The 139,612-nt window shown below is 46.9% G+C and overlaps 4 protein-coding genes and 1 pseudogene across 5 annotated transcripts; 2 read left to right on the top strand and 3 right to left on the bottom strand.

The window, feature by feature from the left end:
- Nucleotides 1-18,021: 18,021 nt before the first annotated feature.
- LOC311616509 (olfactory receptor 2A12-like) lies at nt 18,022-44,804 on the top strand (the record flags this gene model as incomplete). Its single annotated transcript, XM_084871926.1, is given in 3 exon segments — nt 18,022-18,209; nt 18,211-18,295; nt 44,139-44,804. Coding segments are annotated over 3 exon segments (939 nt in total).
- Nucleotides 28,154-29,098, bottom strand: LOC311616508 (olfactory receptor 2A12-like; the record flags this gene model as incomplete). The annotated part of the gene is made up of 1 exon (XM_084871925.1): nt 28,154-29,098. The coding sequence occupies one exon, from the start codon at nt 29,096-29,098 to the stop codon at nt 28,154-28,156; it is 945 nt and encodes a 314-aa protein (XP_084728051.1).
- A 9,294-nt stretch (nt 44,805-54,098) lies between the features above and the next one.
- LOC311618298 (small integral membrane protein 10-like protein 3) lies at nt 54,099-54,304 on the bottom strand (annotated as a pseudogene). The gene has a single exon. The product of its transcript is annotated as a small integral membrane protein 10-like protein 3 (transcript).
- Nucleotides 54,305-57,934: 3,630 nt separating this feature from the next.
- LOC311615913 (small ribosomal subunit protein uS15m-like) lies at nt 57,935-73,150 on the bottom strand (the record flags this gene model as incomplete). Its single annotated transcript, XM_084871310.1, is given in 3 exon segments — nt 57,935-58,540; nt 58,543-58,734; nt 73,099-73,150. Coding segments are annotated over 3 exon segments (813 nt in total). The 3' UTR covers nt 57,935-57,971.
- Nucleotides 73,151-74,811: 1,661 nt separating this feature from the next.
- On the top strand, nt 74,812-86,180 carry LOC311615906 (L-amino acid oxidase-like; the record flags this gene model as incomplete). The annotated part of the gene is given in 9 exon segments (XM_084871308.1): nt 74,812-74,829; nt 74,831-74,909; nt 80,190-80,404; nt 81,131-81,243; nt 83,075-83,342; nt 84,014-84,076; nt 84,281-84,417; nt 84,943-85,730; nt 86,170-86,180. Coding segments are annotated over 9 exon segments (1,692 nt in total).
- Between the last annotated feature and the right edge of the window lie 53,432 nt (nt 86,181-139,612).

Here is a 139,612-nt window from a genome sequence, read left to right as displayed (position 1 = left end):
ACCAGAAACCCAGGTACCCGCCCTTGACCAAAATTGAATTTGGGACCCTTCAGTGTGCCAATATTCTAACCATTGGGAAACATGGACCAGGGCTATAACCATGTCATTTTAAGTTTTTTTCATTTATAAACAGTCATTGTTTTACTTTGTTTTTAAAATATATATATATTATTGATTTTTTTTTACAGAGAGGAAGAGAGAGGGATAGAGAGCTAGAAACATCGATAAGAGAGAAACATTGATCAGCTGCCTTCTGCACACCCCCTACTGGGAATGTGCCTGCAACCAAGGTACATGCCGTTGACCAGAATCGAACCTGGGACCTTTTAGTCCCCAGGCCGATGATCTGTCCACTGAGCCAAACTGGTTTCGGCTCATTGTTTTACTTTGATGCTTTTGCAAATATGTCTCATCGTAATGATCCATGGGAAGGATCCTGACTTATTCTAAAATAGAGTTTTCTGAGAATAAATTTTCAGGTTATATCTTTAAGCTGGATGAAGATTTATATAACTCTAAGGAATTAATTGGATTCATAAAGTGTTGGCAGAAGATTATGATAAATAAGAATTAATTATATGGTACTAAACTGAGGATAATTATTATTTTATGCCTTTTTTGTTGAAAATATTGCTAATTTTTAATTTTTTCGTTTTCCAGATATAGGAAACGTTAGTTTGTTTTTTTTCCTTAGAGCAATTTGGTAAATTACACCTTTGTAAGCAATATTGAAGCATATAATATTTTTCTTTCTACTTGATCCTTTCAGAATTTAGAAAACTCTGAATGAGTATGATTATGTTCATGGCAATGTTTGTTTGCATAAATTCAATAATAAAAGGTTCTTTTTAAAACAGGACACAATTGCCAAAACCGGTTTGGCTCAGTGGATAGAGCATCGGCCTGTGGACTGAAAGGTCCCGGGTTCGATTCCGGTCAAGGGCATGTACCTTGGTTGCAGGCACATCCCCAGTAGGGGGTGTGCAAGAGGCAGCTGATTGATGTTTCTCTCTCATCAATGTTTCTAACTCTCTATCCCTCTCTTCCTCTCTGAAAAAATCAATAAAGCATATATATTTAAAACAGGACACAATTGAGACTGGTTTTATTAACCAGGGCTTTGACTGGAATATCATGTTTGAGAGAGAGATGCATAGGCTTGGATGTCACCAGAAAGTTTTAAGGAATTAAGATTGACGTTGGAAGCCAATAAAAGCCCCTTGGGAAAAGAGCCTGGTACCATTCTTATATGCATCAGATATAGAATGAAGGTTGTTTTCCTATGAGATGGCAAAGGAAGAATCTCAAGACATTTTGGGAACTCGAATTTGATTCCTGGTCAAAGGCACATACCTGGGTTGTGGATTCACTCCCTGCACCCAGTCAAGGCATGAGCAGAAGACAACCAGTGGATGTGTCTTTCGCATCTCTCTCTCTCTCTCTCTCTCTCTCTCTCTCTCTCTCTCTCTCTCTCTCTCTCTCTCTCTCTCTTTTCCTCATATCCTCTTCCTCTCCCCCTCCCTCTACTCTCTCTGAAAAGCAATGGAAAAAAATATCCTCAGATGAGGATTAAAAAAAATTCAATATGGAGATTCCTTATGAGATTCCAGCAAAGCTAATTTAAGAAAGCCTAATCAAATATTAAACTTATTTTATTTATGAAAGTAATCAAGCCAAAATTATTGAAACTGTGCTTATGCAAAAAATAAATTAGCCGGGACCGGTTTGGCTCAATGGATAGAGCGTCGGCTTGGGGACTGAAGGGTCCCGGGTTCGATTCCGGTCAAGGGCATGTACCTTGGTTGCGGGCATATCCCCAGTAGGGGGTGTGCAAGAGGCAGCTGATCGATGACTCTCTCTCATCGATGTTTCTAACTCTCTACCTCTCCCTTCCTCTCTGTATAAAATCAATAAAATATATATTTTTTAAAGAAATAAATAAATTAGTCTTCATTTGGCCATCATTGATCAAAATTAGGGGGAAATTGTGTTTCAATAGAAACTAAATATACACTAGTAGCTGTGGATATTAGATTGTAGTTCGGTCAGTTGTCTTTAAAGTTTTATTATTATTATTATTATTTTTACCTATAATCTGGACTGGATCCTGAATCTTTCTAGTTTTCTTAAATATTTGGTTATACCTCTTTGAACTACTATTTCATTGTTTTCTCATCCTTTGACCTGGAATTATTGAGAACTATAGCTTTTTTCTCTGAGTCTTGCAGCTAAGATTTGAGAAATTGCCACAACTGCTCATGCTTCAACAATCTCAGTGTCTAATGTGGTGCAGAATTTCCCTGAGAACCTGATGACATCACAGAGACATTCAAATTGCAGACCAGGTGAGTCAGATAGTCACTGCCTACCTTCAGCCCAGCAAAAGAAATGGAAACATCCAGATCTCTACTCCACTGACAGCCTTAGAGACTCAGAAATCTATAATAAAAGTGTAATATGCTAATTAGACCAGATGTCCTTCTGGGATGAAGCCAGGGCTTCAGCCGCGGGATCAAGGCAGCTGTGGGATCGAGGCAGACATGGGATTGGGATCAAGCAACTGCTGCAGCTGTGAGGGAGGGATCCAGGCAGCTGCCCCGGGCTGTGAAGCCCCACTCTTGCACAAATTTCGTGCTTCGGGCCTCTAGTTGGTTTATAATTTGCTCTGATGATTAACCTTTTTTCTTGTTTTCATAGACATACCCCTGGTTAACTACCTGATTGCTTGCTTACACAATGTCAGTCTTGATTTGGGAGGTTAGATGCATCACTGACTCCTGAAATGAGATTTAACAATTTAATTGAACTGACTTATTCATAGGACTGAATGATCCAATCAATGAAACATGGGACAATATACCAACTTAGCTTCTAGAATGTGAAATTTTATTATTTAAAGCTTCAGAGCCCAGACTGAAGAGACCTAAATTCTGTCACCCTGAAGCTACTTTTCAGGATATTGTTTTTAAGCTTGTTTATTAAGAAACAAAAGATTAAGAAAGAACTTTTAACTCTCTCCTTTTCCTTGCGGAAAATTTCAGACTGAGAAAACTGCTTCAGGCAAAAGGTGTTAGAATGTTTGCCTTAACCTAACTTTTCCCCCCTCTAGTTTACAAGAGGGGAAAAAACAAACAAACAAACAAACAAAAACAAAGCAAAACAAAACTAAAAACCACAAGTGGGCTCAGGCAGTGCCTGTTACCCTGTTTCCCCGAAAATAAGACAGTGTCTTATATTAAATTTTGCTCCCAAAGATGCTCTAGGTCTTATTTTCAGGGGATGTCTTATTTTTCCATGAAGAAGAATACAGTACACATTTATTGTTAAATGAAAATAAAGGAAATTTATTACCTGTATACGATATGGTAGTACGGTAGTTGTCAACACAAACCAGACAAACTGTGAATCCTACAGTATCAAGAATTTACTCATTTATTCAATGACAATCATGTCATCATCTTCTGGAACATCATCATAACAATCCAATTCCTGAATTTCCTGGTGAATTTCTTGTGACTCCATTTCTTTCAGAATCAGTGGACCAAATCTCTCATGTTTAGCAATAGCACTGTCTTTAAATGAGTACTTCTTGTCAAGGTAGCCTGCTCGAAGTGCATTTGCAATGCAACTGTCAGTGATTTTCTCCCATGAATTCTTCACCCAAGTCACAACTTCATGCAGTTTAGGTTTCACAAAGTTTCCACGCTGATTTCTCTCCATTCTATTTTCCATGTAGTCATTAATTTCCATGCGCAAATTGTCTTTGAATGGCTTGTTTATTGGAATCTCAAGAGTCTGGAGATAGACCGAATTCCTGCGGGAATCATTATCTGATCTATTTTTCTTTCGTGAAGAAATATCTTCATGTCTTTAGCTCGGTGAGTGATGGCTGCATCCCAGACTAGCAGACCTCTTTGGCTCCCTTCAATAACAAGCGGCAGCATTAAATCAACCCACTTCCTTATAACTGCTTGTGTGGCCCAAGCTTTTTCAGTTTCAAGAATAAAAACACCCAAAACACGTTCAATTTTTTCCTTCTTGCCCTTAGAAATGATTAAAGGTGGGATTTTAGTGCCATCCAGACGAATTGCCAAAATACAGGAAACACATGCACTTTCGTAAGCAGTGGAGGGAATGTACACTAAGGTGGCACCCCACTGTTCAATTGTTGTTTGAGATGATTGGCCCATAAACACTGCAGTTTCATCCATAGCAATCATGTTGGAAAGATTGTATTGTATTTAGAGAAGTCAGCATCATCAGTAAAGGACTTGAATGCAAGTGCTCGCTTAATAACTTGAGTATCTTCCAACCTAAACAATGTTGTACTGGTAGATCTTCTTAAAGACAGTTCACTTCACTGAAGGAAATTATCCAGCCAGTGTTGTGATGCTTTGAAGTCTTCGGGGGCTATGTCAAACTGTGGTGCCATTGCAAGGGCAAATTCTTGAATCTGAGCCCTATTCACAACCAAAGCATTTGCTCTCCTGTCAACAACCCATTCACAGATCAGGTCTTCCAGCTCGGAAAATAATGGTTGCCGACCTGATCCACACTTGCGCTTTTTAGCATTTCCCTTGTCCACTTGTTCAATGAGGTTACCATACTCTGCTCGCCATTTTCAGACCAATCGGATACTCAACATCTTCTCTTTGCAGAAAGCAGTAAGATTTTGGCCCCAAGAGTCTTCCACGATTCCTTTCTTGTACTCCACGGAGTAGCTTTTTCTTTTTGTGCTCATTTCTAGGGGTAAAAAAAAGGAATTGGGGTATCAAGGTGGGGGGAAGGGGATCACTTAAAATGACACAGGGGGAATCAGAGGGGGGAATCAAAATGGCACAGGAGAATCAGAGGGGGGATTACCATTTTAGTAACCCCTTTTGATCCTCCTGTGTCATTTTGATTGCCCCCTCTGATCCTCCTGAGTCATTTTAAGTGATCCCCCTCCCCCAAACCCTGTGCCACTGAACACCTTCACCAGACATCCCCCCTACCCTTTTATCAGACATTTACCCCCTGGGGCCTGCCTGGGGACTGTCACTGGGCTTGCTGGGGCCTGGATCTGGGCTGGAGCAGGGTCTGCCACTGACTGAGAACCTTCAGTCATCATGAAGGCGGCCGTGAGCATCAGGTAGTGTCACCAGAGACAGACTAGCACTCACCACCTTTGCTCCGTCCCTTCTGCTCTAATCCTCCTGTTCTTCTACATGCATCTGGGAAAGTCTCCTCCTCTCTCCTGCCCCGCACTCACTGCTCACTCCGCCCTCCGCTCCGCCTCCACAGCAGTGAAGTCAGGACTCCGTGTAAGGTCACTAGTTGCTAGATGTCAGGCGGGGCGGCCCTAGGGACCAGTTTAAGGTAAATTAATTTCCATTCTGAGACAGAGCCTAGGAGGGGCCTTATTTTTGGGGGGATGCCTTATATTTCACTCAGAAGGAAACCTGTAAGTAGGTCTTATTTTCGGAGGATGTTTTATTTTTGGGGAAACACAGTAGCTAGATACCCACAATGTCCCATTGTTTCTGAGTTTCTTAGCAAGGATTTTACTGCCATGTGTGTTCTGCTCTCCCTATAAATTGCCCATTTTCACTTCTGAAATCTAATACTGTTCCCCCTTCCTTCTTTTCCCCCTTTGTCTAAAAATGTCTTATGTACCTAATGCTTCACTACTGTTTTAGGAATTTTCATGGAATTAATGTGTCTATGTGAATTCCTCATGCACATGTATTAAACTTTGATTTTTCTCCTGTTAATCTGTCTCTGTTAATTTGGTTATTAGCCCAGCCAGAAGAACTTAGAAGGTGGGAGGAAAAGTATTAATATTTTTAGCTCCCACAGGATAAATGTGAGAGAATTATCAAGAGATAACACAAAGAGATTTAAAAAAGAAAAAAATGTGTGATGTTGTAATTTAAAAGAAACATATATTTGACCATTCAGATGACCCAAATATATTTCTCATATGTAGTTAGTTTTTGTCTACAATTCCTAAAAACTCTTGGAATTTCCTGAGCAATAAGAACAATGGGAACACCTTTTCTAATATTTAGTGTCTTGACCTTAGTTCCTGAAATCCCTTCAGAACCATAAAAGTAAAATAAGTGTCTTATTACTTAAGATAAATAACCCTTTCCACTACAACTGGGTGGTCAGGGATGAAGTGACTTTGGGAAAGCACCTAAGGATGGGGGCTGGTTTTCAGGGGAATCAACCATGTGATTATACTAGTAGGGTTGAAACTTTCAGTCTCACCCACCCTGTCCTCCAAGGAAGGGGGAGGAGTTAGAGATTAAATCAGTCACCAATGGCCAATGATTTAATAAGTTATGTCTGTGCCGTGAAGCCTCCACAAAAGCACCAAAGGACCGGGTTTGGAGAGCTTCTGAGCTGGTGAACACATGGAGGTGCTGGGAGGGTGGTACGCCTGGAGAGGGCCTGGAGCTCTGTGGCCTTTCTTATATAGCTGTTCTCAAGTTACATATCTTTTATAATAAACTGGTGATCTTATAAGTAAAATGTTCCTCTGAGTTCTGTGAGCCTCGTTAGCAAGTTAACTGAACTCAAGAAGGGGGTTGTGGGAACTGCTGATGTATAGCCAGTGGGTCAGAAGCACAGGTGACAACCTGGACAGGCAATTGGCATCAGATGTGAAGGCAGTCTTATGAGACTGAATACTTTACCTGTGGAATCTGATGCCATCTCTGGGCAGATAGTGTCAGAATTGAGTTGAATGGTAGTGAGACATGAGTCTGGAGAAATTGAAAATGAATTCCCAGACAAAAGGGAGGGGTAAGCAAAGGGAAGTGAAGTTTATTACAGTGAAAGTAACAAAGATCTGGGTGCCTGAGAAGCTCACTGGTCTAGGGGTTTATATTTTTCTGCTCTTGTCCTCTATTGGCTCTTTCAGAAAAACACCAGCCAACCTCTTCTTGCCCTCATCTCCCCACTTTTAGTTCCTACTCTTGGATTCAAGGAGAAGGGTTGACTGGTACATTCTGCTTACCTTGCTCACATTCTAACCATTGGCTCATTCTATCCTTATCTACTTCTTCCCTCCTCCCGGCCCTTGCCTGATCCCATCTAACTCCACAGTAGGACATCTAGCTGGTGAACAGCCCTTGGCCCTCCTGGCCTGCATATTAAAATGTGATTATAAGAACCATTTAATATGACAATAATATTGAGAAGTATGTAGAACAAAATTTAAAAGTCTAACATGTCTAATAAGTACAAAAAGGAGCAACTTGAGAGAATGAGGAAGAAAAATATTTGAAGTGATAATAACTAAGTCTGTTTCAGAAATGATAAAACTCAATCCTCAGATTCAGGACACACACTGAATTCTTCATTTTTTTTCCAGTTAATATAATTCTTCATTTATTATTATTTTTCTAACATATAGTGTATAGCATAGTGGTCAGACAATCATACTATTGAGGGATGGAAGGACAGCACCAAGTGTTAGACTGGTGGGGTCAGACGGGACCTGGGTTCAGCAACCTCGGCATTTGAGTTCTCGATAGGAAAGAATTCAGAGCCCACACAACCTATGAGAACATTTATTTGGAAAAATCACAGAGGTAGAAGAAGTAATTCACAGAAGAAATGGATTTAGGAAACAAATTATAAAGGTAAAGGAAGGGCCGTTGGAACTTAGAAGTGAGGAAGGTAATGGTAATGTGCCTGGGGAGCAGGGGGGAGGAGGGAAGGGGCAGAGGAACAAGGGAAAGGCTCAGTGTGCTCTCTGAAGGGAGAGCTCTCTGCCCTGCGTCCTCCGTCCTCAGGGTTTTCAGGGTGGAGCTCTTAGGGGAGGTCCCAGGGGAAGATCTCAATAGAATATTCAGCAGCTTTCCAGGCGTGTCCTTTCAGGGTAAGGGTCTCCACAGATGGATTGGTGAGTGCCAGCGTAGGAGGTCATTCATTACTCAATGTAGCTCATCCTGAGGTCAGCCTTAGCTTTGCTTGTCTGGTTTTGCTGCTTTTCCGGGCCTGGAGCTGAAATACATCGGAGGCTAGATGTTATCTCTAGGGAGGAAAGGTCAGGGGTCCAAACTGCACGACTATGATATACTAGGGGAGGAAAAATCACCTGAGGGTGCGGTCACACCCTCCAGTTGTCCTTTGCTAAGCACCCAGGGCTTTCTGTCCTGGTGACCTTTTGTACCTGGCCTAGCGTCCTTACTCTGCTCATGTCTGTCTAACTGCCAACCACAAAAGTACAATATAGCATGACCAAGTGGGACTTACTGTAGAGATTCTCAGTTGATTTGACATTAGAAAATAAATCACTGTAATTTATCATAATAACAAACTAAAAACCATATGACCATCTCAATAGAGGTAGAAAAAGCATTGACAAAATTCAACATCCATTTCTCATAAAAACTCTCAGCCTATGTAGGAATAGAAGGGACTTCTTTAACCTGAGAAAGAACATCCATGAAAACTCTATAGTGGAAATTATACTTAATGGTGAAAGGCATGAATGATTTTGTAGTGATAAGGGGGATAATCACAATACTGATGATGGTGGTGGTGAGATGACGAGTTAGGTGGTAATATTGAGAATGATAATGCAATAGAGAAAGGGTGAGACTTAGGCGCTGATGATGAATGAAAGTGAGACTACACTAATGGGGCGATGAGGTTATGATGATGTAATGTATGATGAAAATAACAGGGTGTTGCTGGTGGTGAAAGTAAAGGTGCTTTGGGTATGTGCTTAGTAGCTAGTGCACACACCTGGGATAAAATTAGATAAAAGTTAAAACAAGTTTTTTCAGATGCCTCTGAGGGACACTGAGTCACTTCTGATCTTCCTGCTTTGCCACTTAGTTATTAGCCACTTCCTGATACTGTCCCAGCTGAGTAATAAGCTGAAGTTCTTAATGATGCTCCTTTCATATTAAGCACCGAATTTAACAAGTCTCCCAGGACTTCTCAACTGTGGCATAATTGGGCCATAGCCAGTAAGGAGGACTTCTGGGGCAGAGACACCCAAGAGTGGCTCTCAGTAACTGGGGGATAAACTTGGAAACTCACAGCAGGGGGTGGAGGGGAGAAAAAGCGATTAAGATAGTGTATCTAGCTTAATTGGGATAAGGAGAGTGTAGTTTTCTGTATAATTGATAGTTCTTATATCCTCCTGGGAAGTGGCAAACTAACAGAGCTCATTGGGAATTCTCCTATTGCTCTTGGAAAGCCACATTCACAATCTTAAGGCAAGCCTCGAATCCAGGTGGCTGCACTGCCTGAGAAGTTTTCCTCCACCTTGAACGGACCTTGGCATGCAAGTCAGTTACTGAAGATCAGAGCTAGTAGGTCCCTAAAGGTGAGGGTGATAGCCTGGTTACATCAGAATCCCCTAAAGTGTTTCCATTGCTATTACTTGTAATTTCTTTACAATCTTTTTCTAATTATCAGATAAACATTAATACACTCATTATAAACATTCAAATAATATAGGTAAGTAAAAGTCCCCATTGATCTTCCCTTCAATACTAGTCCCCACACCAGAAGTTAAGTCTACTTGCAGATTTAAAAAAAAAAATGCTTAAGCTTTGTATAATGTGGACATACAGAAATGTAATTTTGTTCTCTTTTTCCTAAGGTGGAGGAATGTAATGATATCATAACATAATAATGATATAAATGACATTTTTTACTATTAGGTCAAAAAGTATATATACTTTAATTTTTTCAGCTTTATTGAGGTATAATTGACATAAAATTATAAGATATTTAAATGTACATCGTAGTGATTTGATATACATATGCATTGTGGAAGAATTTCCCCTAGCTAATTAACACATCTATTAACTCATATATTTATCTTTTGTGTGTGTGTGAGAACATTTAAGTACTAATGTCTTAGCAAATTTCAATGCTATAATAGTCTTTTAAAAAAACATGTTTTTATTGATTTTTAGAGAAAGAAAGGGAAAGTAATAGAAACATTGAACATCACTTGGCTGCCTCTTGCATGCTCCCTACTGGGAATCGAGCCTGCAACCCAGGCGTGAGCCCTGACTGAAAATTGAACTGGTGACTTCTTGTTCCTGAGTCAATGCTTAACCACTAAGCCATACCAGCTGGGCCGAGTTATAATACTGACTATAGTTGCCAAGACAGGTTTGGCTCAATGGATAGAGCGTCGGCTTGGGGACTGAAAGGTCCCGGGTTCGATTCCGGTCAAGGGCATGTACCTTGGTTGCGGGCATATCCCTAGTAGGGGGTGTGCAAGAGGCAGCTGGTCGATGACTCTCTCTCATCGATGTTTCTAGCTCTCTATCTCTCTCCTTTCCTCTCTGTACAAAATCAATAAAATATACTTTAAAAAAAAATACTGACTATAGTTATCACATTTTACATGAGCTCCTCAGACCTAATGCAACTAATAGCTAAAATGTTGTACCCTTTTACCAACCTCTCCCTATTTCCCTTACCCACTCTGGCAACCACTTCACTATCCTCTCTTTCTATGATTTTGAAAAAATTTATTTTTGTTTTTTAGATTTCACATAGGAGTGGGATCTAATTTTTCTTCTTGGCTTATTTGTCTTATTTCACTTAATGCCAGTAAGATCCATCCATGTTGTTGTAAATGGCAGGATTCCCTTCTTTCTCATGGCTGAGTAATATTCCATTACATATATATCACATCTCTTTTATCCACTCAAGTGTTGATGGACATTTGGTTTGTTTCCATATCTTGGCTATTGTGAATATTGCTGCATCAAACATGGGAGTACAGTTATCTTTTCAACATCCTGTGTTCATTTCCTTTGAATATACACTCAAAAGTGGAATTGTTGAGTCAAATGGTTGTTCTATTTTTATAATTTTTGAGAAACCTCCATACTGTTTTCCTTAGTGGAGACATCAATTTATATTCCCACCAACAGTGCACCAGGATCATCTTTTCTTCACATCCTTGGCAATACTTTCATCTCTTGTCGTTTTCATTATAGCCATTCTAAAAGGTGTGAGGTGATATCTCATGAAGGTTTTGATTTTCATTTCCCTGGTTATTAATGATGTTGAAGCAACTTTTCATATACCTGTCGGCCATTTGTATATATCTTCTTAGAAAAAATATCTATTCAACTCTAGACCTATTTTTTTTTTTAATCTAAGAGCTCCACACTATCACTAAGAGTGATAGATTCTTATCATGGTTTAAGAGCATTTTTAAATCTAGCCCTGCTTTCCTCTTCAACTTCTCTCCTAATACCAACTCAGATGTCCACTCTCAGGTCAACCCACCAAAGAGTTTTCTGTTTCCCAAACATGCTATGTGTACTTTGATATTACCCAGACTTTGTTTGCCTGCAGTGTCTGAGATTCTCACTTCTTTCCTTATAGAATATTTTCTTGCATGCTGAAGGCCTAATGTAAATGTCACTCCCTTGGAAAAATGTAGCTGCGACATCTTCAGAACCCCTGCATTGAGTGCAAACCTCACTGAACACCCTGAAAACACTAGTTTGTAAGTGCTTATTCACAGGTAAAATTTTCTTCTTGGCTCTAACTTATCTTTCTTCAGATCTGGCCCAGGGGAGAGATGTGAAATGTGTTGGAAGATAGAAAGTGGCGATGCCCAAGGGAGCTGGTATATATGTTGAGACAGAAGTCATTCAGTTGTATTAGGCTGGAGGGTGCAGCTGGACTCCTAAGGAGAGGGAAGCGCTCCTCATAGGTCACTCAGGAATCCCAAGAACAGTGATAGAGAGTGATGCATAGCAGGAGACAGAGAGGGTCAATGTATTCCTAGCTGCTTTTTTGAGGAAGGTGAATCTGGAATTTATGGGAGACTTGAAGAAATGAGGGAAGAAGATCTTTAGGTGGGGAGCATAGCAGGTGCATAATTGGGAGATTAATAACTTTATAGATCACTTACGATAAGCCAGGCAGTCCTAAAAGCTTTATACTTATTGACTCATTTTATTTTCACCTAAGACCCTATTAAGCAGGTTTTATTTCACTGTCCACAGGCCTCGAGACCAAGACAGGTTTTTGAAACGTGCCCCAAAATCACACAGCTGGTAACTGTGTGAAATCAGGAACCCATGCAGTCTGACACGAATCCAGAGAAATGGGAGCATGGGAGGGCATGGACAAGCAGAAGACTGGCCTGACCAGAGCAACAAGGGCCTTGGGGAGCAGCTGAGGCTTGGCTGGGAGGCTCGGGAGACTGGCTGTATACAGTCTTTAGTACTAGGTGATGACGTTCACGCTTGATATTCAGACCTCAGAAAATTCAGAGGTGCTGGGAGCTCATTGGGAAGTCACCGGATGTGTTGCCCAGGGAATCAGGACCCCTGGGCGTGGAGTTTCAAAGGAGAGCTCCTCACACTCCTGGCCCACACTCACATAGAGCCCAGCCAACAGCAGGTAAAGAGCGGCAGGGGCTCCCTCTACTGTCTGTAAACCCTCACATCTGTGTGTCCCTCCTGCCTGTGCTTCCTGCTCTGTCCTTTGATCCTCTGCTCACTTCTCTATCTCTCTGACTTGTTTTTTTATTTACTTACCTCTATCTGAGTGCCCTCATCCCGCTCTCTGTTTTTATCTGACGTAATGTGTACATCTCCCTCAGGGCATCTGGCCTTCAGGTGCCGGTGAAGACACAAAAAGGAGGAGGCACTGTTGTTGGAGAGCCTGAGGGAGCTGGGCTCTCCGGTGTCCCCTTCCCAATCAGTGGGACCCTTGGAGGTGGGCAAGACAAGGGGGTGGCAGAAGGAAGCGGGGAAGGTTGACAGGACAGCATTAGGATATGTGAGAGGAAAGAGGGAGTTGCCAAGAGATTTGGGGGACCACTTTGAAATTGGGAGTTCCCGTGAGGCTCTGTTATTGAGGAGGGGTCAGCAAGGCAGATGCATGGGACCAAGATACCTGCAGTCCCAGGATGCTCCCTGCTAGCCACCAGGGAGGGTGGGGCTGAGTGTGGTTTTGGAGCCTGCTCACCTATCCCTCGTTCCCACTCCCTCTGCCTCCTCCCCTGTAAGCACTCCTGCTCTTTCCCACTTACATCCTGCACTGTGTTATGGATCCTTGATTAGACAGAGATTACAGCAAAAATGCTATCTCGTTAAGATTGCTCCCAGCAAATGCTATAGGACTGAGGGATTGGGGACTGGAGGATGGAAGTCGCAAGTGGCAGGTTGCTGCAATGCTGTGGGCATGAAGCATTAGGAACAAGTAAAGTTAGATAATAAAGAGGACAGAGAAGATTAAAAAGTTCTTCCACATGGGATGGGCCTCAGGAGTAGTTCTTTTTAAAAATATATATATTTTATTGATTTTGTACAGAGAGGAAGGGAGAGAGGTAGTCAGAAACATCGATGAGAGAGAGTCATCGATAAGCTGCCTCTTGCACACTCCCTACCGGGGATATGCCCGCAACCAAGATACATGCCCTTGACTGGAATCGAACCCGGGACCCCTCAGTCCTCAAGCCCACGCTCTATCCCATTGAGCCAAACCGGTTTCGGCAGGAGTAGTTCTTTATTTCTAAGTCCAGGTTTATCCCAGTGCATCCCTGACATATATGGTCAGCTAGATTCAGCCTGCAGCTCATTGCATCTCTCTATGAACAGCCCTGAGTGCCAGAATGTTTTCTCAGGTCAATCTGAAGCTTGTCACTCTGGTGAAATTTACACTTAATTCTAAATTTGGGGCTTTGTGGAGCAATTCTTATCCATCTTCTTTAACACAGCTTTTTGGATATTTCTGTAGACAGATCACAGCATCTCCCCTAGCTGAAATTTCTGCAGAGAAAAGGTCACCAGTAGCTTAGATTTATTTCTTTACCATGTTGTAATGCATCTTCCTACAGGCTGCAACTTGTCCACACACCCTCTAAGATATATATCAGAGGTGTGAGTTCTACATTACAAATGTGTTTGCCCCACTGGAGAGGACAGGTGTCAATCACCTCTCATCATTCTACCACCATCCATATATATAAAAGCCTAACTGACCAAACCACTGAATGACTGAACGACTGAATGACAGATGCACACTGACCACCAGGGGGCAGATGCTCAATGTAGAAGCTGCCCCGTGGTGGTCTGTGCGCTCTCACAGCCAACCTCCCATGGTCCTTCCCCTGCACCGGCAGCCCTTGACCACCAGCCAAGCTGAGGGACCCCACCCATGCATGAATTCATGCCCTGGGCCTCTAGTAGTGTTATAATTAGGTTGTCTATCATCTTACTACTTGTTTTCCATTTGTCCCAAGTGTTCTTTGTTTCTTTATTTCACCTTTCCTGCCTTTTTAAAAGTAAACTGAGAACTTTTGATTATCCCTTCACATTCTGTATTACATTTTGAGTTTTATTATTTTTTATTATTCCTTTGGCATTGCAGAACAGGGATTGACATTTATTTATTTATTTATTTATTTAGGAAATGGTGAAAGGGAGGAAGGGGGAAAAAGGAGAGAGAGAAAAAAAGAAGGGGAAGGGGAGGAAAATAAGAAAAAGTGAGACTGAGGCGTTGCTGCATCTGCTCGCAGGGAAGGCTCGGGAGGGAGGAGAGGGAGGAAGAAGGATTGGCATTTTTTAAAGGTTGAAAAAGCAAATAAAAGTTTGTTACAGTAATTTCATATTGCTTTCAAAGCTTAATAGATTTATTGTCTGACCCCTTACAGAAAAGTGGGTTAACACCTGATCTAGAGACTAAACTATTCATCTTTGACTTATTGCAATCTCATTTATGTTATCCTTTCCCAAATAATGCAAAAATCTTCCAACAGCTTAAGTCCATTTCCTCCTACTACTCTTTGGGCTATTTTTGTCACTATTCTACTTCTGGGTATAAATTTAATGCTCTACAAAATAATGCTATTTTTATTGCTTTAAAAAACAGTATTTTGGGAGAATCCAAGATGGCTGCTCGGGTAGGCACCTAGCCGCAGCCGCACGCAACAATTTCAATAAAATACAACTAAAATATAAAATGGACATTACCCAGAACTACAGGAAAGTCAACTGACTGGAAATTCTACAACGAGAAGCAAGGAGAAAACCAGAAGGAAGCGCGGAGGAGCTGTAAAAGCCCAAGGTACGGAGACACGCGGCGCGCGCGGAGAGTACGGAGCCGGAGAGGAGGGAGGCCGAGTGCCTGGCTGGCGTTCCCTAGCGGAAAGGAGATAAACACTCGGACTGTGCTGGGCCCCCAACTGCTCTGAACCCCCGTTCTAGGCCAGACCCCGGGGACCCAGGCTCATCCAGAGGGAGCTGGGCTGTAAGGCGGCGAAAGGAGGTCCCAGAGGCGCGCACACAGCTCGCAGAGAAGGGCCGGCCGGCTGTGCCGTAGGGCTGCCCTGGCGGGAAGGAGACAGGCTCCAGACTGCTCTGAACGCCACCTCCAACTCCACTTCCAACTGAACTGAACCCCAGTTTCGGACCCATTGCGGGAGAGCTTACACTGTTTGGTAGCAGGCGAAAATCGAGGGCACCTTTCTCTCAGAGGCGCTTGCAACAAGTACTGAAGGACCCTGAGTCTCAGGAGTCGCATAGGGCGGGGCTGACGGAAGCCAAGGCTGTAGGCTCCACCCTGAAACTCCGCCCCCATCAGGAAAGCTGCCTGCGAAAATGCCTAAACCAAATAGATCACAAACGAAAGAAATGGAGGACAAAAAGCGACTGGATATAGAGTTCAAAACCACACTTATAGGGTTTTTCAAGAGACTCCTAGAAAAGGCCGATAAAATAAATGAGACCTATGAGGATATGAAAAGGGATCAACAAGAAATGCTAAGGGATCAACAAGAAATAAAGAATACATTGTCTGAAATAAAAAATATTCTACAGAGTCCTAAAAACAGAATAGAAGATCGCAAGAATCAAGTCAAAGATTTGGAACATAAAGAGCCAGAAGACACTCCTCTGCAGAAGCTAGAAGGCAAGAGAATCCAGAAAATTGAAGATAATGTAAGAAACCTCTGGGACAACTTCAAACGATCCAACATCAGAATCATGGGGGTCCCAGAAGATGAGAGAGAGCAAGATATCGAAAACATACTGAAAGAAATAGTGACAGAAAACTTCCTCCACCTGGGGAAAGAATTGGACTTACAAGTCCAGGAAGCACACAGAACTCCAAATAAGAGGAATCCAAAGAGGACCACACCAAGACAAATCATAATTAAGATTCCAAGAGCAAAGGACAAAGAGAGAATATTAAAAGCAGCAAGAGCTAAGCAGGTGGTTACCTATAAAGGAGCACCTATACGATTGTCAGCTGATTTCTCAACAGAAACCATGCAGGCCAGATGGGAATGGCAAGAAATATTCAAGGTGATGAATAGCAAGAACCTACAGCCAAAAATAATCTACCCAGCAAAGCTATCACTCAGAATCGAAGGTCAGATAAAGAGCTTCACTAATAAAAAAAAGCTAAAGGAGTTCATCACCACCAAACCAGAATTATATGAATTGCTGAAGGGGGTTCTTTCAGAAGAGAAAGTAAATAAAGATAAAAATTATGAACAACAAATATGTAACTATCAACAAGTGAATCTAAAAACCAAGGAAATTAAAAAAAAAAATCTGATGAACAATATTAACTGTTGAATATAATAGAATCAGAGGTATGGAAGGGGAGTGAACTGATGATTCTTGGGGAAAAGGGGAGAGGGGAATGTGGGAAGAGACTGAACATAAACTGTGCACCTATGGATGAGGACAATGGGGAGTGGGGAAAGGGCAGAGGGTGGGGTGGGAAGGGGGGGGAAAGGAACACTTGTAATAATATGAACAATAAAAATTTATTAAAAAAAAAAACAAAAAAAAAAACAAAACAAAAAAAAACAGTATTTTATCGTTTTTCCCTCACATTTACTATTTTTAGTATTCATTCATTCTTTCAATTGCACACTTCCATCAAGGATCATTTTCCTTCAGCCTAAAGGGGTTCTTTAATATTTCTTTTATTGTGAATCTTTTGATTATTAATTATCTGGGTTTTGTTTGTTTGTTTGTTTTGCTTTGAGACTGAACAGCTTTCATTTCTTAAGAATATATGCATCTATGTATAGCATCCTAGAATAATAGTTTCCTGCCATCCTTCTTTCCCTCATTCCTTCCTGTCATCTTCCCTCCCTCCCTTCCTCCCTCCTTCCTTCCCTCCCTCCCTCCTTCCCTCCTTACCTCCTTCCTTCTTCTCTTCTTTTATTCTTTGCATTTTACATCTCCCTCTCTCTGTCTCCCTTTACCTCTCCTCCCCCCTCTCTCTCTGATGTATCACCCAACTCTAATCCATAGAAACACATGATGTTGACTCTTCATGGAATACAACTTATTTACAAATAATAGTTGCTTTTTGGCTTAAGTCAGCTATCTGTATACTCCAGAGTATCCATAAAGCTATTCAACTGGTCCCACTGAAACCCCTTTTGGGAGGATCTTCAAAGGGGGCAGACATCCCCATTCGTTATGAAACTCACAGTAAATATTCTCAAATACTCAGTTCTTTCCTTGACCTCTTTGAAATCTTTTATAAGCTTCATGAACTATCCATGAAACACAAGGCACAGTTTTAGACCCTCCTCTTGCAAGTTCTACATTTTGGCCGGGACCGGTTTGGCTCAATGGATAGAGCGTCGGCTTGGGGACTGAAAGGTCCCGGGTTCGATTCCGGTCAAGGGCATGTACCTTGGCTGCGGGCATATCCCCAGTAGGGGGTGTGCAAGAGGCAGCTGATCGATGACTCTCTCTCATCGATGTTTCTGACTCTCTATCTCTCTCCCTTCCTCTCTGTACAAAATCAATAAAATATATTTAAAAAAAAAAAAAAAGTTCTACATTTTGAAGTGTGGAATTTATATCTGTGGTCTCAGAATAAATTGGGGTTAAATAGTATTAATATGAACATGCTGTTTCATATGAAATAAAAATTCTTTTTAAAAATTTGGTCCCCAGCTTTGCAGGGGTCCTAAGATGCAGTTACTTTGCTACTAGATTTGGAGATTTCACCTGATTAATGATGGTTCTGTTATTTCTCTGCAGTAGGAGAGGGATGCAAGATTTCCTCTGGGGAAGCCACAGCTCTCTTACTGAGCTTATTCTGCTAGGATTCTCCACTAACACAGAGATAAGTGTTATTCAATTGTCTTCCTCTCCATTACCTCATCTCCCTCCGGGAAATGGGCTTATTATCATCTTGATGTGCATGCATTCTTGCCTCCACACACCCATGTACTTTTTCCTCAGTCACATCCATTCTGAATACTGGCTATGTCACCACTACAGTGTCCCACATGCTGGTCCATCTGGTTTGCAAGAAGAAGACCGTTAGCTGCACTGGATGAATAGCCCAGACGTACAGCTCCCTGACGCTGGAAATCACTGAGTGTTGACTTTTTGCAATGGTGGTTTATGACAGGTATGTGGCTGTTTGCCATCCCTGATATATAAAGTCTTCCTGAGCTTTTTGTTGTGTGGGTGAGTGGTGGCCATCTGTGGATTCTGGGATATCATCTGCTAATAATTCTTCCCTCTTGTGGTCCCAATGAGATCAATCACTTCTGTGAAGTACCTGCAGTCTCCAAATTAGTCTGTGTGGACACATCTCTCAGTGACCAGGTGAACTTCAACCTGGGCTTCATCCTTCTGTTGGTCTCACTTTTCCTTATCATCATTGTCTACATCAGAAAGTTTGCTGCTTCCCACATCACCATGGTTACTATGTTCTCTATACCATTTTTGGTTATGTAAATAAGACCTGGCTCTGAGGCCTCTTCATAAAAGGACAAAAAGCTGGCTCTGTTCTACAATGTCATTTCCGCCTTCCTCAACTGCATCATCTACAGTCTTAGGAACTAAGATGTGAAGAGGGCTTTCCTAGGAGTGACAGATGGGGGGCAAAGCACTAGAATGAAGTCACAGGAACATGGGTACCAGCAACAAACCTGGGACACAGCCTACATGACTTTTCCATCCAAATTCTTCCCAACATCAGTGAGCACATGTGATACCTGAATGGGCTAGATTCAGTGAGATGATGAAGGAGAACACTCAGAAGGCTGTGGCAGTAGGTGTTCCTCAAGCTTGAAGACACCAGACAGTGGACTGACTTACTGAAGGCAAGTCATACATTTAATTCATTGTTTAATTACCAGTTTGTAAGATCTGGCCAAGAATTGGCATCGTCATCTTTCTATTACTAAATGAATAGGCGATTGAGTGATTGAGCTCTGGACTCATAAAACAAATTCAAAGTAGTGGGCATATGCTAACTCCTAGATCAGTGACCCCACTATAGCTCAACTTAAGAAAAATGTAAGAACAATTTGAGATAAATAAAAGGGAAGTATATAAAATAGAGTTCAGGGAGGTGAAATATGGGTCATTTTTCAACCAGTACTAGAGTATGAATTTAATGCACATAAGTCCTCATGTCATTAAAGAAAGGAGCTTTGTTTTTCTGGAATGATGTCTGTATAAAGGAGTGAAAATTGGGTGAAAATATCCTACCCAGATACTTTCAAAATGCATTTTCAACTTTATTGAAATATGCTGACATACAGTGAACAAAAGACATTGAAAGAATACAATTTGATGAGTCCTGAAATATTAATATATCCTATATAATAAAAGGGTAATATGCAAATCAACTGAACAGCAGTTGGTAGCTATGACGTACACTGACCACCAGTGGGCAGACGCTCAACATAGGAGCTGCCCCTAGCCAGCAGGACTTAATCTCCAGATTAGAGCCTGCTAGCCAACCTCTTGGTCCCTTCCCCCAGCCAGCAGGCTCTGATTTGGGTGATTGGAGAACCAGGGGAGGGTGGTGGAAGGGGGTGGGGCCAGCTGCCAGCAGCCAGGGAAGATGGCCCTAATTGCAGGCCAGGACAAGGGACTGTACCCATGCATGAATTTCATGCGCCGGGCCTCTAGTGTGTGTGTGTGTGTGTATCTGCAAAACCATCACCATAATCAAGATCATTATCATCATCATTCCCCAAAGTATCCTTATGACTCTTTGCAGTTCTTCTGCATTAGTTATTTATTACTGTGTAACAAATTACCCCCACAATTTCATGGTTTATGACAACATTTATTATATATATATATATATATATATATATATATATATATATATATATATATTTATTTATTTATTTTTTTTCAGTTTCTGTGGATCAAGAATATGAGTGGTTGGCTGGGTCCTATGAGTGGTTGGCTGGGTCCTCTGGATTATGGGCCCTCACAAGACTGCAATGAAGGTGCCATCTGGAGCTGCAGATATCCTAAGGCTCGCCTGGGAAAGGACTGCTGCCAAGCACACTTGATTGTTGCTAAGATTCTGCTCCTGACAGGCTGTTAGACTGAGGGTCTCGTTTCCTTCTTGACTATTGTCCAGCAGTTCCTTCCACGTGAACCTCTCCCTAGAGCAGCACACCACGTGGCAGTTGGCTTCATGAGAGTAAGCAAGAGAGATTGAGAGCAATGCTGAACCTGGGTCTTTTGCAACCTAATATTGAAAGTACTGCCCCCTCACTTTTGGGGTATTGCGATTAAGAGAAATGAAATACTAGGTCCTGCCCAAACTCTAGGGGAGGGGATTACAAGGGCATGAATATCAGGATGGGGTGCCTTTGGTTCATGCCAAATGTTTCTCCCTTGTGATTTAGACTTTTGCTAATCAGGTAGTCATCTATGAATTAGCATCATCAGCATCACTTCTGAGTGGTTAAGAAATACCGTCTTGGCACCCTCTACCTATGGAATCAGAATTTGCATTTGAAGACATTCTATAGGTGATTTCTAAGTACTCTTCAGTTTGAGAACAAAGATTTAGCCAACTGCAAGGACAATATCATACCACCTGACTCAGTAGACCTGTAGTATAAACTTTAGACTTTTTAATTTAAATATGCTAAATATTCAATGTACAATGTGTGTGGGGGGGAAAATAGGCTTACAGTTGTGAGTTTGAAAAACACAGTTTATTCTTGCATTATGTATTAATTATTATATTATAACTGTAAAACTACTTTCCCCACCCTGTGTTATGTATTTAAGTAATATATTTAAGTCATTCACTATTACAAAAGTATTTTTACTTGGTTACAATGTTCCCATATCTTAGGTAACACAATGGAAATTGTTGTGTTATTTTTCCTGCACTTCTGATATTTAGTCCCTAAAATGTCCTAACACTGAAGCCTTAGGCCAAAGTATTTAAGGTTCTTGATACCTAAAGCCAGATCCTCTGGCAAAAAAGATCAATTTATACTCCCACCGGCAATGTGTGAAGGTCCATGATTCATTGTCTTCTGGTCACCCCTGATTGCTTAAAAACTCTTAGCCAGTTTCAAAGGTGAAAAGCTGGTATCGCATTGGTATTTTAGTGTGCATGTCTTTGGTGGCATTTCCCCATATTATTGATTATTTGGATTTCTTTTATGAACTGTTCATATCTGTTGGCAGTTTTCCTGGGTGTTTGACTTTTTCTTACCAATTCACAAAAGCCCTGTCTATATTAATGATATTCTTCGGATGTCTGCAAGCATATTGCAGTTATATACCTTGTTTTGTTATCTGCCTTTTGCTTTTGCTTCATTATTTACACAACACGATGGCTGGAGGCCTCAGCGCTGGCGGCCTGTGCCTGTCCTGTTGGGAACCTCCTACCTCTGGAGGACTGTTCCTTTTCCAGCATTTCCGGTGGCCTAGGATATAATACCTTTGAGGACGATGTAAACCTGTAGCCTTGATCTCTTGCAGAAGGCACAGGCACTCGTGTTAAATAATTCTGGCCAGGAAAATTCGGGTTTTTTTGCAAGGAGTTTCATAGGAATGTGCATCAGCAAGGGGCTGGGGAAGAAGGACCCAAGTGCAGCATGTTTCCTTCTGGGAGTTGTCCCGAGAACGTCCTGGGGAGTGCGCTGTTGGATGCTGGAGTTCCTGCGCCAGCAAGCCAAGGCAAAAGCCGGTAACTACGGGTGATACCCAGTAACAGGAGCCTGCAGATTGGTGAAGCCTGGGAAAAAACAATGTGCCTTTGTGAAGATTCCATTAGGAATAAACAGAGTTTGGGGGAAGGTCCCTCCAAGCAAGAGGGGACAGAGCACAAAACTCCCACTGAGCTTTATCCTCTCTCTGGACTACCTAAACTTTGCATCTGGGGGTAACCGTAGGCTCACTCTCCCCTCTCCAATTTTCCTCAACCTGAAGCGGACAGGGTAGAGTCCTTCTTCCTGGAGATCACCCAAGACAGGCGGTGGTTTTCCAAAATGGATTTTATTAGGAACAAGAGGAAAGGGGAAATGAAAAGGTATAAAAAACACAAATGAACAGAAACAAGTGGTCATAAAATAATATTTTCCCCTTTTCTAAGATAAGTTCAGTCAACTTCAAAGTCAATGGAAACTCATGTATATAAGATATAGAATGGTAAGATTATATATAAGATAAAGAATTCTATAACTTGCTATATAGTTACATAGTGCTAGGTTCATTATATTGAATGTGGGATATGGGTACATTTTAATATGTCTTATAAAGCACAGTGCCCATGGTGGTCTTTCACTGCCCAGTGGCCTCTCAGGTCTCACCTCTTGGATGGTGTGTTCTTTCTTTCTTTCTTTCTTTCTTTCTTTCTTTCTTTCTTTCTTTCTTTCTTTCTTTCTTTCTTTCTTTCTTTCTTTTTCTTTTTCTTTTTCTTTAATATATTTTATTGATTTTTTTACAGAGAGGAAGGAAAAGAGAGAGATAGAGAGTTAGAAACATCGATGAGAGAGAAACATCGACCAGCTGCCTCTTGCACGCCCCCTACTGGGGATGTGCCCGCAACCAAGGTACATGCCCTTGACGGGAATCGAATCTGGGATTTTTCAGTCCGCACCTGGGTTTTTCCTGTCCGCAGACTGACACTCTATCCACTGAGTCAAACCGGTTTCGGCTGGAGGGTGTATTCTGTCCGGCATTTCAGATCCCTTGGTGAGAAGCTTTCCTCAAGCAGGAGAGAAGGGGCCAGTCTCTGGCTGAGGCACCTCGCTCCCTAAGGATTGTAGCACCAAGGACTTGACAGGTGACAGAAAGAACCTGCATCCTGCGGTCCTGAGACGGTGCAGCAGCGACCGCTGGCCGAGGTGGATTCAGTCCTGCCTGGAGGGCGGGATGAACTTCAGGCTCCATCCTTTCTAAGTGTGAGAAGGCCCTACCACCAGCCCCGGGGGAAGTGGAGTTACATTGGAACTTGGCCCAATATGTCCCTGCAGGACCCAGACTGGGCTTGGGCAGGAAGCTGAGAGCCACAGTGGGGAGAGGCCTGTGAGAGCTGGCCCCTGAGACAGGAGGGCTCCTTAGGCGGGGCCATCCCGGCTCATACTGGCCGGCCTCCTGGGCGCCATAGGTAGCGGGAAGTCAGAGCTGGAGTCCTGGAGCCTCGCTGTACCCTGCACTCCCTGGATGAAGTCCCCTCCCTCTCCTTCTGACTGGCCACTCTTGTGGCCACACTGAGGGCGTGGCATGTTCTCCTTGATGGCAGGGTCTCTCTCTTCCCTGCCTGCCCTACTGATCCTGACCCCAGCATGGAGTCCGCTGCAGCACTTGGCGGGCCATGGAGGCCCCTGTCTCCGCCCACGGGGCGCTCAGGACTTGGTGGGTCATGTCCAGCTGAATCTCAGGTTCTCTCTCAGACCCTCACCAGAGCGAACCTCCTACCTCTGGGGGGCTGTTCCTTTCCCAGCATTCCCTGGCCCTGACTGGGACACCCTCTCCCTGTCTGCCCAGTCTGAAAGCTCAGGGACTTTTCCATGTGGCAGGTCCTGAATTCAACAACCTCCCTCCCGCCATTTCATTCTCTCTTTTAAAAAAAAAAGAAAGAAAGAAAAATCCTGAGGTGAGAATTAACAATTTTTTTTTTTTTTTTAATGACCAGAAAGAAAATGAAAACCACTTTTCAAAATAATGTATGGCATTGCCGAAACTGGTTTGGCTCAGTGGATAGAGCGTCGGCCTGTGGACTGAAGGGTCCTGAGTTGGATTCTGGTCAAGGGCATGAACCTTGGTTGCAGGCACATCCCCAGTAGGGGGCATGCAAGAGGCAGCTGGTCGGCGTTTCTCTCTCGATGTTTCTAACTCTATCTCCCTTCCTCTCTGTAAAAAATCAATAATATATATATATTTTATTTTTTAAAATATTGTATGGCATTGCCGTCAACATAAAACTGGAAATTTACAGAGCCGCCTTCCAAGATCGGGCCCAGAAGAGGAGCCTTGTACTCCATGAGCTTTACCAGGAGGACCAATGATGAGTATTTAAGATGCAGAGAGAGAACAACTTGGTACAGGACTGTATTCCTGAATGCCACTTCCATGTGCATATTTCTGGGCAGCAAGATGATAAGCAAATAGCCTGGCCGGGTAGCTCAGTTGGTTAGAGCAGTGTTTTTCAACCTTTTTTGGGCAAAGGCACACTTGTTTCATGAAAAAAATCACGAGGCACACCACCATTAGAAAATGTTAAAAAATTTAACTCTGTGCCTATATTGACTATATATAAAGTAATTCTCTTGAATAGGAATCAAATAAACACAAAGAAAGTATTTTATAATTACTTTATTATGAAATATTAAGTAAACAAAATAGTGAAAAATTATAAAATTCTTGTCTTGTCTGCACCTACGGCACACCAGGCAACATCTCGCGGCACACTAGTGTGCCGCAGAACAGCGGTTGAAAAACGCTGGGTTAGAGAATGTCCCTATACACCAAGGTTATGGGTTCGATCCTAGTCAGGGCACATACAAGAATCAACCAATGACTCCATTAATAAGTGGAACAGCAAATCTCTGTCTCTCTCTTCTCTCTCTTTCTAAAATAAATAAATTAGAAAAAAGTTGATAAGCAAACACTAAAGAATCTCTCCATTTCTCTGGCTGAACCTCCACTTCATATTAGATCTACCTTAATATTTTTGAACATATTAGATCTACCTTAATATTTTTTTAAATACTGATCTCCAACAAACATACTATTTCTGGAAATTAAGCTCTGCTCTTAAAAAAAAAAAAAAGGAATAACAACAATAATAATAAGATGGCTTATGAGAAAAGATCTTTTCTTCAGGAAGGTAATAATAGGAATTACCAAATAAATCAACTTTTTGGCATGACAGAGACCAGTGACAGTGGTTGGACAAAATATGAATTTGGAATCTATATCTGTGGAGTCTTAATGTCTTTCAAATGACTTTCAAAATAATTTAAGTTAGAAAAAAAAAAGAGAGAGAAATAAATGAAAAGCATGTGTGGTAGTTGTTTTCTTTTAGCACATTTCCACTGTTGTTATTCAGAAGAATGATGGCTGTCATTTAGCTCTTTTAAAAAAATCTGGAAAAAAATAATAAATAAAATAAAAAATCTGGGACCCCCCTCCTTTGGCTACACTTAGGGTAGTCTCTTTAATTTAATGGTCTGAAGATTCTCTTTGTGGTATCTGTCTGTAGATTTCTCTTTTTATTCATCCTATTTAAAATGTGTTTGCAAAGACCAGCTTTGTTTTGTGATTAGGGATAATATTTGAAGATTATTTAAATCGTAAGGGTGAATATTGTCAGAAAAACATAATCTAAGACTTGCAAAAAGGCCCTCTTGGTGTTGCCTAGCAGATCCTCTGAGGATTATCTGACCTATAAGGGTGCACTCCTTTAATTGACCTTATATGGACTAGGTCATTTAACAGCTCTGCAGGTGTAGTTGTGAAGTTATAGGAAACTATAGCAATGCAAATTATTCCTATCTAGAGTAATGAAATGATTCATATTCACAACAATGCAAATCTTCAGTAGAAAACATAAATTTCTATAAGTCAAATTATTCCTTGAACTAATCTTAACGTCTTATGAGTTTCTTCATGAATTAATGGGCTCAGGGAAATTTTTGATGTAGAAGAAAAAAACATAAAGAAAAAAATTCATAAGTTCATTAAGAATTCTATTTATTAAGTTATTATTCTATTCTATATATCAAAAGAAAATAAAAAATATTCTTCAGCAGTAAAAATAAACCAACATGAATATATACCCAAACCTATTGTTGAGTGATTAAATCAAGTTATAGAAGAATACATACTTTATAATTCAATTTTTTTAAAGTATATATTTTATTGATTTTTTACAGAGAGGAAGAGAGAGGGATAGAGAGTTAGAAATATTGATGAGAGAGAATCATCCATCAGCTGCCTCCTGCACACCCCCCACTAGGGATGCCCCTGCAACCAAGGTACATGCCCCTGACCGGAATTGAACCTGGGACCCTTCAGTCCGCAGGCTGACGCTCTATCCACTGAGCCAAACTGGTTCAGCTATAATTCAATTTTTAAAATCATGAAAAAAAATAATAAATTGTTTAACAATTGTATTATAATATATAACTTCAAAAATATTAATACAAACATTTAATAAATTTTAAACCCTGAAACATAAACACTAAAATGTTAATAGTAGTTATCTCCAGGTCTAAGGTAATGGTCATTTTTCATTTTCTTCCTTTTGTTTGCCTCTGACTTTTGCAATTAAAAAGAAAAAACAAATAATTATCTAGAAGAAGACATATTCAATGCATGTAATAGACAAATAATTAATATCCAAAATGTATATAACAAACTACAAGTCAAGAAAAGGCAAACAATATCTTATATTATTGAACACTTAACATTTTTTACTCACTGTGATGAGTGCTTTACATGTATTATCTTATTAATACTTCCAGTAACTCTCTGAAGTGTATACTACCTGGTATTTTCTTTCCATACCAGAAGGGGAAACAGAAACTCAGAGAAATGAGGTAACCTTCCCATCATCACTGAGCTATTAAAGGGTAGGTAGAGTTGGGATTAGAACACATAAGTCTGACTTCAGAACTCACTATATTCACTTGACAATATTACAAACAATCTTACCAAAAGAAGTTAGATTCTCTAGCAACTAGGGAAATACAAATGAAACAAAAAATAATGTTGCCACTTTCCATTTATGTGATAGACAAGAAAATTAGGATGTTTGAGATACATGCACAATATCAAATATTGATGGGAATGAAATGTGTAGATTGGTGCAATTACTTGGAAAAATAATTTAGGAATATCTAGTAAATTTAAATTTTCTTTTTTTTCTACAATCTTCAAAGTCCAATATACATAAATCCTAGGAAAAAAATTATATATGAAAAAATGTCCAAGGACATTAGTTGCAGAATTATTTAAACAATGAAAAATTGGAAATAAATAGTGTTCAATAGTAGATAATAAAGTGTGATATATTCAAATGCTTGTCAAAGGGAATAAGCAAGGCCTATTATTATCAAATGAGTGGATGTCAGAATCATGATGTTGAATTAAAATTTTGTCAGTGATACTGACCTCACACTACCATTAAAAAAATTAAACTTATACAAGAATAATTCTATATATTGTTCATTGATACAATTGTATGTAGCAAAAACTTAAAAATACATTGAATACACTTCAGTTTAATCATAGTGATTAATTCAAGGGGGTTGGTAATATTTGAAGAACACTTCAATTTTCTCTGTAATTATTTCATCCTTTAAAAAAAAGATTTAAAAATTAAATCAGGTCAGACTCAGTTTCACAAGTTGAGATAAATTATTTGCCATACAGTTACACAACTATGTCTAAAATAACTGTAGCTTAGATTTTATAACGTCTAGTTCAAAGAGCAATGCTAAATATTATCTGTAAATGCATGGCAGACAGTAAGGCAAGACTGTCTTCCTGCATAATCTGTCTACTCTTTATGCCATTTTCATCCCCAAATCCTTTACCCTGTGGAAAAGCATGTACACATGCTAAACATTTGGCTGTGATCATATTGCACTGACATAAATTTTCAAAGACAAGAAAAATAACCAGGAAAATCAATAAAGTAATAAAGCAATGGCCTTGAGCCATAAAGATATAATCTTTGTAGAAGAAATCCTTTGCTTTCACTACTTAACTGAGTCAGTGGGTGGTGGCAGCTGAAAGTTTTCCAACCAATGGGAAGATCTTCAGTTTAGGGATGTCACACCCTCTCCCAGCTGCTTACAAACCTAGGAAGACTCAGGGTGATCAGAGCTGATGTATTTTTATGAAACCACATGTGCTCCATCATGAGTCTGGACAACTCTGAAAGGTCACTGGGCCATCTGTCTTCCAAGTACTTTCAGAAGGGCCCCCTTCACATCCTTGTTCCGGAGGCTGTAGATGATGGGGTTCAGGAAGGCAGAGACAACATTGTAGAACAGGGCTAGCTTCTTGTCCCGCTCTGGGTTGTACCAGGAGCCAGGCCTCATGTACATGATCATGGCTGGCCCATAGAACATGGTGACGACAGTGACATGGGAAGCACATGTAGAGAAGGACTTGAGCCTCCCCTGGGATGAACGGATTCTCAAGATGGAGATAAAGATGCGAACATAAGAGGCCAGGATGAGGGAGAGTGGGACCAAAAGCAGGATGAAACCCAAGATGAAATCCAGCTGGTCATTGAGGGATGTGTCTGCACAGGCCAACTTCAGAACAGCAGGGACCTCACAGAAGAAGTGATTAATCTTGTGGGGACCACAAAAAGGCAGACGCATGGTGAAGACAGTGTAGATAAGGGCCCCGGCTATGCTGATGGACCCACAGACTGTGACCATCTTGATACAAACGGGACGGCTCATGAGTAGGGTGTAGTGAAGGGGGAAGCAAATGGCTACATACCTGTCATAGGCCATAATGGCATAGAGGACACACTCGGCAATGCCCAGGACCAGGAAGATGAACATCTGGGCCACACAAGCTCCCCAAGAGATAGTCATCCTTGGGCACACCAGATTAACCAACATCTGGGGCATGGTGGTGGTTACATAGCTCATGTCCACCAAGGAGAGGATACTGAGAAAGAAATACATGGGCGTGTGGAGGTGGGAATCCAGGTAGATCAGGGTGATGATGAGTCCATTGCCCAGAAGGGTGGTGAGGTAGAGAAGGAGGAAGAAAGCGAACAGGGCCATCCTGACCTCTGAGTCACTGGAGAAGCCAAGGAGAATGAACTCGGATACAGAGCTGTGGTTCTTTTTGCCAAGGCTCTGCATGGTGATCTACTTGTTAAAGACAAACAGAACGTCCCTGTTCTGTCCTTGGCCTTGCGGGAGGGAGGACAGAGTTGATAGAAGTTGAATCACACACAGAGCATCTTGCACAGAAAGTTGCACACAAAAAAAGATTTGGTTAAACCTTTGTTGAATTGGATGAAAAGGGAAAGAAAATTAGGGTAGTCCTGGCACTGGGAAATAAGTCAGAAGCTCTGGATTTGGACTTAATAGAAGATAGGCTGTCTGACTGCCCATAGGCCCTTCCCTGGAAACCACCCTCGTCCACAGAAGGCATCAGATGGCCATGTTTGTAGCAGGGGACCCAGCCAACCCCCGGCCACTCTGAATTCTGCTCAGGATGTACACTTGTCCCAAGCTGGAAGACAATTCTTTGCTGAGAATTTAAAATGATGACACTGAAAATCTGTCAGTGAGCTTTAGGTGGCTGAGATAGTGACAATGCAATGCTGGTGTGATGGTAACTCAAAATCACAGGGGAGCTGAAGCTATAGAGAAGAAAAAGGGAGGTCTTGCATTGATGATAAAATAGCAGGCCTGCTGGGAAGCAGAGAAGAGAGACCTCACATACCTGAGCAGCAGAGAGCGTGACTCTGCTTCCAGCCTCTAAGGCCTGTCTGAACTTTGTTTCTTAAGCTTAGATATCTGTGGTATTCTCTTCTGAGTCCTTACAATTACCACCCAGGACCACATTTTAAATTCAGCTCTTCCTGAATGTCCCATGGTTGTCACTTACCCAGCTGTGTGACCTCAGGCAAGTCTCTTCACCTCCATTGGCTTGTCTCACCATGTTATTTAGAGGTAACACATCTATGGCACAGAGGAATGGCAAGGAGCATATGAAATACTGTAGGTCAGGACATTTTGCAACACACACACACACATACACACACACACACCATACACACACACACACACACACAGAGCAAAGAAAAGGGTTAGTATGGGGGCTGGTCTTGACTCTGCCCTGATTTTGCCGTGTGATCTTGAGTAACTCCATAACTCTCTGTGAACTTCTAAGCCCCATGTTTAAGTGAGGTTGTTGGACTTGACCACTCCAAAGGACCCTTCTGGCTCTGCTATTCTTTGATAGCAGTAATGCCAGGCTGTAACCTATGACTGCATCAATGCCATGAATACAAAGGGGAGCTGAGCAGTCAGCTGAATAGGATTGTGTTGGCAGGAGATGCCTTCTGGGAGCTGGAGATGTGCAACCAGAGCACAGGAGAGTGCATCGAGTATAGATTCAGGGGTCAATGCACCCGAGTCTTGAAGCCTTTTTACCTACTCCCAAGTCACTTAGCCTCTCAGAGTCTCATGTTTGCCATCTATAATTCCTCCTCCATAATAGAGAGTACATGAAATATACCTGGTTTATTGAAAGTGCCCAGTGAATGGTAGCAATTTAGGTCATAAGAAACTGAGTGGAAGGAAGAGTAGAGAGAGTGGGGAGGAGCTGTCATAGCATTTTCAAGTTTCTGAGGTTCCAGGAGACAGGGTTGAAAACATGATCGGGAGGACTGATTGCTGCAGGGTGTTGTGACAGTCTGAGGCTGTATGGGCAAAAGAAGATGGTCTGAGCTTTAGGAAACATCAATAATTGGATGAAAAAAATGTCCCAGAGAAGCCATGTTTATCAAGGGAGGAGAACTAGGGAAGCTCAGAGTCTTAGACATTGAGAAGACATTAAAGAAATAAGGATTGGTCAGCAGTGCAAATGGCAAACCCTGAATCCAAGATGATAGGGCTGCTCACACCCTCCTATCCACCAGTTCACAATCCAGACCTGGATTTTTTCAGTGGCCTCTTACTGGCTCCCCTTCCTGGTGCACCCATCAGCAGGTACTGTTTAATCTCTCATGCCTCTTTAGGCTGGAATTTCAGGCCTTTCCCATCTGGTTCTAACCAATTTTCAAATCTGTGATGCACCAGAACCCCTGAAACTTCTGAGCCATGTTGTTAAGAGCACAACCACCAAAAGGATCCCAGTCTGGGCAGCTGGGGCGGCCTCCTCTCTGAGCCAAAGCCCTCCCAAGCCACCTTTCTCAGTTCCGGCATGTATGCCAGGCAGATCTCCACCACTCTTCCCTAAAATATTTATCTGCTTGAATGTCTCCATAATCCTTTCTTCTGCTTCACATCCCACCAACCTTCAAGGCTCAGCTCGGGGTTTCCTCCTTACCCACCAGCCTGGTCTTGTAGATTTCGTGTACTCTTTTCTCTGCCAGGTTGTAGGCAGGGCTGCCTCACTTAGTTCTCTCCACAGATCTAACAGGGATGAACAGACCACTTTTGAAGTTCCGTTTCAGTGCTAATTTTCTCTGCTTCAACATCAAACTCTGCTCTGCCTTCTGACAAGCTAGTGCATGGCAGGACCAGGCCCAAATCCTGGGTCTCTGGCTGTGGGCTCTTAACCTCTGCGCTCTGCCATCCTCTTAAAGGCACCCATGAAGAAACAATTACATCAAAACTTCACACCAGGAAAATGCCATATTCATGTCCACTCTCCTTTCTCCACCAGCCATTGCGTCCCTGCTCCTTCCCTGCCTCTGCAGTTCTGGTAGAGAAGAAGGGAGCAGACGCCTCATCAGGGTGCACCAGGGGTGAGGGTCCTCCTGAGAAGGGTGTGTGTAAATTTGGGGAAGTGTGCTGGCAATCCCACTCCTGCTCAGTGAGGGTGGACGCACCCTCCTCTCCTCCCCCAGAGAGTGGGCAGAGACTAGGGTGGGATCTTTTGTTCATTCTTAGGGATGCCCAGGAAAGGAAACTCTCCCATCCCCTCCTTCAGTCTCACCTACAAATGACCAGCACCCTGTTCTTCTGCCTGGGTCACCTCCTTCACTCCTGTGGCAGCGTCAGCCTGGTTTCTCTTGATCTGTGCTCGGTGGCAGAGAGCAGTTCACCCCGCTCCTTGGCACGGTGCCCTACCTGGGAGATGGGCACCTCTCCTGTGTGTGGTGGGCGCAGCAGCCCTGGAAGGAGGGGCTCCCAGTGGGCAGACCCGGGGCCCTCTTTTATCAGAATGGGGTTAGAGAGTGGATCTCCAATCCTGAGAAGCCCTGAGGATTCCCTGTCCATGCTGGTAAATGCAGCACAGAGCCTCTGGGAAGATGAAAAACACAGCCAGGAAGTTAATGTCCCCAAGGCATTTCAGGAGTGGCCCCAAGAGCGAATGAGCTGGACATCCTTGTGAAGTTTCCGTTGGGGACTGAACTTTCTTCCCACAGAGACTTGGGGGAGGGAGGAGTCCTATGGCTGCGCTGCACGTTCCTGTGTGACAAAGTGACAATACTAAGGCGTGCTTTGTGTCCTCTCCTAGCACCTTCGTGTGTCTTTTATGCCCTCAAGCATTTTATTCAAGGCCACACACCTACTAGAGGTACACTTATGGTTTGACCATGGATTATATAAATACTGCCAATAGCTATCAATATCCTCATAACTACCACTATTGAAATCTATTATCCAAGGCCACACATCTCATGGTGATATAAATGCTCCCAAACCTATTACTGCAGCATAACTACTTACTATTGAACATTTACTCTTACCAGAGGCTATGCCAGGCAATTAATCCTCACAACAAGGTCGGCAAGCCATTTGATAGATCAGGAGGCACAGAGAGTTTCAGAGAATTAAGTGGCTTGTGTTGTCTGAACTTGAACCTAGGTCAGTCAGATTCCAAATGGTTCTACTGCAGCGTCTCCATGGCCAAGGTGCAGTACTGGCTTACAGGGTGTGTATAGTCAGGCTGGAGGGCATCTATAAGGCTGGTGTAGGAGCCAGGTGGTCAAAGTCCAGGACAGATGCACAGCCTTCCTCAGACCCACTTGGAGGACACTGTCTCCAACTAAGTACGCTCTTGGCTCTTGGAATCCCCGAGGCAGGAGACTGGCTCAGCCTCATTAACTGCTGCTGGACAGAGCTCACTGGGTAGGGCCTGCCTCATGGGTGGAAGGCACTGACCAGCTATAAGAGATGGTCCAGTCCAACAAGGTAGAATCTAACTTCTTTAGGGTGTGGTGACAAAGGTCAAGTTCAAGGCAAGGTGAAGTTCAGTTTAGGAACTGGGGGACTTCAGGCCAATGGGGAATACTTTTACCTTGGTAGAGGCCAGTGATGAGGAATCCAGATCAAGTGATAATCAAGGGCCAAAGAGTGTCTGTGTGCAGGATTACTAGATGGGACGTGAGATGAACTGGTTAAGTCCTGGGAAGTGGAGGGGTCCTGGACACAGCAAGTCATCTTTTTTAAAAAAAAAATATATATATTTTTTATTGATTTTTTACAGAGAGGAAGGGAGAGGGACAGAAAGCTAGAAACATTGATGAGAGAGAAACATCGACCAACTGCCTCCTGCACACCCACCACTGGGGATGTGCCTGCAACCAGTGTACATGCCCATGACCAGAATCGAACCCGGGACCCCTCAGTCTGCAGGCCGACGCTCTATCCACTGAGGCAAACCAGTTTCGGCCACAGCAAGTCATCTTAGAGGACAGGTTCTGACTGCAAAGTCCAAAGAATTCCTATTATTATAGCTGGAGCAAAAAGATGAGCAAGTCCACAGCTGAGCAGGACTGGATGCTTCCCCAGAATGTGGGACTGTGCCTGCTTAGGTCCCCAGAAACATAGCACATTCACTCAGGCAACTCAGATTTTTAGGTCTAACAAGTATCAGCTGTAGTGGTCAGCCCCAACTGTGGGGAGACAGCAGGGCAGCCAAGGACCCATCCTTGGGTAGGATTATCTCATATCTTAATTTTCATAAAACAGTTCTGGTTTATTCCTGTTGTAGATCAATTAGCTCCTGTAATTATTTTAAATACTCCCCTTCACTCTCAAAATGTGTCAGAGTTTTGACATTCTATGGTCTCTAGATATAGGGCACAGGCAGAAGAGATTTCACAGGATGGTCATAGATCTTGCTGTATTTCCTCTCTTGACTATTTGTCTATTCTCTATATCACCCCCCTACCCAGACTTAGGTTCTGAAACTCCCACGACACAGAGCCAGGGTTTGTTGAGAAAGAAAGGAAGAAAGAAAGAAAGAAAGAAAGAAAGAAAGAAAGAAAGAAAGAAAGAAAGAAAAAAAGAAAGAAAGAAAGAAAGAAAGAAAGGAGGGAGGGAGGGAGGGAGGGAGGGAGGGAGGGAGGGAGGGAGGGAGGGAGGGAGGAAGGAAAGGAAGGAAGGAAGGAAGGAAGGAAGGAAGGAAGGAAGGAAGGAAGGAAGAAAGAAAGAAAGAAAGAAAGAAAGAAAGAAAGAAAGAAAGAAAGAAAGAAAGAAAGAAAGAAAAGAAAGAAAGAAGGAAGGAAAGAAGGAAGGAAAGAAAGAATGAAAGCCAGTTTGGTGGGTGAATGCTGACTTTACCACTCTCTCCCTATATGACCTTGGGCAAGTCACTTTCCCTCTCTGAGTCTAACTTTCATCCTATCACAACAGAGAACAACACTGTGAGGGTTAGGAAGGTTTATGTAAGGTGCTTAGCACATGTCCTGGTATCCAGAAGGGGCTCAGTCAACGGCAGGTCCTATTCTGACAGCAAAAATTGAGCAGTCCTAAGGGTCAGCCTAGTTCTTCTCTGGGTAGGAGAAGGGGAGAAAACCCTCAGCAGCAGGGGCAGGAACCCAGATGCCTGGATTGCAGTGGAGGGCTCCTGCCCAGGCCACACATGCCTCAAGCAAGTGAGAGGAAACAGTGGTGGTAATTTTCTTCCCCCTCCCCCCAAAAAAGGAGGAACCTCTTGAACATGAAGCAGAGATTTCATGTTCAAGAGGGGATTGCACATCTATAATAATAAAAGTATAATATGCTAATTAGACTGGATGGCCGAACAGCAGAACACACATCCAGATGACCTTCCAGACAAAGCTGGGGCTTTGAGGGCCAAGCCCCATGCATGAATTTGGTGCACTGGGCCTCTAGTCTATAGATAAATACGCAGGTAAGGGAGTTTGTCTAAGAGTGCTGTGCCAACCATTTAGCAGTTGTCTCATTCAATCCCAATCTGAGGTCAAATCCCAGTCTGGTCTCTAAAAATTCAAGCAAGTTATTTGACCTTCCTAAGCTTTACTTTCTGAAACTGTAAAATTTGGATAATAATATGAACTTCACATTGTTCTGAGGATTAAGTGAGGTGAAGTGTTTAAGCACATGACACCAAACATAGCATGTGCTCAAGAAATGGGAGAAACCATCGCCTTCGTCATCATCACCACCATCCTCTGAGGTCACTCAGCTGGGAAGTGGTCCAGATGGGGCTGGAACCCAGACCTGTGCCCTTTGAAGCTGTTTTCCTTCCAGCATGCTTTTCTGCCTCTCAACCTTGTTCCTCTTGGCCATGGTGTGTGTATATATATATATATATATATATATATATATATATATATATCCAAATTGTGGTTGGATTTAATTTGTTAACATTTTGTTGAGAATTTTTGCATTTGTGTTCATGAGGGAGATGGGTCTGCAATTTCCTTTTCATACCAGAGTGGTGCTGGCCTCCCAGAAAGAGTTGGGAACTATTCCCTCCTCCTAAATTTTCTAGGGGAGATAATGCAGATTTGCAAGCTTTTCTTCCTTAAGATTGCTACAATTCACGACTTAATCCATCTAGGTGTGGACTTTTCTTTGTGGAAAGGTTCAACTCCAGAATCAGCTTGAAAAAATAACTATATGACTAGTCAGGTTATCTATTTCTCTTCAAATGAGCTTTGATAATGTCTTTTAATGAATTTGATCGTTTTACCTAAGATATCTAATTTATTGAAATAAAGTTATTTATAATATTCCCTTATTATCCTTCTAATTACCCTTTCCCCTCTCCCCAATCCTCTAGTGGTTTCCTCACACACATGCACCGAATGATCAGTACTCACCTACTCACCTGCAGACCTCCAGCGTGCTCTCATTCTCTCTCTCTCTCTGCAGTGATTTTTTTCTAAGGCTTTGCTCTGTGCACTCTTACCATCTTGGCCTCTGTCAACATGAGCAACTATACAGAATACCACAGACTGGATGGTTTAAACAACATACATTTATTTCTCACAGTTCTAAAGACTGAAACCTGAGATCAAGGTGAAATGCTCATCATGTAATATCATTGTTGTTGTTGTTTAAGGCAGAATGCTTAATTCATTAGGATTTTCCTGCTGAAAACAGAAAATCCAACTAACAGTGGTTAAGTATGCAGAAATTAATTTTCTCCACATCACAGGCAGTTGAGGTGAGCAATTACTTGTGCTAGTTCACAGCTGGATAACATTAGTGAGGGAACCCCCATGATTCTCTGAGCCTGTCTCCTCATGGTCTACTTGAGATGGCTTGTCCAATTCCAGATACAACACCTGTATTCCTGGTAAGAGAAAGAGGACTCAGGGGAAGAGGCTGTATCACAGTCACTCTATCCCTTTGTTAGGAAATTCAGTATTTTCAAAAAAGCTCTTCAGCTGAGTTCCCATTTTGTCTCCCAGAACAGGACCAGGTTCCAGGACTACCCCAGCTGAAAGGGATTCTGGGTAAGGGAGAAATGGAAGTGCCATTTGGGCTTGGACCATTCAACACTTGATTACCCCAAATAAGTGTTGTCAGGAAGAAAATGATTTTATCAGCAAGGAAGGGGGAAATGAATAGTCAACCAACTAGTATCTGTCACACTAAAATTCTATGTGAAGTGTAGTATCAGTGGGGTGAGGAAAGCAGCCACTTTCATTTACGTATAGAAAAAAATAAGAGAGAATTATAACAAAAATTTTCTTTGTTATATTTGAGGAACTACAGGGTAATTAAATTCCTCTCTCTTTGTGTGTGTTAATCCTCACCCAAGGATACTTTTTCCATTGATTTTCAGAGAGTGGAAGCGATGGAGTAGGGAGGGTGAAAAACATCAATGTGCCTCCCATTGGTTGGTTGTCTCCCGACCTGGGCCAGTGATCAAACCTGCAACCCAGGTGCATGCCTTTGACCAGGAATCAAACCTGAGACCCTTCAGTGAGTGGGCCGACCCTCTACCACTGAGCCACCATGGCCAGAGAGGTTAATTATGTTCTTCTTTCTACCTTTCTGCCATTGTGAATTTTATCTGATGAACATGGATTACTTTGCTCAGAAAACAGGGAAGACTCCAGCAGGAATTATCCTGGGTTTCAAAAAATCCACAGGGGAATGGACTCCAGACTGGGAAGCATGATTCTCTGTTTCTCTCTCAGACTCTGCAGGTAGAGGCCTTGTGAACAACTCCGAACTCCCAGAAAGACTGGAGTCCAACTTGAGGGGCTCAGAAAAACTGAAGGAGGGGCCCCATCCCCAGGCTAGGGACTGGAGTGGGCTTGGCTGTCACCCACACACCACCCTGTCCCCGCCCCCACTACTCCCTGCAAAGCAAAGTGTGTGGGAGGCACTTTGCAACCAGGCAGACCTAGATCGGGGTCTCAGCTGCCTCTCACAGCTGTTTGACCTTGGACAAGTCTTTTCACCTCTGAAGGTCAGTGTCCTCAACCACTCAGTGGAAATAACATGCTTCTTTCCCAGAGCAGATGGAGAATTAAGTGAAATAGTGCCTGAGTCGGGCACATGAAGGTGTGTAATAAACGCCGGTCCCTTTCCCCTTTTCCTTCCCTAATCCCAGAAGAATGTGTATCTAGCACAGGGGTCCTCAAACTTTTTAAAGTGGGGGCCAGATCACGGTCCCTCAGAGAGCTGGAGGGCCGGACTATATGAACTACTAATTCCTACTGTAACACCTCAGCTGCGCTCACTGCCCAAAAAACCTAGCGGGCCGGATCAGACTCCTCTGCGGGCCGCATGTGGCCCGCGGGCCGTAGTTTGAAGACCCCTGATTCTAGCAGAAGCCCCCAACGAGTCTGCTGCCCTCAAAAGTTGCTGCTCTTGCCCGGCTGGTGTAGCTCAGTGGTTGAGCATCTACCTATGAACCAGGACATCACAGTTCAATTCCCAGTCAGAGCACATGCCCCGGTTGCAGGCTCAATCCCTAGTGTGGGATGTGTAGGAAGCAGCCAATCAATGATCTCTCTCATCATTGATGTTTCTCTCACTCTTTCCCCCTCCCCCATCCTCTCTGAAGTCAATTAAAAAAAATATTTTTTTCAAAAAAGTTGCTGCTCTTATGTCTGGACCTCCCCCTCCATATGTATCTCTCTTCTTTCCACCAAAGCGGCCTCCTGGCCTCTGGTCTGACTTGTGCCAGATCATGACACCGGGTTCAGCCCTGGGTAGAAGCACAGCCTGTGTGGCCAGACAAAACCGCGTTCAGCATCCCAGCTCTGCACAGCCTCCTTAAGGCTCCAAGCTTCCATTTCTGTTTCTGTAAAATAGGGATAGTACTGCTATGAGGATGTAATGTATATCAAATATCTGGACCATAATAACTACTCAAAATAAAAACAAACCCAATGGCTGGCATTATTATGCTCTCGGGAGCACAGTTCCATGTTAAGGTGAGGCCGCTGAGGCTCTGGGAACCTAAGGGACTGGACCAGGTCGCAGTGACCAGGTCTGTCTGATGACAATCGCTGGGTCTCTGGTGCACAGTTGCTTCCCCAGAGGTGGCTCTTGCTGAGCAGAAGGGCGGGGCCCTCCCTGTGCTGCCAGTGGGAAGTGTCTGCTGGTGCTGCAGCCTGGAATTAAAGATATTATTTAATGAGGATGAGGGTGAGGATCCAGCTTGGGGAAGATGGGCAGGATCAGGGCAGAGGGGCTTATCGAGAGGAGAGAAGGCGGCTCAGACCACCCCCGCACACCCTCAGGAGGAAAAGCAGCGCAGGTAAGGGATTTTTGTAATGCAGATGGGATTCTGGAGAAGAGAGAAATGGGAGGGTGGAGGGGCAGATAGTGGGCAGGGGGGAGCTTTAGAGAGCATGCCATTGATGTCAGCAGAGACCAGTACTTGCGAATAGCTCCGTACAAGACCGGCTGGGAGGTGACGACCAGGATTGGGGGTGCCATGGACTGGGTCAGGGTCTTATTCTGAAGGCAGCATCTGCACAGGGTGCTAGGGAGGCTGTACATTTCAGAAATCCATGTAACGTGTGCTCTGGCAGGAGTGGGTGAGTGAAGGTGGCAGAGGTGCTCCTGCTCCCTGGACCCAGGTCCAGGCCCCTCTCTGACCCTCGGATTCTATCTTCAGTTTCCATCTCTTTCCAGTCTGGTGTTACTCTGTCCTGCCGCTCTGATCCTCTGTGTCCTTCTGTGTACATTGGTCCCTCCTGGTGTTCCTTTGTCTCTATTCTGCCCAGTCTGGGTCTCTGGTCTATGCTCCAGTCCATTTGCTCTGTCTTCAGTCTCCCAGGATCTCTGGATCCTGCCAGGCTTTCATGGCTCACCCCGTCTGTCCCCTGGCCCAGCAGACAGACCCCTGGCCCTCAGAGGAGGATACATCCGGTTATCCCAGAATCAATACTCTCTCCTCTTCCCAGGCAGCACTGAGAATTCCAGAAGCTGCTGGACATGGCAGGCCACGGGGAAGAGCCAGCTCTGGCACCACCTGCCTGACCTCTGACCTTCCCCTCATGCAGCTCGCCATGAAGAAGGAGACCATTGTATGGAGGGCAGCAGGCGGCAAGCAGCCTCAGGGAGGGCCAGCATATGGCTGTGTCGCTGTGCACGGAGTGGACACCAGCAGCCTGGCGTTATTGTCTCTTTGCACCTGCTGGGCCTGGTCAGCTGCCTGGTCAGCTGTCACTTTGCTTTTTGGTCACAATTTCCGGTCTTCTTGCCCCCTTTTATTTCAGCTTCTACCCTGGAGGAGGCAGGAAACAAGAAAGCACATGAGGAAGTAGGTGGCAGAGGAAGAGGGAGGACCTGTGTTCAGGCTGTCAGTCCAGCCACGTTCGCATAGAGGCTCAGAGACAGTGTCAGCTGGTGGTTATGAGCACAGGTACTGCAATTGGCTACCACTGTGTCCCCGGGCTAGTTGTGTCCCCGCTTTCCTTACGTGTAAAATGGGGACAGCAATAATGCCTGCGTCGCAGGGTAGCTCTGTGCAGGCTCATGGTCAGCTTGTAGGCATTCTAGTACAACTTCTGTTTCCTATGACAGGTGTTTGTTCTGATTGGAGGGCGCGCACAGTTATTGCTAAATATTTCAACCAGCACTCCAGTTATGGGGATAAAATAAAGTAAAGCAGGTCATAGTGCTTGGCACATAGGAAGCTGTTACAGCAACAATAATACTATAATGTGTTGAGTTATTAAAGTAATTACATGATTATATATAATTGCACATTATTGTTATTAAATTGCTGAATTCATTATTCAAAATAATATTTTATATTATTATTTATGGGCTTGGATAGAAGTTGAGGGAAATGCTAGAGAGATTCATGACAATTGGTGCCAATTCTCTCAACCTTCCCCCCTCAACCAACCTGTGCCCTGATTTCTCCTGGGACTTGTGACCTCCAGACACATCATTTTCTCCAGCTCTCTGAGGCACAGGAAAGAAAAGCATAGGAAAAGAGAATGTCTATACTCTTTTCTTTCCTCTCTCTCTCTCTTTTTCCCCCCACAGCGTCTCCTGGTCAGTAAGTATTTATTGGGTCTTAATAAGTGCCAGGCTCTGTGTGAAGTGATGAGGTTACAGTGGGAAACAATCAAATCATGCACGTTCAAGCTGAGCTACTCCGGGGGGATGTGCTCAACTTGTGGAATTTCCGAGTTAACGTGGGCTTGCTGCCTGGAGCTCAGACCGAGTCCAAGGAGCTGGCCTGGGATCCATCTTCTTCCGAGGCCTCCTCTCTGCACGTGGCATCTTGGGCCGCTGTGATGCTTTCTGCTTCAGCTCCTGAAGTAGCTGGAGATTTTCCTAAGTGCCTGGCCTGCCTTGCAGTCTGGTGACCAAAACTGGGTCTGGTTTTAAGGAGCAAAGCCAGGATAGTGATCTAACTTTCTCAGATTTGGTGCTGTAGGCAAGGGAGCCATTGAAAGATTAAAGTAGTCATTCCATCAAATTTTTGTTTTAGAAAAAGTGCTCTGCAAACCAGTGCCCAGGATGAGCTGGACAAAGGCCCAGCTGGAGGACTGAGGTGAAATTTGAGTGAGAGAGAGATGCCAGTGTCTGAAGCAGAGAGTAGGGGGATGGGTGGGTATGAGAGGCACTTTGGAGGTGGTGGCCATGGAACCTGGGGACAGAGAGGATGTAGGGGGAGGAGAAAGAAGATGAGGGGATTTCCCCAGGTTTCTGGCTGCTGTGACTGCGTCGATCTTAGAGATGCCACCAACTTCTTCCAATAAAAATTTCTTTGCCCTCGTGATTCTCCCCCCCCCCCCCCCCCCTTTGAGAATCAAAGCCAGAAAACATTCAGTACATTGAGGACTCCGAGGAGTTGAGCTCTGGTTTGGATAGCTATGGTTTAGCTGCTCGTGAGAAACCCTCCTGCAGCTAAAGAATGAGCGATACTCAATTTCTCCCACAGGTTCCCTCTCTGAGTCTCCTTTCTCCATGTGTGAGATAAAGACAATGATCTCTGCCCTATTCTTCTCACAGAGTCATCATGAGGTTCTCTCATGAGGCTCAAAGAGAGAATGAGTGTCAAGGTATATTGTAAAGTACAGGCCCAAAGCTGAATTCTGTATTTTTAGCCCAAATGGAGGTACAGAAGCCAGGCCCATCAGGGTGGATAATGACGTCACCCTTTGTTTTCCCTCACATGGGATTTCTGGCCCCTAGACCTGAGAGTCAGGTAATTTCTTCCCAGTGAAGAGTGTTTTACTTTCAGGAGAGTTGGGGGAAGGATGATGGGAACCCGGGACTTCAGGGAGCCCCAGTTTCTCCCCAGGGGTCCTGGTTGCAGGGCAGCACCCTCGGACACATGCTGCCGGTTTAGAGACAGTGTGCTCCACCTGCCCTCAGTCTTCGTGTGTGGTTCAATCAGGTCAAACAACCTTTATCATCAGACTCTTAAAGAGCAAGCCATTCATTGGCTGTGTGTAAAAAAGAAAAAAGAAAAGTTAGAAATGGCAGCACATTTTTTTGATTCTTGGTCCTCAGGTAGAAGATTCTCATATGGTTGGGATTCTTCTTCCCAGGAAGAATGTGGCTTTCAAAGTAGGTGTTTTTATTTCTGTTTCACAGGTGAGGAAACGGAGGCCTACAGAGTGAGCTAACAGCACAAAGTCACTTAGCAGACAAAGCCAGAGCTGGGATTCCAGCAGCACCTGCTGTCTCTAACCCCAAGCCCTTTCCATGCTGCTGGGTGGTTTCTCTCCCATCGAGACTATCAAGCCCAACCCACTGTACTTTTCACAGAAACTAAGGCCAACCCGGGGAGACAATGCAACCTCTGATTAAAGGTAGGAATTTAATAAAAATAGTTTCTGCCAGCTAACTGAAAGCTGTTGAGTAATCTCTGAGAAGGTCCTAGAAAAATATCTAGGATATATAGGAAGTTCAAAGTGTATTCAGTCTTTTGGCCAAAGTCAAGAAACCATCTGATACATTAAATGTAGACACAGGTTATTTTTTAAAAAAATTTTCTTTATTGATTAAGGTACCACATATTTGTCCTCAACCCTCCACTCCAATCCCCAACCCCCCCCACACTCATGCCCTCACCCCCCTATTGTCCTTTACCACTGGTTAGGCTCATATGTATGCACATAAGTCCTTTGGTTGATCTCTCCCTTTTATGAAGACTCGTTCATGATGTTCCAGAGGAGAACAAGCAGACTGCAGAACAAGTAGGCTGAGTCGGGTAAATTGGAAAAGGAATAACACTGACAGCATTGAGGTTGCTCCCATTCCCGAAGTACTGATGATGCACATGACATCTCTTCAGTAAGGCTGTCCTCCCCGTATTACTCAGGAAGGAAGAAGGCTCGGGGCACTTAAGTTGATAAAGACCTAAGAGTCAGTAAGAGGCCAATCCTAGCAGCAAATGCTCAGAGAAGCAACAGAACGTGGGTACCTGGGAGAATGAAAACTGTGGTCATCGTATATGATGAAGTATCTCTGGATGTTTCCTGGCCTAATTTGGACCTGAATCTCAGTCCTGTGTGTGGAGAACCATCCAGAAATGCAGCTAACATTATATTACACATCGACCACATGTTAGGCCTTCTGTGTGATGCTTTTCATGCCAAAGTATCACCCAGTCCTTGCAGCAAAATTGTAGCAAAGTAACCATTACTCTCATTTTGTACTCAAGGAAGTAGTCTTCCATGGATAGAATGCTGGGTAAAGGGCTTGCTCAAGGTCATTTATTCAGTAAATTATAGAGCCAAGGATTTAGAACTCAGCATTCTTTCTGACACACTACGGCCTGTGATGGGTAAAATTTGAGTGGAAAAATAAATTGATGTCTTCAACAGGACCAAGTAGGTTCTCTCACTAAAATTTGCCAAATTTCATAGAATATGCTCACTAATATTTATTTCTGAACACCTGGTTGCTTAACTACAGAGAAGAGGATACTAAGGGGAAGTAGAGATCAGCTAGTCCAATGCCTTTATTTCAAGCTGAGGAAACTGAGGCTTAGGTGGGTAATTGCTGATGGGTCAGAGGCAGAGTCTAAACTAGATGTGAAAGCCCTTTTCTCTTCACACATTTCTTGGGAATGGTGGCAATAGACAAGAGTGTGTAAAACAGGCTGCCATGCTGAGGGAGATCATGGTGTTTCATCATAACCAAATACTGACCACTACCCTGACCCTATCAGTAGCCCTCACCCTGGTGCATAGTTTAGCTAAACCTCTGTCTGAATTGTGCCTTTCTTTTTCCTTTAGAAGTGGAACACAACGCAAAATCTAACCAGATCTATGTGACTGAATTTATCCTTCTGGGCTTCTCCTTCAACCCCAGGCTCATGCCTCTGCTCTTCTCAGCCTTCCTGATGACCTATCTGCTGATTATTCTGGGCAACAGCTTAATCACCATCCTCATCTGCCTGGACTCGCACCTCCACACGCCCATGTACTTCTTTATTGGTGTCCTTTCTATGTTGGATCTTAGCTACACCACTACAACTGTGCCCCAGATGTTGGCACATATGGCCAGCCAGAAAAAGGCCATCTCTTTTGCCAGCTGTGTAGCCCAAATGTACATTTTCTTGGTGCTAGGCGTCACCGAGTCCTGGCTTTTTGCCATCATGTCTATAGACAGGTATGTGGCCATCTGCCACCCACTCAGGTACAAAGTCATCATGAGCCCATGGCTGTGTGGGGTCATGGTCATTTTCTGTGGACTCTGGGGTGTCATCTCTGCTCTTGTCTACACTGTGTTTGCCATGCGTCTTCCCTACTGTGGCCCCAATAAGATCAACCATTTCTTCTGTGAAGTCCCAGCCGTCTTAAAGCTGGCTTGTGCAGACACCTCAGTCAATGATCGGATAGACTTCATTCTTGGCTTCAGTGTCATCCTGATTCCACTTTCCCTTATCCTTGTCATTTATGCCAATATCTTCATTGCCATCTTGAGGATCCGTTCAGGCCAAGGGCGGCTGAAGGCCTTCTCCACCTGTGCCTCCCACATCACTGTGGTCACCATGTTCTGTGTGCCAGCCATGGTCATGTACATGAAGCCTGGCTCTGAGGCCTCCCCAGAAGAGGACAAAAAGTTGGCCCTGTTCTACAATGTCATCTCTGCTTTCTTCAACCCCATCATCTACAGCCTCCGAAACAAGGATGTGAAGAGGGCTTTCCTCAAGGTGACAGGCTGGGGTAGGGACCCAGAATGAGGCCCTGGGAGGATAGCTTGGAGTCAGAGAAACAAGACTCATGATGCACAGCCAATGCCCAAACACTCATTCACATGACTCAGTAGCACCAGTACACACTCCCCTCAGCCTTGATCTCAACTCTATACTGGTCCTTGGGGAACAGCGCATGACTGAACTGCTAGATGGACACCATGAAATGTTTTTCAGGTGCACCAGTCTTTCAGTTCCCCTTTGTTCTAGAGTCTTAGTAGTTAACAAAAAAATGGGTATCCAGATATTAAAATTTTTTATTGAGACAAAGAGAATGAGATTGGGGGTATGGCCTGTGTCTGAATCTTGAGAAAGGCTCATTACCTTCTGGAAACTGCACACATAGTATTAGGTTAGGTGGAGAGGAGGGCAAGGGCACTGACCTCAGAGGATTCCTGGCCCAGTGAGGAGAGCAAGGAAATGTCATTGCAGTGGCTTTGTGTGCTTCTTCAGATACACATATGGAAACAAGTTGGGAAGGCTTGAGGCCAGGTGCAATCTGCCCCCACCTGACCTTCCCAGACTCCTCTCAGGTCATTCTGTCCTCCCCTCATTCCAAGTAAACTGAACTCCATCTTTGCCTTGAAGGTGCCATACTCTTTCCCATTTCAGGGCTTCGACATATGCTATTCCTTCTCTTGTCACCATTAACTCCATCCCACTTCTTTTTTTTTTTTTTTATATATTATTTTATTGATTTTTTACAGAGAGGAGGAGAGAGGGATAGAGAGCTAGAAATGTCGATGAGAGAGAAACATCGACCAGCTGCCTCTTGCACACCCCCTACCGGGGATGTACCCGCAACCAAGGTACATACCCTTGACCGGAATCGAACCCGGGACCTTTCAGTCTACAGGCCGACGTTCTATCCACTGAGCCAAAAACAGTTTAGGCCATACATTCATTTTTAAAAGCCTGAAAGGATATGCAGTTGACTCTTGAACAATGCAGGAGTTAGTGGCCCTAATCTCTGCAGGGTCGAAAATTCACATACAACTCTGACTTCCAAAAAACTTAACTACTAATAGCTTACTGTTGACCAGAAGCCTTCCTGATAACATAAACAGTCAATTAACAACATATTTTGTATGTTATATGTATTGTATATTGTATGCCTATAATAAAGTAAGCTATAGAAAAGAAAATGTTATTTTAAAAATCATAAGGAAGAAAAATCCATGTACTATACTTATTGGGAAAATCCATGTATTAGTGAACCCAAGCTGTTCACATATGTGTTATACAGTTGACTAGGATCAACTGTATATTAACATGTTAACACTGTATACCTCTAGGTAGTAAGATAATAAGTAATTTTTTATTTTTTATTTTAGTTTGTAAAATTTTTACAATCAGCATATCTTGTCTTTTTTTTTTTTTTTTTGAAGAAATAAAGATTACTTTAAAATATTTGTTGTCCTGTCAGAAAAAAAGAAAGTTAGCCATGATGTTAGCATCATTCATTATTCATCAAATGTCCATTGATGCTTACTGTATGGCAGGCCTAATGCTAGGTCCTGTAGATGCAAGAATGGATAACATAAGTCCCAGTGTAGTGTATGAGAGACTATAAGCACTAAGACAAGGATGCTATCTATCTATAGTAATAAAAGGGTAATATGCTAATTATACCAGACATCTTCTGGATGACCTCATGGACATCCTTCCTGACAAAGAGTAATATGCAGATTCACCATCACTCCAACACACAAGATTGCTGCACCCATGTGGTCAAAGATCCTGTCCCCATGTGAACACAAGATGGCCACCACAAGATGGCCAGCAGGGGAGGGCAATTGGGAGGCACCAGACCTGCAAGGGAGGGCAGTTGGGGGTGATCAACCCTGCAGGGGAGGGTAGTTAGGGTTGACCAGGCTGGCAGAGGAGGGAAGTTGGGGCAAACAGGCTGGCAGGGGAGCAGTTAGACATCAATCAGGCTGGCATGGGAGTGGTTAGAGGCCTTCCACATGTGGGAAGGATCTTTGACCACATGAGGGCAGCCATCTTGTGTATTGGAGTGATAGTCAATCTGCATATTACTCTTTTATTAGATAAGATAAAGGCCTGGTGCATAGGTGGGGGTCAGCTGGTTTGCCCTGAAGGGTGTCCCAGATCAGGTTAGGGGTTCCCTTGGGGTGCAGGGCAGCCTGGGTGAGGGTCCTGTGGTGGTTTGCAGGCCAGCCACACCCCCAGCAACCTAAGTGGAGGCCTTAGTATCTGGAATTTATTTACCTTCTACAATTGAAACTTTATAGCCTGGAGCAGAGCCAAGCCTTCTGCTTGCTCCATGGCGGGCAGTCATTTCTGTTTGGATTTGTTTACCTTCTATAATTGAAACTTTGTAGCCTTGAGTGGAGGCTTAGGCCAGCAAGGGCAGGCAGAAAGTTTGGCTTTTTCCATTGCCTGGGAAACCCAAGCCTCCCTCCTGCTCTCTGTGGCTGCAGCCATCTTGGTTGGGGTTAATTTGCATACTTGCTCTGATTGGATGATGAGTATGGCTTATGGGTGTGGCTTGTGGGTGTAGCGGAGATATGATCAATTGTATATTACTATTTTATTAGATAAGATAATTTGAATAGGGCTCAGAGCCAAAAGGAAAGCCTATGGAAAATGTGATTTGGAAGACTTGAAATTTGATTTTTGAGATTTCTCTCAGCCCATTACAAGACTAATATCAAGATGTAAGAATGATTGAATCCATGTGAGGTACAAGCAGATATAACATCAAATGCCTCCAGCTGATAGGAAACCTTTTTGATGCAGCATGATCTGCTTCAAAGATAATTCAAGAGTTTCAGTTATCTTCTCTGTGGTATTCACCTCTATTTTATTTATTTATTTATTTATTTATTTATTTATTTATTATTTTTTTAATTTATTTTTTACAGAGAGGAAGAGAGAGGGACAGGGAGTCAGAAACATCGATGAGAGAGAGTCATCAATCAGCTGCCTCTTGCACACCCCCCACTTGGGGATGAGCTCTCAACCAAGGTACATGCCCTTGACCGGAATCGAACCTGGGACCCTTCAGTTCGCAGCTGACGCTCTATCCACTGAGCCAAACCGGTTTTGGCTCAGCTCTATTTTATGCTTCTTGCTTAAAATTTGTTCTTCTCCTTGGCTTCCCGGTAAACAGTATGGAACTGGATGAGTAGTTCCTTAGCAGAGGCCAACTTAAACCTACCCAGGTAAGCTGAGGTCCTTGTTGGAGAGACGGAGGTGACTCTGAAAAGTGAAACTGTCTGGAAGGACAAAGCTGGCCACCCCTAAATTTAGTAAAAATAAACATTACTCACTACAGAGCACTGAACCCCTGGAGCTAGAAGGGTTTTTTTTAGATCTTATATGATGGGGCGAAGAGATGTCGATGGAAGGAAATTCTATAGTCCTATACCATTAAGCAAAGTAAATTCCAATTTTATTGAATTTTGAGATTTGTTATAGAGATAATAGTTCTCTCTCATGTTTAAATCAATAAACATGCATCTGTGTTCTACTTGACTAATATTTCAACTTTCTATCTCAGAGGCAGCTCAAACTTATCATGCCCAAAAAGAAATGTATTACCATTCACTTCAAACCTGTTTCCTTCATGGGTTTCCCATTTCAATAAATGATACCACCATCCGCCCAATTAACCAAGGCAACTAATGCTGCACATCCAATCGTTACCACTAAACCCCATTAATTTTCTCCAACATCCCCTTTGTCCCATCCCCACTATACCTGGCCAATACCTAAAAAACTTACTTGGATTCTTTTTTGTTGTTGTTGTTATTTGTTTGTCAATCCTCACCCGAGGATATTTTTTCCCATTTATTTTTAGGAAGTGGAAGGAAGAGGGAGAGACAGAGAGGAACATCCATGTGAAAGAGACACATTAATTGGTTGCCCCCTGATGCACCTCAACCAGGGCCGGGGAACCTGCAGCCAAGGTACATGCTCTTGGCCAGAATCGAGCCCGAGACCCTTCAGTCCGAAGGCCAATGCTCTGTCCACTGAGCCAAACTGCTAGGGCTTACTTGGATTCTTTTTAATACCCCTACTGGCCTTCTTCCTTCTAGTCTTATGAGCCAAACTGGCTACCAATCTTTCAAAAACATTCATCTGACCACCCAGTGATATACCGTTAAATATTCAATGATCAGCTTTTGGGGAAATAAAATGCTCTGAATTCATTGTATTTTGTCAATTTCTTTGGTGTAAATATTCCTACCATGATCAATTCCAACTTACCAATGTAATATCACTGAATACAGAGATGGAAAGAAATGAGCACAATTTGCTCTCATAAGTCAGCTCCAAAATACCACTAAACCACAAATAATACATTTCAATAGATCTTTTTTAAAAAAATAAATATATTTTATTGATTTTATACAGAGAGCGAGAAACATTGATGAGAGAGAAACATCGATCAGCTGCCTCTTGTACACCCCCCACCGGGGATGTGCCCGCAACCAAGGTAAATGCCCTTGACCGGAATCGAACCTGGGACCTTTCAGTCCGCAGACTGACACTCTATCCACTGAGCCAAACTGGTTTCGGCTCAATAGATCTTTGATGCCCTCGAGATATACTATAAACTCTTCAGGCTGGCCTATAAGACCCACCATGATCTGGCCCTAATCATTTCTCCAGCCTAATCTCCCATCCTTTGCTGACCCCATTTCTAACCAATACACACCTTGCTCAAATACTTTACTTTGTGCTTTAGTCAGTAAGGGCAAAGATGGGAAGAGATTTTCCCGGGCCCCAGAAAGGAGAGCTCAAAGTGGGTGGGGCAGGTATAAAAATGGGAAGAGGCCAAAGGCAGGTTTGCCATCAGCTCAGAATTCAGTGGAATACACCGATAACTGTAGAAGCGAGACAATGTTACATAATGGGACCAGAATACCTGACTCCTATCTTAGTCCTGTCTGTCTGACTTTTAACAATTATTTCAGGATACTTAGGCCTCATTTTGTCCACATCTACAATGTGAGTTTGGGGATCAATAGCTAAGAGCTTTCCAATTCTGACAGTTTTTCCCTATGAAGAACCTAAATGAATAAGGCCAGCAGAGCAGCTAAAACTTGAGTCCTGCTTTTGGCCTCCTAGCTGCACTCACCTAAGGTCTCCTAAAGGGAGATGTGAGTTAAAGGACCAATTTACACCGTCCTCATGGAGTTCTCATTCCCCAAAGTCCTACATTTCCTTGCGGGGCACATGCAGCCAGCCCTTCTCTCTATCCTGATTGCTCCCTAATTGCTGAATCTTCTCCTGAGCAATGGGATCCCTTAGGACTGGGAGGCTCCTACGGTGACACGGAGCTATTTGGCTGCATCCTTAGGGACTCCTTGAACAATTCTGAAAATGGAGAGCTGCTATTTCATTGCCCCCTAAAATAAGGTGACCAGACGTCCCGCTTTTGGCGGGACAGTCCCGATTTCTAACAATTTGTCCCGAGTCCCACGGCGTTTTAAAAAAGTCCCGATTTTTGGAAAGAATGCACGACAAGCTAGGGAACGGCGAGAGAATGGGAAGGGAATATACGGTTTTCTGCGGCCATGTGGCTATTTAGCCAGCATATGAGTTTTATATTATTTTTGTTAATTCTATAATGTTAAACTTTAATAATAACAAATGATTGTTGAGAACTGATTATCGCGAACTGCTTATTAAAGTTCGCATTGTTGATCAGTTGTTAGAATTGTGGAATACGCACTGTCCTTACCAGGAACTAATGCTGCGACTGAACGCGTTTTTCTATGGTAAATAAAGTGTGGACATCAGAAAAATCACATTGATAAATTACATAAGTTACAAGTACACAATTATGTTTAATACATCATCTGTATATAGCATTGCTCACCACCCAAAGTCAAGTATCCTGTATTTCAAGCAGCATTTCTTTGCTGCTTTGTGATCTTTCTTCCAAATGTTTTAGTCTACCATTGATAGAAAATTCTGCAAAGCAGCCTGCATCAAGAGAGAATCTGTCTTGATCCATTCTTGTAGGTCGTGCAATATACACACAACCGCTATCAGAATACCTTCTCCTGGTCCTGAGCCCCGTGGGGCGGGATTGCAGCAGTTCCTTCCTAGAACAGCCGTTTCCGGGCCTTGGGAGAAGGCCCCAGAGGGCGCCAGGGGCGCACCCGAGGACCTGGACTGGGCGACGGAGGCAGAGGGTGGAGCGGTGAGCTGGGGAAGGGCTCCCACAGGTGGAAATCCAGGTTGTAGTAAGGACCAGGTGGGCGTCTCTCTGGACTAGGCGTGGGGGCTCGAGGCGGGTGGGTGCCTAATCCCATTCCAGCTACTAAGCAGAGTGCAGCAAACATCCAACGAGTCAGGAACCTGCTGGCCATGTCCTCGTCATAGGCCTGTTCTGGGTCATAGGGCACCTCTGGGTCATAGGGCATTTCTTGGTCGTAGGCTTCCTCTAGGTTGTAGGCCTCCTCTGGGTTGTAGGGCACTTCTGGGTCGTAGGCCTCCTCTGGGTCATAGGGTACCTCTGGGTCGTAGGGCATTTCTTGGTCGTAGGCCTCCTCTGGGTCATAGTCCTCCTCTGGGTCATAGGGCACCTCTGGGTCATAGGCCTCATCTGGGTCATAGTCCTCCTCTGGGTCATAGGGCACCTCTGGGTCATAGGCCTCATCTGGGTCATAGGGCACCTCTGGGTCGGCGGCTTCCTCTGGGTCGAGGGCCTCCTCTGGGTCATAGGGCACCTCTGGGTGGTAGGCCTCCTCTGGGTCATAGGGCATTTCTTGGTCGTAGGCCTCCTCTGGGTCATAGGCCTCATCTGGGTCATAGGGCACCTCTGGGTCGTAGGCTTCCTCTGGGTCGTAGGGCACCTCTGGGTCGTAGGGCACCTCTGGGTCATAGGGCACCTCTGGGTCATAGGGCACCTCTGGGTTGTAGGGCACCTCTGGGTCATAGGGCACCTCTGGGTCGTAGGCTTCCTCTGGGTCATAGGGCACCTCTGGGTCATAGGCCTCCTCTGGGTCGTAGGTCTCCTCTGGGTCGGCGGCTTCCTCTGGGTCGGCGGCTTCCTCTGGGTCATAGGGCACCTCTGGGTCATAGGGCACCTCTGGGTCATAGGGCACCTCTGGGTCGTAGGTCTCCTCTGGGTTGTAGGTCTCCTCTGGGTGGGCGGCGATCTCTGGGAAGGCGATCTCTGAGACAAATGCGCAGAAGAATCCCTGCTGGATGGCAAAGCCTCCCCGGGGAGCGCCCAGGAGAGCGCAGGGTTCCAGGCCCACAGGCGAGTGCGCCCCCCCTCCTGAGCCCCAGGGCGCCTCGGGCACCAGCAGGAGGGTGTGTCCTCCCGCACACACTTGCAGGACCGACATGGGCTCGGGCGCGATTCGGTCTTCAGGGCCCGCGGGCTCCTCAATTCGGCGGCGCTTGGCAGGGCCGGGCTCCCCGGACTGCGGTTCCCACCAGGGCGCGGCATAGGAGCTGGGGCTGAGCGGGCGTCTGCCCAGCATCCTGGCCGGGGGAGGGTCACTCCGCGGCGGCTGCAGAGACAGGCGGGGCGGGGACAGGCGAGACAGGTGAAGCGGGCGGGGTGGGCGGGTGAAGAGCTGCGCGTCGCAGGGCAAGTCCTCGGAGCTCCTGGGCGTCCGCCCCACAGGCCGGCAGTCTGGCTTGTGGGAACCAGCGCCCCGGCTTCCAATCTTTATCCGCCCGTGCTGACCCCACCCACACCCACCCCCCAATTGTGTGCCCAGAAACAGCGGCTCCGGGCTAAGCCCCGCCCTTTCCGAGGCCCCGCCCCGCCGAGAGGGGGGCAGCTTCCGAGGCTGTAGTTTGTAATCCCGTTAGGAGGCCACCATGCTGCTCTGGGCCGGATTTCCAGTGTGGCTCCTGTTGTTTTTTGAATTGATCTTGGATGAGGAGGACAGGATAACACAAACGCGATTACCGACACGTAAGACTGTCTTCCCCTTCGAGCCTCATGCCCTCGTGACCTGCGCTTTTCTCTTTGGGAGTGGGGCGAGTTTTTGGGTCACATCATTATTTCCTGCTTGCCTAAGTTATAATTACTGTCAGATCCTTTCGGTCTTGCTAGAATGGAGTGTGTGACTAGCAGCCTCCGTACGATCAATTTACCAAAGCGTTGGATCCAGACTGCAGCAGCGAAGTGTTCCTGTTTTGAGCCCAATTTGCAGATAAAAACACCACGCGGAAGGATTTTGTCCCAGAGCCGGTCTGAGAGGGGAAACTGCACTTTATTTTATTTTACTTTATTTTTCTGAGCTAAAGAGCAGATTTTATTTCTCATTTCCCCAGAACACTAAGAGAGCACATGGCATGGTGACCTCGCACACAATTACAGACTGGTCTATGCAGTCCGTCTCCTGGAAACGGCTGTCATCATCCTTACAAATGTACGCTCCTCAGTGACCTCTGTCCAAGTCATCAACACACAACAAGGCAGGCGTGGCCGTAGGAAAACCTCCGCCAAGAGGCACCGGAGTCCTGGAGCTGCCAGCCCGCCTCAGAGACCCACCAGCTGCCTCTCTGCGTGGTCTCACGCTCGCTTCCAGTTCAGGCCACGCTGCCAGGGTCCCAGTTTGAGAAAGGTTTATTCTAAAGGTGAGCTTGATATTGCAGCTTTCACCATAGGGCCTCCCCTAAAATTTCATTTCAGGAGGAAAGGCAGGCGAGAAAAGAAATCAAGTGTTTCTCCAACCACAATGATTCTACAAAAGCGCAGCAATGCTAACAGCACATCATCAACGCAGCATCCTGGAGATGGTCAGCCGGCCGGGGAGACAGCGTCCCGACAGGAGCCAGGACGGGTGATGGTTTGTAAGGAACTTTAAGTCACACCTTTATGGTCTAATCCGACATCTATGCAGGTTATGATCCTGTTCTCACCGAAATGGTCTCCCTATCCTGAACGGCTTTCGAGGAAATTTAAAACACGATCAGTAATGTCCTTTCACGTCACCGGCTTCCCATGAGTTCCAGTCCCGCTCGCTGAGTCTGTCAGGACAGAAACCAGGCAGGGACCTCGCGCTGCACTGCGTGCACCAGGCAGAATGGGAGGAAATCGTTCTAGGACAGCCTGTAAATGAACCTATTTTAGTGTGCAGCCTGGACCTCCACCGCGGCATCACGGCGTGGCTGCTTCACAAGCCTGCGGGGCCCAGGGGCCGGGGCCGGCGGCAGGGCAGGTCCGCGGAGGTCCGGGGGGCGCTGGGCAGCACCTCCCCGCGCTCTGCTGTGTGCCCGGGCAGCGCCTCTGCGGCGGTGCCCGCGGACACGGCGGTGCCCGCCGGCGGGAGGTCCTCAGTGCATCTCCATATGAACCTGCAGGCGGACGTTGAGCATCATGGAGGCCACGATGTAGAGGTAGGAGAAGTGGATGCGCAGCCGCCAGGCCAGATCGAAGAAGATGAGCAGCGTGCGGGTCAGCCCCTTGCAGAAGACCCCACAGGAGCGGGCGGCGGCCGAGCGCGAGAGGCGGACAGCCAGGCCGACAGCGCCGCCGCCATATAGACCCGCGCCCGGCGCCCTGAAGCCCGCCGCCCGCCCTCCGACAGACCCCGCGTCCCCCTCCCCCCCAACACCGCCCCCCCCCCCCCCCGGGCCTCCGCCCCGGCCGCCGGCCCGCGCTGGGCGCGCCGAGGGAGCGAGGGAGGCGGCGGCGAGGAGGCGCGGCGGCCGCGGGCGGGCCGCGGGGAGGGCAGTGCGCCGTCTCCCTGTGGGAAGCGCCTGGGGAGACACCGGACACTGCACTTTAAGATGGTGCAGGGTCTGATGGGGCTTTCACCGGAAGTCCGTTAGAGGCGTGTCTTGTGCGTGCTGTGCGAGGTATAATGGCGGCTGCAAAAGCGAAGGTGTGGCTCAGCGTGTCAATAGGAGTAAACGCCCAACGCTGATTCTGTAACATGTAACGCTTCCATATGGGGACAGAGGGCAAGGCAATATTGCCTTCTGCCCCTGCCTCCTAACCTCGTGGTTGCTCATTTTGTCCCTTTTTACAAAATAGCATGCTAAAGACTCCCATTTTTTTTTTTAGGGCTGCATGGTATTCCTTTATTCGGAATTATATTTAAATCGGGGCTCTCTTGATTAAGGTGACCAGGCGTCCCGATTTTGAACAATTTGTCCCGCGTCCCTCGGCGGGACTTTTTTAAAACGCCGAGGGACGCGGGACAAATTGTTCTAAAGCGGGACGTCTGGTCACTTTACTCTTGATGGACATTTGAGCCGCTAGTGGTCTGTGACTTGGGAGCAATGGCATTCCTTGGGGAATCTGTGGGAAAGGCAGATTCCTTGCCCCAGGAACACACCCCAGGACCACTGCATCAGAAATCCCGGAGCGTGCAGCCCAGGAAGTCTGTTGTTTTGCACTAAAGTTAAACTGAACTTGTTTTCAAAAGCTAGCAGTTGAGGGCTTCGGGTTCCAGGGGTGGTTTATGCTTGTTAATGACCAAGTCATAAGGGAATTCAAACTTCCTGGGCTGCATTCGGGGATTTTGCCAGCATTCCTGACCTGCATTTGCCCTTACGTCTGTGTGGGCGGGAATTCCCCGGAAGTGGCACAACCCAGTGACGGTCCCCGCTGGGCACATGTGCATGCGGTTGGAACCTACACCCAGGCTCCCAGGGGATGGAAGCAGCTGCTGTGTTTCCGGGCTCGGTGGTGGGAGGAGCTTGGAGGAAAGCATTGCTTTGGCCCTAGAGAATTCTGTCTTCGATCCATGAACATTCCACATTCGATGAATAATGCGGGCAACATTCAAGAGAGAGAGGGTGAAGGTGCCATATGAAGGGGACAGATGGACGAATTTAAAGCTGGCCAGGACTCCAGGAGGAGCCCACGCTCCTGGCCTGGACTGTAGTGGGGTCAGAACTGGGGTTCAGTGCAGTCCTGGGCTTCCTTTCCCCTCCCGCCAGAGAAAGCCAGCCAACCACTCAGCCACCCTTCCTCTCTGGGTGCATGTCTCCATATCTCAGCTTTGCAGCTCCTCTGATTCCCTGTGAGCTTTCCTCTTTCCTTCTAGTTGTAGAATTTCCATTCATTCAACTTTCCTGTGGTTCTGGATGATGTCCATTCTGTTTTTTAGTTGTAGTTTTGAAATTGTAGTGCAAGGCAGCAGTTTAGGTGCTTACCTATGCCACCATATTGGTTTCTCTCCTCGCTTAACTTTGATAAATATCAGTTTTCCCAGTTGTAAGTGCAGTTAACAGTAGGTATTAAATTGTGGGCAGCAGCCGAAACCAGTTTAGCTCAGTGGATAGAGCATCGGTTTGCGGACTGAAGGGTCCCAGGTTCGATTCCAGTCGGGGGCATGTACATTGGTTGCGGGCACATCTCTGGTGGGGGTTGTGCAGGAGGCAGCTGGTCGATGTTTCTCTCTAATCGATGTTTCTAGCTCTCTATCCCTCTTCCTTCCTCTCTGTAAAAAATCAATAAAATAAAAAGAAAAAAAGAAAAAGAAATTGTGGGCAGCATTTCAGGATGATTACGTTTAATGTATTGTAAATGTTCTGGATTTTTCTCTGATAAGAAATCTGTTCAGAGCTATGTGTATCTCAGGGAAAGCTTCAGAATGAGTTTTCAGAACGGTTAACTCCATAGGAAGCAAAGTTCAGCACCAAGGATAGTTCCACCACAAGTAACACCAGTTGCTTGCCCCTCAGAGGCCCATTTCGATTCAGTTCACTCACTTACCCAATATTTATAATGACTACTATATGCCAGCCACAGTTCTAGAATCTAGTGACACACAATAAACAAAAAAATATGAAAATACTTGCATTCTTGTGAAGGATAATTGGAAAAATTACATAGGATATTAGGAGATGTTAGCTACCATGAAGAAAGATAAAACAGAAGATAGGGATATGGAGTATGAGATAGTTCAATTTTAAATGAGATGGTTAAGAAAGACTCAACTCATTCCAGAAAAAAAAATGCCTTTTGAAGGAGATGAGGGTGCTAGCCATAAAGATATCTGGGGAAAGAGACTTTCTAGAAGTGGGAACAGTAGGTAAAAAATTCTGAAGTAAAATGAGGAGTAGCAAAAGGCAGTCTGGCTGGCTGGAGTGAGAGATGAGATATAGGATTTAAGACCTGGGAGGTGATATGGATCTTAGAGCACTCATCAGACTTTGGTTTTCCTTCTGAGCACTACAAGAAGCCCCTAGAATGTTTTGATAAGAGGATTTACAGTGTTTGAATTGTAAAAGGACCATCTAACTGCTGTTCTAAGAATGGACTATGGAGAACTCGCTGGGTGGCTCAGTTGGCTGGTGTGTCATCCCATACACCAAAAGGGTTTGATTCTCGGCCAGGGCACATACCTAGCTTGTGGGTTTGATCCCCTGTTGGGGTGCATATGGAAAGCAACTGACTGATGTTTCTCTCTGACATAGATATTTCTCTCTCTCTCTCTCTCTCTCTCTCTCTCTCTCTCTCTCTCTCTCCCCCCCCCCCCCAAAATCAGTAATATGCCAAGTCAGCGTGGCTCAATGACTGAGTGTCAACCTATGAACCAGGAAGTCACAGTTCAATTCCTAGTCAGGGCACATGATCGGGTTCTGGGCTCGATCCCCAGTGTGGGGCATACAGGAGGCAGCTAATCAATGACTGGTTCTCTCTCTCTCTCTCTCTCTCTCTCTCTCTCTCTTTCTCTTTCTCTCCTCCTTTCCCTTCCTCTCTGAAATCAATAAAAATATTTTTTAAATCAATAAACATATCCTTTTTAAAATATATTTTATTGATTTTTAACAGAGAGAAAGGGAGAGAGATAGAGAGCTAGAAATGTCGATGAGAGAGAAACATCGACCAGCTGCCTCCTGCACATCCCCCACCGGGGATGTGCCTGCCTGCAAGCAACGTACATGCCCTTGACCGGAATCGAACCCGATATCTTTCAGTCCGCAGAATGACGCTCTACCACTGAGCCAAACCGGCTTCGGCTCAATAAACATATCCTTGGGTGAGGATTAAAAAAAAAAAGAATACACTATGAAGAAAGAGAATGGAAGCCATGAAACTAGTTAGATAAATTGCAATATTCCTGGTGGAAAAAAAAGATAATGATTCGGACCAGAAAAGTAATAGTGTAGATGATGAAAAGTGATCTTTTGGGGATATATATTTTTTATTATTTTATTTTATTTTATTTATTTTTTAAACTTGAACAAAAGTTATTGGTTTTCCTTGATTGCCTCTGGTTCAGCTTGGGAAGAGCTTATTGGGTTCGTCTGGCGTTGTTTCTGGGCAGCTGCTGTTGCTTTTAAGGCCCTTTTTTGCTTCTTTGGCTTTTGAGCCTCCTGATAAACCCGAATGCACAAAGCCTTCTTGGCCACCCAGCGGCGGTGGGCTCTTCGGTAGTACATGGGGGGGGGGGTGGGGTGGGGGAAGATGGTACTCAATGCCCAGGTCCTTGCACCCAGGTCCTTGCACGTCTTCTCAAAGACTTCGTAGTTGGTCTTAGGGAGGTTTTTGAGCATCTTTTGCCTCTGGTCAATGCTCATCATCAGATAGCGCTTGAGAGCTGTGTCCTTTCGATGTTTCTGCATGTGTTCTTCATAGTTGCGGATCTTGACAGTCAAGGCAACAATTCGAGCCTCCAGGGAGCTGGTGTCCTCGGGGTTTGCCACAACCTTGTTCATCAATTGTTCTTTCTTGACTTTTAGCTTCTCCTTCTGATTCCCCATTTCCAAAGACAAGAGTCTTTTCACGACATCATCAACCTTGTCAATTCCAGGGACCTCTGGTAATCTTTGAGGAGCGTGGAAGGGGGCGGGTCGGGAGGAGACCGCGGGGAGGGGGGGAGGAGCCGGGGGTCGGAAGGAAGCCGGGCGCACCCTCCCCCTCGCAGCCCGAGGACTGGGACCTGAGTCCGGAAGGCACTCAGTACCCTCCGCACCTCCCTCAGCACGGTGGCGTTTGACCAGCAGGCGGCGCCTGGGGGATATATATTTTAAAGGAAACTAGCAATACATATGTGCATGGGGGAAGTAGAAAGAAAGAAGTTAGAAAGACTTTGAAGTTTTCTTTTCAACCTTCACATGTCAAATGATGGAATTGCCATTAACTGAGTTGAGGAAAACTGTGAGAGGAGCAAGTTTATAGTGGATTAGAAATTTGCTTTTAGAAACTGTTAATATTAATATTCCTATTAGATGTTCACATGAATATAGTTATCAAGAAGGCAATGGGATAGATGAATTAAGAGATTTAGAGTGGAGATATATTTCAGATTTATCAGCAAACACTAATATTTAAAACCTAGGTTGTACCCAAATTCAGATCCTGCTAACTCTCAGAGTATTGCATACTGCCTATAACCTGAGTAATAATGTCATAATATTATTTTTCTCATCCATTTGAGCCTGAGTCCTGTTCATGGCTTTATGTGGTGTGTGTGTGTGTGTGTGTGTGTGTGTTATTGATTTCAGAGAGGAAAGGAGAGGGAGAGATAGAAACCAGTGATGAGAGAGAATAATTGATTAGCTGCCTCCTACACGGGTTCTACTGGGATTCCAGCCCACCACCGGGGCATATGTCCTGACTGGGAATCGAACCATGACCTCCTGGTTCATAGGTCAATGCTCAACAATTGAGCAAATTGGGCTGGCTACATGGTGCTATTTTAACCCAAACAGATAGCTATCTGTATTTTCATTATCAGTGCAATATCTCAGATATTGAAATTCTGATCCAAGATTTTGGGATTCTCTATGAAAAACTAAAACCTGGCAATTTTCAATGCTGCACATTATGCTCTTTCTGCAATCTAAAAGTGTTAATACACGAGTTGGTTTTCTCTCAAATGTGGCCTGAAGAGCACCTATTGTGTGCTTGGTGGCCTGTTAAACTCTTCCTCTTCCTCTACACAATGGGATTCCTGTTACCCTTGTGAAAGAAAAGAGCCACATGCTGACCTGACAAGCTCAGGGAAGGCCTGTGGCAGTCTTGCAAACCCAGAGACCTAAGATAACCACAAAAGATGGTTTGAAAATTAAATATCTAACAGGTTATAGTAGGTAGTCATGTCCCAGATATTTCACCTGACAAAGATCAACTTTGATCTTTTACTGAGCCCCTCTGCCTTCCTGCATCTGAGATAACATATCTGTGAGATGTCTGAGTAACTTGTAACTTCCTTTTTACCCCGGACCCCTCAGGGCACAACAAATGGCCTGGAGACATTCCCTCATTGTTATTGTTATCAAGCTAATTGTCCTGTATCCATCTCTGTAAAAGAAGCTCATGTCCATCATTTAACCTTTTACCCTATCCCAGAGGTTTCCCCTTCGCTTTATCCCACCTCCCTAATCTATCACCAATGAATTTCGTGTAACTAACCTACGTCCCTTTCCTTTGATTGCAATGTATAAATATAGAAATGTAATCTGCCATTCTCTGGAGCATTATCTCAATCCGTTGAGGCTCTGCTTCCCAGCATATGTCGACCGTAAGGCTCAAATAAACTCACAAAGATTCTTTGCAGGTTTCGATGTTGTTTTTTTCGTTAACACCCTGATCAGAATAGATGCACACCTCCACACGCCCATGTACATCCTCCTTAGCATCCTGTCTCTACTGGATCTCAGCTATGCCCACCACCACCGTGCCCCAGAAGTTGGACAATTCTGTAAGCAAGAATAAAACCATCCCCTGTGTTGGGGGTGTGGTCCAGATGATGTTTTCCTGACCTTGCACATCACTAAGACCTGGATTTTTGCGCCTGTGGCCTATGATAGATATGTTGCTATCTAGTATCCACTTCACTATAGGGTTAAGAGGAACCATCTCCTGTGTGTTCTTCTGGCAGTCATTGTCTCACCTGTGCCCTTTTCTGCACAGTCTTTGCAATGACTCTGCCACCACTGCAGTCCCAACATCAAAGTGGGAAATGTTTCAGGTAATTAAGAAAAACCCACCCAAGAGTGGAAACTCGGCTCCTCTGGGGAAAATATTGGATTTTGGTAGAGAGGTGGAGGGAACATGAAATTGAGAGGGCAGGGCGGGGCAAGGATGAGCTCCCAACTCTGCCCCGCAGGGCGGAGTTATCCCTAGCCCTCAAAACCCCTGGACTGGGAGAAATTCGCTCTCTTCCGCCATGCTGCCGGCATGAGTTGGGGGGCCCATGCTAGCATGGAGAAGGCTCTTTTGTTTATTGCATTGGACTCGGTTCCCTGGTGGTCCTTGGGGATCACGAAGTCTGGGCGTAACAAAATCAAGTAAAAAGATTTGGGATATGCCTTCATTTTAGGAAACAGGATTTCAGACACAAATTCCTAAGGAGATGTAGCTCAGTCAATAGTGCCCTCTTGTGGACATTCTGAGAACAGCACCCTAGTAAGAAATAAGTTGCAATAAAGCCCTCTAGTGGGTGTTATGAGAACAGCACCCTCTTGTTAAATTCAGCAAGTCTGAAAACTCTATTGAGAGACCTGGAGGGCAATTGCTTGGGAGGCTCTCACAGGCCACTGGTGCAGGCATTACTGGTTAACGACTGGGCGGAGGGACAGGTGCTCTGAATAAGGTGGTGGGAGGAGCAGTGAGACACACAGGAAGAAGCCGAGTTCTGCCTGGCTGGGAGGAGGACAGGGTGGAAGTTCCTGCAGGAGGGGGCTTTCTGGGCCTGGGAGGATGTGTAGAAGCTCCCGGGTAGAGAAGGCAGAAAGCAGAGAGATGAACGTGAGTGAGACAGCCTGAGCGTGTCTGGGGACCACGGAGCGGTTCCATGAGGCTGGATGTGTGGGGTGAGGGCCCAGGCGAGAGGCTGCACAGGGGCACTGGGCCCAGATGGCAAAGGGCTCAGAGTGCGTGGCCTGGGGGTTAAAGTGGCTCCAGTGGGTGGGAGTGTCTATGCCCGTCTGCATGGCAGCATCTCCCGAGGGACTTTATAAACACAGGTTCTGTGGCTCCACCAGCAATATTCTGAGTGGAAGGTCTCAGGTGGGACCAGGAATCTATACTATTTAAAGCTCCCCAGGAAATGGGAACCCTGGCATGGGGAGAGGGTGTCTCTAAGCAGAGAAAGGCCCCATTGGAATACCCACCCCAGACCTCCAGGATCTAAGCAAGAGCTTGAGAAGGTGAGGATGAGGTGATGAGCTCTCTGTTTCTGAACTCAAGCCTCTTAACACTCTCCCAGGGCATCCCACACTCTGATGGCCACATTTGTCACCAGGTCTGGCTCCATCCATCCATCCATCCATCTATCTATCCATCCATCCACCCATCCATCCACCCATCCTTCCATTCATCCTTCCATCCATCCTTTCATCCATCCATCCATCCATCCATCCATCCTTCCTTTCATCCATCCATCCATCCATCCATCCATCATCTTGTTATTCATGCAACAAGCAGTTTTTGAGCTCTCCCACCATGCGCCTGTCATGGGGTTAGGTCCTGGAGTACAATGATGAATAAAACAGACACTCTATACCCCTCACAAAGCTTTTTGTCAGTTCTGGCTCTCTCAGCTGGCTGAGCATGGAGTGCTTTGTCATCAGGAATATGGCTAAATAAAAGAAAGCTAGGACAGGGAACTCACCAGGGGCTTTAGACAGTGGTAGTGAGAGGGCCCACTGGTCCAGCCTCCAGGCCAGGAGGGTCCTAGTGCCCAGGGTAGGCATGAACTGTGCAGCTACTTTCCCCCCTTCAAACCCCACTTCCACCCCACACACACACACAAAGAATGCAACAGGCTTGGGCATCATCTTGATCATCATCTTCTCCGTCCAGCCCAGAGGATGCTTGGGGGCTTTCACAGGCCACTGGTGCAGGCATTCCTGGTTAACGACTGGGCAGAGTGACAGGTGCTCCGAATAAGGTGGTGGGAGGAGCAGTGAGACACACAGGAAGGAGCCGAGCTCTGCCTGGCTGGGAGGAGGACAGGGTGGAAGTTCCTGCAGGAGGGGGCTTTCTGGGCCTGGGAGGTTGTGTAGAAGCTCCCCAGGCAGAGAAGGCAGAAGGTGGAGAGATGAACGTGAGTGAGACAGCCTGAGCGTGTCTGGGGACCACGGAGCGGTTCCATGAGGCTGGATGTGTGGGGTGAGGGCCCAGGCGAGAGGCTGCACAGGGGCACTGGGCCCAGATGGCAGAGGGTTCAGAGTGCGTGGCCTGGGGGTTAAAGTGGCTCCAGTGGGTGGGAGTGTCTATGCCCGTCTGCATGGCAGCATCTCCCGAGGGACTTTATAAACACAGGTTCTGTGGCTCCACCAGCAATATTCTGAGTGGTAGGTCTCAGGTGGGACCAGGAATCTATACTATTTAAAGCTCCCCAGGAAATGGGAACCCCGGCATGGGGAGAGGCTGTCTCTTAGCAGAGAAAGGCCCCATTGGAATACCCACCCTGGACCTCCAGGATCTGAGCAAGAGCTTGAGAAGGTGAGGAGGGCATGTGAGAGTCCCCTGACTCTGATCCCCACCTCCCACCCTCTCCAGGAGAGTCCCACGCTCAAAATGCCACATTCACAGCCAGCAAGTTACTTATCAAGTGACATCTTTACATTACGGCCGGCCATTGAAGACATGACAGCACAGTCTGCCCAGAGGTCTGTCCGGGGAAGCTCAGGCAGGACAGCTCTCTTCGTGGTGCCCACAGTCGGCAACAACACCACGCTCACAGGTGAGCGGATAGAGGCACACAATGGGCACCGCGCACAGCAAAAGGAATGAGCTGTTGATGCAACAACAGGATGGATGGGGAACGAGCTGGATGAAAGAAGCCAGAGCAAAGAATAAACAAAGGGAAGCGTTCGTAATGTGCAGGGCTCCATTTCTGTGACGTTCTAGGAAACGCAAACTAATCTGCGGTGCCAGGAGCAGAGCCATGGCTGCGTGGGGTGGAGGGCGGGGGAGATAAGAGGGAGGGGTTGATGGAGGGGAATAAGCGACTTCTGGGGGTGAGAGATACCCGTCTTATCTTGGCGGTGGTGCTGGTTCCCAGTGTGTGTATATGTGTCAAACCGTCCAATAGCATCATTTAAACGTGTGCTGTTTACCGTGTGTCCATCACCCCCCAATGAGCTGCTCACAGCCCCGGTGCCAGCTCCGCGCAGCCGCGCGGTGTGGTCCTCGCCCAGCACCTCGCCATGTCCTCCTGCGAATGCCAGGGCCCCTCGGAGGTTGCCGTGCACGCGGCGCTGTCTGCTCAGTGCTGTGAGGGATTTTCACTTAACCTCACCAGGCCGTGTGAGGCGGTGCTGTTGTTATTGTCTGTTTTACATTCGAGGAAACCGAAGCTCAGAGAGGCTAAGTCACTTTCCCCAGGAAATGTCACCTGACTGAGCCCCAGCCCCAGCATTCACCCCTCAAGCAAACGCTGGTAGGACCTGTTCTTATGATTATACAAACATTGCCATATTTATGGAAAACAAAACTTCAATAGCGTTCAGTCCATCTCTGTAAATCCTGAAAGTCCTAACACATCTAATGATTTTTATTTTCCATACTTTTTTTTTTAAATCCATATGAAGGAAGTATTTTTACCGCGGTAATAAAAAATATACATAAAAATGTGTGCCCCTCCCCCACCTTACATCTTCACATGTGCCTTATTGTCTTCTCTGTAAAAAACAAACAAACAAACAAAAAGAACAGCTTTCAGATAGGTGGTTTTTCTGTTTCCAGGCAAAGTCCTGAAAAGTGGGGGCAGGGCACAAAGTGTAAAGTTTTCCTCCTTATCCTGATTTTTAAAAAATAAAATAAAAATACAATTCACTGTCTGATGAAAGACTGGAACTCTTATCTGGACCCTGGAGTCCTGGGGTATTTGTCAATTTTTACCACCAAGCACCCCTTTCCCCATGGCTCTAGGGAGTAGCTCATTCCTCAACACCAAGAATATGTTCTGGTGGAAGGAAGGAAGGAAGGAAGAAAGGAAGGAAGGAAGGAAGGAAGGAAGGAAGGAAGGGAGGGAGGGAGGGAGGGAGGGAGGGAGGGAGGGAGGGAGGGAGGGAGGGAGGGAGGAAGGAAGGAAGGAAGGAAAAAAAGAAGGAAGGAGGGAAGGGTTGGTTCTGATAGTTCTTTTAAAAATTTTTTATTTTTCCATTTTAGAGAGAGAAACATCAGTTTGTGGTTCCACTTACGTATGCATTCACTGGCTGCTTCTTGGATGTGCCCTGACCAGGATGGAACCCACATCCTTGGCACATTAGGACGATGCTCTATCCAATTGAGCCACCCAGCCAGGGCACAGCCTCTTCTGTTGAAAAGCCTGTCCTCTCCTATTGAATTAACTTGGCCCCTTTATAAAAATTAATTGATTCTATAGGTGTGGGTCTATTTCTGGACTCTTTTATATTCTCCTGATTTATGTCTATCCTTACACCAATACTCAAGGACTTCGGTTTTATATTAAATCGTGACATCAGATAGTGTAATCCTCAAACTTTGTTCTTCCTTCACGAAATTGTTTCCGTTATTTTAGGAACTTGGCATTTTCACGTAAATCTTGGAATAAGCTTGTTAAATTCTGCAAAAATATTCTGCATGGGTCTTGATTGAGGTTTTATTGAACCTACAAGTCAATTTGAGGAGTGACATCTTAATAGTATTGAGTCTTCCCATCCATGAACATGCTATACATTTCTATTTTAAAATTTCTCTCAATAATGTCTCTTTTCCAGTGTACAGATTACCTTGGCTTTTAAAATATATTCACAAGTTATTTGTTGCACCTTCCTTGTACAGGTAGAGACTAATTCCCCTCCTGCTGAGAATGGGCTGCACTTAGTTCCTTGACTCGCTGTAGCAGGTAGAACAAAGCAAATTGACTGTGTGGGACCTCAGAGACTGGGTCGTAGTCAGCACTGTGGCTTTCTCTCCTGGCTCATTCCCTGTGGGAGAAGCCAGCTGCCACACTAGGAGCAGTCCTATGGAGAGTCCCATGTGATGAAGAACTGAGGCCTCCTGCTAACAGCCACAGCAAGCCTTCAGATGACTGCAGCCGTGGCTAGCATCTGGGATCCAACCTCATGAGAGACCTTGAGCCAGAAGCACCCAGCCAGGCTGCTCATGAATTCCTGGTCCATAGTGAATGTTTGTTGTTTTAAACCACTAAGTTTGGGATAATTTGTTACGCAGCAATAGATAACTAGTACACACATCTTGCATCTATTTTGTTGAATGTATCCCTAAGTATGTAATGTTTCTTTGATGAAGTTTTGAAAAGTGTTTTTGGAATTTCCGTGTCCAGTTGTTTATTTGCAATATATAGAAATATAATTGGATTCAGAATATTGGCTGTATCCTGGGACCCCCTGGGGTCTGATAGGCAGAGAAACGTGTGCTGCAGTCCAATGGAGGAAGGCAGGGCCAAGGAGCAGGTGGCAACTGTGACCCAGACAAGGCTGTGGGTGGCAGGGGTCCCATCACCCAGAGTCAGGCTTTAGGGCTTAGTGACTGAGGGGTCTCAGTCCAGTGGGAGTGGGAGGTAGCATGCCTGCTGGGACCAAGTACCGCTTGGCAGGGGAAGCACTAACGTGGGAAAATATATTGATATTTTGCCTCTCTATGAACTTGAGCTCTCCAGCCCAGAGATTTCTCACCTGCTAGATGCCTGGATTGGAGTGCATGATTTCTCTGGGCCTTTCAGCTCTGACTGTAAATGAGTAGAGAAGAGGGTGAGAGGACTTGGAAGGGAAGAGGGAGAAATGAGAGACACAGAGGCAGGGGCCTGGCTGAGTTGGAGCCAGACCAATAAACCTGGATCGGTTTTCTCTGTCTGCCGTAGCAAATTGCCACACCCTGGGTAGCTTAAAGCAATAGAAATCGTGTCCTCTCAGGGTTTTGTAGTTTGGAATTCTGAAAGCATTCTGGGGAAGAATCTTTTCCTTGCCTCTTCCGGTTTCTGGTGGCTGCAGGTGTTCCTGGCTTGTGGCTACTAGTCAGTCCAATCCCTGACTCCATCTTCACACATACGCATGTCTTCTCCACCTACACATGTCTCCTCTCTCTGTCTGTCCCTCTGCCTCTCTCTTATAAGAACACTGTGCTCTGGTTGCTCAGTTGGCTGAGTGTTGTCCTGTGCACTGAAGGATCCCCAGTTTGATTATCATCGGTCAGGGCACATAGCCAGATTTCAGGATAGATCCCCCTTCAGGACGAGTGCAGGAGGCAATCCCTAGATGTTTCTCTCTCATGTTGATGTCTCTCTCTCTCTCTCTCTCTCTCTCTCTCTCTCTCTCTCTCTCTCTCTCTCTTTCTCTCCGTCTCCCTTCCTCTCTCTCAAAGATCAATTTTTTAAAAAAAGAAAAAGATTGGACCTCAAAGGGAGGGTGGGGATAAAAGGGAGAGATCAACCAAAGGACTTATGTGCACACATATGAGCCTAACCAATGGTCAAGGACAATAGGGGGGTGGGGGCATGAGTGGGGGGGGGGGATTGGAATGGGGGTTGAGGACAAATATGTGATACCGGTACCTTAATCAATAAAGAAATTAATTAGGAAAAAAAAAGAAAGAGAAAGAGTACTTGTGCTGGCGTTTGGGCCCACCTGGACAACTCAGGATATGCTCCTCTTCTCAAGTTCCTTAACTTAATCTCATGTTTTGCCATAAAAGGTAGCACTCATAGGCTCCAGGGGTTGGACATGGATATCTTTTGGGACACCCCTTTCAGTTTACTACAGCCCCCGCCACTACCCTCCTTTCAATGGCCTCTGATCTGCGAGGGAAGGAGCAGCAGGCCAGGATTCCTCCTTGGTCCTCCTGGGAGTAGAGGGGAAACAGGAGGCTTTTGAGAGAGAGAACAATTATGCCTCCTACTTATTTAGATACTGTTTTAGCTTGGGCTGCCGTAACCAAATCCCACAGGCCAGGTGGCTTAAACAACAGATGTGCATTTTCTCACAGTTCTGGAGGCTAGAACTCTGAGATTGAAACTGATTTTGACTATATTTAGCTTTATATCTTCAGCAGCCCCTAAGGCAGCAGAAGACATTGCCTGGACCTGACTAATGATCACAAGGTACAGACCCCTGGCAGGCTAAAGATGACATGCTGACCTAAGTTATGTTTCAGCAACTGAGCCCAAGGTGGAATGACCCTCTGGCTACTTTTCCATGAGACAAGACAGAGGGACTTCAGAACGGACTGTACTCAAGATCTGAAGAAATGATTTATTACCCTTACTCACCTCAGACCAATCAGCTAGAGACAACACAACCCTAAAGCCTTCACCCTCGGTGACTTGGGACCTTTGCCCTATATTGCTGTGTCTAATGTGCCATCAGAGAGTTTGGGCTTTTGAGCATTAGCTTCTGATCTCCTAGATGGCACCATTCTATGTAATAAAAGGCTAATATGCAAATAGATTAAATGGTAGAACTGGAACTGGAACAACCAAACAGGTGGTCACTATAACATGCTCTAACCACCAGGGGCATGTGCTGTCATCAGGGCGAGCCCCTGGTGGTTACTAAAAATACTTTGCTCTCAAGTGCCACTGTCCTGCCCAGCACTTACACCACTACCATTGCCGACCCTGCTCGCACCCCAGTGAGTGCCAGAGCTGCTGCTCACACCTGATGGTGGTGCCTGGCACCCAGTCCTGATCACTCAGTGCCATCAGCATGTGAGAGCGGCCGCAGTGGGAGGGCCTCACAGAGGCATGGAGGATGACCTGAACCTGCCCCTGTGCCTACTGCATCCTCACAGCCCACATTTCCTTTCAAGGTGCACAAATTCATGCACAGGGCACCTTGTTCATAATATAATAGCCAATATTTCTCCACTGCACTTCTTGGTGTTGGGCTCTGCTAGTTTGGCTCTTTTTGTTTGATAACAAATTCAAGATGCTAGGGTTGTCCATTTCTGGTGAGAGTCCTTTTCTTGACTTATAGACCTGCCTTCTTGCTGTGTTTCCATATGGCCTTTCCTCTGTGTATAGGAGTCGGGGTAGCTCGCTCATGAGTTGCCTTATAAGGACACGAATCCTTTCAGATCAGGACCCCATCTTTATGGCCTTACTTCCTTAGCGGCCCCATCTCCAAATACAGTCACGCAAGGATCAGCGCTTCCACATATAAATTTGGGTGGAGGGACATAAACATTCAATCCATAACAGATTCTTTTGCTTATGTTCTTATTGAATCATCTCTATATTATCAGGTAAGGATTAACATCCCTACATTCCCAGTGAGAAAACAAGCTCATAGAAGAGGTAATCGCCCAAGTAACTCACTTACCAGAGTCAGGGGTCAAAGCCAGGTCAGTCTGGCTCTGACGTCCAAGCTAAATGCACTGCCCCCGGCTCTACTGGGAACTCCCCAGCTAAGCTTCTGGCTGGAACCTGCACAGGCTGCTCTCACTGCCGCTGCCTTCCACGTGCACTCAGACTGCACAGCCTCTCACAGCAGCGCCCCATCTCCAGCCCCCATGGCTCCCAGGTGTCTTTGGAAGGCAGTGACCCGAAGGAGAAAGGCAGGGGCTCTGGAGTTGGTCTTCCCTGTGTGTACACTGGCTTGAGCCATGCAAGGGGGGAGGATGGTCTGAGGAGAGTGACCTGGGAGGGGCCCTGGAGGAAGCCCTTGTCTGCAGTGAGCCAGGAGACTCTAGATGGGGTGCGAGCAGGACAGCCTCCATGAGTGATCTCTGCAGTCTGTTCCATCATCTCAGTTTCCTCATCTGGTGGCAATGGGTGTTCAGTCCATCTGTGAGATATGTTCCAGTCCTGAATTTCTATGACATAAAATGCTGACAAAAGCCCTCATGTTCGCACAGCCCTAGAGGGAGCCAAAAAATATTAATACTTTTCCTCCCACCTTCTATGTTCTTCTGGCTGGCTAATGACCAAATTAACAGAGATAGAGTAACAGGAGACAATAAAAATTTAATACATGTGCATGGGGAAGTCACATAGACATATTAATTCATGAAAATACCAAAGACAGTGAGGCAGCATTGGGTGTGTAAGACATTTTGGGGAAAAGAAGAAAAGGGGGCGGGAGACAGGGTATTAGATTTCAGAAGGATATGGGTGATTCGCAGGTCACTGAGGAAGAGCGGCAGGCAGGCGGGCGTGGCAGGAAAATCCTTGCTAGGGAACTCGGAAACAACGAGGCACAGGGGGTGTCTAGCTAACAGGCCCCTGCCTGAGGCTCCCTTGTCCACCATACTTAGTTCACATTAGGCTGGGGCAGTTTCCCAAGATCTCCTTCCTCAAGCAGATTAATGGGGGAAGGTCAACGGTTCTGAGTCATTTATTTCTTAATAAACATTGAAAAAATCCATATCCCAGAAACCAGCTTCAGGGTGGCAGACTTTTGGTTAACACCTTTCTGATTAACCAAATGCTCTCACTCATCACTTAACCATCCAGTGAACATTTCCTTCCAGGCCATGTGCTGGACCATGTGCTGGGCAATCCTGGGCAATAGAGGACACAGAGAGGAGGGAGACCCAGTTCCGGCTCTCAGAGGCCTGCAAGTGCAGGTATAGAGGCAGACATAAGGGAGGAGTGGGTGAGAGTGTGACAGGCGAAGGAAGATCCTGGGCTCTGAGGGAGCGGGATGTGGAGGGAGGAGTAGTGACCCTGTTAATGGGTGAGGTGCCCTCTGTGTCCCCGCCTGTTGATGGTGGAAGTGGGCTTCTTGGGGTACAGCAGGAACAAGAATTTCCTGAGCGCCGCACGCTCCCCCCCTCCCCAGGATGAGGTATCCGGGGAAAGCTGTATTGATGACGTAACATGAAGGGAGCTCCCCTCCATGGTCTCATCGCCCTCCATTCTGCCATAGATTCCCATCTTGTCTGTAGCAGAGCTAGAATTAAAGCCACTGCCTGGAGTCTTTGCTCCATATCACAGCACAGTCCCGTCCTGCACTTGGCTAGCTTACCTGTGTTCCCAGCTGCAGTCCATTGTGTGTGGGGTCTGCATGGAGTTTCTATGGCCACGTGGCATGCCAGTGTGGGTGATGGAGCAAGTGAGTGCAAGGAAGCAGGAGTGAAGCCAGAGGATCAAGAGAGAGAGAACTCTTTTCTTTTCTTTTTTTCTTTTTTTCTTTTTTTAATTTTATTGATTTTCCACAGAGAGGAAGGGAGAGGGATAGAGAGCTAGAAATGTTGATGAGAGAGAAACATCAACCAGCTGCCTCCTGCACACCCCATACCTGGGTACATGCCCTTGACTGGAATCAAACCTAGGACCTTTCAGTCCATAGACTGACGCTCTATCCACTGGGCCAAACTGGTTTTGGCGAGAGATAACTCTTTGTTTCAGGTTATAACCAGGAGCTTAATCAATTAAGCCTTCAGATTTCACATGCTGGCAGTGGCTCTGCCATGCTGGCCAATGATCTTTGTTCCCTAGGCTGGACTGACAGGCAAGCACCTTCCCTACATCACCCCAACTTCACTGAGCATGCGCCCATCTTCCCCTTGGTTGGACCCCTTTCCCCCGTGATTTGCAGAAAAGGGACAGGTGGCTCCTTGAGAAGCGTGAAATTGCTGCTTCCTGGTGAAGCTGCCCAGAGGAGCATGCTTACAACGTCTGGCCTCTCCTTTGCCTTCTTCCCATTATTAATATTAACTAGCTAGTTAGGATGGTAACAACCCACATCCAGTAAAGCAAAGAAGGCAGTTTTGTCTGCACTTTATATAAGGAAACTTAGGCTGAGCCAGAAAGAATGACCTAAGGCCACATAACCAGAAAGTGGCCGGCCTGCCTGCATCCCCTTGTCTTCTGGAGAACACTGGGATGGAGGGAGGAAGACATCTGAGCCAGATACTGAAGACGCCTGTGAAGAGTTTTCAGTCTGGTGGGAAGGTGGACATCACTACTCCGCTCTCAGGAATGTTCACCGAGCACAGTGTGGTCACCTGGTGGCTGTGTCACAGGGTGTCCTGGCCCCTTCCTGGGGAGCTGCAGCCTGCTGGGGTGGAGGATGCACACCAGGGTCAGAGCAGTGACAATCCCCAAGAAGTCTCAGCCTGGGCAAGCAGAGGGTTTCAACCCACATGAATGCGTGGCCTTGAACAGCCATTCATTCATTCATTCATTCATCTATCCATCCATCCATCCATCCACCCATCCATCCATCCACCCACCCACTTGTGTGGTTTTCATTCAGTCGCCTTACAGTACTGAGAGCCATGTGTGTACCCAGCCTGTATTTACTGGGGGAGCCTTCCCTTTCTCTCCAAACACCAGTCCTGAGTCCTCAGCTCGTGGGGCTGCAGCCCTGGGTCTGATCTGTGTGTGTAATGACTGCTGCTCAGTGGCCGGGACAGTCCCAGGGCAGGGACCTGGCTCACTCCTCCGTGGCTGAGCTAGAGGAGGCTGCACAGGCTCTCTGGTGCCTCGCAGCTTCTCTTCGCTGCCCCCAGCACTCCCTTTCCAGGAACGGGTGCTCTGGGCCCAGTTGCACGGGCAGAGGTTGTGTGAGCACAAAGAACACACTCCCTAGGTCTACTGGTCAGCCCCAAAGCAGAAGTTAGGATCGGAGGGGCCCAGGTCACAGGGATTGTCTCTGTTCCCCACTGTACTGATGAGAAAACTGAGGCAGCTGATACCCTCACACACACACACCTCCCCTGACAACATAGCTCCTAGTTCTGCCAAGGCCTGAGCAGCTATCCTGGGTGGTCCTCTGGTCTCACATTTGGATGCTCTGATGGGGAATGGAGGCCTCTCTGGAATGGGCTGCTGGTAGGTGTGATGGGGGAAGGGCAGCTGCTCCCATTCTGAGGACATTCCCTCCCAAAGAGCCTTTGATCTCTAGTGAGCCTGGCCCCAATCTCCCAGTTCTGCTCCAGGATTGCCCTGCATGAAGGACAAAGAGGGGGGTGTGTGTGTGTGTGTGTGTGTGTGTGTGTGTGTGAGTGATGTGTAGGGGTAGGCTGTGGGGGAGTGAACAGGCTGGATAATATCAAAGGATCCTTCCAGGGTACATTCTCCAGCCCTCCTTGACAATGGGATAGGGTGGGTTTGTCTCTCTCTCTCTCTTTTTTTAAAAAAAATATATTTTTATTGATTTCAGAGAGGATGGGAGGGGGAGGAAGAGAGATAGAAACATCAATGATGAGAATCATTGATGGGCTGCCTCCTGCACACTCCCTACCGGGGATTGAGCCCACAACCCAGGCATGTGTCCTTGACTGGAATCAAACCTGGGACCCTTCAGTCCGCAGGCTGCTGCTCTATCCACTGAACCAAACCAGCTAGGGCAGGTTTATTTCTTGAATGGTTCCTGGGGGCACACACTGACCAGTGAAGTGTGAAATTAGGTGGGGACACGGGTCTGTGGGACCACACACACACATACACACACACACACACACACACACACACACGCTCTGCATGGGTACCTGTGTGTTTGGAGGGGATTGTGAGCACCATGAGGACCTGGGTACATTCCATGGTGCCACTAAGGATGCTTCCAGAGTCTTTGACCTTTCCCAAATGGCCACCAGCAACATCAACCCCTCTTCTGTTGATGTGGACAGAACTATCTTGCATCAAGAGCCACTTGGAGACCAGTCTGTTCAAGTGGTCCCAAGCAGAAATGAACTGTGCACAAGAAAGTTCTACAGATCAAATTCTGCTTAGAGGCTAGAGGCCTGGGGCATGGTGTTCATCCTCAATCTGGGGGTGGGGTGGGGTTGGGACATGCATGAGTACAGGGGATCACTGCCCTGGCCTCTCCTGTACAACACAGGGCATGCATTTCACAGCTCCATGCTCCCAGCCCTAGCCATGGCCTTCTTCCACAGAACACCCAAGGAAGGCCCTTCGTCATCTCTCCATAGACATCATTCTGCACAATGGAGCCCCACTGCCCTCTCAGGCCCTGAATAATTAAGTAATTATTAATTCCAGTGGGTTATATATAAAAGAAAAACAAGTTGCAGAATATACCCAGTACAATACAATTTATATAACGCTCACTTTCAAAATTTAGATAAAATGATAAAGAAGCAAAAGTATAAGGAAAAATATAAAAGATTCCAATAGGAATTCTAGGACAAAAACTAGAAATAACTGATAAAAATAGGAAGATAATTGCTGGAGCTGGCAAGGTCTTAAGTTTTCAGATCCAAAGAACCCTGTCTGCCATCCAGATGATGGGGAGTGGGGAAGGGGGTGGAGATTCAAACATGTCTTCATATAATTTCAGAATTATAAAAAAGAGAAAATCCTTATATGCTTCCAGTTGTGGGGAAGACAAGAGATTATCTGCAAACAAACAAACAAACAAACAAGCACACACAAAAACAAGAAACAGAATTAGCATTAGACTCTATCCAGAACACAGGATTCCAAAAAAATTGAAGACATTTGAGAGCACAGACATGAATTGCACATAAGAATGTTCTTGCATGCCGAAACTGGTTTGGCTCAGTGGATAGAGCATCAGCCTGCAGACTGAAAGGTCCCAGGTTCTATTCCGGTCAAGGGCATGTACCTTGGTTGCGGGCACATCCCCAGGAGGGGGTGTGCAAGAGGCAGCTGATCGATGATTATCTCTCATCCATGTTTCTAATTCTCTATCCCTCTCTCTTCCTCTCTGTAAAAATCAATAAAATATATTATTTAAAAAAAACTAAAAAAAACCACTTTCTTAAAAAAAAAAAAGAATGTTCTTGCAGGTCAAATTCCCCTAGAGGCCGGGGGCACAGTGTTTGAGTTTTCCAAGATCCAGTGAAAATGGTAGAATTCTATACTCAGTCAGGTCAATATAAACAAAAACTAAGATGAAACTTAATTTAAAAAGTCAGTTAAAAATGAAGGCATTTTCAAATCACGCGAGGACTTGGGCCTCTATGATCCCTCCCACACATCTTTTCTGAGGAAAAATACGAGGTTCCTCCTGAGCATCGGCACTCGGGTGCGGTGCCAGGATCTGGGCTGGGAGAAGTGGTTTCCTTGGGAGACAGGTCTGGAGAAGGTGGGGATGCAGGCCATGAGGCTGGGGATGGGACTGAGTTATTGTGGACACCTCACCTGACAGCCCAGGCCTTAAGGGCACACTTCCTTCCCTGCTTGGCCCGGCCAATAGTGCCCTGGGGCAGGCTGGTGGCATGAGGCCAGCTACTGCTGAGGTGGAGCTGGCTGCTCATAAAGAGAGAGAGCTGCCCAGGGCCCATCATGAGCTGCAAGTCCACAGCCAAGATGAGGGGTAAGTGGAGTCCTTTCTCTATGTCTGAGAGAGGCAGCAGAGGAAGGAGGGATTGAACTCTGAAACAGGGACAAGAGCTATATTGAGGGGTGGGATGGGCTGAGGGAGTTGAAATGGACCCAAAGGGCAGTCTGGATATAGGGCCATGCAAGGGGAAGGAGGATGGGGACTGAGATGTGACAGGAACTAGGCTAGGGGCTATGGGTAGGTCCAGGTATTGAAAGTGAGTCAAGGGAATGGATTTAGGGATGAGCCTGGGGGCTGGGCCCATTCAAGAGGAAGGGCATGGGGTCTGAGAGAGAACTGTGGCAGCTCAGAGAGATGGAAAAATGTGTCAGGGGTGGAGAATGGGTTAGAGAGGCTGAAGTAGGCCTGGGGGAGAGAAGAGGGAGAGATTTGAGGCATGGGTACCCCTCCCCTCTTTTCTGAGGAGTCATCCCTGCAGGAGGCTCTCCTGACATTGGGAAGGGCCTGCACTGGGAGCAGCTGGGTGCCCCGCCTCTTCTGAAGGGCAGCCCCTGAAGATTCCTTTCCTTTTTTTTTTTTTTTTTTTAATAAAATTTTATTGTTCATATTATTACAAATGTTCCTTCCCCCCACCCCCACCCCCACCATTGCTCTCCTCCACCAGGTTCCCACCCCACCCTCTGCCCTTTCCCCACTCCCCATTGTCCTCATCCATAGGTGCAGTTTATGTTCAGTCTCTTCCCACATCCCCCTCTCCCCTTTTCCCCAAGAATCGTCAGTTCACTCCCCTTCCATACCTCTGATTCTATTGTATTATATTCAACAGTTAATATTGTTCATCAGATTTTTTTTTAATTTCCTTGGTTTTTAGATTCACTTGCTGACAGTTACGTATCTGTTGTTCATAATTTTTATCTTTATTTACTTTCTCTTCTGAAAGAACCCCCTTCAGCAATTCATATAATTCTGGTTTGGTATTGATGAACTCCTTTAGCTTTTTTTTTTATTAGTGAAGCTCTTTATCTGACCTTCGATTCTGAGTGATAGCTTTGCTGGATAGATTATCTTTGGCTGTAGGTTCTTACTATTCATCACCTTGAATATTTCTTGCCATTCCCTTCTGGCCTGCATGATTTCTGTTGAGAAATCAGCTGACAATTGTATAGGTGCTCCTTTATAGGTAACTACCTGCTTTGCTCTTGCTGCTTTTAATATTCTTTGTCTTTTGCTCTTGGAATTTTAATTATGATTTGTCTTGGTGTGGTCCTCTTTGGATTCCTTTTGTTGGTCCTCTTTGGATTCCTTTTGGAGTTCTGTGTGCTTCCTGGACTTGTAAGTCTAATTCTTTCACCAGGTGGGAGAAGTTTTCTGTCACTATTTCTTTCAGTATGTTTTTGATATCTTGCTCTCTCTCATCTTCTGGGACCCCCATAATTCTGATGTTGGTTCACTTGAAGTTGTCCCAGAGGTTTCTTACACTATCTTCAATTTTCTGGATTCTCTTGCCTTCTAGCTTCTGCGGAGGAGTGTCTTCTGGCTCTTATGTTCCAAATCTTTGACTTGATTCTTGCAATCTTCCATTCTGTTTTTATGACTCTGTATAATATTTTTTATTTCAGACAATGTATTCTTTATTTCTTGTTGATCCCTTATCATTTCTTGTTGATCCCTTATATTGCTTGTTGATTCCTTATTAATTTTAGTTTATCTCTTTTCATATCCTCATAGGTCTTATCAATCTTTTCTAGGAAATTCTTTTTAAAAAAATATATATTTTATTGATTTTGTACAGAGAGGAAGGGAGAGAAATAGAGAGTTAGAAACATCAATGAGAGAGAGTCATTGATCAGCTGCCTCTTGCATACCCCCTACTGGGGATATGCCCGCAACCAAGGTACATGCCCTTGACTGGAATCGAACCCAGGACCTTTCAGTCCCTAAGCCGACGCTCTATCCATTGAGCCAAACCGGTTTAGGCTTTTCTAGGAAATTCTTGAAAAACCTTATAAGCGTAGATTTGAACTCTATATCCAGTCGCTTTTTGTCCTCCATTTCTTTCTTTCTTTCTTTCTTTCTTTCTTTCTTTCTTTCTTTCTTTCTTTCTTTCTTTCTTTCTTTCTTTCTTTCTTTTTTTAAATATATTTTTACTGATTTTTCACAGAGAGGAAGATAGAGGGATAGTTAGAAACATCGATGTAAGAGAATCTTCGATCAGCTGCCTCTTGCACACCCCCTACTGGGGATGTACCCGCAACCAAGATACATGCCCTTGACCGGAATTGAACCCGGGACCTTTCAGTCCGCAGGCCGATGCTCTATCCACTGAGCCAAACCGGTCCCGGCTTGTCCTCCATTTCTTTTGTTTGTGATCTATTTCATTGTCGCATTTCGCAGCTACAGATGGGGTGGAGTTTCAGGGTGGAGCCTACAGCCTTGGCTTCTGTCAGCCCCACCCTATGCGGCTCCTGGGTCTCAGGGTCCTTCAGTACTCGTTGCAAGAGCCTCTGAGAGAAAGGTGCCCTCGATTTTCGCCTGCTACCAAACAATCTAGGCCAGAGGTTCCCAAACTTGTTTGTGCCGTAGACCCCTTGCCATGTTTTTCGGTTTTGGGTAGACCCCCTACTTACCTGATATTGATTTTTTTGTAAATTTCTAACTGTAGTGAAGTTTAGTGTTAAAATTTAATAAAAAATAATGTACCTACTTTTCTCCGGCATTCTCAAACAAAATAACACTGATTCACTATAATTTGTATGATAAACTACCAGTTTATATTTTTTTAAATATTTTCTCAGCACTTTCCTATTCAAGATTCAGGAAACGAATGATCGTATTTTTCTCACATTCATAGTTATAGAGTGACGAATTGAACAAGTCGGTTCAAGTTCTCGAAGCTTTGAGACAAAAATTGGCAAGAATGTTTACTGCGCGTATGCTTGTAACAAGATGATACTGGTATATCATTATGTGCAGGTTTTTATCCTACAACTTACACAATTTTATAAACATATATAATAAATTTTTTACTTCATAGGTACTTTTATAAATAATTTATATGTTTTTATATTATAAGATAATATGATGTAAGTAAATAGGTACTATCAGTGTATGTTGAGATCCACTATCGTGGACCCCCATTTTCATTTCATGGACCCCCAAATTTTTTTTTTCGCTGACGTAGACCCCTTGCAGGTTGTCATAGACCCCTGGGGGTCGATATAGACCACTTTGGGAATCACTGATCTAGGCTCTCCCCCAATGAGCCTGGAACTGGGGTTCAGTTCAGTTGGAAGTGGAGTTGGAGGTGGCGTTCAGAGCAGTCTGGAGCCCCTGTCTCCTTCCCGCCAAGGTAATCCCATGGCACAGCCAACCGTCCCTTCTCTGCACGCAATGTGCGTGCCTCCGGGACCTCCTTTCGCCGCTCCTCTGGGGTTCTGCCTTACAGCCCAGCTCCCTCTGTTTGAGCCTGGGCCCCCGGGGTCTGGCCTAGAACTGGGGTTCAGAGCAGTTGGAACTGGGGCCCAACACAGTCTGAGCTTTTATCTCCTTCCTGCTAGGGAATGCCAGCCAGGCACTCAGCCTCCCTCCTCTCTGGCTCCATCCTCTCCGTGCGCACCATGTGCCTCCATACCTTAGGCTTTTACAGCTCCTCCGCGCTTCCTTCTGGTTTTCTCCTTGCTTCTTGTTGTAGAATTTCCAGTCAGTCGACTTTCCTGTAGTTCTGGGTAATGTCCATTTTATATTTTAGTTGTATTTTATTGAAATTGTTGTTTGCGGCTGTGGCTAGGTGTTTACCTGGGCAGCCATCTTGGATTCTCTCAAGATTCCTTTCCTTTTGTGAACCTTGGAGGTCCCACCTGTACAAAGACACTAAGGATTCTCACCTGCCCAAAAAACCCAGAGCTAGTGCAAGGGGGCACAACATACCCCTACCCCAGTTCTTGGCTTTTCCCTTTAAGAACAGGCAATAGGATGTATTGCATGTTCTATACCAACTCTGGTTTCAATCTCTGCTGCACGCTAGGAAACCTGGAGAGCTTTGGAAAAAACACTATGAGGCTGAGGAAGAGCGACAGGACTACCAAGGTCCCTCAGGGCTAGTGATGTCACTGAGAAACTGGTCACTATTCCTTCACCCCCTTTCCCTGAAGAGAGATGTACTTCACACACACACACACACACACACACACACACACACACTGTCCTCTCACATACATATTCTCAAAGGACACAGATACCTTCAGGCTCCCCCATCCAGCCTTATACTCAAAAGCACACACAGAATTAAATACAAGAACATAGGCAACCATATTCTCTCTCACACTTAAGCAAATGTATACATACCATTTATCCTCACTCTTCCCAACCCAGGCTAACACACACCCTACACACCCAGGCTTATACACACATACACTACATCCTATCTCACTTTCCCATATGGATTCATGTACACATGTGTAACATACTGTCCCACAAACACATCCCCTCACATAAAATCACAGACAATGCACAATCATACAGGGCAACAATCACAAACTCACAGTCACAGCAACTTATATTACAGACAAGCTCACACACAGGCACACTCACCATCATAATCAGACATATTTACAGTCAAATACAAATCTGTATACACTCATGATTTCCAGTTGTGAAGACCCACATCCCATGTGGTTCAGGGTTTGGGCTCTGGAGAAGGGCCGCACACAAATGACAGAGACAAGATAAGAAATAATAATTTGGAAATAGGGGGGCCAGGTGGGAGCCGAACACAAGAAGGACTCCACTTGGGCTCAGGCCTTTCCATCCTTTTATTCAGTTTGGGATACACCGTTAGCTCTTAGGCAGGCAATTTCCAGTTACAGACAGACTATCTTATCAGTAAGGACTTACTTAACTATCTGGTTGGGAAGTTGCTTCAGCTACCATTGTCTCCACTAAACAGTTGGTACATAGCTCTGACCTTTGCCAGGGCTCAAAGCTCACCAGCCTTCTGGGCTCCTTGTCCACACCTTTCTGCTCGTGAAGACCATGGGTGGCTTCCCACATCCAATGACATGCAAACACAGGAACTTGCAGTCCACAATTACAATCACACAACACCAGCATGGCTCACAGACACATTCATACCCACACAACACACTCACCCCACCAGAGACGCAATCACAAACATGAAGTGTTTACAACCACACATTCAGCAGACACTGCCTGACCTTACCATCCCCACTCGTTCACACAGCCTAGCTCACCTGGGCAGGTGGGATAAAACACCTGGGCCCAGAAAGACCGCCCCCATTCCTTTCTCTGCTTCAGGAATCCTGGTCTTGGGGCTCCTGTTGGCTACTTCAGGCTGCCTTGGCCACCACGAGGACCTGGCCAAATGCTTCCTGGACCCTGAGTACGAGTCCATCGTTGTCACAGCCCAGGAGGGCCTCCACACCTCCCCACTGCCCAAGCGCGTGGTGGTGGTGGGAGCTGGCATGTCCGGCCTGGTGGCAGCCAAGGCCCTGCAGGACGCTGGCCACCAGGTGAGCAGGCTTTGGAGGGGCCTCAGCCATGTGCCTCTGGGTTTGCTTGCTTGGGTGGGAAAAGATAAAGAAAACAATTGCAGCCGAAACCAGTTTGGCTCAGTGGATAGAGAGTCAGCCTGCGGACTGAAAGGTCCCAGGTTCGATTCTGGTCAAGGGCATGTATCTTGGTTGCGGGAACATCCCCAGTAGGGGGCGTGCAAGAGGCAACTATTGATGATTCTCTCTCATTGATGTTTCTGACTCTCTTCCTCTCTGTAAAAAATCAATAAAATATATTAAAAGAAAGAAAGAAAGAAAGAAAGAAAGAAAGAAAGAAAGAAAGAAAGAAAGAAAGAAAAGAAAACAATTGCACATAACCCACTGGGTCTCTCGGTCCTTAGTTCTTGTTTCTCAAAACTCCCCTGAGACTTGACTTTAATTGCAGCCTGTGTTCTCCTAGAAACAGAAGTAGAGAAGGGGTTTGCTAACAGGTGAAGACCCAGAGGCATGCTGTCCCCTGCCACCATGGGGTTCTTCTGCCTCACTCCCACTACTCTCCCTGAGGACCCTCCCTGAGCGCTCCCTCCCTGAGCGCTCCCTATCCCCTCGGTTGGTTATCCCGCACATTCAGGAGCCTAGTGCTGGGGTTCCAGATTAGAGCCTGCGACTGAGTGGGGGTAGGAGTACAGAGTGGGGCGGGGAGAGCCTGGTCCTGGGAATGACAGCAGCTTCTCCGGACCCCAGGTTTCCGTCTTGGAAGCCAGCAGCCGCGTCGGGGGCCGGGTGGTCACAATCAGGAACGAGAAGGAGGGCTGGTACCACGAACTGGGGCCCATGCGAATCCCCAAGTCCCACAGGTAAGTCCTGGGGAAGGGATGGAGGGAGGGCAAGGAGGGATGCTTAGGAGGAGGCAGGGTGGGCTCTGCTGCCATTGAGTTAGATTCACTGTCCCGTCGGATTGGATCCTGCAGGTCAGGACTAGCACTGGTCCCCCACTTGGCAGAGACCAGTCCCTATCCTCAGAGCCCAGGGTCACAGGGAAAGTGGAAGATCCTAAACGAATAACGATGATCATTATCTTTAACTCATCAACTTGTATGCTACTGGCAGCTTCTTACATGTCAATTATACCGCAGTTAGCTCTCCAATGATAACAGCTGCCATTTGTTGAACCCTTACTACCATGTTTCCCCGAAAATAAGACATCCTCCGAAAATAAGACCTAGCACAAGGAAAGATAAGACATCCCCTGAAAATAAGACCTAGCACAACTAGGGAGTTGGGAGAAAAAAATTAATATAAGACACTGTCTTATTTTCGGGGAAACAGGGTATGTGTATTATTTCATTATTGCCATTTGATACTCTGATGTTTCCCACTTACAAGTCAAGACACTGGGATCAGAGATATTAAGTGACTCACCCAGGCCTCTCCCAGGAGAAAGTGACAAAGCTCCTCAAGATCAGGGGCATGACTGACACGAAAGAAAATGCTTGACTTCCCACCCTAATCCTAACCCTAAAACTGTACCCAACTCCTAGAACCCTGATTCTGAGGCTTCCAAGACAAAAAGACCCCTCAGCTAGTGTCCCATATACCTCCAAAAATATGACTTCTTTTTTTAAAATATGTTTTTATTGATTTTTAGAAAGAAAGGAAATGATGGAGAGATAGAAACATCGACCAGCTGCCTCCTGCACAGCCCCTACTGGGGATCAAAGCCCCAAACCCTCATCCCATGCTCTGCCTGACTGGGAATCAAACTGTGAGGCTGGGAAAAATATGACTTCTTTTTAAAGTATAAACAGAACCTGAGATTTCCCTCAAAACACCACCAAAAGCTAAAACAAAACCCAAGTGAATTAACCCAAACTAGAAGTCTTTAGATGCGGCCTCAAACTCACCTAGGAATGGAAAGTGGGATTTCAAATACTGTCTGAAACACCTGGCCTCTGGTCCTATATTTGAATCCTATACACTGACATTTCCTAAAGGGCCTTCATTCGGTCATGGGTGGCTTCCCTATTCCCCACCTTCTTCTTGTGTTGGGCTACCACCTGGCCCCCTATTTCCAAATTATTATTTCTTGTTTTGTCTCAGTCATTTGTGTGCGGCCCTTCTCCAGAGCCCAAACCTTGAACCACATGTAATGTGGGTCTTCACTATTGGAAATCATGAGTGTATACAGATTTGTATTTGACTGTAAATATGTCTGATTATGATGGTGTGTGTGCCTGTGTGTGAGCTTGTCTGTAATATAAGTTGCTATGACTGTGAGTTTGTGATTGTTGCCCTGTATGATTGTGCATTGTCTGTGATTTTATGTGAGGGGATGTGTTTGTAGGAAAGTATGTTACCCAAATAAATGTGTACATGAATCCATATGGGAAAGTGAGATAGGATGTAGTGTGTGTGTGTTAGCCTGGGTTGGGAAGAGTGAGGATGGTATGTATGCATTTGCTTAAATGTGAGAGAGAATATTATTGCCTATGTTCTTGCAAAAACATAAGGAGATGAACTAAGGCCACAGCAAGAAGACATAAGGGTAGAGATGAGGAAGGAATTCGTCTGAGTTCCCTGGGCCACATGAAGAAACTACTTTTCCTGGAAATAGCTCCTTCTTGCGCAGACAGCAGGAAGGCGGTGCCATTGGGATGGGCGTGGTGTTAGTGTCTGTATTTTCTCCAGGCTGGTTCACACTTATGTCAAGAAGCTGGGCCTGAGGCTGAACAATTTCATCCATTACAATGCCAACACCTGGTACCTCATCAACGGACAACACTATCGCATGAGAGAGGTCAAAGCCAACCCAGAGATCCTGGGCTACTCCAGGAACCCCACGGAGAAGGGCAACCATGCTGAGAACCTCTCCCACCAGCCCACTGCCAGCAAGCCCCCTGCCTCAGCCCTCCCGGGGCTGGGAGAGAACAGGGTCTGGCCCGAAGTCACCATGCAAGTTAGTGGATGGACCCAGTCACCTGACTCTGATCCGATACTCACTGGATTGTCTGCCTTCCTTCTAACACACCCTAAGAAGGTTACCACCCCAACCCTGGTACCCAACCCTGTATCCTCCGTCCCTGGGTGGCCCAGGAGTTGCTTGATCAGTGGCAATGGAAGGAAAAGGAATCCTTGGTATTGAGTCAATCCCGCTAGGTTTCAGTAAATGTCTTCACCTTAAATTTTAGTCTCCACCGAAACCAGTTTGGCTCGGTGGATAGAGCGTCGGCCTGGGGACTGAAGGGTCCCAGGTTCGATTCCAGTCAAGGGCATGTACCTTGGTTGTGGGCACATCCCAGGTAGGGGGTGTGCAGGAGGCAGCTGGTTGATGTTTCTCTCTCATCGATGTTTCTAGCCCTCTGTCTCTATTCCTTCCTCTATGTAAAAAAATCAACAAAATATATATTTAAAAAGATTTTTAGTCTCCACATACCTTTAAACGAAGGGGAGACTTTAGGAGAAAGAGAAGCATTTAGGAGCTCCCGGAAGGGTCCTTCCTTGGGTCCTTTCCTCCCCCACCTTTTTGTCTCCTCTCTCTTCCAAGGGACATCCCGAGAGCCCAGGAATACTGCTTCCGGACAATTAGCTTTAGTCTAAAGCTGCTTTCCCCTTCCTGCCCTTTTGCAGACCAAACAAAGTCTGAAAAATGTCAACTGCAGCCACCTGATGTCCTCTTCTGACTCCATCAAGGTGAGTGAGGCAGAGGTAGAGACAGAGGGGTGGGTGTGCTCGGCGGAGCTCCTGGAGGTGGTCCCTGGCCTACCAGGACCTCTCTTCCCGCTGCCCCGCCTGTACCTCCCTGGGGTCCAGGCCCACCCCCTGCCTGACCCGGGCCCTGCTGAAGCCCCTCCTTACACACGGGGCCCTCCGTTCGGCGTTTCTGCCTCCCCACAGGCTCGCCTGCTGAAGGAAGGGATGCTGAACCCCGGAGCAGTCAGGATGATCAGTGACGTGATGAAGAAGAATGCTGAATTCTTTAAGTCGTTCCTAGAATCCGGGAAATCTGACATCCTCTTCTTCAAAGATGATGAGTAAGACTGATCTAAACCAGAACTCAAATCTCCCCCTTCCTCCAATCAGAGCAGAGAAAGGGAGCTTTGATCACTGGGCAGTTACTATGTGCCAGGCACTGTCCAAACGCTATCCCATTGAGTCTTACGATCACCTAGAAGGTAGGTACTATTATTCAGAGCTGGTGAGGCCTCCGAGGCCCAGCGAAATGATGAAACAGCCCAGTTCGCACAGCTGGGCCGAGGGCTGGAGCCTGGATCCAAACCGGGGTCTGCAGGATTCCTCCCGGGATGCAGACTGCACAGCACCTGAATCCAGGGCCTGTCGTGGTGGGAAACCCCCTTTACTCTGGGTGTCAGTGTTCCGAGCTATAAAATTCAAGGATAACCCTTCCCTCCCAGAGATGGGTTAAGATGGTGTATGACGTATTCCTGTGAAGCTAGAGTCTTCCCCTTTCAGACCAGGAACCCTGCTGGAGACTGGGCAGCCTGGCCTCCTGCCCCCCACCCTCCCCCTGACCCTCTCCTCTCTCTTCACCTCTGCAGCTTTAGCGAGATCACAGGTGGCTTCGACCAGCTTCCCCAAGGCCTCGGTGCCAACTTGAAGCCTGGCACCATCCGCCTGGGCTCCAGGGTGGAGACGGTGGTGAGGGATGGGCCCGAGGTCCGTGTTTCCTACCGGGTGGGCAAGTCCAGCGCTGCCCTGCGCAACCTCACAGCGGACTTTGTCGTAATCTCCGCCTCAGCCGGCGCCACCGGCCTCATCACCTTCGTGCCGCCACTCTCACCGGGCAAGGTGGACGCGCTCCGCTCGGTGCATTACGTCAGCGCGACCAAGGTGGTCCTGGCCTGCGTGGATCCCTTCTGGGAGCGGGATGGCATCCAGGGCGGGGCCTCCATCACCGATGGGCCCTCCAGCTACATCTTCTACCCCAGCCACCGCCTTCCCAGCGGCAAGGGGGCCCTACTGGCCTCCTACACCCTGGGCAACGATTCCCTCTTCCTCGCGGCCATGAAGCGTGGTCGGGTGGTGGACATGGTGCTGGAGGACCTGGCGGCGGTGCACCGGGTACCCAAGGAGATACTGCGGCACCTGTGCCCCTCCTCTGCGCTCAAGCACTGGTCTCTGGATCCCCTCGTCACGGGCGCCTTCGCCGAGTTCACACCCTTCCAGTCGAAGGACTCTCTGCGGCTCCTCTCCCAGCCAGAGGGCCGCATCCACTTCGCGGGCGAGCACACCTGCCTGCCCCAAGGCTGGCTGGACACTGCCATCCAGTCCGGCCTCCGGGCGGCCAGGAACATCCAGGCTACTGTGGACGAGGAAGCCAGAGGAGGTCAGCGGAGGCCAGGGGAGGCCAGGGGAGGCCAGAGGAGGTCAGGGGAGGCCAGGGGAGGCCAGAGGAGGCCAGCGGAGGCCAGGGGAGGCCAGAGGAGGTCAGGGGAGGCCAGGGGAGGCCAGGGGAGGCCTGAGGAGGTCAGGGGAGGTGAGAGGAGGCCAGGGGAGGCCAGGGGAGGTCAGGGGAGGCCAGGGAAGGCCAGAGGAGGCCAGGGGAGGCAGACCTATGCCAACACCCAGAAGAGTTTCTAACGTGGAAAGAAGGCGCTGAGGGAGCCTGGCAGGCCCAGGCTGCAGGTGGAAGTGCAAGGCGAAGGAGCGAAGGAGACAGGTCATCATTAGTCTCCCTGGCCCTCAAGCAGCCCCCAAATGCCAGATAATGAACCCAGCTGGTGAGACCACAAGAAAATCATCCCTTTTTCTGCGCCTCCCCCCAGCCAGCCCTTGAGGAGAAACAGGAGAGTCAGGGTGCTCTGAGAGGGGGTAAAAAAAGACCCCCCAGTGGATGCCTGAGACCACAGATAGAACCAAAGCCTCCTGTACTGTTTTTTTCCTATACATACATACAGACAATGATTAGTTTAATCCAGAAATTAGGCGCTGTAAGAGATTAACAAAAATAACTAAAAATAGCCCTAACCGGTTTGGCTCAGTGGATAGAGCGTCGGCCTGCGGAATGAAAGGTCCCAGGTTCGATTCCGGTCAAGGGCATGTACCTTGGTTGCACATCCCCAGAAGGGGGTGTGCAGGAGGCAGCTGGTCGATGTTTCTCTCTCATTAATGTTTCTAACTATCCCTCTACCTTCCTCTCTGTAAATTAATTAATTAATTAATTAATTAATTAAAAATCAATAAAATATACTTAAAAATAAATAAATAAAAATAAAATAGAACAATTATGACAACATACTGTAAAAAAGTGATGTGAGTGTGGTCTCTACCTGTTCATATCTCCCACCCACACATGTAAATACCTTTCCATCTCACCTAAGCACTCGCCATACACTGTGTCCAAACTGTTACAGTGTGAGGCATGACAGCAAATCTTAAACAAATTTATTTTTCCTTCTACACAATTTTATGTTCTTACCATAGATCTTAGCAGATAACTTTTTGTCTGTCTTTACTAAGTCAATAACTATCATCTATCGATTCAAGGCAATCCCAATAAAAATCCCAGCAAGTTATTTTGTGAATATCAACAAACTGATACTAAAGTTTATGTGGAGTGGCAAAAGACCCAGAATAGTTGCCATAATATTGAAAAAAACACACAAAGTTTGAAGACTGACGCTACCCAACTTTAAGACTTACTATAAAACTGCAATAATCAAGACAGTGTGGTATTGGTGAGAGAATAGACAAATAGGTCAATAGAACACAATAAAGAACCCCAAAATAGCCCACATAAATATAGTCAATTGATCTTTGACAAAGGAACAAAGGCAATACCATTGTATTGCAAAGATAGTCTTCGCAACAAATGGTGCTGGAACAATTGGACACCCCACATTTAAAAAATTTAGACACAGACCTTCTCCCTTCACAAAAATTAACTAAAAATGGATCACAGAACTATAAAACTCCTAGATTAGAACATGCAAGAAAATTTAGATGGCTTTGGGTGTGTATTCAACTTTTAGATCCAACACCAAATGCCAGTGGTCTTAATCCAGCATCCTGAAAGGTCCAGGAATCTGGAGAAGGCACTGTGTGTAAATTAATCAAGAGTCCAGAGATGAAACATAATTTTGGAAGGTATTATGGGGAGCCAGAGGAGCTTGGCTAAAGAAACCAAATTCTCCCTTGTCTCAGGACCCCTTGCTTTTTATTAACACAAATTGCTCTAAGGCAAGGTGGAGATATACACATCAAAGGCCAGGTTTGTTGTACAGAGTCCATTGTCAGATTGGAGGAACTGCCTAAGGCTGTTCAGGTGTTTGGCCAGTAGGAGGCAATAATGAGTAGATTGAAATGCCCTCAGCTGCCTGGCAGCAAGCAATCGTTTATGCATCCATTTCAGGTTTGGGCAGTGGTTGGCAAACTCATTAGTCAGCAGAGCCAAATATCAACAGTACAACGATTGACATTTCTTTTGAGAGCCACATTTTTTAAACTTAAACTTCTTCTAACGCCACTTTTTCAAAATAGACTCACCCAGGCCATGGTATTTTGTGGAAGAGCCACACTCAAGGGGCCAAAGAGCCGCATGTGGCTTGCAAGCCACAGTTTGCCGACCACGGGGTTTGGGGAAATGCTGTCAGTCATTTCCAGATAATTCAGCCCTGCTGACATGCTGGAATTGGCTTCTGACAACCAAAGACACAATCTGATAAGCTGCAAAAGGCAATGTCAAGAATGAGAAGACAAGCCACACACTGGGAGGAAATATTTGCAAAAGACATATCTGATAAAGGACTATTATCACCAAAGTATACAAAGAACAGTTAAAATTCAACATTAAGAAAACAAACAAGTAGCTATAATAATCAAATATTATGGTGGAAATAAAAAAATACAGAAACTGTGGGATAAGCTGTCTTCTGAGTGAGTACACTGGAGAACCTGATTTAAAAAAAAAAAAAAAAAGTATGACAAGCTTAGAACTCTAAATTCTCAGCTGAACAAATGGGTAGGAAGTTAGAAAACACGATTGCCCAGAGGAAATCCCTTATTTTGAGTAGCACAAAGTCTGGATTTCTGAAAACCAGACTCGGAACCTGTTCCTGTGGTTAACCAAATTACATACAAAGTGAATTCATAGCCTGCCTTATCATATAATTAAAGTTATAGAGTTGATAGAGAAAGACTTGGAATTTGAGAATTGTAATAGAAATTTGAGAGTTGTAAACATGTACAAGAGGGTATGAAATAAACCCCTCAAAAATTAAGATACCTACCACCTTAGTGAAATGTCTTGCTTCCATTCATCTCTGGCACATTAAAATATCCCCTCTAAGGTGCACATTGGCACATCCCCTCCCAGTAAAAGATAGTTGTTGTATCTGGCATCTCTAATCACAATGAAAGACGCCCAATATCTTCGGGTTTTGGAGGCAATGCATTTTTCAGTAGGCATAAGGCTGCCACAGGGGGGCAGTGTGGGGTCTTGGAAACTTCCTTGGCTTCAAGCTGATATGGATGACCTTGAGTCAATTTTCTCATATACATATAAAGATAATAATAATAATAATAATAATAATAATAATAAACTTCTTCAGCCGAAACCGGTTTGGCTCCGTGGATGGAGCGTCAGCCTGCAGACTGAAAGGTCCCGGGTTCGATTCCAATCAAGGAGATGTACCTTGGTTGCGGGTAGGGGGTCAGGAGACAGCTGATCGATGTTTCTCTTTCATCGATGTTTCTAACTCTCTATCCATCTACCTTCCTCTCTGTAAAAAATCAACAATATATATATATATATATATATATATATATATATATATATATATATATATATATATTTTTTTTTTTTTTTTTTTTTTTTTTTTTAAACTTCATATGATTATGTTAACAAGCCCTGGCTAGTGTTGCTCAGGTGGCTGAGTGTCGTCCTGTGCACGGAAAGGTCTCGGTTAGATTCCCAGTAAGGGCACACACCAGCAATGTCCAGTTGTTCCATTCCTGGTCAGGGAGCATACGGGAGGCCATGGATCGATGTTTCTCTCTCACATTAATGTTTCTTTCTGTCTCTGTTCTCCCTTTCTCTCTCTCTCTCTCTCTCTCTCTCTCTCTCTCTCTCTCTCTCTCTCTCTCAAATCTTTTTATTAAAAAGATTATGCTGCCCGGAGCAGCTGGACCCAGAGCAGCCGGGTCAGGAGCAGCCGGGTCAGGAGCAGCCAGGCCTGGAGCATCCAGGCCAGGATCAGCCAAGCCCGGAACGGCCGGGCCCGGAGCAGCCGGGCCTAGAGCAGCCGGGTCGGGAGCAGCCAGTCCCAGAGCAGCAGCAGCCAGGCCCGGAGCGGCCAGGCCAGAAGTGGCCAGGCCCGGAGCAGCTGGTTGTTGAGCGGCCCAAAGCAACAGAAGCCAGGCCCGGAGCAGCGGGGCCTCGCTCCTCGCCTGCCCATGCCCCAGGGCAGAGGTGGCTGGAAACTTTTGGGGGAACTTGAGGGTCTGCTGAATCAAGTGATAAAGGCTTAGATCTGGATGTGTTGAGTTGTTATAGCCCTGGGGTGTTGATCTGTGAGTGCCTTGTGTGGGGTCTGGATGAGGTTGGTTGATCTATTTGCAAGTGTCTTTTGTGTGAAGTGTATCCTTGGGCATGTGGAGGTATTATTGATTTGAGAAAATGCTAAGTAATTGATTTACTACCTGAAAAATTTAAAGTTCTGACAGTTTAAGGTCTCTTGCCAAAAAGAGGTTTTAAAGCTAACACCTTAATTTTAATGGAGAAAGGGGAGGACAAGCCCTTCCCACCCAGAACAGGTAATCCAATTCCAGCCAGCAGCTATCTTTAAACAATGTGTTCATTTACATTTGAATGGCCACACTTTTGATAGCCTAAGGGCAAGTTTACATGTAAACAAGTTTGCTTCTCAATTCCCAGGGCAGAAAAAACAAGGTTTAAAATTATTAGATTTAAAAATTTATTCTTAAAAATATAAAAGTTTATTAATTTAAAAAAACACACAAGAAAATTAAAAAACCTGATGAACAATATTAACTATTGATTATAAAAGAATCAGAGATACAGGAGGGGAGTGGACTGACAATTCTCAGGGGAAAGAGGAGTGGTGGATGCGGGAAGAGACTGAACATAAACTGTGCACCTATGTTTGAGGACCATGGCAGGTGGGGAAAGGGCAGAGGGTGGGGTGGGAACCTGGTGGAGGGGGGAAGAAATGAGGAACATTTGTAATAATATGAACAATAAAGATTGATTAAAAAAAAGATTATGCTAATTATAAGATGAGCTAACATGTGATAAGGCTCTTCAAAGCACACATCTTCAAATGTCGTTTGCATCACTTTGACAATCACTTTGGCAGCCCAATGACAATATTTTCATCAGCCAGAAAGTAAAACTTACCCCATTAGGATTGGCAACAATTGGTTTTCTATTGAGTTGTAGCATAGAGATGGAAGTGTATATAAAACATTAATGCAGAGTTTAATAATAATAATAATAATAATAATAATAATAATGATGATGATGATGCAACTCCTCTAGAACTCGAGTCAGAAGTCTAATACTGGCAAAGTGGCCATTTCCCCTGCACGCTGGCACCCAGTGGAGCCTGAGATCTGCAAAGCTCCTACCTGGTGCTGTCTGTGGCTCAGCTTTACATCCAGCAAACCTCTGGCTGAGATGCGCACTAACTTCCCTGAGCTCCCAAGCTCCGAAAGGACAAGTTAGGGTTATTCTGAGCTCATCCTATTCCACTTCTGAGAGGCGGGTGCTAGCGCTCTTCCCTGTCGGGACATTTCACATTTATGACACCAGAGGGCGTCCACTCCCCACAAATGGTGGTGCCTGGGAACACAGCAGCTAAACCAAAGGTGAAATGGGCACAGCCTCCTAGGCCTCCTCTTCTCCCTTCTCCTCCTCAGCTTACACCACCATCAGAATGGCACCGTGCACAGGCCCCTGGTTTGAGGGACAGAGAGACCTGTGCCTGACACCCAATTTCGCCGCTTACTTCCTATGTCCGTGCATAAGTGATCTCACCTCTCCAAGCCATGGTTTGCTCATCTGGAAAAATAGTACCGACCTCATAGGATTTCCTGAATAAGTGAGATGGTGCGGGCAAATTGCCATTGTCCAAATGTTAGTTATCCGTAGGCATCCTAACAATTCATCTGATTTGATTCTCACCTGAGTCCTGACAGGCAGTAGGTAAACATGATTCTCATTTTTCAGATAAAGAAATGGAGGCTCAAAGGAGTTTAATGACCTGAAGAATCTTGATGACAATAGCAGTTTCATTTTCCACACTCCTCCCAGCAACCGTTTTACAGTGATGGCCTCTCTTAAGAGACTTGCTTTTAACGCTTTTTGAGATTCCGGGATTCTGAGGCCCAGAGAGGACAAATGCTTGACAGAAGACTACTTAGTGTGCCAGTGGCCAATCCAGGACCCAACGAGCCAGTCTAGTAGGTACCCCGTTGGGTGCTCTGGCATCTGCCCTGAGACACCCTGTCAGGCACCACCTCGTTATTCTGCTCCGAGTGCTTGCTGTGGGAACCGGCTGTGAGTCTGGTCCCCCTAACCAGACTGTGAGCTAACACGGGGAGAGGGGATTCTCAAGGAACATATTTCTGTGGGAAAGCACCCGTGACATGTCGCTAGATGAGACAGGAGACCCACAAAACAGTGGGTACGTGATCCTGGCGTGCACCTGGGTGCATGGGCTGAGGGACAAAGTGAACCGTCTTAAAGCACAAAGGTAAAAATGCCTATCTCTGGGGAGTGGAATTACACATGCTTTGTGTGTTTTCCCTTGTACTTTTGTGTGCTTCCAGATTTATCTGATAAATGTGTCTGACTTCTATGATCATAACCAATGTCAGTGTACATATGTGTTTTTACTATTTTTGTCCACTTAAAAAATTAAAATTACATTAAGAGTCTGGGGTCTTGAGTTGCCTTCCGCGTTATCTGTTGTGGTTTTTGGAAGAGCCTCTTAACCTCCGCAAGCTTCCGTTTCTCCACCTGAAATACAGGGCAGATAACCCTCAGCCCCCTTCACCAGAGGCTCAGGACCTTCCCGGTTTGGCTCCCTCTTCTCCCCAGGCAGTTGCAGCCCTCACCTCTGTCTCCACTCTCTCGTTCCATCCATTAACCCCTTCCCTGCTGCAGCTTTGGTTTTGCCCCTCTTTCCAGACTGGAATCTACCGGGGTCCCTGGCAGCCCCTTCGTTGCAAAAACCATGGCCCCAGAAGTGTCTTTCTCTCTGGTTCTCTCTCTTTCTCTCTCCAGCGCCCTCTCCATTTCCCTGGCGTGGGCTCTCTTGGCTGCACCCTCCTCCGTGCAGCCCATCTTCCTTTGCCTTCTCTGACCACAGCTCTCCTCAGCTTCCCAGCCCTCCCTTGCCGCGTGGACCTATCCCAGGCGGTTAACTCATCTCTCCAAAACTTCTCTCCCCGACTCTCCTCTGCAAACCGCAGTGAAGGACGGCCGTGCCTGGGGAGCCTTTCTCATCAGCTCGCTCACCCTCCACGGCCACTCGGTGGGAGGGCTCTGCCCACCTTCCTGCAACACACCAGACCTTCTGAGCACTCGCCTGGTTTCCTTCTTTATTCAGGGGTGTCGTCCTGGCCCACCACACCTCTCATTCGCGTGGACGCCCCACTGGTCTCCCTGCTTTCACCGTCTTTCCCTCCAGCCCTGCCGCCAAGAATGCAGCTTACGTCACCACTACCATCCTAGCTGTTACTGAGCTGCTGCTATGCGTCAGGCATTGAGGGCTTCATCTCACATTCCTCCAAACCACCATATAAGGGGGACACTATCATACCTCCATTCCAAAGATGAGAAAAGTGAGGTTCAGTCTGTGACCCTCCTGGTTATATGGGTAACTACAGTTACAGAAGTCCTGGAACTGAGGCTTGGACGCAGACGGTCTGATCTGGCTGCAGAGCACCTGCCCTAACCATTTGGATACACTGCTGATTTGCATCTTTTGCGCAAAAACATCTAGTTAGAATAAAGTCCACCTTTATCCACCCGGCCTCTGAGAACCCGCCCGTGTAGCTCAGACACACTTTTTCAGTCCTATTGCCCGCTGTGCCCAACTGGTGTCCTCCCAGCCCCCATCCTGACTGCATCCCTCACAGGTTACCCACTTTCCCAGTTAGCCTGCCCTCTGGCTACCCAGTGCCTGAAGCCTCACCCCCATCTCCATGTGGTCAACCCTCCCATCCTCTGAGACATCACAGGTACCTCTTCCTCCACGCGGAGCAGGCTGCGCTGAGAGCCACCGTCCCGGGAGACGGGGAACCTGAGCAGGTGTCCTTTGACCTTCCACAAGGTACGTGGAGGATCGGGAGCCCTCACTGCCCCCTCTGGTTCCATCCATAGATGGAGAGGGTGGGAGTAGACCAACTTTGGGAACCGCTCTTGTTCTAACCGTCTAGGACAGTGGTCGGCAAACTCATTAGTCAACAGGGCCAAATATCAACAGTACAACGACTGACATTTCTTTTGAGAGCCACATTTTTTATTTTTATTTTTTAAATATATTTTATTGATTTTTTACAGAGAGGAGGAGAGAGGGATAGAGAGCTAGAAACATCGATGAGAGAGAAACATCGACCAGCTGCCTCTTGCACGCCCCCCTCCTGGGGATGTGCCCGCAACCAATGTACATGCCCTTGACCGGAATCGAACCTGGGACCCCTCAGTCCGCAGACCGACGCTCTACCACTGAGCCAAACCGGCTTTGGCGAGAGCCACATTTTTTAAACGTAAACTTCTTCTAACACCACTTCTTCAAAATAGACTCGCCCAGGCCGTGGTATTTTGTGGAAGAGCCACACTCCAGGGGCCAAAGAGCCGCCTGTGGCTCACGAGCCGCAGTTTGCCGACCACGTGTCTAGGACGCTATGCGTTCGTGATCCCTGACATGGAAGTGACTGTGCCCTCTTGAATCCCTTTAACATTCGCAGAATGGAGAGAATGTTAGGAGTGGGAAGGACTTCAGAGAAAATATAATCCCAACCCCTGACTCACCCCCCTCCCAAGATGCCGAGGCCCAGGGAAGGTCAGAGGCCGGGCCCGCCATCTGGGGAGCGGTGGGTGGGGAGGCTGTGCTGCAGCTCAATGGAGGACCCCTCCCCGAAGGCCCCCAGCCGCCAGAGAAGGGGCTGGGCGGGCCTGAAGGGCAGCGGCTGCAGAGCCTGGCTCCCAGCAGGCCTGGCCTGCCAGCCCCAGGAGGCCTCGGTAGTTTTCCACAACCAGCAGCCTGCAGCCAGGACGTGTGCCCCCTCTCCCTAGCCCCACATTCCGCTGCACACTCAGGCAGCAAAGTGCCTGTGGGCCCAGCTGGCGCGGGGCGGCAGGGAGCCGGAGACATGGCACACACAGACTCACAGACACTGTACAGCCACAGTCATACAGGCCCAGAGAGACGCACAGGTGCCGACGCGGCAGAGGCCCAGACGCAGACCACACGGGCAGATGCACACGCTCCCCCTGCCAGGCATGGAGGCCCGTGCTCCCAGTCACGCGCAAGTAAGACGGTCACACAGAGCCGTGGTCTCGTGCCCAGACACGTTCATCGCAGGCGCTTTCGTGCCGGAGGCTCACGTGTGCCTCAGCAGACACCTCTCCGTCAGCCCCTGCCGCCCTCCGCCCGCCCTGAGCTCCCACGCTGCCTGAGTCGGTCAGACCTCGGTCTGGGAAAAGGAGAAAGGTCCTGGGCTGCCCGGGCTGGGAGGCAGGACAGGAGCTAGACAAAAGCCAGGCGCCAGCCAGCCTCCCTCTGCACTGAGAAAGCAGCACGTTTGATTCCAAAGAATTCGCTGCACCATCCCCGCCCTGTTCCCATCCCACCCCGTTCCCGGGGGGCCAGGGCAAGGCCTGTTCTGGAGTACCACCCCCTCCTTGACCTTTTCTCTGGCCCCGGGGATCCCCAGCTGTTACAGGCAGATTAGAGAGGCATCTGGCAGCTCTTCCCTCGGTTCATGTTCCCTCCGATGCCCTCTGCACCCCCACCTGTGCCCCGCACCCACACACCTGTGTCCCTCACTCCGTCTCCCAACTTCAACCCATTGGTCAGCCACCTGGGTGTGGTGGGCGGGAGGGGTGAGCCGATGCTTCGCGATGAACCCCACACCCTCACCGGGTCCACCGTGCTCAGGAACCAGAAGCACCATGCCTTGCCCAGATGGACCTGGGACTTACACCTGCGCCAGAGCCTCCTCCCTGGACGCTCCGTGGCTCCCCGTCCAGCAGGTGGCCACCGGCTCCTCCCCACGTGGGCGGTCAGGGGCTCCAGCTCCGGCCTCACCCACTGTGTGTCTTGGAACCTCGGGCTGGTGGCTCGAACTGTTGGTGCTTCAGCTCTCTTCTTATATTAAATGGAAGTGGTGATGCCACCCAGCTCTCAACAATTCCACGGTGTATGGACAGGCCTAACGAAGAACCTGGTTTTCATCAAGAAATGGGCTGCATGGCTTCGGTTTAATGATTCATTAAACCTCCCTCAGCCTCAGTTTCCCTGTCTGGATAAGGGGATAACCCTTGCCGAGCCCCGGTGGTGAAATACCCTGTCTGAGGCGGGAGTCCCACCAATGGGCTCCCCTCCTCTGCCCACCTCACCCCCACCTCCCGTTCCCATGCAGCCCGGCCTGCAGGCGCAGGCCATCAGCCAGAAGGAATTTACCGCCCAAGAGCCTGATGGGCCGCCTGCGTCTGCACAGAGGCCGCCTTGTCCTGCCGGGGACCCGAGACCGCGGTGCCAGCAGCCACCCCCCCCCCCCCTTCAGCCTGACCCAAGCCTGCTTCAAGGCCTGGCGCCGAGCCCAGCTCCCCGCTCCCCAGCCTCCCAGGGTGCACAGTTCCTGCCCCATCTCCCACCATCCCGCTCACACCCCGCCCACCCTCGGGCAGGAGGATGAGGCTGCCCCTGGGGCTGGGCCCCTCTCCCGCCCCAAGCGAAGGCCTGCTCATCCTGGGCATCCTGACAGATGACCTCAGGGTTCCCTGGAAAAGCCTTGGAACGAGGGAGAACCTCTCGGGATGAGTTCAACTGAGGGTGGGGCGGGGGGGGGGGGGGGGGGGATGAGGGAGGCCTGGGTGAGTGTGTTTCCCGTTGGGACGGGCTCTGGGGGATCCTGGTTGTGGGATCCCGTCAGGGTGTCCCAGGCTGAGCTGGAGATCAGTCCAGGTGTAATCTGACCCGGGTTCGGGAATCTTCTCTGTGTTCAGAGCTGGGACCCTCTCTGGTCTCTGGTGCTCTCGCCTACATGCTGGCATCTGCCCGGAGTTTCTGCGCGGAGTCGTGGGGGTCCTCTCAGGCTGCTCTGGGTTTGCCCTGGAGCCGATCCGGTGAACCTGGTCCAGGTGTTGGCACCTTCCTGAGCTCCGAGCCCCTGGTCTTCTCTGATTGCCAGGCGTTCTCTGACAGGGCAGTTGGAAACCCATCCAGTGTCAGTGGCCCGGTGCGGCGGATCTTACCTGGGCGTCCAGGGTCTGGGCTTGGAGCCTGCCCAGGTGGCTGCTTGGGTTTTGTTTGGGTCCCAATCCTCTCACTGGCCTGAAGGCAGACATCACTGCTAAGTCCCCAGTTAACCAAGTCCCTTAGGGGACCCGTGGCAGCTCAGCTTGTCATCCCTTTTCAGAGCCTGGGAAGTGAGGCAGACACCAGACCAAGCTGGGAATCAGCCATGACTTCACCCTGCCCAAAGGGTGCCCCTTCCCTTCTCCAGCTTTAAGTCCCTCACCACGAAAATGAAAGTAGTGGGTTTGATACTCTCCAAGGTCCCCTAAACCACCTTCTCCCTGGCCCTCCCCTTCATACATGCATGCAGCGTACTCATGCTCACCTCTTGACTTTTGCCGGCTCTGATCTTCCCACCTAGAAAGCCTTCATCTTTCCTTTCCCTCTCTGGCCTCAACCTCTTTCTTCTAGAATATTTCCTGCACCCCTCTCCCCTTCTCCAGGCCCAGGGAGTGAGCTGTTCTTGCTCGGAGACAGACCACAGGCAGCCATCGGTCCTCTTCCGGTTCTCTCCGTCCTGCCGGCAGCACGCTGAGGGCAGGGCCTGCCTCCTCCTGGCCCCGCTCTGCAGCCTCGTTCCAGCTGGGCCAGGGGCGCGGAGTCTCGTGCTCAGCTCAGCCACCACCCGGGCTGGCAGTTGACCCTTTAAGAAGAAGAAGAATCTCTTTAGTCTCTAACACCCTGGCTGGTGGGGTGGGCTCTAAGCAGATTTGGGAGCCTTCTCCAGCCCGCACCAATCCTCCTTTCCAGGCCACTGCACTCATGTGACAGCCAGGCTGGGGCAGCCAGGCAGGACCACGTGGTTCCAGGCTAGCAGCTGCACACGGTTCTGCCTCTCCTGGGCGGCTGTGGACCCAGCGGACAGAAAGCAGAAAACTTCGAGGGAGGAGGGATTCAGAGCAATCACCCTGTCCTCTGGGCCCACTGCACAGTCAAGCGTGTGAGCAGGAGTGTCCACGTGTGTGCATACATATGCAGACACACACATGCACCTCTCGTGGTGAGGATACAGAGCCAGATTTCAGGCTGGGCACTTTACAAACGTTTCTTAGTCCTCACAGACAATCTTTACACTCAATGTGTATTCATGCATACACATTCACCATGTTCCCTCACTCCCACACTCACTGTGCCCACCCTCCTGCAGGAGAGAGAGGCTGGCCCTGGATGGATACCCTTCAGCCTGGCGTTATGTGGGTGCGCCCTGGTGCTGCCATGGGCATCCCTGAGAAGTCGCTCTGCCCACAGTTCCCCACAGGCTTAGGCAGCTCCCCTTGGCCAGATCTAGCAGGTCGCTAGAAAGTGCTGACTCAAAAGTCAGGAGCGGCCAGGCCGGGCTGGTGGCAGGGCTGGTCGTGGCTTGTGAGCTATTTGTCTTCTGCCTGGATCCTTACTGTGGCCTCTCCTCCCTCAAAGGGCTAGGCCCTGAGTCACACTGAGGATGAGGGTCGAGGTGCCAGGATCTGGGAGCAAAGCAACCAGAGCTGCGATGAGATTTACCAGAGTCGGTGAACCAGCTAACTCAGGCTTCCTCGGGACACTTTGAGTTGGGCCGACGAAGCCACCGTAGTCTGTCTCGGTGCCTGAGATGTCATGTGTGTACCAAGTACAAACTAATCTCAATCTAGCCCATGAACAGGGACAGGGGTCCAAGTTCTCTGACAGATGCTCTAGGCCGGACAGACCAGACACCTGAACAAGTAATGACAATGCAGAGACAGATGGAGCGTGGCGGGAGCCCGGGGCAGGCAGCAGCCAAGTTGGACCAGAGGTGGGGCTTGAGTGGTGAGTCAGAGTTCACCAAGAAGCTTTGCAGAGGGACATCTGTGTATCTGTGTTTCCGGGAACAGAGACCAGCCTAAGTGTGGGCTGAAGTGGAGGAGTGGAAGGGAGGCAGGGGCTGATGGTATAGGAAATGAGGCCAATTGGAGTCAGCCATTCAAAAAAAATTATTTTTATCAGGTATCTATGGTGTGCTAGATTATGATGCACAAAATGTACAAACTTGTCTCTCAAGAGCTCAGGCTCAAGGGTCCTGAATTCAGGTAATATAGATACATGAAACAGGAGGGTATAAGCAATAGGGAATGGTGGGACTTGTGTCTAACGAGTGAGTTCATGCCCTGCCTAAAGCATTTAGGTCCAAGAATATCTGTCAGTCCTGTGGCAGCCAAAGACTGGTGTGCAGCTGGGGTCTGATGACAGACACTGGACCTTAAAACCTTGGTTCAAGTCTCCAGAACCTAGGCCCTAGAAATGGAGCTAAGGAGTTTATGCCTGCCGAAACTGGTTTGGCTCAGTGGATAGAGTGTCAGCCTGTGGACTGAAAGGTCCCAGGTTCGATTCCGGTCAAGGGCATGTACCTTGGTTTCTGTCACATCCCCAGTAGGGGGTGTGCAGGAGGCAGCTGATTGATGTTTCTCTCTTATCGATGTTTCTAGCTCTCTATCCCTCTCCCTTCCTCTCTGTAAAAAAATCAATAAAATATATTTAATAATAATTTTTTAAAAAGAGTTTATGCCTGACCCTAGAGCTGGACCTTTGTCACAGGAGCCTCCAGGAGGAAGCTCGCTCACGGTGACCGTCGGACATAACAGGGCTGTGTGCATGCTGCCCAGGCCCTTCAGACAGCATTCTGCTTTGTCCCATCGGAACTGCATCCTGGCAAGGGTCCCTCTGTCCTCACATGAAATCTTCCTCCTCATCCCCTTCTCCTATCCCAACCCTAAACCCTCCTTTTTCCAGCCACAACTTGTATAGAAAAACTGACTAGATCCTCTCTTTGACCCAAGACCCCCCACAAAAGAAACACCCAACACCCAACACACACACACACACACACACACACACACACACACCTCTGTAAGATGAGGGGCTTAGACTAGTTGATCTAGGAATGCTTCTCTGTGTTCCAGCTCATGGTGATGTCAGAACAACCTTAGAGATGAGAACGTCTGACTTGAGGTCCTAGTTCCACTGAAGTTCCTGGGGGTACCTGGGGGCTAGATTAGCGTCCAGGCAGGAGTGGAGAGCTCCTGGGTCCAGATATACTTTCCCCTTGCATGGGGAGGAGGGAAGCCTGGCCAGGCACCCAGCACAGCCTCCCCACCCCCCTCCACATAGCAGGCCCCAGACGCTTGGCTGTGGAGCCTGGGAGCTGCCTTGGGACAAACTGGCACTCCTCCCACCCCCACAGCCCCCTCTCTCCTGGACCCTCATTAAATTATTCCGCCCACTGCCCCAGGCTCAGGCTGCCTTGGATGTGTGCCCATCCAGCTTCTGAGGCCAAGACCCAGGCTCCTGGCACCAGGCAGGGCTAATGGGCTCTGACAGCTGCCCCGGGTCCCATGGTGGTAGGGACACCAACGCCCACACTCACACCAACAGGACATATGCTCAGGCCCATGAACAGCCAGAGATTCCCACACTTACATACACACCCTCACCTAGTCCTAGTGGGACCTGCACCGTCTCCCAGACACATGCACCCTGGCACACACACACATTTGCACTCAAGCACACCCGTGCGCATACATTCATGGACACACACATTTACACACACTCATATACAACACTTGCAGCACACTTTTGTGATCTCGCATGCTCACATCATGGCCCTGGACTCTCACGTGGGGCCTCCTCTACTTTCTTCTTGCCCCTCGGCAGGCACGTGAGGTCCTCTACAAGCTCACGCGACCTCCCGCCCTCTTTCTTCAGAGGTCACAGCATTGCCATTATGAAGCCAGGCAGCCTGACTTCAGTCCTTGGCTTCCCCATTTATAAGCTGTGTGACTGGGCCAGTTCTTAACCCCTCTGGGCCTCTGCTTCCTTTCCTGTCGAAAGGGAATGATGACAGTATCTTTCTAGGGCTATTGTGTGGCTTCAGAAAGGTCCTGTCCTGACAGTTCCTATTTCTTCTTAGATCAGGATCATGAGATGCTCACTATGTGAGAAACCACTGAGCTTAAAGAAGAGAAAGGTTCACCTAAGTTGGTCTGGCTCAGTGGATAGAGTGTCAACCTCAGACTGAAGGGTCCCGGGGTTGATTCTGGTCAAGGGCATGTACCTAGGTTGCAAGCTCGATCCCCAGCCCTGGTTGGGGTGTGTACAGGAGGCAACCTATCGATGTGTCTCTCTCTTATCAATGTTTTTTTTTCTCTGTGTGTCTCTCCCCCTCCCTTCCACTCTCTCTAAAAATCAATGGGGAAATATCTTCAGGTGAGGATTAACAAAACAAAACAAAAAAAGAATAAAGGTTCTGTAGTTACCCACTTACTAGTAGAAGAATGTCTGATGCATAAAAAGAGCTCAGCCACCATTGGCTGCTGTCTCCTGCCCTCCCTTTCATACTCCGTGTCTCCGTCATAACAAAATTACTAAGTTTCCTAAATATGCCAACCAGCTACAGGCTTCTGACCATTCACATACGGTGTTCCTTCATGTGGCTCATCTCTTCCCCACTTCTCACCACCTCCTCCATCTGCCTGGTGAGCTCCTACTCATCTTTTACAATCCTACTGAGGGGGCTCTGCCCACAGGAGGCTTCTTCGCCCTCCCCAGTGGGATTGACCACTGACTGCTTTGTGTCGCACCCCTGACCAGAATTGTTCCTTTCCCTGGACCGTGTGCTCCTCGAAAACATGGGACCTGGGGAGGTCCACCTCTTCAGTCCTGTACCCAGCACTGGACATGGGCCCTGGTGAGCATCGGTGGTGTGTGAGGGAGTAAATAGTGCTCCGTCATGATGGGGTGTAAACAAGAAGCCCTTGTGCAACCGACTATTAAATGTTACAGAAACTGTGTAGCCTGGAGTCTTGACACAAACAATGCTAACATACCAGTGAGGGCGGCTGACCTCCCTGAATGGGACCTGCGGGCAGGCTCAGCATCAGGGCTGTTTGTTCGATGCTTTCAGCGGTGCTCTGTGGCTGGGGTGATGATGTGTCTATTCTCAGGGAAATGAATGAGCGGGATTCTTACAATGCAAGAGTGTGCAAGAGCAAGAAGGAACAGGTCGCTCTACATACAGTAACATACCTAGACCTCGGAGTCATGGTGTTGAGTAAGAAAAGTAGGGACCAGAAAGATTCACAGCATCACACCGTTCTTGTAAATTAGCCTCCCAAAATACACATTTTATAAAGGTAAACACATGGTAAGGACATTAAAAGATATAGTGAGCTGGATTCCTGGATTGAGGAAGAGAGTAAGGAACGGGGACAGGAATGTGAGAGGAAAGCGGTATTAAATCAGCAGAGGAGAGTGTGACTAATTCAACTCTACGCACCTGAAGTCCAACAGAACAGCAAAACAACATCAAATCCATGTATCATGCTGTCTCTCTTACAGCTGAGAGAATAAACTCAGAACACAGTCATTCTGTTGTTTAGATGTTGGTTTTACGGCATCTAAACATCGCCGCTGTTGATAGCTTTCCTTACTGCAAAGAAAAGTTTAATTTTTATGAGATGCTTTCTCCCTCCCTCTTCACCTTCCCTTCCCCTTCTCCCCACATCCCCACCCCCACTCCTGCTCTAGCTCCCAGCCCTGATGGAGTCTGAACCAGCTTCTTCTGAGGCAAGGGTAGATCCCAGGACTTCTGTGTCCTGTCCGTGAATAAGTGATGAGTGAGTGAGTGAAGGAGTGAAGGAAAAGAAGAAAACAAGAAAGGGAGGCAGGGGTGAAGAGGGCTCTCCCAGGATACTCTCTTCCTTTCTCCACTCCTACCTCTGGGCCTGAGTCCTGGGCTAAGGGAAGGGGTGGGGGTGGGGGTGGGGGGTAAAAGGCTTGGGACTGGACTGCTGATCTCGGGACCCTGCCATAGGAAGGATTTAGTTCCGTGTTGGGAGAAAGCAGGCCAGGCACAAGGTCCTGAAGCTACAGGAGAGCAGTGCTCCAGGGAGCCCCGATCTTGCATGGCATGAGCCCCCTACTCCAGGAGTGACACTGGGACCGGTTCTACACTAACATCACTAAAGAGGGCCACAACTAGTGTGCTGCCTTGTACAGGCTCATGTCCCTCCTTTAATCCCGTCAATTTCCATAACAAGCATGCGCGTTGAGGATTATCCCCTTTAACTGGTGAGAAAACGGAGGCTCGGAGAACTGAGTCTCTTAGTTACTCAGGGTTCTACAGTACTAGTAATATCAGGCGGGTTTTAAAAAATATATATATTTTATTGATTTTTTACAGAGAGGAAGGGAGAGAGATAGAGAGCTAGAAATGTCGATGAGAGAGAAACATTGACCAGCTGCCTCCTGCACACCCCACCAATGTACATGCCCCTGACCGGAATCGAACCTGGGACCTTTCAGTCCGCAGACCGACGCTCTACCGCTGAGCCAAACTGGTTTTGGCTCATCAGGTGGTTTTTGAACGCCCACCCATGCCAGCACGTTAAGCACTTTGCACACCTCCTCTGGTCTCGGGACAGCCTGTGAGCAGCAGAGCCCTTGTCCCCTGTCACAAACACAGAGCCGGACACACAGAGGCAAAGTGACAGCTCGAGTCACACCGTTCCCCTTGGGAGACCTGGGCAGCGAGGTGAGCTGCTCTGGCTCCGGAGCGCCCTCTCCTCGCTCCCAGGCTGTGCTGCCTTCTGCACAGTGCGCAGTGGGGCTCTGAGGGGTTGGGGGTAGGGCAGCTAAGATTTCTTGACACCTGGGGAGCCTGGCTTCCTGCCAGCCAAATGGGGGCCCATTGGGAATGAGGTCAAGGATGCACTGGCCCTACTGGGGCCCCATGGATTGCCCACAGCCTCCCCCGATGCCCCTGAGCCGGGGGAGCTGGTAGAACCCTTCCCGCCCCCCTTCCCCCGCCACCGCTTTGCCAGCCAGGACTGGGTGAGCTAATCCCAGGGAGAAGACACATCATTAATCCAAGAGAATCAGTCCCAGCCTGCTCTGCTTAGTCAGCCAAATGCAGCCCTCGTTCTGCCAGCTACGTGAGCCCCTGCACGGCCATCGCCGCTGCCTCCCTGCCCCCGCCCAGCGTGGCCCCCACCATGGGCTTGCCTCTCGGGCCCGTGTCCTGTTGACCTGCCCCACAGAGCCCTCTCCAGATCTGCAATCTTGAGCCTCCCTCTCTGTTTACTTTCCTAGAAACAGACCTGTTTCTCAGCGCCAGCCGCCCCGCTGACCCCCACAGATAGCCATCTCCTGCACAGAGGGCTGAGCCTCCCCAGGAATGCAGCTATGGGAAAGGGGCTTCAGGGAACGTGTGACCCTTTCCCCACATCCAGCACAGTCAGCTCCAGAGAGGAGCCCTGAGGGCGCCTCATATAATCTAGGGCAGTGGTCGGCAAGCTCATTAGTCAACAGAGCCAAATATCAACAGTACAACGGTTGACATTTCTTTTGAGAGCCAAATTTTTTAAACTTAAACTTCTTCTAACGCCACTTCTTCAAAATAGACTCGCCCAGGCCATGGTATTTTTGTGGAAGAGCCACACTCAAGGGGCCAAAGAGCCGCCTGTGGCTCGCGAGCCACAGTTTGCTGACCACTGATCTAGGGGGTCACTGTCAGAAGTGGTATTATTCAGTTCCACTAAGACAGGCAGAGGTCACTAGCACCGCCAAAAGCAGTGCTATTGCCGAGGCCGCTTTGGCTCAGTGGATAGAGCGTTGGCCTGCGGATTGAGAGGTCCCAGGTTCGATTCTGGTCAAGGGCATGTACCTTGGTTGTGTGCACATCCCCAGTGGGGGTTGTGCAGGAGGCAGCTGATCGATGATTCTCTCTCATTGATGTTTCTAGCTCTCTGTACTTTTCTCTTCCTCTCTGTAAAAAATCAATAAAATATATATATATATATATATATATATATATATATATATATATTTTTTTTTTTTTAAGAAAAAAAAAAAAGCAGTGCTGTTATTAGCACTGACACTAATACCATCATCCTCACCACCGGCACAAAGTATCATTAAATCATTTTGACCACTCAGCTGGTGTGGCTCAGTTGGTTGAACATCGTCCCATACACCAAGAGGTCTCAGATTTTGTTCCCAGTTAGGACACATGCTCAGGTTACAGCCAATCGATGTTTCTCTCTCTCTCTCTCTCTCTCTCTCTCTCTCTCTCTCTCTCTCTCTCTCTCTCTCTCCCCCTCATCCTTCCTCTTTCTTTAAGAAATCAATAAAAGCATATTCTTTTTAAAAATTGTTTTGACCAACAACCCCTATACTATCCTTTTACCAAGAGCACCATCACTGTCATCACTAGCCAAGATAATTGTCATTTTACCAGCAAAAATATGACCATCATTTGCAACACCAGCACCTTTACCACTATCACCAATACCAACATCACTACGCCACGCCATCACTCCCCCAACCATTACTGCTTCCATCATTACTATAACTATAATAAATACCACTAAACCATGCCAAAACCGGTTTGGCTCAGTGGATAGAGCGTCGGCCTGTGGACTGAAAGGTCCCGGGTACGATTCCAGTCAAGGGCATGTATCTGGGTTGCGAGCACGTCCCCAGTAGGGCGTGTGCAAGAGGCAGCTGGTCGATGATTCTCTCTCATCGATGTTTCTAACTCTCTAACCCTCTCTCTTCCTCTCTGTAAAAAAATCAATAAAAAATATATTTTAAAAGAATAATAAAAATAAATTAATACCACTAAACCAGACACCCCAACATCACCATTCCTATCACTATCACCATAGCTGAAGCCAATACCAAAGTTACTATGACTACAATCAGCACCACTAAACATGGTACTTCTACTGACATCTACACCATCACTGTAACCCAAGCATGTCAAACTCAAAGGCTAACATGGGCCATATAAACAAGGCATGCGGCCCTCGGGCCATGAGTTTGACATGCTTGATGTAACCACTGGAGAGTTGTCACCCATATCTCCACCACCATGAATACCTCATCACCCTCAACGCTGTCACCACCACTGCTACTCATTTATTAAAATGAGAAATGTTTACTGTTTTTCTGAGCCTTTTTTCTCTGCCAGGAAGAATGGAAAAAAGAACGAGTTGGAGGAAAGCAAAGTTCTCCCAACTCATTGCTCTGACTGTGCATTTATGTGCCCCCTGTCTTCCAGCAAACATCCTCCTCTGAATAGGCTCGATTGTTTCACTGAATTTGCCCACTTAGCGATTCACAGAGGACCAGCCATGCGTGCCTGAAAAACAGGAGTGGTTCCAGGAGTCACCACTACGCCTGTGACAGCAAAAAGTCCAGCTCCCCTCATCACACACCCTCCCCGCTACCCATCCCTCTCCAGGCATGCTGGGCCTCTGCAGGGTTATCTGTCTCTTCAGTGTGGACTTTCTTCCATTACCTCCCAAACTTCAGTTCTGCCCCTTTAGAGCAGAGTGCTGGCCTGAGAGTTCAGCCCTGGGTCCTAGCCTTATTCCACCACTCTCTGTGTGGCTTCAGCAAATGCACTGCCTTCCTTCCTCTGTCTCCCCACTAGTAAAAAAGATGGCCTTCTGGCTCGTGTTTTAAAGATTTTTTTTTTTTTTTTTTTTTTTGAGCTGAGACACTCTCAGGACAAACTTGAATCCCTTTTCCAGAAGGTCCCTTGAAATGGAAAAACAGAGACGGTCAAGTCAACTCTTGGTTCTTCTCCCAATAGACTCCCCCAGCCAGCAGGGCCTGTGCTCTCCAGGGGCCTCCTGGCGCCCGGGATGTGCCGCCTGGCTGGGTGGGTCTGAAGTGTTAAGCAGGTTGGGCTGTGCAAGAGCAAGTATCTCAGATGAAAGGCTGTCCCAGAGAACGCCGTGTGGCTGTTGTGGTTGGCAGGCCAGGGCAATGGGACCAGCGAGGTCCCGAAGGAAGCCCCCTCCTGGTCTCACCAGAACAATGTGGTGTTTCACAAAAATGCCATTGTTCCTGGGCAAGTCTTTCCCATTTCAATATAAACCAGGAAGCAGGGCTTCCTTTCCTTGGGCGAAACCCCAAGGTCCCCCCACCAGTGGGAGTGGGAGGGGTGGGGAAGAGTGAAGTTTTTCCTGCCTTGAATGATCTATCGCAAAGCCCCTGTTCAGCTATTACCAAAGCTCCCCAAGGCTGGTGTGTGTGTGTGTGTGTGTGTGTGTGTGTGTGTGTGTGTGTGTGATAGGGGGGGGGGGGGGGACAGAGGAGCACCCCTTAATCCAGTCTCTTGCCTCCAAGCACGACTCTGTAGCCTGTGCCAGACTGTGAAAGAGGTGTCGTTGCCCATGCATCTCCCGTCACCCCTCTGCCACTCAGGCTTCCTTCTGTCCTACCAAATGGCCATACTACTCCTGCCTATTCCTTTGCACACGCCGTTCCCTCTGCCTGGAACTCTCTTTTGCCCTTCACACGCTGGCTCCTTCTCATCACTTGGGTCTCTGTCCTAAACCCAGTGAAGCAGTAACTGGAGTCTCTTTTCTAGATGAACCAAGCATTTAGGCCAGTGATGACTGAGCAAATGAATGAACACATGAAGAAACTATCAAATGAGTGGTTTGGATGGGGAAAAGAAAGAGAAGGAACCATGGGATGAAATACCTTAATTCTCTTCTGGACACCCTCTAGCTTGAAAATGGTTGTCTTAAAAAAGTGACAGGTGCAAGAAAAGTATAGATTTTACAGTGAAGCAGTAACTGATTAGTTACTGGTTCAGTGTCTGCCTTTCCAGACACTGAACGGCTCCATGGAAGGAAGAACGAAGAGCTATATCTGTCTCGATCATTACTGCATCCGCAGCACGTAGCTCAAGATGAGCCGTGTGTGTGTGTGTGTGTGTGTGTGTGTGTGTGTGAGACTTCCTTTCACCACCACCCCACCCCACCCCCATGAGGAAAACAGGTCACAACCTCTCAGTGACAAAGGAGCCACTTCTCCAGCTGAAAGATCAGAGCATTTCAGACCTTGGAGAGCATCCTGTCCAGCCACTCCATTTTCCTGAAGAGAAAACTTGGCTTAGGGTCTAGCCTAAGTGGTCAGCAAACTCATTAGTCAACAGAACCAAATATCAACAGTACAATGATTGAAATTTCTTTTGAGAGCCAATTTTTTTTTTCACTTAGACCATTTAGGTAGATAACATTGTAATTAACTTAATTAGGGTATTCCTAAGCTGGCCTTTGCTAAAAACTTAAGGGGCCAAAGAGCTGCATGTGACTCGCGAGCCGCAGTTTGCCGACCACTGGTCTAGCTGGTCAGGCCAGAGGCCCATGGCTGGCCAGTGGAACTGCTGAGCCGGATTCCAGGTGTCCTGACATCAAAGCTGGTGGATACCACCCAGTTTCCCAGCCTGGGCACACCTGGAACTAAATCTTTCCCTCTCCAGATACCAGACCCAGCACAGTTGCATTTCAGGGCTCCTGCCACAGACACAACTCAACCGGCCCACTTTGCCCACCGCCCAGAACCAACTCGCCGAAGGCCCAAAGGAAGAGATTCCGTATGCCTCCCCCTCCCACCCTCCTCGGCTTTGCATGGATGAGGAGGTTGGGAGCTCCCTCCTCACAACCAACACCTCAACACTTTCCATCTGTCCCTTTTAGGGAGAGAGGGGTGAAATGATTTTCTGGGGCATCCCCATGGGCTAAGGAGGCAGAGCTCCAGCTTTCTATCCCTTTCCACGTCGCTGTTTCTGCTTTTGGTTGTGGGTGACTCAGGGGAGAAGGGCTGTTATGAATACCCCCTCGTAGGAATTGCCGGGCAGATAAAATGAGACGCTGCCCCCAGCACACACTGGCGCCCCATTAATGCTGGATCCCTTTGAAATTTTTAAAGGGCTACGCAAACACAAGACATTGTTCCTTCCAAGGCATGGAATATTTACAAAGTCCCTTTTACAAATGTGTATTTAAGGGGTCTGAGGAAAGCAAAGTCCCTTTTAAGAATTGTTTCCTGAGGTTGGCAGTAACTAGGGGGTGGGGGTGGGGGAGGTTGTGGGGAGGGCTTGGCTGAGAATGGTTAGCTTTTTGCTATTCTTCACAAAATAACGTATACGCCCAAGTAGGACAAGTACGCAAGGGAAGTGAAGATGAACAAATAAACAGTGTGGACACTTTAACACCACTTCCCGAACAGAGAGACCTTCGGAGGAGGAAGGGGGCTTGCTGGGTCCCGTGCCATTCTTTCCAGGCGCCTGGGTTTATCTCTGACCCCAGGCTGGGGGAAGGACGCAAGAGCAAGCGGATGGATGTGGTGCTTGTAGGTAAGGGCGAGATAGGGAACAGACGAAATTCCACCGAGAGACATTAAGATAAGCAGCTGTTGTATGGATTGAAGCCCCTGAACCAGGAAAGAATGGGTGGAAGGGCCCAGCTCAAGCGATTCCCAGGGACTGAAGCAAAGGACGCGATGCCCAGAGAATTCCTCACCCGCGCGGGGAGGGCAGGCGGATTCCACCGAGTACATCCAGACCCTGAGCAAGGATGGGTTGATAACCCTTGAATTCCTGGAGAGGCAGCTTCACCTGGGCCCTGGCTGCCATCACCAGCCCAAATAGGAAAGACCTTTCAAATCAAGGTTAAACGAAGGTTGCACCGCTGGGTGCTGTGTGGATGGGGAATTCAGTTCCCCAATTACTAGGAGGGTCTTCGAAGGGTGCCCAAGCGTCCGGAAGGCTCACTGAACCCAGAAAACAAAGGATGGACTCAGAGCTCCTTCAAGTGTTGTCTTAAGAGCCCCTGGTTGGAGTGAGTTAGAAACTCACCGCAGGCCTCCCAGATCGGAAGCTGCATCTGATCGCGATGCCCCGGTGAATCATGGGCACTTGCGTGTTTGAGAGACATTGTGAGACCAACCCCAATTGCTCCTGGAAGCTGACAGCTTCGGTGGATCAAAAGAGTGAGGATGCCTGGGGCCCAGCTTCCTTACCCAGTACTTCAGTTCCTCCCAGGACCTACCCACTCACCTCCCTCTAGTTCCTTCTTCCCTTTCTTTCAACACCTGTCCCCTAGGGCTTTAATCAACAAAAACCCGAAAGACCACTTGTCTGCAGGAGACTTCTGACTTCAGGCTGCTTCCCTGACACCCACTGAGGGGACGGGGCCCAGAGGCGGGGCTCTCTGCTCTCCTCCTGGGGTTGGGACAGGCCAGGTGGGGAGGCAGGATGCAGAGGGAAGAAAAAACAAATGACATCTCGATCCAGAGTGCTTGTAATTCTTTAACTCTTGCTCTCAATTATATCTGGATTGAAGAGGGCAAAACAAAAGCTTATGCTGTGATTTTCATGGACTTGTTTTTATAGGAAAAAATAAGTCTGAATCCTAGAAATGATTGCTTCTAAGACTGAAGGGATTGAATGAGCTCCTAGTTTGGAGATTTAACTTTTCTGTCAGCATCCGTGTCTATTCAAATAAACCACATGGAGAACCCCACTGTATAAGACAGAAATGAAGCAGCTTTGGATAACGGGGAGGCACAGAACCCCAACTAGATGGTTTCTTCGCCATCATCACAGCAGCCCCTGCAGTGCCTCCAGCACATCCAAGGCTGGGTGGAGCGTGGGGTGAAGAACCAGCCTCGGCCCACTCTCCACCCAGTACTGGAAGCCTCTGGATCGCTCCCCTTCTCCCACCTCTGATCACTCCCTTCCCGAGAGGTCTCCCAGAGAGCCAGCCCACAGTCCAGCAGCACCAGGACAGAAAACTGCCTGTGATGACCCAAATTGGCTTCCCTGTCACTTTCCCAGAAGTCCCGGTTCTGCTTAGGGGACGTAAGGAGCAGGTCTGGTTCCTCTTTCACAGGACTTATCCAGAGCAGGTCTTTCCCTGGAGTCTCTTTCCTAGATGAACCAAGCCTTTAGGCCTGTGATGCCTGAGCAAATGCATGAACACACAAAGAAACCATCAAATGAGTGGTTTGGATGGGGAAAAGAAAGAGAAGGAACCATGGAATGAAATACCCTAATTCTCTTCTGGACATCCTCTAGCTTGAAGATGGTTGTCTTAAAAAAAGTGACAGGTGCAAGAAAAGTATAGATTTTGAAACTAAACACAATACTCCAGAAAGATCTTAAACCAATGTTTTGCACACTGTGGGGCACTGACCCATATGCATAGTAAAAATCACTTTAATGGCTTTAACTATCATTTTGCTTAATAAAGAATAGAATAGAATAGCCGAAACCAGTTTGGCTCAGTGGATAGAGCGTCGGCCTGCGGACTAAAAGGTCCCAGGTTCGATTCCGGTCAGGGACATGTGCCTTGGTTGCGGGCACAACCCCAGTGGGGGTGTGCAAGAGGCAGCTGGTCGATGGTTCTCTCTCATCAATGTTTCTAACTCTCTGTCCCTCTCTCTTCCTCTCTGTAAGAAATCAATAAAATATATTTAAAAAAAAAAAAAAAAAAAGAATAGAATAGAACAGAACAGAAGATACCATAGTTCAGCCACCAGCAATGAGGAGTTTGAAAATTTTTTTTCCGGTTATACATGCACTTGTATGTGTATATACACGCAGAGATGTGTGTAACGGACTTGATGTAAAATGTGTTTCTTACTGTGAGTCACAAATCAAAAAATGAAAGCCAGTGAGTGCTCTAACCCTATTCATCAGACACCACTCTTACCCACATTTTCAGGTGAAAAGAAAGTGAGGCATAGATTTATTCATTTGCCTAAGGTCACACAACTGGTAATGTGAAGGGCAGAAATAGAACATTGATGACCAGCTATAATTACACGAAATATTAACCATGCTTTACTAACTGTGATTGCTTTGTTCTGATTAAAGAGAGCACATTCCAACCTGGCAGGGAGTTGCACCTGGACATTCGGCCAATCCTCCCCCTCTGGGAGCGGCCTGTTATCATGGAAAGATTAACAACCTTGTTGCAGAAACCAGAGGCGCCAGCCCTTTGCAAACCCCCAGGCCTTTGCATACCCGCAGCCCGCATTGCCTGTGAACTGCCCATGTTGCATACCCATCCTTATCCCTTTTACCTACTTCCCCACGCAATCTGTGACCCAATGCAAGCAGCTGGCTTATGGAAGGCAGAGCAGATTTTTGTGCATGACCTGCTGCTCTCCCATATTGCCCGCAGTATTGGAATAAATGCTCATATGACTCAACGCTGTCTCTGCTTAACTGGCTCATGTAGTGACAGGCAGCACGGACCCATTGATTGTCATGTTTCAGTAAATGGCTGAGCTGGGACTGGAACGGGATGGGAGTCAGGTCCCAGAACATAAGCTTTGAACCTCTTCACAGCCTCTAGACTAGAAACGGCTGGGCCGTGCAGGCAGGTGGAGGGTCATGCAGGACCAATCTTGGGACCAGCTGGGCTTTCCTTTCACACATTGGACACACATTCCCTTCCTCCACACCCAGCCCTCCCCACGGGGCACACCCAGAGTGGACACCAGTGAGCGGCAGTGAAAGGACCACACTGTTGATGCTCTAGGTCATGAAGGAGGCAGAGTCCCATCCAATAGAATCAATTCATTTCTTCTGCTCTTGGCATCGGGGTCCAACCAGCCATGTGAAGGCTGAGCCACCCTAAGATTTGGTCCCTATTTCTCCGTTAACATTCTACATATGAGAGACATTTCCAAAGCCTCATCCACCACAAAATTGACTTCGGTGCTAGTGGTACCGCCAAGGAAATCAGCCCCTCCTTATCCCAGGTCATGTGCTGTTCTAAAAGATTTTTGGTGTTTCACGCTCCTGGATAAACGCTAAACTCTCTAGATCCTGAGTGCTTTATTGGACAAATACGATCACCCTCTCTCAAAAGTATGTTGCCAACATCCATCGCCTCGGGATGTCTCATCATCTTCGTTTGCGTGTGCCAAGGCTCCTCCTGCGTCGCTGACCACCAGGCAAATCTTGGCAGCACTCCTCAGTTTACTCTGCTATAAAAGGAAGCCTGTAATTTTGACATGTAAGGAGGCGGGGTGTGGTAGATTCCAGAACCTGGCTGATGAACGCTCTCCTTTCTTCCTCAATGTCGTTCTCCTACCAGCAAAGTCTTATTTTTAAATTCTGAGTTTGTGGTTCTTTTGCCACAACATGCGTGGGTCCTGCTCCTGCAGGGAGAATCTGGGGAGCCAGACATGCCCTGACCTAAGTGAACCTGTCTCAGTGCCCAGTAATCCCTGCTTAGAAAAGGAACTTCTGGAATTTTGTCTGGAGTTATCATAAACTCAATGCACCATATCTTTCCCTTGCTCAAACTGAGTCCGTATTTTTTATTTTATTTTATTTTATTTTTTTGTTTTTTCTCTGGCACCTCTCCCCTCCCCAATAAGGACCCAGGGAGTGACCTCTCTCTCCCTGGAGGGACTTCACACAGAGCAAAGACGTTTGGGGGCTGGCAGATCCCAGCCCAGCTGGGCCTTTGGTCTCCTCTTAGCCAGCTGCCTCTTCTTCTCTGGTTGGAAAGCTTTTTCTTGATAGAAAAGGCAGGTCTGGGGTTCTGTTCGGTTCTGTTCTATGGACATTAAGCCTGCCTCCCACTTTTCCTCTCTTGCTCTGAATGGGGGTCGGAGATCTCTTTCTTGTTCTTAAGTCTTGGTGTTTCAAGGAAATGGGATCAACCACACCTAGGAAGCCCTTAGCCTTTCCACAATCAAAGCCCAAACTGATAGGAGGGACTTGTCATTTGAGATAGGGCACCTGAGTTCATCTGAAAGATAATCACATCGGTTTGAAATTCTGAAATACATATGCATGTGGGAACAGAGGGTGACGTTGTTGTTGTTTTTTCTTTTCTAAGCTCCATTTCTCGGGCCACTGCACCTGCATACTCCCTTTGGTCCTGAACAACGTGATGGAAAAGGTGATTCAACTGCGGACAATGTGCACTGTACTCAACACACAAGCAGAACTGGTAAGCACGACCAGGCCAACCCCACCAGGAGCCGGGCCGTCCTCTCCTTGCCTGACAACCAAGAACAATGGCTGACGCCTGCTGACGTCCAGGACTGCATGCAATTGCATTCTGTTCCCAACCTCACCACAGCCCGTTTTCCCTATGTAATCCTGTCCCCTGCACCTTATGGTCAAGGCAGCTTGTGGGTGCTTGTAAGCTCCCTGTCTTCTTGGTTGGCCGGCCTTCTCAATAAACGCCTTATAGGATTCAACCCTGCCTTCGTTATTGGACATCCGTGACAGGTAGCCTGAGCCCACCTGGGGGTTTATCGGTAACATAACCTCAGGCTTGCTCTGAGGAGCCAGATCAAGGGATGAGTGGTGGGTAGAACTGGGGCTTGGCCGAGGCATGGCCTGTTGAAATGAGGGTCATTAGTCATTCCTGGAGCAGATACAGATCTGTATCTAGCTACATGTGTAAGTTTTGGAGCCACCCAGGCCTGGAGGAGGAATTCTGGATAACAACTCCTCCCTCTTAGAGTTTCTGGAGGATTAAATGAGCTCCTGTTTGTAAGCCTTCAGTGTCAACATATAGTAAGAATTTAACAAGTGGCAGCCGATATTGTTAGCATTACTTTGATGTTATCAAAGAGCTCTGTTAGTCCCAAACATCCCAGGGAACATTCAGGGCCTGCTCAGGACTTCCCTGACTCCAGGAACTCCTCCAGATGCCTCCTCCAGCACACAGACACCGCAGGCCAGGGCAGGCTGGATTCTTTGTGGCCCAGGCTCCCACTTATCTAGCTATCGGGCTTCTCAGATCTCCATCCCCACAGATATGGGCAGTGCCCTCACCCGGGTGTGCTCACAGTAGAGGAGGAGCCCTGAGGATGATGGAGTGGAATTCAATCTCAACTTCCCCTCCTGACTCTTGTGAGCCTCAGTTTGCTTGTCAAATGGGTGTAATAACAGAGCCTGCCTCACTGAGTTTTGTAAATGATATTATGAGAAAGTACCCAGCATGGAACCTAGAACAAAATAGTGACTCAAGAAAGTTTACTAAACTTTAATTCAGCTGCGCAAGTGCCTGGCCTCCATGGAGAATTAAAAGGGGCAGGCAGCCGAAACCGGTTTGGTTCAGTGGATAGAGCGTCGGCCTGCGGACTGAAAGGTCACAGGTTCAATTTCGGTCAAGGGCATGTACCTTGGTTGAGGGCACATTCCCAGTGGGGAGTGTGCAGGGGGCAGCTGATTGATGTTTCTCTCTCATCGATGTTTCTAACTCTCTATCCCTCTCTGTAAAAAAAAAAAAAAAAAAAAAAATCAATAAAATTTTTTTTTTAAATATATTTTATTGATTTTTTACAGAGAGGAGGAGAGAGGGATAGAGAGCTAGAAATGTCGATGAGAGAGAAACATCGGCCAGCTGCCTTTTGCACACCCCCTACCGGGGATATGCCTGCAACCAATGTACAAGCCCTTGACTGGAATCGAACCTGGGACCTTTCAGTCCGCAGACCGAAGCTCTACCACTGAGCCAAACCGGTTTCGGTTAAAAAAAAATTTTTTTTTTAAAGAGGCAGGCATCCTGGAGAGAGAATAGGGGGCCAAGGAGAGTGTGGGTGGTCTTAGAAATACTTTTTCTCATTAGCTCATTGGCAGCTCCTGGCAGAGAATCTGCCCCTGTGGGAATTTTGGTGAAGGGAAGGGGAAAGAGGAAGCAGAGAGATGAAAAAATGAGCCCTTCAGGAAGCACAGAGACTAAAGCTTCATGACCCGTTGGTGGAGAAACTGAGGTTGGAACCCAGGTTTGTCTAACCCTAAAGCCTGCTCCCTTTCAACTTCCAGAAGCTGTCCAGGGGCAAGGTGTGGCTTTCCAATGGGGCCTCTCACTCCCCAGATCCATCAAAGGGACGCCAAAAGCCCAGGGTTACCTGGTGTGATCTCAGATCCTGACAGCTGCTCAGGCGGCTGTCAGACTGTGATACAAAACTGATAAAGTCCAGCCGACTCTGTGTGCATCCATATGAGCCTAACCAGTGGTCAAGGACAACAGGCGGGTGGGGGCATGCCTGGGGAGGGGTTTGGGATGGGAATGGGGAGGATGAGGACAAATATGTGATACCTTAATCAATAAAGAAATTTAAATTAAAAAAAAAAAAAGTCCAGCGACTCTATGGGGAGCTCCTAAGCAGACTTCCCATTAGAAGAGTCTCACATTGGTCAGAAATGGCCAGATCCTAGGACCCACATGCTTCTCTTTGGCTGGGAGCTGCCCAGAGAGCATGACTGTGGCCTGAAGACTCTGCAAATGGAAACTGTCATCCTACTGTACACCTCGAAGCTAAATAGCAAGTTCTTCATTGAAGGTTCAAGTCCTGTACCTTCATGGCTCCCACAGTCCGCCTATGCCCTTCAAGGATGCACTTCTCCAGGCTTTTGGTGGATCTCTCTTGCTGGAGGGAAAAAACTTAAAAGAGAGAGGATAGTGGGGCAAAAAATACAGCTCTGATCACTGGAGCTTCAACTGGTGCTCATCACCTCATCTCCTCAACTATCTGCAGGGTGTCCCCAAAAATGTATATGCACACTTTGAATCATTATAAAGGCAGTGTTTATTAAATCCATCTTTAATATATTTTTATTGATTTCAGAGAGGAAGGGAGGAGTGAGAGATAGAAACATCAATGATGAGAGAGAATATTTGATTGGCCGCCTCTTGCATGCCCCCCACTGGAGATGGAGCCCGCAAATCTGGCATGTGTCCTTGACTGGAATCAAACTCAGGACCCTTCAGTCTGCAGGCCCACACTCTATCCACTGAGCCAAATCAACCAGGGGGCAATACATTTCTTTCTTTTTTTTAAAAAAAGTGTTTTTTAAAATATGTTTTTATTGATTTTTTTGAGAGAAAGGGAGATGGAGAGAAATAGAGATATCAACCGGCTGCCTCCTGCATGCCGCCTGCTGGGGATTAACCCCACAACCTGGGCCTTTGCCCTGATTGGGAGTAGAAACAGTGGCCTCTTGGTGCATGGGACTATGCTCAATCCTCTGAGCCACACCAGCTGGGCTAAAATACATTTCACTTTCAAAATTGAGCTATCAGTTGTTAAGATGTATATACATTTTTGGGGACACCCTATATTTCAAATCTCCCCTCTCCCCCCACCCACTCTACCCTCAGCTATCACCTTGGCAGGTCAGGTGATGTGACCCAAGCCCTCATTCCTCATCTCAGGGCCTGCATTGTAGTGTTGTTTTTTTTATAGGATTTGCCACAAACGTCACACAAATCCTATAAAAAGAACTACAATGGCATCTCCAACAACATCTGCTGGATTGTGCGGCTGAAGAGGCAGGGCTGTTTACACTGCAGCCGGACCCGCTGCAGAGCCCTTTCCTGGTCTGGTCCCACCTAAAGCTGGGAAGCCGTCATGCCACCGTGTTTATGAGCTGGAGCAGTGTCCCTAGATATAGAATGGGTGCCTACAGAACCCAGAAACTTCTAACTGACCCTATGCTTCCTTCTTTGTGGTGGCAGGAGCAGAATACATTCATTTGTCTTTTGCTTTGAATGGAATGTCCGAGCATGCTCTCACTCCTAGATCCCTAAAATCTTGCCTTGTGTGGCAGGCTGTGAGTCTTTGTGAGATGTACCTCTCACCTTCTGGAGCACATGTGTCTTATCAAGGCCATCTAAGACTGCCCAGTTTAGCAGCCCCTTGGAAGACCTGCAGGACCTAACTGTCCCTAGGTCACACACACACACACACACACACACACACACACACACACACCACATATCCACATACTCCTCTATGGCTCCCTCACTTTCTCACACTCTCTCCCTCCCTACCTTCTTTCTGGTCACCATCTTTTCTCTCTCTAAAAAGTTCTCTTTTGAAAGGAAGAGCCGAGTGATGCACCTCCATGGTTGACACAAGTTCCAAACTGGCTCCAAAGTGCACAGTCCTCCCTCAGAGGACCCATTAATTTGGGAGGGAGATAATCAATGCCCCATTCTTTCCTTTGGAAGTCCCCTCCACTACTTCCCCTCCATACTAGTACTCTGCTGTGTGGACCCAAAAGACTGAGGTGATGGATACTTAGGGAATTCCCCCACCCCACCCTCATCCCAGACAAAAGACAAAAGGCTCTAAGGGGCCTGAGCCATATCTAGGTCACAGCAGCTCATCTGGCTCCATCACTTAAGTGACAGGGAAGGGTTTAATCTGGCATCTCTCCCTTGGGGGCATGCTTCCCGCCATAAGGCTGGGGACACTCACCAGGGGAAGGGAAGGGGACTCTGTAAAGGGTGCTCATTCCAGACCCAGCGCCTCTGGGAAGAGCTTGCTGCAGTCTGCCAACTGACAAACATATTTCTGGGGAGAAAGTATAAGAGTTTTCATCCGATTTGCAAAGATGTCTCTGACCACCCCTGGCTTATTCCAAACCTTCCTCCCAACCAGCATCCCTATTCACCTGTGCTGTGCATTGGGCTCACTGACTTCACCCCTTCCCAACACCCCCGGAGATCTGCCCTTTAGTGACACCATGGTGCCAGGTTCCATTTTTCTTCCAAAGAAGCCTTTGGCCACCTTTCCCAGAGGCTTGCCCAGTGCCTCTGGAGTGCTACACGGAAAGAACTTCATCTATCTGAGGTCTCAGTGACTGAAGTCCCATGTTGATAAAATGAGCAGCAACTAGAAAAGGCATGACATACCTTCAGGAGGCTTTGGCGATAGTTCAAGAAGAGGGGAAGGAGCCCCTGTGTCCTGAGTTCCCACCCTGTGACAGGCGTGGTGTGAGCCTTTCCCCTTGTATGATCTCATTGTGATTGGCCCCATTTTGTAAGTGAAAAGTCATGGGCTCAGAGAGAAGGGAATGGCTCAAGGTCACCCAACTGTAGTGATGAGGTTAGACCTGACCCAGACCTTCTGCTTTCTGGCTTGATAGTACACTGTCCTCTCTTAAATCATCGATAGGGTGAAAGGATGAAACTCAGGAACAATTTATCAAGTTTCATGAAGTTTTTTGGATACATTTGCTGAACTTATTTTTCTGGTGTCAGGGAAAATTGTGATAAATACTTTGACATGGACATATAAGGGTGCATTGGTTATGCTCACAGTTTAGTATCCTTGTGATATTTTACAACTCTCTAAATTGTGGAAAATTGATAATAAGGCAAATTATTCTTTCCCAAATGAATTGCATCCAGTGGAATGTAATTGACCATTGCCCCATAGGTACATCAATTTTGTAAATATTTTTAAATACACCAGCATTCTTATAATCTATATATGTGAGGTTCTTTTTATTCTCCTTTGAACCAGTTGTACCATCTTACTGGTTCACTCATTAATTAATGTGTTAACCAATACATGTTAATTATATTTGAAAGTGACTAAGAAATTCATATTCGCCTGGCCGGAGTGGCTCAGTGGTTGAAGGCCGACCTATGAATCAGGAGGTCACGGTTTGCTTCTTGGTCAGGGCACATGCCCAGGTTGTGAGCTCCATCCCCAGAGTGGGATGTGTAGGAGGCAGCCAATCAATGATTCTCATTGTTGATGTTTCTCTCTTCCTCTCTCCTTCCCTCTCCCTTCCTCTCTCTTAAATCAATTTTTAAAAATTAAAGGAAAAGAAATTCATATTGATTGGGTGACTTTGGCTGTGACCCAAATCTGCTGCCATCACTTGAAGTGTGATGAGGTTCGGGAGGTAGAATTTTATATTACCTTGAACTAGCTTTTCAAGATTGTTTTTAGGCTATATGCCACCAAATTCAATGACCTAGAAGAAATTGACAAATTTTTAGAAGAATATAACCTTCTTGTTCTGAATCGTGCAGAAGTAGAAACCCTATCAGGGGTCCTCAAACTTTTTAAAGTGGGGGCCAAATCACGGTCCCTCAGAGAGCTGGAGGGCCGGACTATATGAACTACTAATTCCTACTGTAACACCTCGGCTGCGCTCACTGCCCAAAAAACCTGGCGGGCCGGATCAGACTCCTCTGCGGGCCGCATGTGGCCAGCGGGCCGTAGTTTGAAGACCCCTGCCATGAACCAATCTCTAATAATGAAATTGAAACAGTAATCAAAACACTCCCCCCAAAACAAAGTCCATCCCTGACCAATGTGGCTCAGTGGTTGGAGCATTGTGTCCTTCACTGTCAGGTTGAGGGATGCAGGCTTGATTCCTGGTCAGTGCACACACCTAGGTTACAAATTTGATCCACAGTTGGAATACGGGAAGGAACTGATCACTGTTTCTCTCTCTCTCTCTCCCCCCCACCCCACCCCTTCGCTCCCTTCCCCTCTCTTTAAAATCAATGAAAACATATCCTTGGTTGAGAATTTTCTTTTTTTTTTTTTTAATGCTTATACACACAGAAAGTCCAGGACTGAATGGCTTCGCTGGTGAATTCTACCAAACATTCAAAGAAAATTTAATACCAATCCTTTTTGGCCTCTTCCAAAAACATGGAAGAAGAGGAAATACTGCCTCATTCATTTTATGAGGCCAACATTATCCTGTCAGAACCAATCAAGGGCAACACACTCGCACAAATCTCATTCAGAGCCCATAAAGGAACATTCTTTTCCTTTTGTTCTATTCTTTATTTTCATTAGTATTTCCTGTCTTCTTAATACTTATTCTGTGTGTTTATGTTATGGGAAGGACAATGGGCACAAATCTACCTGTGACCCTGAGTAGAACTATATGTGCACTAGCCAAGGCCACATGGGAGACATTTATTGACAGTCACCTCGCCTGTTTACCCTCACTCCAAGGTCAGACCATAACCCAGCAGGATGGAAAGGGGCAGGAGGTTCAGACTCCTTTTGGATACTGGCACTCTGGTAACAGAAAAGGCTGTTGGAGACTCCAGTACTGACAACCTCCTAGGCCAGTGTGAGCCAGACAACGCAGGAACCTGGGCAAGCGGGTAACTCTGACCGGGCTGAGGAGCCACCAGGGTCTTAAAGATGATGCTGTTGGCCCCTCTTGGTCCCCTGCAGTAACCCAGCCCCAGCTGAGCTCCAAAGCAGGAAGGAAGTCATCCTGAAAGCCAAAGTTCAGGGCGGTTCCCTAGAGCCATGCTCTTCAAACCTCTCTGATGTCATACCATGATGGGTTAAAAATAACCTAAGCATGCTGTTTCAATTCTAAATATCATGCTTATCTAAATATTAAAGAGTAATAATGTTTAATGACTTCTGTTATAAAAATGCGCATAAAGAGAAGTCCTTCCTACAGCCCAGAGAATTGTCATGGGCCTTCACTTTGGAGACCACGCTGCCTGAAGCAGGCCGGTCTCCACAGCAGGAGAGAGTGGAGCATGCGGGAAGCTCACAGCCTGGCCAGCCACTGATCGCTTCGGACAAGCTGTGTCTCCTCTCTGGGCATGAGTTGCCCCAGCCTTGTAAGATGTGGAGTATGGGGCCTATCACTGTCCCTCCTCCTTGAGAGTTTCTACATAAACACCAGCTCCTGTGAAAAGTGCCAAGTGCTGTATTACCTGCTGTGGGGTGTCATTTCCAGGAGACTGAAACGCTGGTGGTTTTTGTTTTTGTTTTTAAGAATAAGCAAAGCTTTTGGGGCCAGAATGAAAGCTCAGGTCTAAGCAAGGAATAACCCTCGTCCCCTTGCCCCAAACAGAGCAACATGTGAAAGGTATATATACTCACCCAAACAAAGCCACATCAAATCCTCACCGTCAGACCCTCTCCCACGGCTACATCACAGGGGAGGGCCTGGAGGGGACACAGGGATGCCATCAGGACTCCAAAATAAATGTGGGTGACTTTTTTGCTTCCAGCATTATCCAGAAAACGTAGTTATATGATTTGCTAAAAGTGATAATACTGACTACTATGGTGTTTCCCCGAAAATAAGACATCCTCCGAAAATAAGACCTACTTACAGGTTTCCTTCTGAGCGAAATATAAGGCATCCCCCAAAAATAAGGCCCCCCCTAGGCTAAACATGAGAGATTTGGCCCACTGATTCTGAAAGAAATGGAGTCACAAGAAATTCACCAGGAAATTCAGGAATTGGATTGTTATGATGATGTTCCAGAAGATGATGACATGATTGTCATTGAACAAATGAGTAAATTCCTGATACTGTAGGATTCACAGTTTGTCTGGTTTGTGTTGACAACTACCGTACCACTGTACCGTATACAGGTAATAAATTTTCTTTATTTTCATTTAACAATAATTGTGTACCGTATTCTTCTTCATGGAAAAATAAGACATCCCCTGAAAATAAGACCTAGCGCATCTTTGGGAGCAAAAATTAATATAAGACACTGTCTGATTTCCAGGGAAACAGGGTATTATTTTCTGAGCACTTGGGATTCCAAGTACTTTACATGTATTATTTCATGTAGTTTTTTGAAGCAATACCAGGGATCAAGTATTATTATTCCACTTTACATATGGGGAGCCTACGATTCGGGAGACATTAATCCAGTTCTTGACCAGCTGCTCTTTCAGTGTGATGCACCCTGCTTGGGAGCCGCCGCGGTTGGCCGGTTAGGAGCACCGTGGGAGAGGATCTGATTGTGGTAATTTAGGGTGGCCTTGCCTGGCTGGTATATACCTTCCAAGTGCCGCCCTTTGGGTGGTATCCCTTGTTTAGACCTGAGCTTTCACTGTGGCCCCAAAAGACTTGTCGAGGGGTCTTGGAATCAGTGTGTTTGAATCCCAGCCTGCCCCTGTACCCGCGCCTTTCTTAGCAAGCAGCTTTATCTCTAGGCGTCTTGGTTTCCTTATCAGTGAAATAACGCTATCTCAGAACTGTTTTGTGGGTCATTCATTTTCACTCAACAAATATTTGGTCGAACCCTATGAAATTGCTGATATTTAACCTTTTTTAAAACTCACAGAAACCGCAATTTCATGTGGTTTAGCTCCAGTGTTTCTTGAGTGCTGAATCTGTCAGGGTTCTCCAAAGAACCGCAGAAACAGCCAACAAGTGCGATGGATGGCTAGGCAGATGGATGGATGGATAGATTTATTTTAAGGAATTGACAAGTTCCCCTTATTTGAAGGGATTGGCCAATCTAAAATCTATAGGCATGCCCTAACTGGTTTGGCTCAGTGGATAGAACATCATCCTTCGGACTCAAGGGTCCCAAGTTTGATTCTGGTCAAGGGCACGTATCTTGGTTCCTGGCACATCCCCCGTAGGGAGTGTGCAGAAGGCAGCTGATTGATGTTTCTCTCTCATGGATTTTTCTAACTCTCTAATTATCTCTCTTTCTCTCTGTAAAAAAAAATCAATAAAAATATATTTAAAATTAAAACTACAGGCAGCCCAACAGGCTGGACATTTAGGTCAGAGTTGACATTGCCATCTTGAGTCCGAATTTTGCAAGCAAAGGGTAGGAAACTGAGGCAGGTTTCTATGTGGCCGTTTTCAGGAGGATTTCCCCTTCTTCAAGAAACCTCTGTCTTTGTTTTTAAAGCCTTCAATTGATTGGATGAGGCCCACCCACACGTTACGGATGGCAGTCTGCTTTACTTAGAGTCAGCTGGTTCTAAGTATGAATCCGATCTTCAAATACCTTCACGCCAACATCTACACTAGTGTTTAAGCAAACAGCTGGGTACCATGGCCTAGCCAGGTTGACATAAAATTAACATTGCAAGTGCCAGTCACGTACTAGGCCCTGTGCTGGGCGCTTAGGGCGTGAGTGATGAGATGATCAGAGCGTACATTCTAGTCGAAAGGCAATACCCAAGATAATAAGTAAGTCACTGCATACTATGTTCAGAGGTGAAAATCACTGTAAGGGGAAAATAGTAGGCTAGGGGACATGGAAGTTCAGGGGCGGGGAGGCACACGGCAGAGAGTGGCTGGGTAGACCTCACTGAGCGTGTAGGAGCGGAGCCATGGCCTGCGGGGTGAGGGGCCACTGTGCCCGTGTTCTGGGCAGAGGGGCAGCCCGTTGTTTGTCTTGCTCTGGAAGGGAAAGGATTGCAGTGTCCCTGGCAGAGTGAGCGAGGAGGGGAGTGGCAGGAATGAGCTCAGAGGTCCTGTGGGGCTTCACAGGCCTCTGCCAAGTGAGAAAAACAGAGTTAAATCAGAGACGCATGCATGTCACGTGCCCAGCATGGTGTCTGACAGAAGGCATCATCCTTCTTGGTGACCTAAGTCTAGACACAGGCCAGTGGACTCCGGATTAGTGCTCTTTCCTGCCCCCTCTTGGAGTCTGTGCCCTGGATTCCAACTTTACCCGGTTCCATTCCCCAACAGGGGTTTAGGGCGTCAGAGGGCCCCCTTGACAGCCTGGAGATCCAACAGCACTTGCTGATACCCAGCAGGAGAGGAGGCGGGAATGCCCTGGGCCAGCCGGAGGAGGGGCTGGTCCGGTGTGCAGGCCACTCCCCCTCCCCGCCCTTCCGCCTCTGTGGGAGCCCTGGCCCGCTCCCTTAGACCACCCGCAGGCCCAGGCTTTGTTCCTGCGTTTCCAAGAACTCTTTTCCCGACAAACAAAGCCCCCAGCCCCGCCTGCCGCCCCACAGGCACCTGAGGCCTCCAGGCCTGGGAATCAAAGCTTGTTTTGCAAAGGAGGCCCTGTGTTTGGAGAAACACCCATCCCCTGCTGCCCATTCCTTCAAAGAGCCCGCATTGTTCTGCGCCCAGAAGGCGCCTCCTGACTAGAGGGCAGGGTCCGGGCTGACGTGGGTGGACGTCTGATCTCAGGCCAGGCCCCCACCTCACTGGGGGAAGGGAGGGATGCCGGGCCAAGCCCGGAGAGGTCTGCCCTCAGGGCACTGTGCTCCTTTCCTGCCTCTGCCCACCTGAGCCCCCTTCCCTGTGTCCTGGCTGAGGCCAGGACAGGGTGGCCCAGCCCTTTTACTGCCTAGATGGCAAAGCAGAGACCTAGGGGAACATCAGGACAAGAACTGGTTGCCAGGGCAGCGTGTGAGAGAGACTGTGTGAAAGATGCCCTCATTTCACAGATGGTGAGACTGAGGCCAGAGAACAGATGGAGCAGGACCCAGAGCCCAGCTCGAGCTGGGGAGGACTGGGGGTCACTCTTCACCCTCGGTAATGACACCAGACCAAAACAGAGACCTTCTGACCCAAAGTTGGGTGTTCTTTCTTTCTTTTCTTCCTTCCTTCCTTCCTTCCTTTCTTTTTTTTTTTTTTTTTTGAAGAAATATTTCATATATACTTTCCCCCCAGCATTGTTTTCATTGCAACTTAACTTTGGGTAGCAGTAGCCTTTACTTTAATATATATATTTTATTGATTTAAAAAAATATATATTTTATTGATTTTGTACAGAGAGGAAGGGAGAGAGATAGAGAGTTAGAAACATCGATGAGAGAGAGTCATCGATCAGCTGCCTCTTGCACACCCCCCATTGGGGATATGCCCGCAACCAAGGTACATGCCCTTGACCGGAATAGAACCCGGGACCCTTCAGTCCCCAAGCCGACGCTCTATCCATTGAGCCAAACCAGTCTCGGCTATTTTATTTATTTTTTACAGAGAGGAAGGGAGAGGGATAGAGAGTTAGAAACATCGATCAGCTGTCTCCTGCACACCCCCTACGAAGGATGTGGGATGTGCCAGGAACCAAGGTACATGACCTTGATCGGAATCGAACCTGGGACCTTTCAATCTGCAGGCCGATGCTCTATCCACTGAGCCAAACGGGTTAGGGCAGTAACTTTTACTTTAGATACATCTTCTTAAAAGGGAGCGGGGTCCATAGAGTTAGCAGTGGGGTGCGGGAGAGTCCTGATCACCTACTCGGAGGCACTCTGCCGCCTTCCCTTTCCTGTCCTGCCACCCCCACACAGGCTACTGTGAAGATGAACTGGGTCCTTAGCACACCGCAGCAAACGTTTAACCAGTATTATCACGATCACATTGGTATTCCTACTTTCACTGTGTGGAGGAGAGGGGGAAGGAGGGGCCACAGGAAGGTGTGGCACTGTCTGTGGGAGCTGCGTCCCTGAGCGAAAGGCAGCGCTCCCTCCCGCCCTAAAGGGAAGAGAGAAGGCAGGGGCCCCGAGGTCAGGGATGGGGGAGGTGGGTGTTGCAGAGACTTTTGATCTCTGGCCTGAGATTTGCATTTCACCTACTTGGCCTTCTGGGAGCCAGGATGTTGTTGTGCTGGTCATCTTCCTCAGGCACCTTTTCGCCATCGGGGTCACGTCTAGCCCGACATTCCTGGGAAATTCCACAAGGCTAACTGGGCCAACAGTGTGGCCGCGTGGAAACTGTCGTGACACACTGAGTGAGCCACTTCACTTCTGAGACTTGCTTGAGTGACAGACAGGCACCGCAGTTAAGGGTTTCTCAGTGAGGTAGCCAGGTGTCTATCCAAGGGAATCAACCTTCCCTCCCAAAGGACTGGCTGAGCGGGAGACACGTGTGGACGAAAAGGGGCCACATACTGAACCTGACGAGCTCAGGGGAGACCTGCGTGGCAGGCCTGCAAACTCAGAGACTGAAAGTAACCACGAAGGATGGTCTGAAATGAAAGCTTTTAAAACTGAAAGAAGTTTATGGTGGGGAGTCATGTCCCAAGGCAGCATTTTTCCTAACGAAGGTTCATTTCCACTTCATCTAAGCCCGCTTGTCTTTTTGCACCTTAGGATAGCATGGCTGATTAACATGCCTTTGGAAAAACAAAGTAACTTCCCTTTTTACAGACCCCTTCAAAGCACAGAGCTGAGACGGCACACCCTCTCATTATCATTCTTACCATGGTAATTGTTGACTGTTAACTACCCTGCACCCACCTGGCCCACTTTACTCTCTTCCGCCTCCCTAACCTAACACCAAGAGATTTCACGTAACCTGGCTCCTCCTTTGGTGGTAATGTATGAAACAAGGTGCAAAACTGCCATTCTCCGGAGCACTATCTCAATCTGCTTCCTAGCATTTGTTGACAGTTTAACTTAAATAAGCTCACAAAAATCATTCACAGGGTAGAATTTTTCTTACGTTGACACATAGGAGCTCATGCCAAACGTGAAAGGACCAAGAGCAAACATCTGTTGAGGACCTGTCACCATTCTGGGGACTTTCATGCCACCCATTCAATGAGTTCTCCCAACCACCTAGCACCTCATTTTTGCAGATGAGAGCTCTGAGGTTCAGAGAAGTAAAGTTGGTTGTCCAAAGTGACCCAGCTAGCCAGGGAGTGAGCTGGGATTTGAACCCATCTGCTTCTGATTGGGACATCCTCCTCCTCCTACGGTAGGACGCACTGCCTCCCTCTGTCTTCTTCACCATCATCAATGCACTGTTCTGAAGCGCCATGTGCTGGGCCCTCTGCTAATGGCATCATCCCTGGCATCAGTAGTCTCATTTATTCTTCACCTGAGGTGGAGGCAGAAGATAGAGGAAGAATGGTGGTGTGTGTTAATGGTACAGGGGTCTGTACTTAAGAGGGTGATTAATTCTTATAAGGACCCTTCCTGATTAGGAGTCAGGGAAAGCTTCTTGATTGAAGGGACCTTTTGATCCAAAACATGAAAGAAAAAATCTAGGGGTTTGGGCAAGGTTATTGTGAATTGAAGTATGAAAAGGAGTAGGAGGAGGAGAAGGAGAGGCTGTTGGATTAATTACAGAAAGAAAATGTGTCAGGTAACCACATCAATATACACTGATTGGCCAGATTATTATTATCTCTGAATGCATAATAATCTGGTCACTCAGTATATTGTATATATGTATACATATACATATTAGAGGCCCAGTGCATGAGTTCGTGCATAGGTGGGGTCCAGCCAGCCTGGCTAAGGGGAAGGGACATGGGCGGTTGGCCAGCCTGCCTGCTGGTCAAATTCCTGGTCCAAGGGACAATTTGCATATTAGCCTTTTATTATATAAGATATACACTGAGTGGACAGATTATTATGCTTTCAGAGATCATAATAATCTGGCCACTCATGCCGAAACCGGTTTGGCTCAGTGGTAGAGCATCGGTCTACAGACTGAAAGGTCCCAGGTTCAATTCCGGTCAGGGGCATGTACCTTGGTTGCGGGCATATCCCCAGTAGGGGATGTGCAAGAGGCAGCTGGTCGATGTTTCTCTCTCATCGACGACGTTTCTAGCTCTCTATCTCTCTCCCTTCCTCTCTGTAAAAAATCAATAAAATATATTTAAAAAAAAATAATAATCTGGCCACTCAGTATATTCACTCATTCACCCACTTGTTCATTCACCACCTCCCTCAGTGAAAGGTTAACATGGTGGTGTGGCATTGGCAGGCTAAATAGCAGACGGTGATTTAAGAAAAATTGAACCTGGGGGAGGGGGATGGAGTGGGCTGAAAGAAGTTAATGGGGGAGGGGGGGAAAGGACCTATGTAATACTTTCAATAATAAATATATATATATATATTTTAAAGTAACAAATAATAAAAAGAAAAAGAAGAGAAAAAAACTGAATTTATTTAAGGACAGGGAATGGGATATCCAAAGGGAAGGGCTACACAGCCCAGAACCAATAGACCATTGGGTCCAAGATGGCAGCCAAAATATACTTGGGACAGTGAAACAAGGAAGGGCACAGAAGGAGCACCAGGTAAGCCTAGACTGGGCTGCTCTGGCTCACTGAGAAGTCAGAGAAAAGGGAACCTTGGAGACAGGCACGGTTTAGCACAGGACGAGCTGCCACTGCAGCTCTTGGAGACTCAGTGGTTGAGGGTAGGTGCTGGTGGAGGAAGAACACACACTGGGTTCTTTGTCCTGAGCATATTTAACTCTTTCTTGCAGGTGGGAATCTTAGGGGAGATCTCAGAGGAGGGTGTCAATAGAATATTCATCAGATTTCCAGGTGTGCTCTTTTGGGTCATGGTCTCCTCTGATTGGTCCATGCCAGGGCAGGGGTTATTAGTCAATGTAGCTGGTCCTGAGGCAGCCAAGGCGCCACTTGTCTAGTTTTGCTGCTTTTCTGGGCCTGGAGCTGAAATACAACTGAGGCCTAGATGTTATCTTTAAGGATGAAAAGGTCAAACTGCTGGACCAGCAATCTGCTAGGAGAAGAAAGGTTACCCTGGGGGTGAGGTTCTTGTTTTCCCAGTTTCACCCCTTGCTAGGCATCGGGAGTTTTTGCCCTCACGAATTTCTGTATCTGGCCCACTGTCCTTACCCTGGGGGTCTAACATTCTGGGAGTCTATCTAAAACACAACTTCACTTTAAACCCTGTTGACAACCATAACGGCTTGACAACCACAAAACCCCCAACATGAACATCCCTCTGTCTGACTACAACCTCCATTCTTCCCACAAGTCCTTTGCATCACACTGGCATCTTCAGCCACTGACCCTCTAATTTTTTCCCATCTATCACCCCTCTTCTACCTCATGTTCATTCTCTTCCTTTCCCCTCCCCCCCAGCCCCAGCAACCATTTCCACTCTTAGTTTCTATGAGTTTGCCTTTTTGTTGTTTTGTGTTATTTGTAGAATCCACACAGAAGTGATATCATGCAGCATTTGTCTTTCTCTGAGTTATTTCACTTAGCATAAGCCTTCAATGTCTATGCGTATTATCACAAATGGCAGGGTTTCCTTCTTTTTTCATGGCTGAGTAATATTCCATACTCCATATACCACATCTTCTTTATCCACTCATCCATTGATGGACACTTACATGGTTTCCATGTCTTGGCTATTGTGAATAATGTTGTAGTAAACATGGGTTGCAGATAGCTCTTTAAGATTATGTTTTCATTTCCTTTGGATAAATACTCAGATGAGGAATTACTGGATCACATGGTAATTCTATTTTTAATTTTGTGAGGAACCTCCGTACTGTTTTCCACAGTGGCTATACCAACTGACACTCTCACCAATAGTTGTTACCTTTTGTAGTGTGTGTGTGTGTGTGTGTGTGTGTGTGTGTTTATATCATAGCCATTCTAATGGGTGTAAATCATGTTCTTTATTACAACTCAGACTCAAGGCCCAATATTTCAATAACAGTCTTGCCAATGCCATGAATTCTCTTGGCCCTCTGGCTTTAGATCTGACTGGTGGAGTAAACCCTCCCTATCTGCTTTCTCCAGGTCTACGGCCAGCAGCCACACACTGCTGAGACCAGCACACCACAGGGCAGGGGGCTTTCCGGAAACTCTGGGATCCCTCACCTCCATTAGGCTCTGGACCCTGCCCATGTCACCTCTTACCAATGACCACTTCACACCTTCAGCACACTCCTCAAACCTGCATACATTGCCTTCTTTCTCATTTGTAACAGCGAAACACACACACACACACACACACACACACACACACACACACACACACCCTCTTCTTTTTCCCTTCTGTTTCAACATGGGAGCTGTCATTTTCATCAAAAGAGAATTCTCCACCTGGATTTTGCTACCCTCTTCTCCCTTCTTCTGGAACTGTGTATTTCTTATTATCCCTTCTTGGTGTTGGATTTTTCTCTCTCTACTTCTCAATTAGTCTTTAAACATAGTCAAACCACCTTGTTAGACAAAAACAAAAGCCAATTCCTTCAGGACCATGGCTTAGGATTGAAACCGCCACCCAATACGTGCCTTTGACCAGGAATCAAACCCTCGACTCTTCAGTGCACAGGCCAACACTAACCACTGAATAACACCAGCCAAGACAGGAATTGCTCCTGATATACTTAGGAAATGCTTTATCAAGTACCATCTATCCCTTGATTATCTCTCGTCCCTTCTCCCCATCTCTATCATCACCACCTCAACTCAAAACTTTATCACTCACCCACACCATAGCAATGGTCTCCTAATTTCACCTCCAAACTGAAGCCAGAGAGATCTTTGTTGAAAGTGTGATTATGTCATCCCCACCCCCACTTAAGATACAGACAAAGACTGAAATCCATAACCCCGCCTTCAAGACCTGCGAGGTCTGGCTTCTTCTGCTCTCCAGCCCCACGTGGCCCCTGGACTCTCACCACACTGGCCTCTTTTCAGTACCTTTAACCAACTGGGTTCCCCCATCACAGGGCTGTGCACAGATTATTTCTTGTCCAGAATGCTCTTCCCACTCATGCTTCAGACCTTGGTTTAATTATCACGTCCTCAGGGAAGCCCTCCCTGACCTTCTTTAGTTGATTGAATTGCCTTGTCAAATCTTCACTTAGCACTCTGTACCTCACTTTGCAGTATGTGCCACAGTTGTGACTTGATGTTCGGTGTGCTAATGTCTCCCTTACAATATCATTTCCCTTTCTAAATTCTTCGGAAAGGGACTGGATCTTTTTGCTCAGCATGGTATTCTCAATGCCTGGTCTAATGGACCTAGTCCCCAGCATTAGTACTAAATAATGAATAAGCTTATAGTGAGCATCCACTGTGTGTTAAGCTCTTCTGTATATCTGCTTGCATTTAATCCTCACAGCAACTTTGGCAGGTGTACATTTTGCTCTTTATAGATGAGGTCATCAAGGCTCAGAGAAGCTAAGAAACTTACCCATGGTCACACAGCGAGAGGTAATGGAGCAAGAAGAACCAGGTCAGTGTGACTCTACCCAGAGTTCTTATCTGTTTCCCCAGCTGCCTGGAAGGGGAGAAAACACTCTCCTCCTCTCTCTGTTCTCTGAGGGTCTATAGCGCCTGTTCTCAGGTGCCCTACAGCATTACCTCAGTTCCTTCTCAGAATCAACCTGCCAGGTGGGTGTTTATCCTTCTCCAAATGCAGATACAGAGAGAGTATGTGATACAGAGAGATTGAGATACAGAGGGACGATGCAAACAGCCCCAAATTACTCAGCAAAATAGCAGAATTGGGTTTTTAACCTAAGGTACCAGGCTCCTTTCATTGCACCAGGCATGATGGGACAGGTAAGTGACAACATAATAACCAGATGAAGGGTTTTTCTGTCCCCATCAAAGGACCCAACTGGCTTCTGGGCATTTTCCCTGACTCACACTTGCCAACTTTCATCATCCTGGCCTTGAGAAACACTTGTGCCCGCAACTGCTCTGTTGACCCAAGATCCTGGCATCAGAGACTTTCCAACCAAGGAGGAAGCAAAGGCGGGAGCCACGACACATCCCTGGTGGCAAGACGGAAGAAGACAGCTTGATCCTGGAGTTGACCTCTTACTTCAGCTTAAAAAGAAATTGTTCTTCCGGTGGCTTTTCAAAGACAGTTTATTCAGCCATTTACCCTCCCTCCAGGACACGGTGTGGATGGGGCTCTGGCTCACGGAGCTAGGTGCCTGTGGGCTCTGGGCAGAATCAGCCAGTTCCAGCTGGATAGAACCGAGAGCCCTTGGGCACTGGAGCTGCTTGGGCCTGAGCCTGCCTGTCTGACTGGCTAGTAGGTGAGAGAAGCAAGCCAGCTGCTGAGGCTTGTGCTGCAGAGGCCTGCGTGAAGGGTGGGGTTCCTGCGTGAAGGGTGGGGTTCCTAGGAAGGCTGAGTGATAGCACCACCATCGGGGCCTCCCCACAGAGGACCCGCCAACGCCATCATGGTTTTTTTTTTGCTCATGCTTTTATTGAAGAGATAACCACATTGAGCAATGCTTCTCGAATGATTTGCAACACATCTCAGATCCATCTTTTTGTGTGACTGCACTTGAGTGTCAAAGCAGTGCCAAATTGCTGCAGCATGTTTCTAAATGCTTACTCAGAATTTTGGTATTTAACTCACTGGGGACTGGTCACAGAGTTTGCAGACCAGCACAGGCCTTGGACCACATTTTGAGTAGCACTGAAATCAGCTAAGATTTAGGGGAGGGGTGCGTGGAGAGACTCAAGAATGAAAAAGTCCTTGTCTGCTGCTCCGGGGAGCTCAGGTTCTGGAGAAAGCACCAGATCCCAGCTCTGCAGCCTGGGCCAAGGCACTTCTGTAGGCTGAGCTTCCGTTTCTTCATCTGGAAAATGAGGTACTTAGTAATGTTGTTTCTTTCTTCCCAGTGTCTGGACAGAGAGCATCTGACTTCCCTTTGTGTTTGCGTGACCACTTTCCTTGGCTTCAGAGCTGGTTCCATAACCTAAGAGTGGCCATTAGCAATTTCAATCATTCTGTGCATATTTCCAAGAGATGAGCCCGTATCCCAGGAGGGCCACTAAAAGTCTATCTTGGGTGCCATGTGGATGTGTCAGGGAAGAGATGCTCTTTTTCTGCTGGGGTTGCTAAGTACCAGGAGAATCTTTCTAAAAATAAAGCCAGTGTAGGAGACAGCTGAGTCAGAGTTTAGAGAGAAAGGCTCCTGGTAATGGTGTTTGAGTGCCTGGGTCCAGATGAGCTTCCACCAGCCCCTCCTTTCCTTCTCCCGGTCACCGTCCTTGGTCACACTCCATCAGCTCTCCTCCTCCTCTCTGGGCTCCCTGCTGACATATACATGTGTCCAGGACAGGTAAGGTCAGGGAATGCAATCTGAGATCAAAATGTAGAGACCGGCCATGAAACTTGGGATAAACCATTTCATGTCTCTGGATCTCGGTCTTCTCATTAGTCAAATGTGGGTGTTGTCCATCTCAGGCTCTCAAGGTTCTCAGACACTTAGCACAGCCATAAGCAAACATAATTTAGAAGCTTAAAGAGCTGAGCATTCACCCAGGACTGTTGCTGGCATTTTACTGATTTCCTGAGACCATGTGACATGTGCGGTAGGTATAGTGTAGAAAAAGGACTTGGTCAAAAGATCTGATCTCCACTTATTAGCTGTCATATGGTGCCTATGGTTCAGCCTTTCTAAGTTCTTGTTTCCCCATTTTTAAGAGGGATAATGCAGATAAAGCACACGGTACAAAGTAGTTGATTTAAAAATGGACTTTATGTTGAAACCGGTTTGGCTCAATGGATAGAGCGTCTGCTTGGGTACTGAAGGGTCCCAGGTTCGATTCCGGTCAAGGGCATGTACCTTGGTTGTGGGCATATCCCCAGTAGGGGGTGTGCAAGAGGCAGCTGATCGATGACTCTCTCTCATTGATGTTTCTAACTCTGTATCTCTCTCCCTTCCTCTCTGTACAAAATCAATAAAATATATTAAAACTGGACTTTATGCCCTAGTCAGTTTGGCTCTGTGGTTGTTCTGTGGCAGCAGGTTCGAGGGACAGATCAGATGTGGTGAACAAATATTCGGATTTCCTTGTCCCGCTTGTGGGACAATTCTGAAGCATGTTCTGCACCATCTCTCAGAAGGTCCCCAGTGGAACTGAGCCCCGTTACCCAAGTGGTAATTTGTCCATCTTTTATTGGCTTTCCTTCCCTCTCTGTCTCTCTTCCCACTCCTTCACTCTGCTTTCTGGGGACATCCTCTCAAATACTTGCACTTAAATTCTTCATTCCGAATCTGCTTGGCAGGGTCCCCAAATGAGGACACTTTCAAAACTCAAGTCCCATCTTACCTTTTCATGCACCCTTAACTATAGCCAACTTCAATTATAAACTAAATGCCTCCTGCACTCATTCTTCGGTGGTTTTGTTCTTTCTGTGCCTGTTCCCTAGAAGCCCTTCTGGCTTTCATCTCTTTTTTGTTTGTTTGCTTCTAAGGACCAGCCCAGGTTCCATTTATTTCATGATAAGCACAAAGAATGATTGCTCTGCCGTTTGAACTCCCAGAGCAGCCCACTAAATTCCCCCGGTGTGATCTCTGTCCAGGCGTCTTGACCTGATGGAATCTGCTAACAATCTCCCATGGCCCCCACCCCTCCTAAGGTTCAACCATAACTAGACCTTATCACCCAGAACTGCTCCAGCTCTGGAATGTTAAACTCCAGGGTGATGCTGATATGGGAGAGGGGGAAAATTTTCCCCTTTTTCCTTCTCAGTTCTCTGGCTGTTCTAATCTCACCACTTTTACTCCCACCAGATCCCACAGAGAAAGGGGGGAAGGCTAACAGAGTAAGAACGCTGACCTTCTTCAGTTTGTAGGAGATGCCCCAAGTTCTCTTCATTTGCCTCAGGGCCAGTGTGAACTGTGTCCAGCTGGTAAGGCCTCCTGGCTGGCTCGCCAACTGTGGGGAAGGGATATTTCCCCTCTTGGTTCTTCTGGCTTAATAGTCAATTAATAATCAAATTGCCACTAGACAGATTAACAAGAGAAAATAATGAAACTTATTACTTATGTTCATATGGGGGTTCCATAGGAATTTGGGGGCCAAGGACAGATCAGGCAATTAAGGCTTATCTGCCATCTTGAGCTGAGGAGAAACCAGGCTTGTGGTTTGGGACCTCGGAGGAAAGGAGAAAAATTCACATGGAGATGGAAAAACAAATGTTTGTTAAACAAATGTTTGCCGGGCCATCTTTGACAGCGGGACACCGGAGGACTTTGGTCAAAGAGGCCTTGCGAGGTTCCTCCCTGTCATATACTGGTTCATATTAAAGTATGGTTATTTAGGATGATAGCTTCCTTCCTGGAGCAGGTCCTTTCTAAATTTGTTTGGGCTGTTAGGGAGACGATCAATGGTCTTTCCCGAGTCCTCCAGTTCTTAAAAGTCACTTGCTTAAAATAACCAATATCAAAGAGGCATATTTTGGGGTGGCAGTGTCTGCTTCCCCTCACCACAGATATTTCCCTCTGATACTCTTCCTCCAGGGACAGCAGCTCTGTGAGGTTATCAAGGTCCCCAATCTTCTCCCTGTCTCTTGGCCCCTTCCATTCCTCCGATTGTAAAAACAAACAAACGAAAACCAGTTCTGGGTGAGCTTCCCCAGTTCCCTCGCTACTCCTGACCTTAGAGAAGTGCAAAGTGGTTAAGGGCACCCACAGGATTTACCAGGGTAGGAACCCCGGCTCTCCTACATACTTCTGTAACCTTGGGCAAGTTGCATAAGTGTGTGGTCTGCAGACTCTTCACTCAGAAAAATGATAAAGAGAAAAATAATAAAGCATTTCACTCAGGTGGAGGGTTCTGTTTTTATAACAAGAGATGGCAAAGCCTCAATAACTTGATTGCGTTGGCATTGCCTTTGTATCAGCATGGCTACTTCACTGGGTCAGTAGGAGAATTAAATAAAATAAGGCACTTAGAATTGTGCCAGGCACAGGATGGCCACTCCATAAATGTTGGCTGCTGTCATTATTACTGAATTTGTTTCTTGGGCTGCCATAACAAAAATACCATAAACCGAATGGTTTCAAACCACAGAGATGTATTGTTTCACAGTCCTGGAGGCTAGAAGTCTTAAACTAAGGTGTCTGCTGGGTTGGCTCATATATATAATACATTTTTATTGATTTCGGAGAGGAAGGTAGAGGAAGAGAGCGATAGAAACAGCAATGATGAGAGACAATCATTGATCAGCTACCTCCTGTGCACCCCCTACTGGGAATCGAGCCTGCAACCCAGGCATGTGCCCTAACCAGGAACCGAACTCATGATCTCCTGGTTCATAGGTTGATGCTCAACCACTGAGCTACATCAGCCAGGCTGGGTTGGCTCCTTTTGAGCCTCTGAAGGAGAATTGATTCATGCCTTCCACTTAGCTTCTGGTGGCTGCTGATCCTTGGTTTATAGCTGTATGACTCCAATGCATTTGCATTGACATTGGCTTTTCCTCTGTCTCAGTCTCAAATCCTTCTGACTTTCTTGTCATTATACAAATGACACTTGTCATTATACCTAGGATCCACCGTAAACCCAGGATGACTTCATCTTGACATCCCTAACTTAATTACAGCTACAAATATTTTTCTAAATAAGTTCACATTCATAGGTTCCAAGGGTTAGGACTTAGATATAGCATTTTGGGGGTCAACGTTCAGCCCACAACAATGGTAATTACAAAAACTTTCACTGGAGAAGTGAATTAAAGCCAGATTGCAAAGAATTAAGAGAGAAAGGGGAGATGAGAAATGTAAATAACTATTTGAAAGACTTAGTTAAGAAGGAGTGCAGATGGAGAGGGAGCTGGTAGACACTTATTTGAGCCTGTGAGAGGGAAGAAGGAAAAAAAAGATGGTAGGAAAGGAGGAAGTGCTTGAAGATACAAGAAAGAGGAGAGATGCAGTAGAGCGAGGAGCAGGCCCCAGAGCAGAGTCAAGGCTGAATGCTGAATGCGTGACTCAGCAAAAGCCAGCAGGATGGGCCAGCCACAGACTGACAGCAGCCACAAAACAAGTCAGAACAGAGAAGGAAAAGAGTGAGCCAAGGAGCCACCAAAGACAAGATAAAACATAACCAACCAAATTCTGAAAAGGCCTGAGGCTTAAAAGAACTGAGCCAGAGATCATCTCTTGAGCAGTTTAAAAACGTTTTCTCCGTTTCTCCTCTGAAGCTCCCAATACTGCTGGAGGGCAAGCAGGATTACCACACCTCTTGGGTGGAGAAAGAAACCGAGACCCAAAGGCCTTGGGGTTAAACAGGTAGTTGGTGTTACCAAAGGACACGCTGAGCCCCCAGCTGAGGCAGGGAGTCCAGGGAAGGCCTGGGACCCTCTCTCATGGAGGCCCCACCCAGCAGGAGGCACACTTTCATGCTGTTGCTCACATTCCTATTTGCACTCTCCTGCCTGGGCTTCTAAGAGATGGGTCTTCCTTCCCTGGTTGTCAACCTGTTGGATCTTTCTCGGGACCCTTTCCAGAGTACCTCTTCTTCCTCCAACCCTTTACAGATTCAACACCAATGGATTTGCCTTATTCCCTCCCAAACTGGCTCTTCCTCCTGTATTCTTTACTGGGTGATCAACAACCACCAGCCACAAACCTGCCTGTGCCTGCCCCAAACATCCTGTCAATCACCACGTACTGTCTCCCGCCTCCTAAATACCTTAAGAGCCTGCTCCCTCTCTCCATCCCAAGGCCTTGTCGCCCTGACTTATCTGAACCCTGCAATAGGCTCCCGTCAGGTCTCCCTGCCTTGTGGCTTCTCCAGTTTGTCTTCCAAACTACTACTCTATGCTCTTCCTAAATCACAAAGATGGTGTTCTTACTCACCAGTTCAAGGATTTCTGTTGGCTTCCCACCTCTGTGGGGTAAAGCACAAACTAACCTTCACAGCCCTTTATGATCAGCCTCCTGCCATATTCTCTGGCCTCATTAACCCTGAACATATCCCACCTGCATCGGCTTTCTCAGTGCTCCCTCTCCAGTCTCCATTCCTCATCTGCTCTGAGACTCATCCCAATAGCTCAGGTGGGCATAGATATTTTCCCATCCCACAAACAAGGACACTGAGACTCACAGTGACCATGCAGCTAGGGATGAACAGGACTAGAACTTGAACCCAGCCCTAAATGACTATCCCTGGGCCATTGTTCTCCCAGCCACTCCCTCCCCCACCCACCTTGAGAAGGGAGAAAGAGAACACTTCCTGAGAAAGATTAGGCCTCAGGGAAGCCACTTTTCACCAATCACCTCATTCCCAACCCTGGAAGGTAAGTAATAGTCGGTCCACAATATGTGAAGGAGGAAAGTGAAGCCCAAAGATTCTGAGGTCACATAGTGAGACAAATCCAAGGGGACCCACAATGTCCAGGAACAAACTCGTCTCTGTGGAGGGCTCCCCCACCCCACCTCCCTGCCACACTCATTCATCTCAGAGGGTTCAGGGTTGTGGGTTGAAAATGATGTGCAGACACACACATAGGGGAAAACTCAACAGGGACACCAGAGGCAACCAGAGATGAGACAGGCCTGGAACAGATCCTCTCCTCACACATTCAGAAGGAACCCACCTGCCAATACCTTGATTTCATACTTCTAGCCTCCAGAACTGTGAGGCAATAAGCTTTTGTGGGTTTTTTAAGCCACCCAGTTTTTGGCATTTTTTTTACAGCAGCACCAGTAAGTGAATACAAAGAAGAAAACGGCCACTCCCTCCAAAAAGGAGAGATAGGTTTTTTTATTGTTTGTTTTTTTAAATACATTTTATTGATTTTTTACAGAGAGGAAGAGAGGGATAGAGAGTTAGAAAATTTGATGAGAGAGAAACACTGATCAGTTGCCTCTTGCACACCCCCGCAACCGAGGTACATGCCCTTGACTGGAATCAAACCCGGGACCTTTCAGTCCACAGGCCGATGCTCTATCCATTGAGCCAAACCGGTTTTGGCAAGAAGAGATAGTTTTAAACAAATTATATTTGTGATTTTAGAATTTCTAGCCTTAGCCCTGGCTGGTGTGGCCCAGTTGGTTGGAGCGATGTCCTGTTTAACTGAAGGTCGTGGGTCCAGTTACAGGTCAGAGCACATACCCAGGTTGCAGGTCAATCCCCGGTCAAGGCGTGTACAGAGGCAGCAGACTGATGTTTTCTCTCACAGTGATGTGCTGTGTGTTTTTTTCCCTCTCTCCCTTCCTCTTTCTAAAATCAATAAACATATCCTCAAGTGAGGATCTTTAAAAGGTTTTTTTTCTAACCCTGGCTGGGTAGCTCAGTTGTTCAGAACATCATCCCGATATGCCAAGGTTGCAGGTTCGATCTCCGGTCAGGGTACATACAAAAAGCAACCAATAAATACATAAATAAGTAGAACAACAAGTCAATGTTCCTCTCTCTCTCTCTCTTTCTTTCTCTCTCTCTCTCTTTTATTTCTTCTCTCTCTTTAAAATCAATTTTAAATATTTCTAACATTTTTATTATTATATTCTTTTATTGAAGAAAATTTGGAGAGGATCAGAAAGTATAAAGAAGAAAACTAGCCCTGCTGGAGTGGCTCAGTGGTTCAGTGTTGCACTATGAACCAGGAGGTCAAGGTTCAATTCCCAGTCAGGGCACATACCCTGGTTTCAGGCTCCATCCCCAGTAGGGGTCATGCAGGAGGCAGCTGTTCGATGTGTCTATCTCACTCTTTCTCTAAAAAGTCAATTTAAAAAAAAGTATAAAAAATAAATAAAACGAAAAATACACTTCTGGCCCTAGCCGGTTTGGCTCAGTGGATAGAGCGTCGACCTGAGGACTGAAGGGTCCCAGGTTCAATTCCGATCAAGGGCATGTACCTTGGTTGCGGGCACATCCCCAGTAGGAGGTGTGCAGGAGGCAGCTAATAGATGTTTCTC

The sequence above is a fragment of the Pipistrellus hanaki genome (assembly GCF_964339955.1).
Source record: "Pipistrellus hanaki genome assembly, chromosome: 2".
Taxonomy (NCBI): domain Eukaryota; kingdom Metazoa; phylum Chordata; class Mammalia; order Chiroptera; family Vespertilionidae; genus Pipistrellus; species Pipistrellus hanaki.
This window is presented reverse-complemented; position numbering and strand designations above follow the sequence as displayed.